Consider the following 143178-nt stretch of genomic DNA (forward strand, 5'->3'; position numbering starts at 1 on the left):
TCAAATTGAATATGTGAAGTGTACTTGTTTAAGCTAAACAAAGTGTTTAAATGCTCTTTAAAGGAAACTAAGAGAAGTAACATATTAAGCTTCTTTCTCTCCAACCCTCGAAAATACAGTAACTTAAGTTCGTAGCTGATCAGTAGCAAGGCACAAAGCTATCTCCTGTTAAAACTGTTAAAACTTTGAAAGCTATGGCCCAGTGTTTTTGACTTTGTGTATAATCTGACTAAGTTTTCATTGAACAACATAAGGATTCCTTTTGTAAAATTCAAATTGACCTATACTCCTTCACCACAGATCTACCACAGCAGTTTCTAGTTCTAGTAACTAGAAAAGTGCACTCAGTAGGCAAAGATAACTAAATTGTGATTTATTCATCTTGTATCTAACCCAACCTTAGTAGCTCATAACATATTGAGTATTGAATAAATCTGTAAATGCTTCAAAATGAGACCAAAACTAGCGTAGAAGATTACAGGAGATGCCTTTTGCTACTTAAGTAGTTGCTGATCACTTGCGGCCTCTTCTCGCCGGTTACAAGGAGTGAGAAGTAAAAAACCTCAAACTAACCAGCTCCTTTTGAAAACAGCCATAAATGAGCACAGAAAATATCGGGCTGACAGGTCCAGTAGTATGAGAGACAGACACACACACACACACACACCAGGCACACACACAAAACCAAACACCTGATCTCCCAACAGGCTCTGAAAGAGATAACAGGGATTTGAGTGTGTATGTGTGTTGATTGGTAGATTTGTGAGTTGATGTATTATGCATCTGTTTGTGTGTTTGTCTGTGTGTGTACATGTGGGTTTGTATTAATGATGTTGTGGGGACATAGATCTGTTTATACAGTCACATTGTGGGGACTCGCCTTTCGTTTTGGGGACAAAATGCACGTCCCTATAACGTAAGTCATTACATTTAAGGATAATAACGTGGTTTAAGGTTAAGGTCAAGGGTTAGGTTAAGGTTAGGATTAGGATTAGGCAAGTAGCTGTTAGGGTTAGGGTAAGTATCCAGAAACTAATGTAAGTGAAGGTAATGTCCTCTAAATTGATGGAAACATCATTTTTGTCTTATTGGGACAAAATGCATGCCCCCATATCATAAACCATTACATTTTAGGGTGAAGAATTGTTGGTAAGGTTAGGTTAAGGTTAAGGTTAGGGTATGGTCTCCAGGAAATAAATGTAACTCAATGTAATGTCCTCAAAAGTGTTTTAAAACAACATTGTGTGTTTGTGTGTGTATGTGTTTATTTTTCATATCTTGTGGGGACATTAGTCTATCCACACAGTCACATTCTGGGGACTTGCCCTCCTTATCATAAACTATATATGCAAGGAACAGTTAGAGTTAGGGTAAGTCTCCAGGAAATGAATATAGGTCAATGTAATGTCTCCAAAAGTCATGAAAATGTATGTTGGTGTGTGTGATCGTGTATACAACGTGCGTGTGTGTGTGTGTTTTATACGTGCATGCGTGTGTGTGTGTGTGTGTGTCCTTTAAGTAACTCTCAACCTTTCGGCTCTAAACCTATTTTGAGCTTCAGTGAGTCACTTGAAAAAATAGCCACAGTGTTCAGAGAACAACCGGTGAGCAAAACCTTTCAGTGCCTCCCCTCTCGTTAAATCTTTATCTTTTGTTACTGGAGCCTAAAAGCCCTCTGTAAAAAGCACACAGGACACTTAAACCAGGGCGCCTGTAATGCAGGTGTTCTGTCAAATTCACAAGCGGGACCATGTTTCAAGAAGATCTTTGCCCCGCAGGCGAGGCTTTTTTTTTGTAAACGTCCGGATAAAGTTAAAATGTCAAAGCCTTAATGGACTGGAATGTTGATTGAGGCATTTATCAAGACGTTGAATCAAAGCTTTCACAGGGACATGGAAACGGGCTGCCCGGACCTGCACGGCCCCGCCAGGAGTCCCGAGGGCATTGTCAGTGCAGCTCATGTCGAGTATCTGTTACAACATCCCGCCAGAGCGCTGCCGCCTCTAGGGGTTTCCTTTCTCAACTGTCTGTGAATGAAAAAATGGAAAAACAACCTCTTTCTTGTTACAGTGAAAGAAGAACGAGGTGACGCATCTGATATGGAATTTGGCCAACACAAGCAGATAGCCTGCATCATAAATCTATAGCATGTCATCATTATCTTCCTTGCATTCCAATAACACTGAGCTGTGTTATTTAAAGCTATGATTGCTCTAGTTCTGTTTAGCAATTCATTCACTCTCTACTGAGTTTTATGTGTACAATGTAAAAGGTTATCTGTTGGCCAGTATTTCAAAAACAGATGGGGACACACCCTTTATTGTTACCGTGGGCTCCTCGGTTCAGTTCAGGGCTCCACTAAGAGTCTGTCAGACTTTGTTTTGCTATTATTTGTTTTAAAAGAGGAACAGTGCTTGTTAATATTCAGGAGGAAATAAGTTGACAATGTGCTGCTTTTATTCCATTGTTCTATTGTTTTCTTTCTTCGTCACGGTAAATAAGGAAATGTCACATGTATCTAAGACGGGACTTATTGGATCACAGGAGCTGGAAATGTCACATAATTAACACTCGAGATCCGTGACAACAGACTTGACGGAAAATAATCATGTTTTTATACTTCAGGATCATAACGAGCTGCTTCACCAGGCCTGATGATAATGACATGCAGGTTTTGCCCATTAAAAATAAATCACATGAAAAAGATTATTTTTCGCCAGTTACGTTTTCCATAAACATATTCTAGTAAATATGATTTTTTTCCCCCTCCTCCTTTTGTTTTCCTACCAGCCCGTCTAAATTATATTTATCTCAACTTTCTGCCAGTCATGCTTCTGAAAACACGATAATTTTAGCCTGATAATCAGACTGCATTTCCAGTTGATTTCATGCCATCGCTCAGACTGACATCCTGTTGATGTTAGCCGTGTTCTGCCTGGGAGAGTTTCTGTTGTTTTGCTCCAAACGATCAGATTTTATTTACAGGCATCATGGATGCTGCAGCAGCAAGGAACAGTCAACATCCTTTTTAAGTTAATCAAAAAAATATGGCAAATTTCAAAATCTTTATTTCATTTAGTCTACTAAACTGCAGCCTGTGCAGCTGCATCAACCTCATCTGTGCTTCTTGCTATTGACGTGGCTTATTTTTTTTTTGCCACAATCTTTCTGGCTCATGCACAAGAACACAGGAAGTCGCCAATCTTAATCCGACAACCAAATCCATTATAGACCCAGATGTTTTTACAACTGGGAAAGCAGCCATCAATGAGAACAATAACAACAAACCTATAATTTGTGGGTTTTGAGCACCATCACCAGTGTTACCATATTTTGCTTATTTCATTTACCGATTTTAGCAACAATTTGTTTTTAAAGTCGGGGAATTTTTATTTGACTGTTTGAGGACATGATAAATGATTCTACTTTTCTCCCACAATATTTTTCCGCAGCAAAGTGTTTTAAACTATGTGTTAGGAAATGAAAATGACAAAATGATCACTTCATGTTTGAGCTATTGGAAACCAAGTTGCCATGGGTTGACATTGTACATTTTTGCAAATCACAAATACTTTTTATAACTGCTTTGTTTCAGACTTGCAAAAATGCACAAAACCACGCTGTTAATGGTTTAAGACCATTACTTAGGTTTAGGCAACAAAACCATTTAGTTAAAGTTAGAAAGAACATCATGGTGTTTAAATAATAATGCAAAAACATAACAGCGCAACTTAACTAGTGTAAAACAACTGCTGTTAATGAACATTCATACATAACATTACGCAATAAGCATAAAGTCTACACTTACTTTCAGTTTATCGCAGACACAAACACTTGTAATTCTTCATTCTAAAACTTTGCTAAGCCTACTAAGAATCTGTTAACTGGACCAATTATAAAATATTTACCATAAGATATTACACTTTTCTTCTTTATTATCATTTTATCTTGTTTCAGTTTTGAGGCATTTCTAATGTATTACTCCTACATTGCTTGATATTCATTCGGAAATTAATAAATGCTAAATTATTGACCATAGCCTTTGTTAATTATGTATCAAAAATAATATTAACTGTTGCACCATAGCCTCATGAATATGATAAATAGTATTTTTATATCATGCATTATCATTTTTTGTTTCTCACTCACTATTGGTTATTGATTTTTACAAGAACTTTATATCAGTGTATTTCATCATTATTGTATTCATTGTCTTGAAAGGAGCTTTAACTTTGGTTCACTTGATTTCAGTAGTCTGGTCATCAACTGGAGCCGAGAACTAAGTCGTTCTCCTCTCTGACTCACACTCCGGCGTATAATACATTCCACTGCTCGCTCGGTTGGACATCCAGCTGTTCATAGCATTTTCCCCGCTGATGACGAAGAAGTCAGGCAGTGTTTTTCTGCTGATGGCTCTCCTGAACAGCAGATAGAGAGGCTCCGCATCCCACTTACAGATGTTTGTGATCATTGCTCCAGTGAGCGAGATGGGGGCCAGAGATTCTGTATTGGTTTTGGAGAGCGAGCAGGGGCTTCGTTGGGAAGAAGCTCCTTCATCTGGCTGCGCGACCATCTTTCATGCCTCAGGGAGTTTGGGGGGGTAGATGTGCTACAAACGAAGGATGGATGAATAAGCTTAAAGGTTCATGGAAAAGTTCACAGACTGAACAACTGAGTTAAATATGTACCGCATGAGTTATGGTGTTGTGGAGAATTGGGGTCCCTCCAAAAATGTCAGATATAGGGCGCTCAGACCTTCTTTTGTCAGTGATGTTTTTTCCTGGATGGAAAAAAAGACATATGAGCTTTGAGATGTCAGACATCATGGATGTATTAATGGTGTGCGCATGTGCATGCGTGCATCAGTGTCAGTGATTTTTTTTATCTATGGGCTGATGTTTGTCTGCCAAGTGAATGTCTTTTATTAAATCCTCTGCATGTAATTACCGTAGTATACTGCATCTTTGTCACATTTGTTTTTGATATAAACAGGTTAGTGGCTGCAGATTTTGTTTTCCATCATGGCTATATTAATCAGTTGAAGATGTGTTGCTAACTCTGTTAATTACGTTTGTGCCAAATGTATCAACCTTGTAGCCAAATTTATCAACCTTGTAGCACCAATCCCACTGTCCTGCTGCTGTAAATACTCATTAGAGCACCAAATGTGTGTTAATCCATGGCTGAAAATAGTCCCCCCAAAAAACACTTTAAACCTGTTTGAGTAACGTTTACAAAAAATTACAGTGCCCAGCTTTTTGAGGCATTTACTTAAGACGTTTCTCAAATAAAAAATGTATATTTGTGACTTGGGATGTAGGACAAAATAGACCCTTTTACAGCTGATGTCTTTAAAATTATGCATGCTCATGTTGGCAAATGGAGAGGCGTTTTGCCCCAGCCATAAGGACGAGTTAGCAAGTTTTAAACACTGAATTCAAACTGTTAACAGCATCAAAATTTTTGGTTTTTGCATGTAGGGATATTCAAAAAACAAAGTCAAGTTCTACAGGATATCGACAGGATCACGACTGTTTTAAAGCAACAGGTGTTTCGGTTTAACCGAGTAACACTGTTACCTGGTGACTTTCAGCTAAAAGTGTCCGTGGTTTAGCGTGGTAGCTTATGTTAATGATTTGCATAGATTATAGATGAGTCTGTCTTTTAAATTGATTGAAGGCTTTTAGAAGGACTTCTACATGTTTGTTCGTTTATTCAACAGCTGCCATCGCTCTGAGTAACCACGACACATTTAGATGAGAGTCACCAGATAACACGGTCACTCGTTAAACTGAAACACCTGCGGCATCTAATGCTGCAAGCTATTAAAGATGTTATCTAACACTGGACTGATCAAAAATGTTCCTGTTTGTAACGCCCAATTTTTAAAACTCAATAAACTATGTCATGATGTTTTTGACGTTCTGTACGTGTACTTTTATGCCTGTAATTTCACACTTGTATAACATTACACACTAGGTTTCTCCCCCAAATACATGTATATATCTGAACACAAAATATTGGTCCACTTGCTAATGTATTCTGCCCACTCACTGCATCAGCCGCTGCTGGAGAACAATCTGCTGCATTATTATTCCAATAGGTCATCTGTCATTCAGTAACATAACGTGAATTTACCAATATTAATACATTAAACAATGTTAAATAATGTATTATTTACATCAGGATTATAGGCTAGTTTCTCTTTTACAAGCACACATTGTGATTCAAACAAGGAAGGTGCACATCCTTGAGAAGCATATTTTGTTCGTAGTGGAAATGGAGTTGTGATGGGAATTTTAATGCTGTAGTCTGAATTTGAATTAAATACTCTGAATGTGTACATGCTTCAGTGAAACACAATTTTGTGATAAGTGTTGCTATGAATGCACATTTTGAAACAGAGTGAACCGTGATCCTTAAGTTCACAGTAAGAGATGCATATTTTCTGTACTGTATTTTTGGATTTCCATGTCAGTATATATATATAATAAATTATAATTTGAACTTGTACTGAACTACTGAACTACACATCACCAGCATTAACAAAGTAGGACTCTTTTTATTTGAAATTGTTCACCTTTTACACACTTGACAATTAATATACACAAGCCTTTGTGGTCCCTCTGGCCCGAGACATGGTCAGTGACGATGTGTGCTGGGTATCAACTAGCATGGCCTACGGTGGATGGGAAGCTCACACACACACCCACACACATACACACACACACACCTACACACGCACATATCCAAATACACACAATCAAGCACACATGCAGAAGCACGCGCTTGCACACACATACAGATTTGCAAGGACGGATACAAAAACACACGTCACGACACGTACTCTAACAATCTAACACAGTCTAGCCAGCTAATGTCGACATCAACAGAGGAGGGGCTTAAAGTGCATACAGGATCAGAGGAGGGCCTTGCTCGCTCTTTAGATCAGTAACAGCCTTTTAAATCACGAGCAACAGTAATCCTCCAGTAAAGCAATGATCTTAGTGCCACGCTGTATCTTTACAAAAAGCACATCCCTACTGTGGTTTAGCTCAAACTGTGCCTCGCATCATGAAATAATGACACTGCATAGTTCACGGGGGTTAGTCTTATATATTATTGCGGTTCAATATAGGTCCAGGTCCGGGGGTCTGAGCTGTGGGCTGCAGGATGGCACAGAAAGCACGTATATTGTAGTTTTCAGTGGGATTAGAGAAATAAATCCATCATGGGAGGCTGCAGTTCAATTTTAAATGTGGGATAATCCATGTGAGGAGAGGTGAGAAGGTGTTCCCCGGATGCATAGACGGAGTGCAGATGCAGACACGACTCCTTGGCCTGGTTCTGGGTGAAGCACATGGTTTGGTCCTTGACGGGAGGCGGCGCAGAACCGCCCCTCGGGTCAAACAGGTCAATAAGGGGCAAATAGGACTTGTGGGTGGGAGGTCCTGACAGGCCCGGGGGCCGGGCGGAGCAGTGCAGCGGGGAGGGTCTGTGTCTGGAAGAGGGCAGGGGGGCCGTGGTTGTTGGCGAGGTTGTTGGCGAGGTTGTTGGCGAGGTTGTTGGCGAGGTTGGTGCGGTGCGTGAACGCGTTGCCGAGGGCGGCGGCGGCGGCTGCTGCCATTGCCGCCAGGTGAGCGGGTATGATCTGCGTGGTGAGAGACGGACACTGGCGATCTTTACCCAGGGTCAGCTTTATCTGGTGGAGGAAGACAAAATACAGTCAGTTCAGTCTGTATGTAAACAGTTTGGACAAAATAGTGTGAACACATCATGAAAAAGACCAGAAATTAGCATAAAAATATTTCCACAAATAAAAATGATATTTTTACCTGGGCTAGAAATACCTTTGTGATACTTTCAACACTACAGCTACCTTCTTTATTCCTCACTTTGTGAAATATAAACAAAGCCCTTTTTTCATTTATCAAAATTAGGTCAACATCTGATCATATTTAATGTCTTCTAAACACAAGGTGTTATAGTTAAGAACTAAATAAAAAGCCAGATCGGGAACTATTTGATCCTAAAAAATCTGACAGGACATTTGATACCAAGCCATAATTAGCCAGTTAATGATATTAACATAAAAGTTAATCGATAAAATATCTTGTTAGTCAAAACTTAAAATGCTTTAAATGTAAATTTAATATGAAAACATGCAATGTGAAGACATCACGTTGAGCTCTGGGATTGCCCTTTTTATTTTTTCCTACCACAATTTCAATCAATTTCATTTTTCAATTAAATTTTCATTTGTATAGCCCAATATCACAAATAATAGTGTTGCCTCAGATTAAAGCAACACTAAGGAAAAACACCCAAAAAAAACACTTTTATTTTAGTCTGCTCTTTGTTAATCATTGCAGTTTATCTGTTTTGTTGTCATGATTTATCCAGACTGTTCGCTTTTACAATCCTGGATCAACAGAACACAACATGGTGGTGTCCCTCTCAAACATTAGTCACATGAATAAACAGAAAAGTGAGGACACAGAGGCTGAGCCGGTGCAGAGAGAGTTGGGGGGGGGGGTCAGCGGATCAAACAGGTGCCAGAAATCAGCCGCTGATTGCTGAAAGTGTTGCAGCGGATTTGTGAGAAACCAGAGCTCACATAGAAATCAGCATCAGACATGTTAACTCCTTTATATTATATATAAGTGTTCAATCACTTAACAATGTACCTGCAATTTAGATAAGAGTCATTTAGGGGAAAAAAAGAAGCTAAATCCAGACCTCTTTAATGTGTGTTTGCAGTGGTGATGTAATTATTCTAAAGTCAAAGTCCTTTTTTTCTGGATGTTAGAAATTGAAGAATTGCATCAAGAGTGAGTTTGGAGGTATGTCGTTTTTTATTGAGGGAGAATAAAAAAAAGAGCAAATAAAAGAAACGACAGACTGGCCCAACCTCCAAAAACAACCTAATAGGATGAAAAGGTCACCAAAGTTATCTGGCCTAATCTTCTGTATCAGTAATGGAAAATCTACGGTCTCACAGCACCGGGACGGCAGCCGTTGTCATGGGTTATCAATCACTGACTCAGGCATCGTAACCCCTACGGGAGGCATTCTTTACTCTCCGCTCATCAAAGAAGCTCCTCTCCGTTAACTCAGTCAATGATGGGTTTCAGAAAAAGTCATTTCCCCCACACTGGTAACCCCCGCGCTTTGTCTCGGCAAAACAGTGGGTGTGATTAATGCCGTCTTCCGAGAGCTGTTGGATGGAAACTCAGACTCTCCTTTTATATCTTCCCCACATTGAATCCACATGGCTCCTCCATGCGTCCTGCCGATCCTGCGTCATGTGGCACTCAAAAAAAAACAACTCGCCTGGAGCGCAAAGAATGCCGAGGGGGTTTCGCCACAGAGGACAGCGAGGTAAGTTAAATAATCGCTGTGAGGGAAAGTATTCGAAAAAGTTCCTTTTCAGTTCACTTCTCGTATTCTGCGGTTTGTAAACTTGCCTGACACTAATTGTGCCGCGATGCAGAAGACCACACCCTGAGCCACTCCAAATAAGTTAAAACCGACATTTACAATTACTTATAAATAGTTTTTTCGACGCCAGTCCGCATTCCGCCTCCAGTGCGTTGGCTCGGAGGAGCCTTGATACTTGGCGTTTTTGTCAATAAAATATCAAATGAAATCCCGCTGTTCCCTGCCAGTGATCTTTAATAAAAGCCAGGTAACCGGCGATGCGGTTATGAAAGCTGACATTTCATTGAATTAGATGCTGTCAAGCGGATTGAAGACACTAAAGAAGACGTGTGGAGGGTCTTTTTTTGCTGATAAAACAGAAACAATAAACTGCTAAATTTCTGCATGCAGTTTTGTAAGCAAGACAGAATTATACTTAATCGGGCTTGGCACATACTTTTTCTTTTTATATCACTGCAACAGGAGAATAACAACGAACACAGTCTCAATTATGAGACAATAACAGCTCATGTCTTGATACGTCTATCAGAACTTGCAGTCACTGTGATTGTTGTGTCGACACAAGGACTTTTGTTGCTGATAAGATGACTTGAGACGTGCGATGACTCACCGGCTGCTTGGTCTGGCCCTTCTGCGGTTTGCTGTAGGGGCTGTATTTAGGTTTGGCTGGTTTACCTGCTGCTCGGTCTTTATGACGCCGACTGCTGATATGCTGAAAAGGAGACAGGAAACGAGTTTCAAATGAGGCAGACAGGTCTTGAGTCACAATATGGTTTCAGCGTGTCATTCTGCTGTGGTTTGTAGCATTCAAATAATGCAAAACTAATGTAAAAACAGATTAGAAAAGATTAATCATTTTTCATTTCTGTGTATATGTTATATTTTATACATGGCTAAAATCAACATTAGCTTGAATGAAAATTGTTATCTACCTAATACTTATGAACCAATACAGTTTGCTGTTTGTGAGGCCAAAGGTTTCAAAAGACAGCCAGGAAAGTCAAGGCAGAAAAAATAAGGAAGGAAGAAATGGTTAATTAAGAAATCAAGCTTTTGCGTCAATTGTTTCCAATGTATACACGACCAGCGCCAAGGAGAAGCAGTCCGGATGCCGGCTCTTGTGAACATCCACGACCCCGAATTATGATTGCCGAACTTTCTTTTTTTTAAATAGCCACAGCCCTCTGGTTTGCAACCAAAGAAACCAAAATGAGTGAAAGGAAAACAACTTCACCATCAGTGAGGAAGCAGATCAATCAGCAAAAACGGTCATGGAGTGACATAATAATTCCTGTATTCATCAAAACACATAGCTACACTTCCTTTCATTTAGGATTCAACCTTCTCTTTTTGGCTACGTTGTGAGATTACATTATGTGGATGGCAGCAACCTGTAGTGTACAGTTTGTTAGACGGATTGGATGTAGCCATGGCAACAGAGTTGCTCACTCCTGCCACCCTTTCAAAATACAGGATGTGGCTAATAAAAGTGATACTCAACGTACTGTGCCAGGTGGCCCGCCGACCATTTTCTAATTTACAATGAAAATGAATTGATTCAAAATGGGATTATTTTGTACTTTTAATGTTAATAAGGTGCCAGAAACAGAATAGAAACTAGATTTACCAAATTTGCCTTTGAAAACCAGTCAAATTGCAAATGACATCCATGTCTGTCCATCACTTCATCATTTGTTGGGAAATTGTCATAATTAGCAGACGAATTTCTGAGTTATGGCCAAAACGTCTTTTGTGAGGTTACAGTGACCTTTGACCACCAACATCTTATATATTCCTCCTTTAGTCAAAATGGATGTTTGTTCTTAATCAGAAATTCCATCAAGTTGTTTTTTAAAATATCGCTTCATGAGACTGAACCCCAAACACCCAAATACATGCATGGAAAGCATCAGAATAGACTGATATACCAGAGGATCCTCAAATGTCCTCAAGTGCTAAAAACTAGTGGCCAACCTTGTGCCAAGTTAATTTAGCTAATAAGTAAAGTTAATTAAAGTTAGTTAATTTGAAAATGAAACATTTTAAAGCAAGTTAAGTATCCCTGATCAATGGTTCATGTTAAAACTATTAGATCCATCATTACATTGCATTACATTACAGTCATTTAGCAGACGCTTTTATCCAAAGCGACTTACAGGAAGTATAATAATAATAATAATAATAATATCTTTATTTTATATTGCGCTTTTCATACCCAAAGTCCTGTGGGAAGCATCTTTTGATACTTCTTTTGTGCAAGTGGCCAGATATTGGTGTTAGAGGAAAGATCAGGAGGGGTTACAAAAACTATTAGATCCATCATTACATTGCATTACATTACAGTCATTTAGCAGACGCTTTTATCCAAAGCGACTTACAGGAAGTGTATTCAACATAGGTATTCAAGAGAACTACTAGTCACCAGAAGTCATAAGTGCATCTCCTTTCTTAAACAAGCATCTAAGAGCATAAACCAGAGCAAAAGTATAGTGCAGAGGCAAATTACTACGAAAACAATAATTGCAACAGACTAATACGAATATAATAAGTGCTACAAACTAATACGAATAGGATAAGTGCAGTAAACGAATACGAATTCAATAAGTGCAGCGAACTGATACGAATACAGTGAGTGCAACAACTAATACGAATGCATTAAGTGCTACGAGGAAGGCTCCGGGTAGTACTTCATGAAGAAGTGAGTTTTCAGCCTGCGTCTAAAGATGGGCAGTGACTCTGCTGTCCTGACGTCAGTGGGGAGTTCATTCCACCACTGAGGGGCCAGGACAGAAAAAAGCTGTGTGCATCATCAGGGCGTCATGAAAATCTGCAGCAATCCAATCATCAGATTTCAAGTTAGCTTTTCAGACAAATTCGCTGGTCAACAGGAAACTTTAACCAGTTTCATGGCAATCTGCTGACAAAGTGCTTTTTTAGATACTGCAACTTTCTCTGGATATTTCATAGAAAAAGTGTGAAAATCGTCATTATCTTTTTATTGCCTGTTACCTCGGCCTCAGGCTGGAAGCCATTTCAGGGTAGATAGCTTATCATGCGTTGAGGTGGGAACCTGACCAACAGAGAAGGAGAGGGCAGCACTAAAATACACATCCTCTCTCAAGGTGGACAGTATTATAGCTTTATCGCGACTGGAGACAGCCATGGTGCTGAACAATGCAGAAGAATTCGCCAATTGATTAAAAACTGTTGAGAATGAGAAGTGATATGAAAGCTTTTCTGAAGACCAGAGACCAGTGGATCTGAATAAACAAAAGAAAATACAGGATAACTGAAATGAAACACACAGAAATCCTCTGTAACCTCACGCCAATAAATAATTCAATGCGGGTACACGTTGACAACAAAAAGCAGAATTCTGACTGTCGAAATTTCTCGAGTCCTTGCAGTGGATTGAACAATCACACTTCTTCTCTGGTTTAAAGCTGTAACTGAAATTTGCCACGCTGGATCCTTTTCACAGAGAATCACTGCTGTTTTAGAAGTACTCACTAAAAGCTACTGCATGAAATATTCATACAAAAGTCTATCTCTTTCCGTGGCGAAATCTCAAGGTTGGCTCAGACAAAAGCAAGTGGGTTTCAAGAATGGTGGATGAAATTCCCCCCCATGACAGAATGATCAGCTGCTACAAGAAAAGACGATTTGTGGGGTGCCCTAAAGCACTAAGAGACACATTCCTGACACTGAGTAAAATATCACAGACATCAGATTATTGTCAGATCTCTAGGCTGATTTCCTTAACATCATATCAACTTGAAACCCTTTGCTTTGTGTGAGGAGGGGGATTATCAGAAACTTGGTTAGCTTCACTTCTGCAGCAGAAACCCAATTTTCTTGGCCTTGTGTATGCTTCACCAAGAGACTTCAGACAGGAAACGCTTTGCTGTGACAGCAGAGCAGCAGGAGGAGAAGGACAAATCATTACTAGTGGTCGATGCATCTTTGTATCCAAAATATTTTCATCTTAAATCCAATAAATAAGTTAAAACTGACACTGAAGTCAAGCGAGTCTTTTTCACAGATGAACAGCAGAGGACTTGAAACATTCAGACACATGCACGCAGTAAGCTGGGTGCTTGATGACATATTGAGGCTATGCAGTGAAAAAACTAAGCGAGAGAAATATGTTATTGTCCCTGCAGCCCAGTTGCCAGGAAAAACATGTTGGCAAAGTATGTTTCTGCAAACCACGAGTATGTTGAAGGATGAAATAGTTTTATTTGTTCTGAGCAAGAGACGTAGTTCATCAAGCGACATCATATAAGCGACCCAGCGACCATTATCAAAAGTTACGTGGTATTAAAATGAGTATAACAAGCAAGAAATTCCACTAAAGCCAGATTGGGTCAAACAGACTTTAACTCAGGAGACTGCTGTTCGTTTTCTGTGAAACCAAAAGTCAATGTGGACTTAACCACTAAAGGTGGTTGCTATGTTTTTATGCTACTTATCCTGTTACGTTAAGTTGTTATGTTACATTGTGACGTTTCATTGTTAAGTTTTGTTGTAACTTTACGTTGTTACATCACAGCTTGTACGTTATTTTCTTACGTATTATTGTTAGGTTAAATACTTTAACCTTTTTCAAACCGTGACCTTTTTTTAAATCCTAACCAAGAAGTTTTGTTTCCTAAAATCATTTCACAATGTTAATCGTGTTCCATTGTGCGATTCTGCAAGAGTGATAAAAGGCTGTTATAAAACGCAGATTTGAAACATATTTTTTGGTTCAGAAACATCGACATTCTACGTATATTTGTCTTTCTTTTTATTTTGTTTTGTTTTTTTATATAAAAATTCCACTTTTATCCTCCTGTCAATCATTACAATTTTTATGATGGAAGGTGTAAACAATAAAATAACAATTAAAATGTATTTATTAAAGCTTCAGTCTGCATGAAAGTTGAAGTTCAGTCCCTCTCACCTGTTTTAGCTGAGTCTCTGAGTTGACATGCACATCACACGTCTCACAGTAAAACGTTTTGTTCTGCAGGCCCGTAGTTGATTTGACGGGTGTAGCCAGCTTGCTTTTGACCCCCGGCCGGGGGAAAGACTTGATGGAGCCCACGCCGGTCCTGGCCTCGAGCATCGTCTTGTGCTTCGTACCTGCAGGTTCAAACAGGAAGCAGTGCTGTCAGTAAATAGTAACTTCACCCTAAAAGAAGCTGCCTGAAGGGAAAAGTGAAATCAGAGGTTCACGGTGGGGAAATATGAAGGTCAGTGTGAAAGGGTCGACTTGTAAATTACACTGCAACGACTCAGATCAAAGTGGAGAACCCTGTTAAACTTGTTCACGCAAAATGTCATGGTTCCCGCAAATGTCTCTTTTTTGGATGTCCCTGCAGGGCACTGTTAGCATTGATGTTTAGGTCGGCCTTTAAGTGACCGGGCTTTCATGTGCACACACCGGTTTTTATGTCTAGTTCGATTCCCTGCCGATACAACAGCAGCAGCAGCGGATGGCAGCATTCACACACATTTTCTTCAGGAAATACTTTTCTAGGTAATGATAATAAAAGGAACAGCGCATAACTACATAACTACAGCGCAGTTATTTTTCATATTTCAACCTAGGCCAAAACTTTACTGCATTAAAGGCTTTTCTTTTTTGTTTTTAGTTTGGTAAAGTTGAACATATTATTTGGGGTTGGCTGGCTTTTTCTTAATACTCCTCTGGAAATTAACCCTAACCCTGACCTTTTTTGATAGATTTTTTTTTTTTACAAAGATGCTGTCCTTGTCCCCTACCCGAGAATGGAAATGGCTCTATTATATAGAAACTTTTGAATAGAACTATACGATTGGTAGAGTTATATCACTCTGCTTATTTTCTATATATTATATACAAATAAGTCTAAGTCTCTGCAAAACTGTCACCTTTGGACTCAACCGCTGCACTCGAAGACTTTTCCTTCATCCATTCCTTCACTGTTCCAACAGCCAAATGGATAATGCTGAGACACTGGAGGAAATTCAGCCACCCACTTATCAGGAATTGCTGACAACAATGGCTCAGCTTGCCGGTAATAAAAGGGTAACATGGGACCATTTTCATGGCCTTGCTGTCTGTAGCTTTCAGGTCTTGTGTGGACTGCTGTGCTTGAATGTGGAGAAGATGTCAGTGTGTTTGTGTCTGCCGTGTGCCTGTTGATGGATTATTTGACTTCCTTTCGCTGCCGGGGGGTTCGATTTCGACCTTGGGACCTCTGTTATCAGCCGATTGAATGGGTGTTATCAGAGGTTATCAGCTTCATAGATTTGGGTTGGAAGGTCCCTGCTTCAGCTACTAGTAGATTAAAAAGGCCGTTAACAATCTATTCACATGGTTGATCACCAATACGAATACAAGAAGACGATGTCGACCTTTAGTGGCCTTAGTCATTTGGACGGGAGCAAAGGAGGAAGTCAGGACATGTAGTATACAGAGCAACACACCCGATGTAGTGGCAGTTGCTGGTGATGGATTGGTCAAACAAACACAGGACTTTCACCCAGGAGACCACTGTTTATGTCCCATGTAAACTAGAAGTCAACTTTGACTTATTTGACCGTACTGTTCATGTAACGTGCCTACTTATTTTAACCCAAACCGCAATCGTTTCATAAAACTAAACCAAAGTAGTTTTGTTTCAATTCGCAACGTGGTAGATGCAGTTTGGCCCATCTGAAGTATTTGAATTGTAGTGATAACCACTGATGATGCACATTCCATCGACTGATAACATTGGAAATTAAAATGATGCGGATGCCAAGGTGTTTTGTCTTCTGTACAAATACCTCATAATTATTAAAAATGGTCAACTGATGGTAAAATCTGCAGAAAATGTCTCTCAGACGTCTCTCACCGCTGTTGTGAGCCTCCAGTTGCGATGCAGAGTTCACCGCCACTTTGCACAGCGAGCAGTACAGAAGACGTCGAGCTTTCTCCTCCTCTGTTTCCGCGTCTGTCTCCGCCTCCGCCTTCGCCTCCGCCTCCGCCTCCGCCTCCGCCTCCGGTTCCACCTCGGGCTCCAAGTCTGGTTCTGAGAGTGAGTCGAGAGTCGAGTCCCCTCCAGCTGCTGAGGTAGTCTCTGGGGCGGTGGCTGCCATGGTGCTCTGGACTATCGGCGAGGCCACAGGTGCCGGCGTTGGCGTCGTGAGTGTCGTCAAGGATGCCAAGGGAAGTGGCGGTCTGAGCTCAAGGGAAAGCGGTAGGGGCACTGCTCCAGGAATGCCATCTGCAGAGAGGAAATAGATTATTTGTTTTGAATCATATGGCTCCATTCATCAATGAGGGGCAAATATGTTTTATTCATGTAATGTTCAACCAACAGGTGTTCTTTACAGACTTTGAAATGTGGTCTTAAAAGCAAGATTATGACCATAGTTAAATTTCACTGCTGGGTTTTGTAGGATTACGTGAGAGTTGGTATAAAAGACAGTTATTCTGTTTATTTGCACAACATGTTGAGTAAAAGACACTGATGGAACCACATTCAAAGAGTTTTTGAAGAAGAGCAAAAAGTAGGACTGGGCACGGCAAATAAAAGAAAACATCTTCACCAATTTCACAACGTCTGTGCAGCATTTAGGAAATATGCTGCAGTTAGAAAACATGACAAAATATGAAAAACTGTTGCAAGACGGACAGACCACAACGGAAATAAGTTTACAAAACATAAACGTTTCCAGGGAACAGAATTTAAGCACTAACAGCCTCAAACAGCAGATATTAGGTCTGTATGCAACAAGCAGAAAGGCTCTTAGAGAAAAGACCCCACAACAAAATTTAACACAAAACACAAGGAGAAGATATGCAAAATTTAGAATTTTATCTGATTATAAACTGGCTCTAAACATTGTCCAATGTGGGGTTCATAAAGATTTATAAAAAGATCTGAAAAAGATTAAAGATCTAAAAAAATACATTTCCTGTTCACAGCTCCCCCAATTCCTGGTCATTTTCCATGTTTTGAATCTCGTTCTAAGAGATCTTATGCTTAAGTGAATATTTGTGGTCACCAGATACTGTGACTTAATTTATTTTTTGATATATATCAATACGGAAAAACATTTCATGATTGAGTTTTATATATATCATCCAACCCTACCAAAACATATTAATTTCTTCTCGAAACACAACTGCATAAAACAAACACAGGACTTTAACCAAGAAGACCAGTGTTTGTGTCCCAAAGTGTTGTTGAGTTATTTTGAATTTACATGTTTTTACATACTTATGTTACATAATTGACCTTTTATCTAGTTAACGTGCTCATTTTAATCCCAACCATGACATTTTTCCTAAACCTCAGTTGTTGCCTTGACGTAAGCAAGTGTTTAAATTAGCGTTAACTAGGCGTTTACTACGACCCTAGTGAAGCGTCATAGCTTGACGAACTGGGATACCCAGTGATACCAATATCAAAACCTCTCCAGTCAAACGACACCTGCAATTGATCCTTTGTGCACCAACACCCAGAAAAAAAAGACTGCTTGTATGGTTTTCCATGCAGCTAATCATGCAAGCGGTCATCAATTTAATGCAACATGAGATACAGCCCATAAAACCGTGGTGGCCAGCACACGGCTCTGAACACGGAGATGTCTGAAGCAGCAGCCATAAGCTAACAGTGCTGGCAGAGCTAACAGTTTTAACCTGGTGGGAACCGGCGGGTGGGCATTACACTTACCCTAACCCGTGTTTGTCTTTGTCAGTGGTAACCGCATCTTTGATCGTTGGGCATTGTGGTGGCAATTAGCTAGCCAGTGGGACACACACAGCTTCCATTTACATGATGGCTATCGAATGAAGTACTCTATTGGTATTGATATAACTCCAAGGCTACTGGTATTGGCACTGGGATCGTCATCTTTTAAACAATATCCAGCCCTACAAGTATCCTAGGTTTATATTTATGATGGTAAAGTAGATGAGTGTGACATACTCAAGAGATAACTGATCATATGCCATGGTATGCGAGTCCATATCCAACAAACACAATCTATATTATTGAAATAGACAGCTCTGCAAGATAAGCTGACCTTTAATTCACTGTTATTCCATCATTAATATGTCACACAAATAGCTGCTGTGATCTGAAAGAAATGTCTGATATTTTAAGGCATGAAGACAGCAGTCGATCAATATATTTGACTCATAAAACAACAACACACGTCGGTGTATGGAATACAAAGGACTTGCTGCCACATATACGAAAATGTAATTTTTTGGGAGCACCGCCTGATCGATGCCAATGCCTCTGAGTTCTCCGCACTACGTTGTCACAAAATGAAGATCAGCCAGCCAGGAGAGCAAATCAATAGTAAATCATGTCATGCTATTTTTGTAAGCCATCATATATGGGTCTCATTTATCCCAGCGGAGGTGTTATAGGTTGCCGCCGCAAAAAAAACTGCTCCAGGTTTGCATTGTCGACGTGGGTTCACTTCTGGCAAAGGTTAAAAAAATACATTAGAGGGTTGGAGCTGCAGGTATGTTTCTGTTATAACCTGTGGTGAATGCATTACGGACATCATTTACACAAGAAGAATCAGTAAAGCGCTTCTGGTGAATGTTGTCTATTTATTCAAGCTGTGGTATTGAATGAATCAGCTAAATGCTTTAAATGTATGTAAATGTATGCTTTGTGTATTTTTTCTTTCCATCCAATAACCTTTGAAATGGGTTTGAGGCACATTTCTACTTGTTGTAACGCTCTCCTCTCACAGTTGACTGACTCCAACTGTTTTAAAGTAATGAACAGAAGCAGGTGGTGAGAAAATGTACAAAAACAAAAGGACATCTGCACTATATGATAACGAATGCCTCATTTTTGTCAGAGTTTGTGAGCAAAAAAGTAGAGACTAAATGACAGCTATGATGGTATTTGAGAGAAACTTCTCTAAAGCAGTGTGTCAATGTATTGGTCAAGCTCCAGATTTATTTTTACTTGGGTGTTAGCTATATTTACACAGCAGGCCTGCCTGCTCTGAATCAGCAACATAAACACAACCAACAACCAAAACAGGGTCCACCCTATGAATCAAATTCTCATCAGTGCCTGAAGTGGAAAAACAATAAGTGCCAATACAACATTTATTTACATGTTGGCAAGTTCATCGGTCGGTATCAGCAATCATTGCAAATTTCCCCGCTGCGGGACTAATAAAGGATTATCTTATCTTATCTTATCTCATTATTACAGTCTGAGTTTCTTCAGTGCATAAAGGATTCTAGGAGATACTGGGTTTAAGGGTCCTTATTATTTAAAAACTGTGCAATTTCATATCATTTTGGACCCCTAACTTTTTCTATAACTAACGCCCAAAAAGCTTAAAGACAAAACTTATAATGTTAATAATAATAATTTCATAATTTTGCACAACCTTGCTTTGAACATTTAATTGTTCTGAAAACATTTGCCCTGTAAAATCAAATCATGTAAATGAATAGAGGAGATTCAGGAAAAAAACATATAAAAAATACATTATGACAATACACTATTTATTTTCACTCATTATTTTACAGAAAATGTATTTATAAATTACAACACAAGGAAAAATCACGGTACATCAAAGAGTTAAACGAAGTGTCTGCACTGCATCCTGATGAGTACCGGCCCACTTGAAGCACTGACTCCCACAACTGCCCAGACTATTAACCATAAAGCCCAACATTTTTTCAATCTTCCACCTTGATAAGATACTCCATCCAACCTGGCTGCAGAGGCAACTAAGCAAAGTAGCCCATCCGTCCTTCTCTATAGCTACACCCTCCAGCTCCTCCTTGGGGATCGTGATGCGTTCTCAGGCCAGATGGGATGTATAATCTCTCTAGTGGCCATCCATGAGGCCTCTTCCAACTTGCTAATGTCTGGAGTACCTCCAAAGGGAGGCCTCCAGGAAGAATCCAAATCAGATGCTTGAACCCTCATAGCTGACCCCTTTTAAAGCAAGAGAGCAGCGTTTCTACTCCTCTTGAGCTCCTTAAAGATGTCTGAGCTCCTTTACTCTAACAGGACTTTTGCAACTAAAGTGCAAGAGCAAGGCAATTATTTCCAACGGGCTGTCTCTCGGGTATCTGAGCAAGCCATAGCAGCACGCACTACACTGAAGTACAAAAAAAAAGGTTGCAAAAGGTCAACCAAATACTTTGACCTCAACAAAATGTGTCCAGAGTGATTGAAGCTTTGTCGGGAGGAGAAAGTTGTGGTGGTGACAATTTTACTGAAGAGAAGAACGGTGGAAAAGTGCAATCAGTTTTGTAACTCTACTCTCCGTTAACAGGACTTCAGTGAAAAATCTCATTACAGCAGAAACTATGAGAGGAAGGGCATAACAGGCTATCACAGTATTAATATGATCATGCATATTTTTCCACATTTCTTCCATAGACAACTCTTTTTTGTCACTTACGCGACCCTTCCTTTCAACCATTACCCAAAGCTCATGACCATAGCTGAAGGTTGAAACATGGTTAGCTAAATCAGGAGTGCTGTAAAAAACTATAAGCTTCGTCCAACAGTCCAGTTCAGTCTCCACATTACTGCAGACAAAGCACCAATCGGCCTTTCGATCTCCAACTTATCCTTCACTCGTGAACAAGACCCCAAGGTCAGTTGAGATTAGAGATGTGCCGATATCAATACTATTATTGCGAAGATGCTGACTCACATATCTTGAATGGTTATTGGTGACGATAGGGCCGATCTATTCAATTCAATTCTATGTTTCTACACTATATACATTAAGTACTGGGATTTTAATTCCTGTATAAGTTTCACCAATTTGTCGATGCATTAAAAGGGTTTAATGATCCCAGTCACTTCCACACAATGAGGCATACACCTTATTAATTAAACACTTAACGGTATCGGATCAGTACTTGTATTTGCTGATACCACAAGCATTGTATTGGTATTGGGACTTAATAAATTACATTGGTGCCCTCAATGAAAGACTACTTTACAACAAGCCATGCAAAAATTCAAGACTCAAGTTGCAAATTTCAAATGTACAAAGTCATTTATACATATTACTTTATATTAAAATTCTAAACTGGATTACATGGTGGGGTGAACAAGCTTCTCTTTTCACTCTGTCAGTGTTGCTGCAGGAATTCTTTAATACTATTCAGACAGTCCCTAACAGGATCTTTCCATCACATGACCTTAAGCAAGGTCGTCTAGATTACTGTTGCGAGCAGAGGATTGAGCATCGGTGATGCAATGTATTCCAGCTATGACTAATTGTCCTCTACCTGTAAATCTGCGTGTGCTTTCAGTAAAACCCTGCCTTTGGACTGATCTAAAGAAGAACATCTGGCATGAAAAGGCCATTATTCCAGGCTGTTACACTCAATACCATGACTGGAACATTTATCTAAAGGCTCTGGACTCTGAAAAAGGGGGATCAGTGACTTCGGTTATTAGAAGTGCTGAATTTATGTTCTGTTTAATTTGAGTTGAGGCTGAATACGCTTCAGGCAAGAGCCAGAAAATCTACCCGTTTCTTCCAATCTACACAATTTAAAACTGCCATGCTTGGATTTACAATGAAAGTATTTTGAGTACAAAAAAGAACAATTACATTTGAACTTCGGCCAAAGTAGAACACCTTTTCAAGTTTCATGTTGCATTTAAACCCTAATGGTTTAAACGCCATCAATGACACCAGGTGTAACTTTACATCACAATGTCCCATCAAGCCCGAGCCATTACCACAAGAACAATAATTAATCTGTGAACTATTTATGATGTGGCTGACCTTGTCACTCCTGATGAATAATGTTTATGCCACGAGCAGAGCGGCAGCGACCTCTTTGCCCCCCCCGCAATTAGCAACCACCTACTCCCAGTCGGCTCCGGTGGTGGTGCCAGGCATCAAAACAACCTGAAATCACAGCGATTAACTCACTCGCTGCAAAAAGCTGCCATCACACCTGCTTCTCTGGGCAGCTTTTCAATGGCACGGTCACCGGGCCGAGTTTGGATCCAGAAAAGTGCAAGTGAAGGTTTGGCATTCATGTGAGTGGGCAGGTTTTTGGCTGCGAGTCGCCATTGAACTGCTTTCGGCAGATGTTTATCACCGCGAGCGAGCTAAAAGAAGCGCACAACCAGAGATATCTTAAAGTAGCTGTGAGAGATTCTCCAGGTTTTTTTGTCTGCTGACCTTTAACAGATTGCTTTTCGGTTCTTTCTGTAGATGTCACTCGTTTTTCCTCTTTCATTTATCAAGAGCGGAGAAGTATAATTTTCATAATTTTCTCACAAAGAGAATGTTTCTCCGACGAAGACTGACTCAACATTGACCCAGTGTTTTGAACAGCAAACAACAGTTGGGGAGGGTAAATGGTTCGGGTGCTTTTTTTAAAGAGTACTTTAACATTTTTGGCATTCTGCTTGTTTTCTCTGATATGTGGAGTGTGAAAATCAATATCAATTTCATTTTTATGAATTCAGTAGAGAGATGGCTCCATGATTTTGTTTAGCCTAACAAACACTGAAAGGAGGGGGAAATAGCCTTTACAAGCTTTTAATATTAAGCTTTTTTTTAATATCAGTGTTCATTCTTCAACCTGGAAACAGTAGTTTGGCATCTTATCTAAACTTTCTACTGGCTTTCTACAGAGCTTTTTAACAGCATCTCACAGTCTTCAACAGGGGATGAAATCTGCTCAGTTTGTTATGTGCGAGTTTGCTTTGCCAAACAATTTGTTTACACATCATTCAAAGGAATAGGCCAACATTTCGGGAAATACAATTGTTCACATTCTTGCTGAAAGTAAGTTGGGAAGATTGATACCATTCTCATGCTCGTGTGTTTGAGATGCTGGAGCCAGGAGGATATTAGCTTAGTTTAGCATAAAGGCTGCAAGATAAATACGCAAAAACACAAATTACATCTCGTAAAACCCCAACTTGTCATTTTAACATTTATGTTTGTTTACATATCAAACAAACAAGATATAACTGGTCAGCTATAGATATCTTCTTTATCTTTGGACAGGCCCAGGCCAGCTGATTCCCACTGCTTCCAGTCTTTATGCTAAGCTAAGCTAATAGCTTCCTGGCTCTAGCGCCCCACTCAACAAAAGGACATGAGAGTGGTATCAATCTTTTCATCTAAATCTCAGCAATAAAGTGAAACGTTGTAGGTCAATGTCATACTATTCCTTTGAATTTAAACGCAGCTTTAAAGTTTTTAGAAGACACTTTTGACACAGCAAAGATGGCCATGTTCTTGATGCTAAGCTAGGCTAAACATGTCAAGGAAATACCTCATTAATGAAACATACAGATGTAAAATTGATACACGGCTTCTTGACTGAAAGTGCCTTTGTGTGCAAGAATGTTTTCCAGTATTAGTACTTTAATTCTAATGAGAGTAAGGACCAAGTGAGAGAAAGGTTCTGTCTTCATCTGCCTACGTGTTATATTGCCTTAGTGGTTGGGAAGGCCATCCAATGTTAAGACATGCGTGTCTTTGCCCTTGTGTTGGGGTGAACCCATCTACCACGGTGTCATTACAGAGCCATTTACTGATGGAGGGGCAGGTGATTAAAGTGTACTTTGGCTAGCCTAGGACGGCGTGCACTCTGGGAAGCCTCCAGTAATCCATATCCCCAGTCAGTGTGACCTAACTGGCTCTGCGAGGCCCAGTTAAGAACTCAATCCCCTCTCATTAATGGAGGTAATGACTGTGATCAATCTAAAGTTGGTATGGGCGAGCCAGGGCCCCGACAGCAAGGTGGGAGGAGAAAGAAAAGAGATAGAGAGAGGCCAGGTGAGAGAAAGGAGAGGATGAGAAACAAGAACAAAAGAGGATAGATTAGGAGGACAGATGGAGCTGGAAAAAGGGGGAAAAAGTTAAATGAAAGTGAAAGTGGAAAAGTGAGCAAACTTAAAATCCAGTGTGTGAAATAAGTGGGGGGGAAGGGGGAGGCAGGTGAGGGGGACGTGAGAAGGTGAGAGAAGGGAGATAACATTGAAAGAGAGTAATCGAGTATCAGACACAAAGGGCGAGAAATTGAGAGGGTGGGAAGTGTTGAAGGCGACAAAGATAGAGAATCAAGAGGAAAAAGCAGAGCAGGACAGGTGCCGTGAACCCATAGAGACAGGACATCGCCTTTCTTTCTTTCCTCCATTTGTACCTCGGCTTCTCTCGAACGCCCCCCCCCCCCTTGAGATTTGCTTTGGCGATAGGCGAGAAACGCCGCTCTGAAATCCTTCCATTCTACTTAGGCTTTCAGGCAATCACAGGACTCCCCAGGGATCTGATTACCTTTCTCAATGAAGCCGGATTAAGCTCTTTAATTAAAATGATTGGGCCTTATTATATGCTGTCACAACTTAAAGGACAGAAATCCCTCAAGGCTCTTGAGTTCTGTCAAATTTCATTCGACGTCTATGATTTTTTTTTCTTCCTCTCTTGTCAGTATTCAAAGTGCGTAAATGAGAAAAGAGTCACGGTTGAATATTCCTAGAATAGAAGATTGATAAGGTGAGAAATTTGCATTCACAAATAAGTGTGCATCGACGCCTGCAATCATTATTTTTTTTGTGTCGTAGGGCGACATTATCTCTGATATTTAACAGCGCCAGGAGTCACCGAATTGAATTCACACTGATTTATCTCTTTCCAATTTCATCCGAAAAGCAAATGATCCGCTCCTAATTTCTGTTGGGAAGTTTTCTACGGTTGCACATTGCACATCCCAAAAAATCCCCGACAAATGAGAAACATTTGCAGGTACGGAGCCAATCTAATCACACACTCATCAGGTCTGCTGCTGTCTCCGACGCCCATCTGGAAGCGCTTTTTACGACCCGCCGTGCTTCTACAGAGACTTAGGCACAAAGGCGTTTTTTGGGGGGATTTTGGGGGGAGGAGGGTGCCGGCGAGAAAAAAAGGGTGTGTGGAAGGGGAGAAAAGCCTTAGCTAGCCTCCTGCCTCCCTGCAGCCGGCTCCGTTGTACAGCTGCTGTCAGTGCTGGCATGGCTCCCCTGACAATCTGCTCTTTAATAGCTAATATCAGGGTACATTTCCTCAGGCACTGGACTGGAACTGAGAGATGGCGGGCTGCGCTGTGGGCATTTCTCTCTCTCTCTCTCGCCTCTTTGCCTTTCTCGCTCTATCTCCACTTGCAAGGACACACAAACACACACACACACACACACACATACACAGATAAACTTGACAGGCGGCCGCTGAGTCACCCCGCTAATCTATAGCATCTCGCTGCGTCCGACTGTCCGTCCATCTCAGAACGGACACAAGCTCAAAGACACAAGTGCCTTTTGATGAAATCGAACCTTTGATTACACGCTTTACAAACAGACTCATTATACCTCACTTGTGTTTTCTTCGCACATCAACTCAAACCGCCCGGAGCAGATGGATTAAATGAACAGTTTCGTTCCACAAACAGTTTCTTCCATTTCGTTGCTTAAGTCGTTTTCTGTGTTGCAACTTTTCAACAGAGCAGTTTTTCTTTTGCTCGCTTCTGTTGCTGCTCAGACTTTCCTGTGATGATATACTAAAAACTGATCATAGTATGCCAGGAATCAACACAGCTTTACCTTATTGTATAAGTTAAATTTAAGTTTTTTTTTCTTTTTTAATTCCAAGTTAGATCAACATCTTCAATTTCAGTTCCTTTAATAATTGACTTTAAGCATTTCGACTTGAGACGATAAGTTGAATGAATGTACTGCTGAGAGTTCACTCTACCAGTAAAAAAAAGATTTTATACATAAATATAAAACAAATCTGTCGGTGTCTTGTTTCAGTGCAAATACTAGGTGTTGATTAAACTAAATATCTTCGGTTTCCTGAACTTAACCGAGTCGATATCACATTTTCAAAACTCTGAGTTTGAGACGACTTTGAATGAATTAGTTCACTTGAATCAAATATTTAACGCAGCGGGGAAAGAATTCTAAATTCATTCAACCAGCTTTAGATGTTTCACAGTGTTTTCTTACAAAATAACAGCGGCCACAAAAAGAAAGCAATACTCATTACTAAGGATGTAATCAATCCTCTTGTTAAAGAAAACACACCTGAATGACACAATCAGGAAACAATCGGAAACAAAGAAAATGAGCGAACCTTGCATTGTTCTTTGCACGGATATTTTGTGCTTTGGAATGAAACGATTACAGTCATGATATGTTTTTTTTTTGACGGTAATTTCAGAGCAAAACAAACCCATTGAAAGCCCACTCAGGAAAAAATCAAATCGAGATCTGCCTCCCCGTTGTTTCTGCCTACTCTCACGGCGGCCATTATTCTTCCCTCAACTCCGCTTTTCATTAGAGCGAGCTCGGTGCCACTGATAAACCTTCAAATACTTCGGCCTTACAGATAATGCAGCATTTACCCACCTCGACAATTCATTCTTCTGACATCCGAGCACATTAATATTCATTACCCAGAGCCGCTTGTGACAAACCGCCGCCCCCGTGCACTGTAGATACCATAGTGAGATGATGCAGTGGTTTTTTTCGTAAGGGCACTGAGATGATTAATAGCCTTTGGTCTGTTTGGTTATGAAGGCTTGTTGTTTAAGGTCTCTTGAGTTCTCTGCCTGCGTACGATGTGTTTGGTATGTTGTGTAAGTGTATGTTTACTGTCCGTTCTTTGTAGAGTCCATAACAGATGGTGCAGGTACAGTGAGAGGAGGTCTGAATCCCATCATCACTGTTTAGCACTCATAGAGGGAGTTTATATAAAGAAGGCTTAATGTCAATGTTCACCTAATATGGATGCAAGCGCCAAAAAATAACAAATTTAAACCAAATTGCCCCTCTAATTGGTTTTAAGATATGAAAATAATCTCATTCCTCCCTTAGATAGTATCATATATAATATTCTCTATCAGTATCTCCTGTCAAGGCGATAATAAAAAACAATTACTCAAAGACAAATGCCTTTAATGGTATTTACATTTAAACATGTATGGGTTTGGTTTGTTGATGTTTTAACTGCATATTATATATTATATATATAACCTTTTCATTCCAAATCTATCGGGCTGGAGTGAAGATTCAACACAACACATATGTGTCACTACTAAACTACTTTTTGGCTGCTGATTTGTTTGAACATTTGTGATGTGAAATGCACTCTTAAGAAAAAAAACCCATCTTCTTTTGAAAGTCTTTTGATCAATGCTAACTTTCTGCAGATGCTCGCCAGGAATAACTACTAATACAAATGTTGCTTTTGTCTGAGACTCTGTGATGACGTGTGATAATCAAATGAACAATGCTTATGGAGAATTGTGTTGTGAAATAAAAACAGATAGGCCTCCAATAATCTGAAAAGAAGCAGGATTAAATAACATTTCACATTAATGACCTTCATTTTAAACACCGATTTGATAATTTTATAGTTTAATATTTCTGTCTGAATTTTTATGTTATGATCATTTATTTAATCATTTAACACCTTTGGTCTCCAAACCTGGCTTAGTGGTAGCTAGATAGCCTAGCACAGTGGTCATCAACTACATTAGTCCAAGAGACAAGTTTTCTAAGCAAATATTTTAAATATTTTGTTTCCTTTCTTTTCTGCATGATCTGAATCTGCAGTGGGAGGCTACGTGACCGCTGTGGGGAGAAGGACTCGCTGTCCAATCTGTTTTTGCAAGTTGTACATTTACCGGAGTTACATTACATTACAGTCATTTAGCAGACGCTTTTATCCAAGTTATACTTTTAGAAATGCATCCAAGGTGTCAAAACCACTGCTGCTTGAGACCTCCAAGATGTCAGCCAAAGAACTCATTACGTCACCTGAAAGCTCATTTACGGTAAATGTCGACAAACTGCAGCGTGGAATTAGCTCAAGGGTTGCTTAAGTGCAAATTGCTCCACTTAACGGTTTGACGTTTGTATATAGCAGCTTAGTAACTCTGTGGGATGCGAGGCAGAATGCTGCCAGGTGAGAAGCTCTTGAAATTACATAGACTAGCGTGTGACCCATGTGAGGTTAAATATGGAGAATTAAGTACTTGGTAATACTGTTTTCTCACCTACTTTTGAACTCAGCAGAGGAACATTGTTAATATTTGTAGCATTTATGGGCCAAAATCGCCTGTACATCCCCACTGAGGCGTGATATGAATACCTTGTTGGGCATCTCAACCGTTTAATGGTTCAATTTTCACCTCAAGCAACCTTTAAGCTTCAAGCATGAATAGGTCAGACTTGACAAATAGGTCACGGTACACGAGGAGCTCCAGAAATGTGCTCCTAATTTAAATACTTGTGGAACATTGGAAGAAGTGCATGGGCAGAGGTAAAAATTAATTCCAGAGCCTGACGGCTCAATGTGTTTCCAATTCCTTTAAAAAACGTCTATTGTTACAGTTAAAGGGGAAGGCTTTCATTGGAGCAATTTCATGACATAATAACAGGCCGCTCAAGGAATATTACATATGAGGAGGCCGAGAGAGCAGAGCTCCTCAGCAGCCAGAGAAGTTATCCTCCGCAGAACCAAGACGAAACACAGCAGATAAAACTATTTTAAATAATCTGCATCTGGTTGCCATCAGGTGCTGAAAGTTGCTGTTCATGTTTGTTTACCTTTTCCAACATGTTTTTAAGCAGAGAATTCCACCGAGAATAAGAATGTTTTTCGGCAGACACCTGGTCGAGATAACCGGATTTACGCAGGCACCTGGCTTTTACGTGATGAATATAAAGTTGCACAAAGTCAGCACTAAACAATATGCACCGGCAAAAAAATGTAATTAAAAAAATGGGATAACAGACAAACACAAAGTACAAATCCAACATAGGAGGTTGCAATGTTTTCGTAAAACGGCAGCATATTGAAGAATTCAGTGTGCTTCTTCATACAACGACTGCAGCTTCAAGTTTACCTGATCTGAATGGCCAAATGTAGAAGGACAGTTCAAGCCAATATCAAAAATACATAATTATCCTGTTACCTGTAGTGCGTTTTATCAATCTAGATTGTTTGATTTGGACTGCCTAGTTTTAGAGATATCGGTCATAGAGATGTCTGACTTCTCTTCAATATAATGGGACAATATGGCATTTGTCTGTATCTGCTTGTTGTGCTCAAAGCGCCCAAACAATTGAACAAAGGACTCAAAAGCAACGTCACTTTACAGAAACTTTGACCTGGCTATTCCAAGAAACTCTACAGACCTTGTTGTGAGCAGTTTCATGTAGGAACTATGGTTGAAAGAAAATAGTAGTGTAGTCCCATTATATTCGGGGGAAGGCAAACATTTCTAAGGCTAACAATCTAGATGGATAAATTGCAGGTAAGAGGAACACAACGTATTTTTTGATTTTGGGGTGAACTGTCCCTTTAAAGGCACAATGAAAAGCCTGCCTTCTCATACAGTGGTCGCAGCTATACCCATGAAAATGAATCGATGTAATTTGTAGATAGCCTAAAAATACATTTGTATGTAATCCATGTAATCATGAACCAGGAAGTATAAAGACCAAAAAGACTCATGCATGGATTGATAAAAAAATAATAACGGTGTTTCATGTGTTTGTGCCCTTTATTTGGATTTATTTCTCACATAAATGACATACTTAAGCAACGGCCGTAATCATTTTAACTCAAAGCACAATCTTTTCCTTAACTGTTTTATTGCCTAAATCATTACTACATTATTTCCTGTGAAGATGGAAGTTTAATTTGAAAAGACTGTATGCATGGAACAGGCGTAAATTGAAAAGTGTCGCCGAACTTTCGTAGGAAAACGCACCAAAAATGAGGAGTCACTTGTATATCAGATATCATACAAGCTGTATTATAGGGACACATTGTTACACTAAAAGTCATGCTGGAGTTTTGACCTCCCTGTGAAAGTAAAACCTCTCTTAATTCTGCTGTCACAGAAGGGGTTTAAGACATTTTAGTGAAATTCGGACTGAAAACAACCCTGAATTTTGCCGCTTCATCGACTATGTGGTTTCATTCAAAGTAATAAGGGAGCCACATTTTTCATACGATGCTGTTGTCTGTCTGAACGTGACATTAGATGATCCGACTGGCATTCAGTTTGAAGCATTCTTAGGCCCTACCTCATTCTTTTGACTGCCTCACTGCCCTGTGTGTCCTGCAGAGATCTCTGAAAATTCAATATTTGAGTCAGTACCCAGCCATTGGCAGAGCAGCTAACACAGGGCTGATATAATCAACAGTGAGTCCATCCAACTCCTGGAGGTTTTTTTTTTGGGTCCAACATTCCGTCTCAACAGAAGGGCAGCAGCTACAGAAATAAAAACAACAAAGAACATGTGTTGTGGAATGTGCATCTAGCAGGAAAACACAAACCTTTCCTGTCGGTGCCGTTGGGGACCTGCGAGGTGTTGATGCCCTTGGCGATCTCCTGGTTTGCGGTTTCCTTGGTGACCACTGAGCCTTTGAGCTTACTCTTCGGAGCGTCCAGGGCTTTTAGCTTCTTGGCATGTTTGGTCCCCTTGTAGTGGGCCAAAGCCTGGCTCTGTGAGGAGAACAAATAGCAGGCTCAATATATCGCTGGGGAAGCAGCAAAACACAGAGCCAGGATGAAGTGGAATATGAAAACTAGAGGAACACACTCAGAGGCAATGAAGCACACTAAACATAATTAGCAGGGGGCAGTTTGTTAACATTTGAAGAAAAAAAATGTTTATCGTAAAAAACAATTAACACAACCATGTAATTAGTTTTCTAAGTAATTTAAGTGCTTTATTTTTTGGATGTACTGGGGGAATAATTTCATGGGTTTTCTTTGTGTACCCGAAAGGCTTTATATTAGTAAATGCAGCTTTTTTTTAATCAAAAATAATTATTTGTTCCACAACAATGACCTTTTTTATAATGCCTTGATTTCTTTTTGCTAATAGCGCTGTCATTTCACCTTGTTTCCAGCCCCTAAATAGCTGTTGAGATTTGAAATGTGTTTGGCTAAAAGCTAAAAAGGAGTAAAAAAAATAAAAAGACAATTTAGTGTTAATAGGAAAATTCTGGACTTCAATGACCGAGACATTTGTGTGACCCATGTATAACTTCTGGAGTGGCTGTTTGCTTTAAAGTCCAAACACGTAGCGCCACAAAGATTCACCTTCACAAAACATTCACCGAGGCACTCAGAGGTGGGACATATGCAAAGACTTTGAGCTGTCCTTGTTTACTTCTGCACACGGCCACGCATACTTTGCCTGTGGCAGGAAGGAAGGTATCAGGGGGGATGCAATTGCCTTTTGGAATAAATAAGTGTGCCAACCATGCATTCCCAGAAGGTATTTGTAAGCAGCTTTACTGATGGGCCACAGTGGGGACATTCACTAAAGACTTGCTGGGAAAAAGAGACCATTCCAGCTAGACACCGAAGCAAAATATTAGTCCTTTTTCCTTTTTTTTTCTACTTCAGCAATTAGTGTCAATTATTTTAGAAGTACTGAGATTCTCTACTTGAAGGTGCTGCCTCCACACAGCTCTCAACATGGCGACGGCTGACCCTGCAGCTGGTAGCTAACGGTGCTAATAGCGCTAACAGTGTTTACCTTTGGCGACATCGCATAGATGGGACTGACGTATGAGCGCAGAGCAGAATATTATGTTATTCTGTTTAATCGCTAACAAATGATTTTAATGTTGCAGCAATGTGGAGTCATTGCACACTAATTGTAGATTAATACTGCATCATATCATAAAAGCACATCGTATGTTTTTTATTTTAAACTTTCAGTGTCAAATGAATGTAGTGGAGTAATATAAAATGGGAATATTCAAGCAAAATACAAGTATGTTAAAATTGTACTAAAGTACAATATTTGAGTAAACGAACTGGTTACATTTCACCACTGGTTCTAGCAGTGATTTATTTAATTGTAAGAAAATGAGAGCGGGTGAGGGTTAGGGTTAAAACAACCAGGCAAGTGAAGAGAAAAATGTACCTTAAACATTTCCCCTTCATCCTAGAAACCATTTTTTGGATAGGGCGTCATTTTTCCAAACTGAGTGCAAATCTTGTTCTGGCATGAAACTATTAATTTTGACCCACATTCATCACTGTCCAGGTATCAAAGACATAACCTTTTTTTTGTCATGAGACTCAGGTGATATGGACGGTTGCTTAACGCGACTACGCCAATAATTCATCTTTCATTAGAGCAATGAAGTGGAGGAATAGCTGGAATTCCAAGTTTGACACACGCATGATTAAAACTGGGAGAGACATCATTTGTTTTCCCTGCAGGTGCTCTGTGAGCTGGAAAAGACATGAAACAAATCATAGTCTGAGGGTTTTTTTTCCAGGCTGTCTGGAAACCAAAAGGTCAAAGTTCAAATCCCCCATATATCCATCAACAGACATGTGCCCATAAGCAAGATTACAATGACAATGTATGTAAACTTGAATTTAAGTGTCTGCTATATTGTAGAAGGAGCTTAGTCCTTCTATAAACAACTCCGATTGAATGCTAATGCTGCTTTGTGTCAGCTGTTTATGTAAATAAGCAACAGTTTGCTGACACATTAGCAACCAAGTGGGGCAACATCTGAAAAAAAGAAATTAAGACAGCATTAAGACAGCAATGTAAATAAATGAATCATTGAATTAACACTTCTTACCCTGGGAAAGTTATGCTGTGAATAAAACAATATTGTTTTTCTCAATGTAAGTGAGGATCTTTCCTCAGAAAAACATTTCACCTCTCATTATGTTAGCTTTAAAAGATGGATGCAATGATGAGGTGAGGAGATCAAATGTTTGCTTTTACATCACAATGGTTCAATAATCAGATCATTGCGAAAGTGTAGTTTATAGGTTAATCATCTGCATGTGTGAATAATGTAGTAGTATTTTGTTTGAGTTGTGTGATTCATCAAACAGCCTCCCCTTTGTATTGAAGTAATTATATTTTAATCTGGATAAGGTCTATTAAATAAGACAATATATTTAAGTATAGCTACCTTAAATACTGTAAATAGTCTGTGAGTCACTGCAATCATCCAACTAAGCAGACGAGGCATGGATGTGGCAGAAAACAAGATCAACTTGAAGTGTTCAGTTCAAATGAATGAAAGCTTTGTACAGAAATCAGAGAAAGAAAAAACTCCCTGAAAAATCATATGTTTGACAATGTAATTACAACATCAAACTGGTCATTGCATTCCTGGAAAAAGAGGATATTTTTGGTATCAAGGCAGGGTGGTGTAGGGGGGGGGGTTCCAGAACATGTTGTTCTGGTTTCAGAATTGAATTAACTCAATATGATTTCAACAAGACTGATCAATATCTTCCATAAACAGAGCCAGATTTTAGAGGACAGACCGAAAGCTCAAAAATGGAGGAAAGTTTACAAATGCTACAGCTGTGTGTTTCCAGTCGCTCAGAGTCATTGACTGCTGCTTCTCACAAGGCATCCAACAAATACTCATCAAGTTAATGTTCAAATAAAAGTATCTTCAAAGCCAAACATTGATGTAATGGAAGGTAAACCATCTTAAATCATTTTTATTTGTGGAAATAGTTTACTCCATTTCTTATTCATTTATGTAGTTGGAGTGGTCCCCCACTTTTATGTGTGGAACTGAGTTCACGCACCGTTTAGTTTCGTCATAAATCTTTACGACCTAGATTCACATGCTAAAGTTTGCAGCCAGTCGTATAATCAGTATGGAAAGGACAGTGTCTTTAAGTGCAACTGAGAATGTAAAGGAAACCTTAGTGATGCAGATTTGGGGGGGGGTTCCTCTAGATCAGGCATGTCCAAAGTCCGGTCAGATTTCATACGGCCCGCAGCTTCGGTCTTATAATGTGTTAGTTATGGCTCGCTAGCTCTGTCAGAATAAATAAATCATACAAATGTAAAGATGTAATTCCTCCTTTCACCACACGTCTAATGCTATCTGGCTCTGCATCCGTGCTGCGAACCCTTCTCAAATCATTGCTGCCATGGCGACCGCAAAAAGAAGAGAAAAGTTGACAGTGAGGGCCGCCGCTTTCAGGAGCGGTGGGAATTACAATACTTCTTCACTGAAAATCGAGGCAATTGTGTTTGTCTAATTTGTAAAGAGGCGGTTGCCTTGTTTAAGGATTTCAACGTAAAGAGACACTACGAGACTAAACATGCTACAACGTACGACAAGCTAACAGGGAGTGGCCGCGCTGAAAAAGTGAAGCAACTCCAAGCTGCTCTGGCATCATCCTCTGAGTCAAAGGAAAACATAACAAAAGCCAGCTACGAAGTGGCCATGTTAATAGCTAAACATGGCAAACCTTTTACTGAAGGTGCGTTCATCAAAGACTGTGAGATTGAGGTCAAGGATGAGTGACTCCCACTTGCGTGACATTTTACGCATCTCAACCACTGCTCTCAAGCCAGACCTGGCCTCTTCACATAAATCTAGATTTATGTAAAGAGGCCAGGTCTGGCTTGATCAAGGAACAGATAACTTGCTGACACTAATGGTCAAACACCATTAGTGTCAGCAAGTTATCTGTTCCTTGATCAATCTGAAATTGAGTGTTTTGAACGGTAACATCTGTCACTATTAACAGTGAAAAGCCTAAAGCACACTAATGCACTTGGACTTATGGCACTTATGTTATTAAACTCTTGAATAAGATATGTGTTATAACTGTTGATGTTATGTACCTGTAGATGTGACACAAACTATTGCTTTCTGAAAGATCTTGTAAAAGACAAAGGCAAAATTCACTTGTTTTAAAGTTTAATGATAACAGACCACTTTGCATTACTTATAACTCCTGTTTAAAATGTTCATGAGGCAAAGATATTTAACTCATGGAAATTCAAGGTATTCTATACAGTTTGTTCAATGTTATCTGACTGAATGAAAGGCAGAATTGTGTTTTTAGAGTTGTTCACGTCTGCCTGAGTGGCTTATATTTGGTTACATTGTCATTTGAAAAATAAAGGTAATTGTGACAATGAAAATTGTTTTATAACAGTGTGTATTTTCATGTAACTTTTGTGGTTAAAAAAATGTCAGAAGGAACTATTGGCCCCCGGGCATCTTCACTTTATCAAATTTGGCCCTCTTTGCAAAAGGTTTGGACACCCCTGCTCTAGATGGTCCTCCTGGTTCTTACCACAAAAACTCCCCCACCCACATTCCTGTGGATAACTTAAGACCTCAGAGTAAAATTCCCCATTTACAAACAAAAACAACCAGTGCACATTGTTATAACCCATAACACCCGGTCTGGGAGGGGGGGAGAGAAATGTGGTGAGACTGATGTCTGAAGGAAATGGAAATAAACACATTCTTTAAATATGTTTCCCTCTAGTGCCGGCTGCAACCAACACCTGGTTGTTGCTGTGCACATTTATATCTTCCCTCCATAAAGTTCTAATCCAGCCTCCATTGGTGTGTACAAATGTTGGGATGTAAATGCAAACACAAAGGTACTCAGGTATCATGTGGGAGAACCTGATCTATTGTGTGAGTCAAATGTGGTGAGACTGATGTCTGAAGGAAATGGAAATAAACACATTCTTTAAATATGTTTCCCTCTAGTGCCGGCTGCAACCAACACCTGGTTGTTGCTGTGCACATTTATATCTTCCCTCCATAAAGTTCTAATCCAGCCTCCATTGGTGTGTACAAATGTTGGGATGTAAATGCAAACACAAAAGGTACTGTGACTACTGCCAGCATGGAAGTAGGCCATGTATGCCATTACAGAAGTAAGTAAGGAAAATGTACTGAAAGTATGACAAGAACTGCAGACAAACATTATATTATGCATTACATAAGTGTTAATTCTGATGCATTCAGACACTGTCAAGTGCATTGTTTTGCAAGATGGGATCAAAACCCTTAAAAAAAAAAAAATGGGTCACAAGATGATTAAGGCCCTGATCAGATAGAACACTCTTCAGCAGCCTGATCCGATATATGCACCTTGTGTTTTGCGTGAACCTAAACTCAAGAGTTGAAAAATCAAGTCAACGCTGAGAAAACAGGCACCCAACTTCCTTTGATAGATCTCTTACCATGGTAAATTTTGCTGGAGAGCCACAGTTATACATCTGAAGTGAAGGTGTTTTCTTTATTAAAACTGCACTTTTATGTTGCATACAACTCATGCATTGTGTTAAACAAACGTCACTCAGCCTAACAAACAAAACTCTGTTGAGGGCCCAACAAAGTTCTGCAACACAGATTTATATATATATTTTTTGGACCGTCTTATTATCCACGTGAATTAAAAATAAAACAGAAAGCTTTTGTCTTGGTTAAACAAAAAAAAAAAAATTAAAAAAAGAAAGAAAATTATATACAATTTGAAAAAAAAAAAAAATTAAAAGCATTGAATATGCAATTCATAGTTGCAATATATACACACAAAGATTAAAAAAAAAACATTTAAAAAAGTACAATGAGTTTAAAACCAGTAAAAATGCATTGAAACACCGACATGGCGACCCGGCCTTTAAGACCTCAGAGCCTCAGTTTTAAATGATGCTTTTCCTCCCGTTACGGAGCTGATAGATCAGCACCATTGAGAAACCCATGCCCATAAGCATCACTATGCCAAATGCAAAGGCGATCCCCAGGAGTACGTCAGACACACGGTCCAACCACGTCATGATGTACGTCATGCACGGCGTGGAGTAGATCTCCCTTTGGTCCAAAACCGTGCAGTTCCTGGAGACGTCTGTGCAGTTACAGGAGTCGGGCACCACTGTGGAGTTGCCCCAGTCAATGTGTCCAACAAAGAAACCGCAGCAGAACCCGGACCTTTCCACGTTCTGAAACGACTCCTGAACTTCCTTGGACTGCTCGCTCAGCGGAAGCAGCTGCGTCATGTGTTTCCTCACCAGCTCCTGGGCAGCTGTGGTTCTTGAAACGGCTCCCAGCACTCCCACGGCCAGCAGCATGAGGAACATTACCAGCAGGCCCTTGAAGAACAGGGCCAGCAGGCAGCGGTTCTCCTTGATTGCTCCACAGCAGCCCAGGAAACCAAACACCAGAGTCATGGCCCCGGTGAACATCAGGAGGCGAATGGCCGGGAGGAGGTCATCTGTGATCCGGTAGTCTGCTTCGTTGATCGAGACGTGTGTGGCCAAACTGAGAATAATGACTCCACCGAGAAAAAACAAGAAGTTGAAGAAGAAGAGAAGGTATTTCATGACCTTTCCGACTGCCATTGTTCCACTAAACCAGGAAGCCAGGAGGTGAATGAGAAAGCCTCGCCAGGTGCTGCTGTTTAAATATGATAAATGTGGGTGGAGCTTTGAACCCAATGTTGGGGGTGTGTCCAGTTGGTGAAGGGTCACTTTGTTGAATGCAAGGAACAATGAAAGCCGACCTGAGGAGGTTCAGAAAAGTTGTTCTCCCAGTTGTTTAAGCTAACAAATCACAGCAACTCCGGATATCGCAACCTCACAGAGCAACTCTGGTTACTCACACAATGAGAGGACAAAAGGAGTGTAATCCAAATTCATTGGAATATAACAAATTAAACCTCTTTTTGACCAAATAATCCACAAACTAACTCTAAAAAGTCACTTTTGCAAATTCCTCTTGGCATTTTTATCAAACATAACTCCCATAACAGGTTTAAAATTTGTCTTGTGTTAACTTTGGCTTTACTTCATTAAAAACGTCTTCAGAAGTTCAAACAAGTATAATGGAAGTGAAAAAAGTAGGAGGGTCCAAAGGACTCTTTTGACAAAAAGCATGAGCTCTTTCAGTGTCTAATACTAAGCCGTATAATGCTGGTGCATGTTAAGATCACGTTGGGTTACAACCCGAGCGTCGCAGCACAAATAGCTTCAGGGTGTTTTCTTCTTCTGTGTCAGGGGTCACACAGACCCTACAGCTGTTTACGTATAAATGCAATATTGAAGTGGTAACAAATACAGAAATGACCCTGATTTGTTTGTTATTATACAAAATATGTAATGGAAAATATTAAATGGTATATGGACAATGCATGGATAAATATCTGTTTTACTAAACTTATTTTGAAAAAAGTAATTGACAGACAAATAAATGTACAGTTTGTAATCCTACCGTGTGACTAATTCCCTGCTAGATATTTATTAATACATTTAAAGCTGTAAAACTCCAATAACAAAAAATCGACATCATTTATTTGGGATGACGGGAGAGTAATGCTTCTCAAAAACACCTGTCAGAGTTAACGAGCAGATTAATTATATTTCACCATGTTCTACAGCTGCACCAGAAGTAATGATTCTTTTTCAGAGGCAGACTTCTTAAACGTATAATTTTTAAAATTGTGTTTGTGACCAAATTCTCCAAAGAATAAGAAAGGCCATCAAGAATCAAGTTGATAAAATGTGTTAAATAATGTTAAACAATGACATTTATGTTTATTGAGCTGTTTAAGAGGACTGCGTTTCTCCTGGACCACAATTAGAAGAAAACAATGTTTGTTTCACTCACAAGGAAACATGACAGAGTCATTGTGTTCTTTGTGGGGTTGTTCTGCTCTAACTACAAAGAAACAAAGTCATTATCTCTTTTCTGATTCATTCATTGTGTGATTTTTTTTTAAAAAGACATTTCATTTCTTTTTCTATCCCTTATCGGAGATGTGCTGCTGTTATTCCGTTGCTTTTAAATTATCCTTCTGTAGATATCTCATTTGAGTGAGGCCCTTTTGTGGTTTAGATTTTAATTAAGTTTTGTCTCATCTCATTCACACACTCAATTTATTTTTATTTCACTTTCTTTCAATTTCTTTTGAAGTCAAACTCCATAGAACTTTGTTTCTACTCTTAGTTCAATTCACTGATAATAGTGGCTCCCCGTGCTTGTTTAAACTGCCAGGATGGTTCTTCAGAGCGGCTTGTCTGATGGTTGATTAGCTTTGGAAACCTCCCCCTCCCACACACACCCACACACCTTTCTGATTAGGAGATGGGAGCTTTGTCTGATAATTTCATTAACTTCACCAAACCAACGATCCAACATTCACACCCAAATCACTCAATAAATGGCACCAGGTTTTGGACTTCTCCCTTCAGCTCTTGGTTTTCAGTCTTAAAACAATATTTATGTCACTTTTTGTTTGCACATAATTGCACATTTTGTCATTATTCCCATATATATATATATTTTATTTTATTTTTTTTATTTTTATTTTTTTTACTGGCCCATGCCCGGAGAGGGATCTCTCCTAAGGATTTACAAAAATGTACACAAAAAAAGGTAAATAGAGAGCGGAAATGCAGTAAATGCATCAAATGTAAACAGGTTATACAGCGGTCCATGTAAAGGGAGTAGATCAGATCTGGTGACTCACTTGCTTTCAACAAATTACAGTCCTGTTTACAGTCTAGACTCATAAACATGACTGCATCTAGTAAAGCAGAAAATTCTTGCAATCTTTAGGAACAGAGCAGCTCTCTCCTCTTTGTGATCTTCAGGTCATTAACTGGTTCACAAACTGATTTTTCTGCCCCCCAACAGAGCAGCTGGGATCAGTTTTTAGCAGAACACCACAGGCTTCCTGCTCGGCATCATCTCTCAGTTCACTTTATGATAAACTGTCACTGGAAAGTCGTTTCATAACAAAGAGAGGAAAAAAACACCCTGAGGGTATTTGAGACCTCCCAGCTCAACACGGCGTTACCTGTTGATTGACAGGTAAACACAGTCTGTCTCTCTAATGAAGTCTTAAAATAAACAGTAAATATACACCCAGATAGATTCCCCCATGTAAAACATAATAACCTCATCCTGAGTAATCACCGACACAGTCAGCGTATGAAATAGATTGATTACTCTTTAATGAAAGAGCGATGACATTGCTATTTAGGGGTGCTACTGATTTAACAACATGCAGCAGCGGCGGTGACACTCCTTTCAAATATTTTGATTACTTTCGAAAATTGTATGGAAATTGGGCGCGAGGGAAATCGAAACCCATCTGCTGGTCCATCGGTTGGATTCGGCGAGCTTGTATTAGTGCAATGCATTTCATTATTGTATGGTAGAGTGCACGTATGAGCTAATGACTGAAGAAATACTTTGTGTTGAACTCAGAGTTGGTAACAAGATCTCCATCCTGTAATCCATTTAGCTAATATGAGGCATTATATTGAAACTACAGATAAAGAGCTGATAACCAGTCATTATCATGCTATCATGAGCTAATCATGAGTTTAGGTTGGGATTAATGCAATGAAGTGCTAATAGGAGGCTATCACAATAAAAGCACTCTTTTCACACATGAAACAGTTTAACAGCTCAGAACAAAACCTTTGTACCTGACTCATCACTTCTGTTGTTTTATCATCACAAATGGTGCGTTGTTTCAATGTGAATGGGGTTTTCTACAGGCAGCTCACTCATGTGTTCCATTGGCGTTATAAAATGTTTAGTTTTTTGTCTAGAAGCTACTAAGAACATTTTGAGAAGCTCAAGAATTGATTGCAGGAACCGAACGCCAGTTTTGGGTCAAGATCAAAAGAGTTCTGCAGCAATGATGTTTTTTTTTGTAGGCCAACCAAGATTATTCCATTTTAACTGGGATTAAAGCAGAAAATAAGATTTGATACTTTCTTGTTTTCTTTAGCAAGACCATCTTCACAAATGAACATTACTTTTATGATTTCTGACGCTTGTTTGCAATCAACAGAAGTAAACAGATCATGTTAGGCTATAAACGAACTACACCACGGTCACATGACTTCACGGCTCCAGCATTAAGATAAAGGCGGACTAGTGTTTTCTAGTGATGACACTTATAAGTCTTATTTAGCCAGTGGCTTGCAACTGTTTTCTTTTTTAAGACAAAATACACAAGAGGGGTTTTTACTGACGCATTTTATATAATAGCGCAAAACGTTTAAATATCTGAAACTCGTGTAACGCATTCAAGAAACTCATTGACTGCAAGACAATGGAACCAGAAGTGCAACAATGCTGACTCATTTCTATGTTTAAGGACTCAGTCCTGCAGCACGCTATATATCTGTTGATATTACGTTATTGCAGATATAACAATAAATTGCAGAACAGAAATGTCAAAGATATGATTGAAGTAATTCAAACACAGTCACTGTTACATAGTTTGTCCACCAGAGAGCCCTTACAAGTCCAGTAAATATCTGTGTCCAATTTTCCATATTGTTGTTGACCCAACAACAGTTATTTAGCCAAAAATGTAGATTTTTTTATTTTCCAATAGATAGCGGACACTCGTCAACGAATCATTAACCTTTAACCGACGATTACTGTCTTTCATGCAGGTGTGCTTTCGGTTGAAATGCCTAACAAGCTGCATAGCTGCAACAATAACACGGTTAAATGGTTAATTATCCATAACACCACTAGTAGCTTACTTGTGAGATTTTTAAAGAAAGAGAAGGGGTGATTTAGAGGCTGAACATGAGAAGTTAATCAGAATACAGATAAAAAATTCCCACATCTGCAGCTTCAGTCTCACATTTTAACAACTCCCTATTTTCATGGCTCTTGGGATATGTTGAAAACCTCAAAACAAGGTAACATTTACACATCATTTATTTAGATGCCAAGGTTTAAGGGATTTTTCTTATACAACCGAATGTTTGTGAAAGATGCTGTTCAGAGTTGGTGGTAATGATGAGCTAGTACTGCTGCTTTCTCTTTATCTTCTGTATGTGGCACACACTCATAGACACGTCTCTTGGTGCATCCGAAAAATGGAAACCTCACAGCAAAAGAGCAGTTAACAATGTGTGATTTTCTATCAACCTTTTCTCTGATTCACTCTCAACACCTACAAAAGACTGAATACATGGACTGTATTTCAGCTCTTTTTGTTACGAGTTAAATCTTCCAGTGACTAAACTGTTTTCTCTCCCATTTCAGCTACAGAACAAATCTGTTGCCAATTGTCGTAAACATTTATATCAGTAGTTATAAGTTAATTTGCTTATAATTCATAAACAGACCAAGCTGCTTCATTGGACGCAATGGGTTTGTTAGCAGGATTCATCCTCTGGGGGTCATGAGTCTCTGTACCAAATTCAATAGCAATCCATCCGATCGTTTCTGAGATATTTAAGTCTGGCCCAAAGCAGCGGAGCGACAAAAAGACACAAAGCCAAAGTGCTACCATGGCTAAAAAAAAAACGTAATTTCAACATAATTTAAAATGTTCTTTTTAACTTTTTTACCCATATATGCACTGCCCCAACAGAACAACATGGCTGACACCAGAGCTGGTAAAGCAAAATTCTTTGGAGTTTGTAATTATTATTTCGATTTCAAATATTTTACACTCCTCTTCATAAGAAAGATTTGCTAACCTGTGAGTTGAACCTCAGCTGGCAAACGCTGCAGGAGACGTGCTTCCTCTTTACGGTGGGAGGGAGGCCGAGGGTGTGATGGAGGACGGCTTTCTGCACGGGGTCCATCTGGAGACCGGAGGGAGACACAGGGAGAAGGCTAATTAAAACAGTTGCTAGAGCTGACCTGTAAATCACCTTCAGTCCTCCATCACTCACTAGGCTGTGAAGCGAAAACAGGCTGCCTGGAGCCTTTTTTTTTTTTAAAGAGCCGGCCATTTATCTTTGTGGTTCGGACATTTACACTCATTACACACTATTGGTGTTTGACTGCATGGACCTTACTGTAATGACCATCGGCAAAATCCCTTAAATGAGCACTTGGGGGACGCTACTGGCATCAATGCATCTCTTTATCATCACCATTTCCACATAAGAGACTAAAACCAACAGTGAATTTAACCGACTAACAAGGACCTTCTGTGAAGCCACAGTCTGTGTTAATGTTACAGTGTTTGATTGCTTTCCAAAAAACCACATAAAAGAGCCATACTCTTGCATTTGGTGAAGTGTTTCTTCATTGTTTTCAGTGCGACGCCTTGACTTTATTGCTCACAGCTCATTCAATTCTTTAAAACAAAAATCACGAGCACGAGGCTGACGTCTTTGTCTTTAGCAGAAGCTTTTTTCTCAAAAGCGACGAACAAATGAGGTACAATTCAAGCCACAGTAGAACCGAGGAAAGTAGCCGTCGTCAAGAATATGTGCTTCAACACTCTGTTCCACTTTTCACCTGACACAAGTGCCACGAGGCCTGCAGAGCCATGAGGTAACATATAAGTGCCTAGCAAATTACAATCTTTAAGAAAGCGCTGGAGTGAGAAGCATCAGTTGCTGAGTTGCCTCTGAATAAATAAATTCATTGTTCGGATTGCAGTGAAGAGATTCTGTATATCACCTAATGCTGATTTTGGAAGCCATCTGATTTTTATGGAGGCACAAGCAATATCAAGCTGTGGCCTCACCTGTTGGAAAGATAAAATAATTGAGCCTCATGAGAGAAAAACTCAAACAAACTTAAAGTGATTCTGAATGAATCATCCGTTTTCCTGTGTTTTCTCTTCGGCCTGTGCTACAAGTCATGAAAAGTCTGCCTTTCTCTGCAGGGTAAACAAATCTGTATCTTATTGTGGGTGAATTTGGAGATTAAATATGTCACAGAAATTCATCTTTTTTAATCCAAGCAACATTTATGCAAATTAAACTTGGCCACAAATAATAAACTATCAATTCAAGAGTGTGCAGTTAAGAGAGTTTGTTGAATCCAAACACTCGTGCAAGCAAGCCTAACAGAAGAAAAATCTGCATATCTTTTGTTTTAGAAAACATGCACATAAACATGAGAAAAACAGCCCAAAAAGCACATACATTTTCATCTTTTGGACTAACTGGGAGCAGGCATGCTGCTGGATTGCTGCTCGCTGCCTGCCTGGTTGGTGCCTGCCTCCCTCGGTGTGGTGACAGGGCTTTGAGGAATGAACAAACACATCTGCCTCGCAGTGAAAGTGTCTCAATAGGCACCACTTGGCTACAGAAGTAGGAAAGGTGCCGGCAGTGTGTGGGAGGATTAATCCACCTTGACAATTGTGCTGCAGAAGGTAGGCACAACAATGTTACGCTGTCGCTTTTCTGTGGACGCTGTTTTGGCTGAATTGAGGCTGTTGACATTATTTATTTATCATTTCAGAAGTGTTTGTGTGCAGAAGTGGAAAAAAAGTTTCCTGAGATATTCACCTTTCGAACAAAAGTGGAAAACTACTAGTCCTTACTAAGTAGTGGAAATCACCTGTGACGGTGTCATGCAGTATAAAGTGTTGGTGGTAGTCTTTACTGGAAGGCATTCCTTATACTTTCATTCTCGTCCACATTGGCAGTAAAACCAGCCAAACAATTCCTAAAGGGCCGAGGCAAGAAGTAATCAGGTGCAGGCGACACTGACGGCAGCTTGGAAACACAGACGATCTGCCAAAAACGGCCGAAAAATGGGTTCTGTATTTACACTGAGACGGACTGAATGAGGAGCAGCTGGTTAGGAAGGTGACGGGGTCGGCTGATCTCTAAGGGAGGTAAACTCACGGAGGGCAAAACAGGGAATGGAAATTTCCAGAAAAGACACAGTTGGAGAAGGAGGCTGAAGAAGGGAGGCAGTGCAGACAAACTTCCAACATTTCTCCAGGCCGGTCAGTGTGCCACCAAGAACTTGGACACAGGATGACCTGGCTCAGAGGGACTGGATGTGGAGGACCGGGTCCATATGAGAGTAAAGAATAACTGAGGCCTGATGGGGGACAAACTGGATCTTTGCTCGGAAAAGGCTGAATAGATACTTTAAATGCCAAGAAACACCAAACCGACATCAAAGAACTAGCTTTGACAAAGGCCAACTCTACGCATGTGTTATGACCAAAAAATGGAGTTTGGACACCGCAAAGACTTCAGCTAACTAGCATGTTCATTCTGCGCCTGTGTGAGAGAAAATAACTTAATGTATACATTAAGTTATTTTCTCTCACACAGGCGCCATTCAAAAGGGTATATCGGATCACCTAGGACTGTGGATATAAAGGCCGTTGTTATGATACATACATGAAACAGAGCAGCGTTGGCCAACAATTTTCTCACCACTCTCAATAACCACTTAGCCTCAATCCAGATGGCCAAGTCATTGTGAAAATATTTGAGCATTGGAAGGAGATGAGATCTAGATGAAAGATGAGAAGAGCCTTCTGTGTGGTACCTCTTGACCTCAGTCGTTTGCTTTCTCTCCTCACATCTCTTCTTGTGCAGTGATTATCTTAAGCTGAATAGCCAATCGGGCTCGTTTTACGCTTCAACAATCCGCTCAATTGGCCAAAAAGCCAAAGGAGCAGGACACCCCTTAAAAACAAGGGCCAAAAAACGCTCACCAACGGCTCGACACTTGCCGACTGGTGTGTCAGGGCCTCTAGAAAAAGAAGCAAGCTCTGCTAAGGAAACATGACATGGGTATGAAGGTGGTGCAGACTCTGATAGAAGGACAGACACAGGCTCAGACTGATTCATGGCACGTACACAGGCTGAGTGGCAGCTTTAGGCTCAGACTGAGAAGAAGAAAGAGGCACTGAAGGAAAAGCAGCAACTGGTTCTAACTGAGGAGGCACATTTAAGTTCAGACAAACAGTCCATCAGAGACCAATTGAGAATCAGAAATCGATTCAGGTTCAGACAGAAGTGACAAGTCCAGGCTTCAAACTGAAAACTCAGCTGTCACAGAGAGGGACATGGTGTATTAATGGTTTAAATCATAGACTGTATCGAAGAAGTGGACGTAGTCATCGTCACGTCTCCTATTGGTTTACTACTCCTTGATGCTTTGAAGTTTAGAGTTTTCCGCCGCTGTCTTGGATTATGGCCGTCACCATGTTTTTGTTTTTTGCTGTCAATGAACAGAAGTTACCAAATTTGTAATGCAGAGTAGTGATTTAGAGACGCTGTATACGTCACTGACCTGTCAATCACAGTTAAACCGCTCTTAAAGGGACCATCATTTACTAAATGAACATCATGCTGTATTGAAAAAGACTTGAAACTAGAGATTGAGACCATATACTCATGTTTACAATGTTTACTGAGGTAATAAATAAGTGAGAAGTAGAGTCATTTTATCATAGATTTTCATCTATACAATCTGACTTCTTTTTGCAACCGGAGGAGTCGCCCCTGCTGGTCAGTAGAGAGAATGCAAGTGTTAAGACACTTCTGCATTGGCTTCACTCAGCAGAACCAAAGGTTGCCGCCTGTTTTAAGTTTGGGGATACCAACAAACATTTTTAGGAATTCTCTTAAAGGACAACATTTAAAGTGTTGCACTCCGTTGTATGCATGCTAAGTGACAGCAATAGTTATACCTGTTAAACAACACTAAAGACTGATGAGACAAAAATTACGTTTAGTTTCGCATGGAACTTGAACGGCAGGTTTCCTGGACAAAAGACTTGTGTTTGTTTGTTCTGAGGTCAGAAAGGTGTGGAATCGAGAGGTTTCTGAAACTGTTCAACCATCTGAGAAGCAATTCTGATGAAGTATACTGAGGCTTTTAGAGACAGAAACAGGTTCAGCCTCAGAAAAAAAGGACAGCAGGGACATTATTGTGGATTTATTGCAGGGTTGTAATAGGTTTCTGGAGTTATGAGCTCTCAATATGGTTCTGGCTGACTTCAGATTTAATGCCAAAAAATGTTGCTCATTACTGATGCTCTTTGACTGAGCAGTGAAGTCAAAATCTGTAAGGAGGCTATCGATGTACTGCACACTAAAGTACATTTTTCATCCGGTTTTTAATCACTTACATCTCTCTCTTTTTTATTTACCATGTCTCAAAGAAAGTGAGTTGTAACTGTAATAATTTTAAATGGTTCCACTTTCACAGATTGGATCCAGTCAATTTCTGTCAAAATGAATACCCTTGGTTTTATACACTGAATCAAAATCCTGCTGGAACAATGAAATGTTCCCTCACAGCAAAACAATTACAGCAATTGAGCTGTCAGCGAAGTGAGGGAGTCTCACATGAATCGCTCGCAGTGCTTATGTTCACAGACAATACACAGTGACACAAAGTAGTCCTTGGTGGGTGTTTTCAGACACTTATGATCCACTGTGGCACTCAACATAAAAGGTTTTGTGAGGAGTGGCATTGTGTTTCAGCTGTGCGGAGAATTTATATTTCTGATAGGAAATGTCTCCACTGAATTTCTTGACACAGAACATCTCAACTAGTCAAATACTACGCTTGGTCAGGACCATTGGCGTCAGTTTCCAACGCACTGGGAAGCCCAACTGGTCAAACTATGATGCTTTAATAAGGAAATTTAAAACGAAGTTATTTGACGCCCTGGTAATGGGAGTGGACTAAAAATAATAAGGTGCTGGTCTGAAGACTATATGTGGTTTTAAGGGTCAATTGGAAGAATGACCCAGGATCAAACTAACACATTGCCAGAACCAGAACAGATGCTACACACATGCATATAGCTTATTCAGTCTTTAAGTAGTCTTAAGCAAAACTCACAGTGTTTCCAGCCAAAACATATAATTGTGTCACATTATTGTCATATAATTGTTGGTGGAGACCAAAACTGAGCTAAAAGTGGAATAAATATTGGGCTGGACATTCACCTAGGTCAATGGAAAGATAACTCCAAATGAATACTAATATTGCACTATGTCTGCTGAATGTATACTCTATTGTTTACCAAACACATTCATCATATCAGCTAATTGAGGTTATAATAAGTTGTGTTTACAGTATGTTCCACTGTTGTAAATAGCCAAAAAATTAATGCAGCTTTATGGCAGAAACAATTCCTCAGTTTTGCTGTCAAGGTACATTGAGATATATAAAAAAATGAAATTCAGAGACAGCATAAATTCATTCAAGCAAAGTGTGACAAGGTTAAGGTCTTGTTTTGTTAAAAGTGGTCACACTTTAGTGAAAATTTGCAGTTATTCTGAACTTTATAGCCCATGAACATCCAGAGACAATAAAATATTTTACAGCTTCAGCAGTACTCAAAAGCAGAATGATATAACACACACCTACTTAACATTTGGATAAAAATTTGGGATACATTATTGGCTTTTAATGGAGAATACATTTACTAAAATATCTCTGAAAGTCAAACACTTATATTATACAGCAGTGCATTTAGCTCATGTCACGAACGGAACTAGGTGAGAGGCTGCTATTAAAAAAAAAACGAGTTTATATCACGTCCATTTTAACTTAGTGTTGTTGATTGCTATGCTATGCACAATCAGCATTATGAAACACGCTGCACTAAATGTGTAGGCAAAGTCAACGAGGTAGAAGCAAATACCGCCCACTTACTCAGTTGAAATGCATGTTATGATATACAGTGAAATGTGCCTCTTTTCACCCTGAAAACACTGTAAAAGTCTGCATCACATTACCAGAACGAGGACTCTCCTCTGCCTCTGCCCTGATACACTTTGTTGCTAAATTGGAGAGAAAGAAAGAGTTGCGCAACACTTTACCTTTGTACTGTAAATCTCACCCCAAGTCTTTGGGAAGGGAGAAGAGGATGACACATTGAGTTGGCGAGGCTTGCTGGCAGAGGGAAAAAAACACTACAGCAGAGAAGCAGACGCACTGCAGCCTGCTGGGAAACTGGGGCCTGAGCACTTGGAAAGCCAGTTAAAAACATCTGGGCCACGAGAGAGCGGATGACCTCTTACTAGAAACACGCACTGGGCTAGAAACATGTTTTTCCTCCGTCACTCTGGTGCTGCGAAAATTAATCTGCGGTGATGAGGCCACAAGACATGGCACAATCCTCCAAATTCATCAGGAGGGATTTAAGTACGTGGCAATATCATTAATCACCGGGTATGAAGTGGATTGAAAGTTCTCAGCCTGAATTTATCCCACCCTACTATTCTTGGCGGCTAATTTACCCACAAATCAGCGCCCAAATTCCACCTCCCCCTGTGCATCTATTCCATGTATCCTTTTTTTAAGAAATCCCCATGACATGCAGCAATTTGTTCCCTCCCCGCACTGAAACACGATGTGTTCAGGCCTCGTCTGCGGAGAGAGCAGCTGCGGTGCCAGGGACATGTTATTCCCCGAGCTCCTGCTCCCATCAGCCACCCACTGAGCCACACACTCCACATGGGCCACGCCTGCCAGGGACAGAAATGTCGCCGGAGCAAATGTACCACGACACACATGTTAATGCACACGCAAACACGCACAGCGAACAACACCCACGCACGCCAAACCACATCACACATGCCCAGTTTCTGAAGCCTGCAGTGCAAGGCGAAACTCAACATCATCTTTTTAAAATCACGTCCTTAAGCGCTAATATGCAATTTTAATTTTTTTTTCAGTTGGTTGAGTTCCAGCAGCATTAACACTTGTCAATCATCCTGATGAGCTGTCTGCCTTGAAACAGCCTCTCGCCTGAGGTAACCGTAAAGCCGGCGCAGACGATCAGAGAGCAGATGGCGAACAGCCAGTCTGCAATTAAAGAAAAAGAGACGTTTGTAGTGTCTCTGAACAGGTCTCGCTCTCACATAAACATCCTTAACATTGTCGAAAAAGCAATTGCAGGTAAACACGGAGGGTTTTGGATCTTACACGCATAGTCAAAGGCACAGCCAGTAATGTGTGGTTTAGCTTATCGTTTCTTTTTTGTGCAATTCTTGTTGATCTCTTAAAATGTTCTTCTTTCATAAATTTCCAGACATTCTTCATTTTTGTTTATCTCACTTCATCTCACACTTTTTTAACTTTTTCAGGCTACACATCCAACTCTGTTCCCAGTAGACCAGACATACGGAAATGATTCTGTCTGTTTATATAATATTTTAGTTATTGTGGATTTTTTAAAGTTTTTTACTTAATATTCTTTACTGTGTTATTACTTATTTACTTATTTAAAATACCTGTTTTGATCTTGCTTTTTACTATGTCTCTTGTTTGCACTATCCTCTCTGCTGCTGTAATCCTGCAAATTTCCCCGCTGTGGGACTAATAAAGGATTATCTTATCTTATCTTATCTTTAAATTTACAATTTTCCTTCTTAACCTCCTTTTATGTTTTTCTCTTGCCTTGTTTTGGTGTGTTCGTGTAAAAAAAAACGTGATTTCAAACAAATTTTACCATGATGTTGAATCTAAAAGCGGATTTTAAAGAATGCAGATTAATAAAAACTATGACATTTTAATCGTTAATTTGATTTGCTGGCCTTCTGTAAAAAATGCATTAAGATTCAGGAAATGTCACAATATAAGTAAATCCGTTTTTCTTTTTCTTTCGCCTCGATCTCTGTCTGTGTCTGTCGCCTTCCATTCGTCGGTCCGTCTTTGATTCGCACTGATGTGTCTCTGTCAGTGGAGACGTCGGCAGCGTGTCGACAGCGAGGGAGAGTAAGCAGGTCATTTGCCGGATACCATCTGACAGCCCACAGAAGGCCTGTCCGTCTCAAAGTTCAACCCAGCAGCCGCCGCCGACGCTCCCCCACTCAGTGCTGCCCGATAATGTGACAGGACAAGACAGTGATGAGCTGAGACGGCGGTCGAGACGGGCCGACTCGTACGACTGACGCCTGATAAAAGGGACAGAAACACACACTGAGTGCTATCTGTTTATGTTGCACGAGGCTTCGTGTGCCAGCCGTGTCTGATATCGGTTTGTGTGTGACAGAGGGAGTTAGTATCACACAAACAAGCTGGCATTAAAATACACAACAAAGGATCGAATAATCAATTACGTGACATTTTGGTTTAATTCGGTTGTCTGAGCGCTTTCTGAGGAGATTAAAATGTCTTTGAAGGAGCAGTAAATCACATATTTACTGCTCTGTGAACATGATCATTAATCTATTACGTGATGCGAGTTTGTAAAAAGCATGATATTTGTTTTTTTTTACAAAATGCCCCAATCCACAGTACGAATATAAGCACTACTACCAAAAAGCAACATATTACACAACCTGCTTTTCTCTAAGGAATCAGATCTCTAAATTGTTGATTATTTAGGTTTGTTTACATCAGTAAAGCAGTGAGACCACGGTGGTTTTGGTTAATCATCAAGCAACACACAAAATGTTGGTTTTGGATCAACAGTGATAACTTTTTCATTATGCATGTGAATGTAGTTACATCATTTATGTGGTCAAACAAATTACAGATCAGAATATCTTGGAGGTGTACACATCTGCTCTGTGTGAGCAACACTATGAGCAGGAACCCACTCATCGTTTGGATTGAAATAGAAACATTATAATATTACAAAAAAATGTCTTGACAATGTTTTTGGATTCATCACCTCTATAGTGCTTTCTCATCTAACCAGTTTGACCAACCATAGGATTTTTTTCGCCTGATTTCAGAAACTAAACTACTACTAAATATATCTGCTGGACGTGAACTGGTCAGGAAGCGATGTTTTAATCGATCTTTATAAACCGTGTTTATATTTATGTAGCTCAATCCATTTGCAGGGCTAAAAATACTAATAATGCTCATGATCAGTTATTTCTGTGTGATCTCTTTGTGACACCAGAGAACAAAAATAAACAACTCAAAAAGCACTGAAGTACAGCATGACCTGCTGTCAGTCATCAGACTTTGATTCCCACTTGATGATGGGTTGATGAAGCAGTATGCAACGCTCCCAAACCATCAAATATGACAGCTTGGTCTTTGGCCCCACGCTGCTGATGCTCTTCGTAGCCCTCCAGCGTCAGTTTTGCACATGCCAATTTACATTCGTCCCATGTTTGCTCTGTCTTTCAAAACTAACTTCTGTGTTCACAGACAAACTTCTTGGTTAGGCTTAGGAAAAGGTCATGGTTTGGGTTAAAATTAGTATATTTGTTACATAGTTAAGTAGGATAAGTTATGGAAAGTAGGTGAAAGTCCCGTGTTTTATGACCCACCCATGCACCCCCACCTCCTCTCTATGCAGACCTGACTTCCTACTCTAATTACGCCATTTAGCGTAGCATTGTTTGATGTGTCAGGTGACCATATTTTCAAATCTTGGACAGTTATGCTTATTTATGCACCATTGGCATTTTCATCAAGATGGGGGACAATTATTTCATTATTGCAGCATTTTTGTTGCCAGATATGTTACAAAAGAAGGACTAAGCCTCCAGGAGCTCTTTAGAAAACAGAGACTTTATCTTCGGCATGACAGCTAACCGTTAGCACACTGACAGGTTCTTTCAGAAAGAGCCGCAAGCATCATAGCAACAGCCTTGACAACGACACACTGATTGATCGACACACATAAAGACAAATCAGTGTTCAAAGTTCAGACGTTTGGTGCATTGTTTATGTTTTGATGTTGGGTTAAGGAAAGGGACAGGACATCATCAATACCAATAAAAGCACTGACAACAGGCATAATATTATTTGGGACCAAAACTGAGACAATTTGGAAGTGACTGTTGAAGTGACTGTTGTTTTACAGAATTTTGTCAGGACTCTAGACACCCAGCATTATACCCGGACAATGCCGGACAAAAATGAATAAATTAACCAAACTACAGGTGTGAAAGCAGCCTACAATCTGGGAAAGATGGCCTTCATGGTTAAAAGAAACATTGATTGACTGTTGGTAAGAGACTGGCCTTCACAGGATCCTGTGGCGTGAAAAACATTTCAATGCCAAACAAGCCACTCAGATCTCCTCTCAAAAGATTTTCATTTCTGTGGTCGGTACGGTCTCATTTTTAAGAGCAATGACACATGACAGCTCTAGCTCAATTTATTTGCAGATAAACTTTGATCAACTTCAGCTGTTGCTACCTGTTCAAGCAGCCAGACTGGTTACTTCTAGATTCTACTCCATCCAAAGTTGTACTGATGTTTGCTGATGGGTTAAAAAACTGAATTTTCACCTAGATTTTAAGTCCACACACGTCCAAATTATCTGGTTTTCTCGCTGCAATAAGGCACCGAAAACAATGTCAGCTTGCAGGAGACACAGCTCCAAATGTCCTTTAAGGAATACAAAAAGCAAATCAGCTGCTTATTTAGCATTGTAATCAGAATGTTTCCAATTTTAACCTTTTTAAAAACCATTTAAATAACAAATAAAACAAGAAATAATGAGCCCAGACAAAAGCCAAACCCGCTACACATACATACACATTTTAGCACTGGCAGTTTTGGAGTCTTAACAATGATGTCTTTTATAGATGTATGTTATTGAGACGCTAGATAGCACACACCTGTCCAGGAGACGCCTGTGTTTTGAACCATTATATACAATTTAGTCTATATTTGATATATGTATATGGCAGAGGCATGTAGTGTTTATACTGGGTGTTCTCTTCTCATGCTCCCGAGGTACTGAGGAATCTACTCCGTCATAGCAACATATCCATTCATATCTATTAAAATACATATAGAAAGAGAGAATGACCAGTCAGTGGGGGCTCTTCTGGTGATGTCTAAATGCTCTATTCACGGCCGCCAGCCTCGCTTACTATTAACTAAAGTGGGATGAATGACCTGTCAAATGTAATCCTCCCCTCTATGTGTTTCCCAATTACCTCGGCCGCCTGGCCCAGTCCGTTAGTTCATCATCTTCCAATGTCGTCGATTGCCGCCACACGGGAAGGACTTCGGGAATTAGCAAGTCAAATCTGAGGGGGGGGGTTCATTGGATTATAATGAGCGGGATCAGGCTTTCAGGTGTTCGTGCAAAAACGCAGAACTTTAAGAGACAAGAGGAAAGGAAAGTGAGAGTGGAGTGACCACCAAAATACTGAGCCAGAGAATTTATCAGGCAGGTAATGTAAAAAAAATAGTAAAAATCTCAGCGTTATAGCACTAAATTCAGTTTATAATGTTCTCTAGACTATGGAGCCCCAAAATGTACAAAATTAGATTGTATTAGATTTACTTTATTGTCCAGCTCAGTGGATAATTGTCTTTGGTTTCTCCCAAGTACAGCAAGGTACATACATAATAACTCAAAAAGCCACTAAAAACATACAAATGTACAATATACAATAGTGCAAATGGGTAGGTAGCAACAAATATTATACAACAAAGTTATATAAACAATAAAAGAGAGAAAATCTAACCGATGCTCTCATTTCGTGTCCAATGGCACAGGAAATCAAACATATAACTAAATACACCAATAAATAATATTGCTAGTTGGACATGCCCATCTCATTATTTAAGCAAAACTGGAAAACGTAGTGAAATGTTGCGGGAGGAAAAGTATATGAATGATTGAATCTATGCCAAGACCAAAAATGTGCCACCCATTTGAAAGATGGATGAACTGTTGAAATGTATGTCCAAAATGAAGAATTACCTCAGAGCGGTTATACTTATTGGGAAATTGTTCTCTAAACTGTGCAATTATGTTGCGCTTTAGGTGTAATGACTCTAGCAGACAAATGTACCCACAAGGAAAGTGAAGGCTGATTGACAGGAAGGCAAAAGCGAGATATTTCATTGTTGAGTGCTTCACTGGATCGGAAAATTCACACCATATGTGGTTTGAATGAAATTCATGTAATCTGCTTTTTTGTCTTCAATCACTCGGTTTTAACTTTGTTACTAAAGATATATTTGATTTTCCTCAAACTTTGGGGCTAAAAGTCTGTTTCCACTTGATAACTTGATGTCACTCTTGTACATTTCACTCAAACATGTCAGTGTGTTGAGCCTTTTGCTAAAATGTAGAGCTTCTGCTCATTATTTAAGTCCAATTAGTAAACACAGAATGATGAGGAGCCAGAACATTGTAAGATACATTTTATGAAAACATCTCATTATTTTTAGGGAGCAAGGTTGCTTAGTGATGGCAATTAAGGAATGAATAGCCAAATGAAGGTGAATAGACACATGCTGCATGGGCCAAACCAATATTTTTGGGGGGGACGGTCGAACATTGCACTCCATTTTCTGTCAATGTGTTTCTTTCTTTTTTTCTATATATGTTTTCACCCTCAAACACTCAACCGATCAAGCAACCCTGTCTCCTATAAAATGATGTTCCCATAAAACTAATCCCAGATAACGGTTTTCAACATGTGGTTAACATTGTAAATGGAAACAACAACAAAAAATGCAATAAAACTAATTGGTTATTTGTAGGAAACAGAACAACTTGGTTGGATTTTGTAAAGCAACATGGTTTGGCTTCAAATAAGTATGTTTGTTACCTTATTTAAGTTATGGACATAAATCAAAATAAATGACCAATGACGTTTGGTTTCACTTGGGATGTGAATGGCAGTCGCCTGGGTGAAAGCCCTGTCCTTGTTTGACCTTCCCAACCTATATGGACTGACCCTTTCATTAGAAACATTACGTATTATAGGACAAACATAATCCGGTTGAAATGTTTCCCTCGAAACATAATTGACAATGCTTTTTTGATTTATGGGATCATAATTTAAAGAGAGAAGCCCGGCTCCAGAAACCACTTCTTGTTCGTCTCCTCCTTTCGATTTCTTCTCTCCATTTTTCTGTAACCCTGACCCCTTTTTGTCTGCACTCCCTTTTCTTCCTCTGCTCTCTTTTGCACTTGTCTCTCCCAGATTCAGTGTTTTCTTTTGCCAGGTATGAATGTTCCCTCCAGAATTTCCCATTGCTCTTCACAGCTGCACTGACCCCTCTCACACCGCTGGGCCCTATCAGGATGAAATATTGAACTGGGAGAGCTCCCTCAAGGCATTTGGCAGCCATACTGTCTGTCCCCAGTCCAGCTGAGATGAAAGATAACCATGTAACACCGTAACCCTCCTCTGCACCGGGTCCTCCCATAACCTCAAAGCCTCACACTCCCTTCAGCACCAGCATAGTGTTCAAACTGGCTGCAATGCTTCCACGTAGACTGTGTAATCAGCCATTATATTTTGATAAGACTAAAGGTCTATTGGGCCTCTCTTTGTGTCCAATCAGTCTTCCCTGTCTAGCGAATCAAAGCTTTTACATCTGCCATCCTAAATCATCCAGGATTTTATAAAAAAGTTATCCATACAAACATTTGGAGGTACAGTGTTCCAGGAAGTTATTTTTCGATCAAAAGGGTATTTCTTTCCGTTTTTCGTTGCCTAAATTCTTTTACAATTTATCCATTAGACAGTGACCCTCACGAACACCAGTTTGGTAGTCAAACCAGTCATTTTCTGTAGGTCAGTTGACTACATACAGCCTGTGGTGACTCAAAGCACATTGGACTATAAGTCTGGAGCACCCTGAAAACTTTGCTCGACAATCTCCAAATCTAAAATGTAACAAATTGCTTAACTTCATTGAAGATCCATGTTTCCTCTCCCATAGGAGTGAATACATAGTTTCCCACTGCAGCATAACAGCCAGGCTTGGGGAATAACAGAATACATGGAACAGTGTTATGTAATTAGGATTTTCTTTTTTTCAAAAGGACACAAAAAACTATATTCCATATACTCACACACTACAACACTTTAGGACATGACTCTCACACAACAGCCTCCAACATAAGTGCAAAATATGCTTTCACTGAGTGAAAATTTCTCCATTATTTAGTATGTTTAGCAGAAAGGGGGGAAAACATCACTGTACAGTGAAAGGACAAGTGCCTTCCAGCTGTGAAAATCCATGCAAAGTGTGCATACTTAACTAAATTGTATGTTGCAGCCAGAGACACAGGCGAACAGATGCATAAGTACAGATTTTATTCAGTTGTTTATATTTGCATATTGGTGTTGAATCCAAAAGTAATCCAAAGTAATTTATGTTTTTTATGTTAAAGTTTAGTAACTTTAATATTGTTAAACTTGGATTACGTTAATGACTATGTTTTGACATAATTGATTATAGTAATTGTAAAGGAGTACATTTTAAGTTATTCTCGGTGACAGCCTATTACAAAGAAACACAACTGTGTCATCTGTAAATGTGTGGATTGAGTAGTGATGACAGCCAATGGGAAGTAGTAAAATCAAACTGGAATGCTGGGTATGTTCAGTATGCATTCCTGGGATTGTATCTGTGTATCTTGTATCCCACATTGTTTGATTGACATGTGATCTCTCTGATATTCGGTGACAAAAACAGCAAAAGCGTAGTGTTAAAAATGACAAAGAACATTGAAAGACTATCTTCATGAAGACAAAACAAAGTTATTACGGACATGTTATATTTTGTTTATAGATAAAGTACATGTGTTTCAAATAATTATGTATTCGTCTTTTAACAAATACTTTAATAAGTTCTGGAATCGTGCAATGTCAGGACATTGAAAGTGTTTTTGCATATAAATCACCATCCATGCAACGAAACTCAAGTGGATGGAGTTCGATCGTGTTTTAGCTAAATTCCCTCACAGGCTAATTTCTAATCCATCATTCTATCAGAGTGCTTCAGCTACACCCACAGGATGGAGGAGAGTGTCTCGCTCATGACAGGGTTCAATAAAAACTAAGATTAAATGATTTATCTTCTCATAATATTCCACCATGAATATCAAACAAGGCTGATGCTGTGGTAATGAGAGAGGAGCCCGAGGAGTGTGGCCATCTATTGGATTTCCAAAATCAATGCCCTTAGATAGAAAAATGTATGAGCCACCTGCAAACACTGGATCTTAACAATGCAACGTACGCATCGTATTCTCTGCAACTTTCCTCTCGGGCCCTGCGGGACATCAGGTTTCTAATCCTGCTTTTCATTGATGTTGGTGTTATTTATCTTCACTTAGGAAAGTTTGCTGAGCAGGCATGTTCTTCATTAGCACACATGCATAGCACTTGTACTCTGGCTGAGTTTGAGGGGCCTCTTTAATGGTTTTGTGCTCTCCTCAAACTGCAACACAACAGCAGTTAATGCATCTTATTGCACATGGATTTTCCCAGGCAAAGCAAAGAATTTAAACCACTGACTTTAAGCCCAGTTTCTCCACTCCCAATGCCACTGCCACCTTCTTATGGGGGCTTTGCTGCAGACATGATTTAAAGTTGACCCTTGTTTGAGTTCTCCTGGCACACAGGGGGCATATTTCTGTAAGCTCACGAAGAGAAAAACACTGCTGCTCATGAGAGAAATACGTATGAGAAAGATTTACGGAGGGGAGGTATCACTGGAGACACACCTTGGTGTCTGAAGACCTCATACCACTGAGTCCGCCACAGGCTGTCTCATCAAAACAATGATTCAGTCCACAGAGCCTGTCACTCTCGTAAATCCCCGGGTCAACCTTGTCTCTGTGCAAAAAGACACCATTGTATTCTCCCTCGGGGACTGGTGTGTTTTTCATTATGGGGAAAAATGTGGTGTTGCAGGTGCAAACGGCCGCACTCGCGCCCCAGCTGGTTCTGTTTTGACAGTGAAACATGGTACAGCGTGAGGCCAACGCTAACGCACGCACACACAGAGGAGGAGAGTACTGAGGGACGGATGTCAGAGATGGAGCATGCTGGGAGACTCACACACAGCTGTCTTTAAGGGTAATAGTATTTGGATTTCACATGTTTGCAATGTGCAGATTGTTATACTATTAGTTTCATTGATATAAACAATTCCTGGAGGCAGAAACAATGTCCGCTTGAGTTAAAGCTCAATGGGAAAAGACAAACCACAGCTCTTCTGGCTAAGTAGGATCAGACTCCAGTGACACAGAAGAAGAAGATTATAATACGAAGCCATTGCTCTTCTTCTAAACTTGTGAAGTTTGAAACTTTCAAATTCATCCCAGCCATTCTATCTCATTGTCATCTATGACAATAAATCTCAACCTTTTTAACTTGGGACCTTAGCCATGTTGAACTTTTTCTCACAGGTTGTATCAGAAAGTGAGTTATTTTGCAGAATCTGGTGAATCAATTGATCGTATGCTGAGCTCCAAAACCCTGCTGCTACTCCGTCAAGCTGTCAGAGCTACATTACCATGGAGCCCACACTGTCACTAACTGCACTCCCCCAAAAATAGGGTCTAACTTTTGGAAAAAGCAATTTCTGAGAGAGGCACAAACATTTCATTTCTGTGACAATCATGAAAAAGCAAAAGCAGCATGTGTATACATTCAGTATACATTCAGTAGCTAGACTGACTCTGCTAATGTTAGCTCACAGGTTTTACGTAGAAACATACAGTATATCTCCTTCCAAGCTGTCCAGGTAACAAGTATCAATCTTACACAATATTTAACCATGACTAGCTCCAAATCCACAAAACCAGTCTGAAGATAAACAAAATCTCTATGCAGAGCTGGATATTTGTCAGACCTTGGTCAGAGCTGGCCAATGCTACGCTATGATTGGCCAGTTTGTTTTCAAGGGGCGGGACTTAGCCAAATGTTTCTTCTTTTTGTTAAAGGACACTACTTTCACTTGTGGAGCTTATTCAAATAATTCTCCCTTCCTTTCTTTATCTGTAGTTCACGTGTTTGGTATGAAACCCATATATTTGGCTCTAAACTTCTAAACAGGCATGTTTTCTTTTTTGCAAAATTGGTGGTGGTTTTGGGGGGTTGACTATAGTCTCAAACTGCTGTTTTAAACCGCTACATACCTTCTTGAATTTCTAAAATGTAGTATTCCGTTTTAAGATGACCAGATGGGCATTTAAAGCTGACATATTTTTCTTATCGCTTCAAAGAACCCAAAGCACATAGCAACGCCATCAAATAATCAGAAACAGATTGCTCCAGTCTTCCATTCCTCTCTCACATCCAAGCCTCTGATGTGCAGAGAGTGTGTGCACTGAAACAGAAGATGGAAACAAACATACATCACCGCTGTCCGACTCACACCCCTGTGTTCATCCGTTATCACGCCGCGGCTGACATTTCACAGGATTTAAACACCCGGAGGAGCTCTGAGAGTTGTTAGCCTGACTGCGGTGCACGGTGCCAGTAGGTCACTTAGACAAGGAGGAGACACTGGACTACGGCATCAGCTCAGCTTCGCCTGGGAAGTTGGCGCTAAGCACCTCCATAAAAAATCATCTTGAGCTCCCAACTATTATCTCTGCATTCCACCGGAGAGAGAGTGAGAGAGAGAGGTGAGCTGGCAGCTACCCAGGGAGAGTGAAATATTATCGTGGGAGAACACATCGAGACGAGCTCCGGCAACATAAAGCTTCCACTCGGTTCAGGGGGTTAAAAAGCCCCAGAGCTCGAGCTAAATGATAAGGGCCGCTGCGCCGCGCATTAGATGGATATGCACTCCACTCCACTGCAGCAGGTGTGACTCGCTGGAGGGAAGGCGGCTGGCACAGTGGTGGTCGGCGCTCTCTCTCCAGCTTTGATCATCCCCCTCCGCCGCTTTTTGTGGGGCTTGCACGCTTCCCCCCGGGAATACAATTTATCGAGTCCATTAGATGTTTATGGGACACGTGTAAATCAAATAAGAGTCTGCAAAACAGCCCCACTCAGCCTTTGTTCTTTTCATTTTATCTTCATGCAGAGGATGATTTGAGCGATCAGTCCTCGTTTGAAAGTCAACTATGAAGAAACGGAGCGGATAAAGCTCAAAGGAGGGAGGAGCTGCCTGTGCTGGAAGTGGTTTTAACATCCTGAATCCCTTTTTGAAGATTCTCTTTTAATTATATCCAACTAAATAGAATCTCCTCCATAATTTAACAACACGTAGGTTTAGATTGGATTATACTTTACTGTGAGAAATTTGTCTAAATGTAAGAAAACTTTCAATGCCACCAGTTTTAATTAATTCAATTGTAGTTGTTATGACTAACGTGTTTCATAGCTTCTTATTTACACTTCCAGCACAAAAATAGCCTTCATTCGGAGTAGGAATATCTGTCTCTATAGATGCTATTTAAAAGAAAACCTAAAGTTGAGGGCCATAAAACCAAAACAATGAGCTTAAAGATGTTAAAATGCTTCATAGAGCTGAGAGGAGCAGCAGAGTGACAATTCATCACTGCAAGCGAACACTATCAAATAACACAAAGTCATTAATGAATGAACTTGCGGGGCGTTAATAAGCTTTTAAAGACATTTTAGTGACAATTGCAAGTGACGAATAAATGTCTTATGATTTGAGAGACCCCCCAAAATTAAGCTATTGAGGCTTTCAAGGGGTCTGAAGTGTCAATCCTATTTTGCACACGGGAGGGTTTGTCTATCTCACATATAAAGCTCAACAGCCATCATTGAGCACGACATAAAACCTGCAGAATATAAATCCGATTGTGATTCTTGGAGGTGCAACTGTCACGTAACAATAAACCCGTCCAAAAAAAAAGAAAATGGGATTTTTACTTCCAGAACCCTGAACACAAAATAATTCTTCCCCCTTCACTGTGTTACTGTTTGTGCTCTGTCAAAGAGCACATTTCCATTACAACCATCGATGCTAGCATCGACGTAACGCGGGCGTGCACACATTGAAATGAACTGTGATGCTGTCGTGGGTGCAGATGGAGGCCCGTGTGTCACTGCTGCTGCTGCGGGACTACAAAGCAATTTCCCAGCGTGCAGATCAGAGCGCAGAATCGATAAATCACAATCCTGATTACTCTACAGGGGGAAATGGAGTTTGTATTGTTTCTCCAAGACAAATGTAGGCTCCAGGCAAGATAGATCTTATTTCCAGGGCCAAAGAAAGACAGCCCAAACACACTCTCACCCACACACACACACACACACACACACACACACACACACACACACACACACACACACACACACACACACACACACACACACACACACACACACACACACAACTGAAAACTACTTTTCCCCCCTTTCACTTTTCTCTTCCATTACACACCAAAACTCGCCCGTTCCTGTTGAGCTCCCCCTTCCCCCCAACCCAGTTTTCTCCTCTGGTTTGCACCATTTCTTTCAAGGTGGCAATTTCAATAACTCCTCCACGACTGAATCAATTGAAAGTTGCAAGGCAATCCCAAAAGTTCTTCTCAGCTCACTTTCTGTTACTTTTACTCTGAACTGGCCTCTTTACTGCAAAGTTTTTTAAGATGGAAGTCTCAAAACAGGTCAACAGCAACACATCCTGACACATACAGTATGTTTAGGTCAAAAATGATTTAGGGGATATAATTTCTAGGATTTAGTTTTCCTCAATTTCACATCAGTTGAAGGATTTAATTATTCCTTAAATGGTTGAGAGAATTCTTGAATTCCTTCACCGAACAGCGATGAAGAGCGACGTCATGAAATGTGAAGCACGCTGTTCATCTTTTTGTCATTTTAGCTGCTCTGAATCCAAATTCTGGGCCCAAAGGAAAACAAAGCGAACACTAAATCTTTTCCTTGATGATGTGAAAACAGATGAGGAATGTAATATTGGACAAAGCTAGACTATTCTGACTGCACCAAATGTGTTCTGATTAGTTTAATCTAGATGCGTCACTGACATATCTGTCTACAGGACAAGCGAAAGTGCTGCTCATAATTAGAACAAGGCCCCTGACTGATGGGTCTAACTAGGTTGGAAATATAAATTTAATATGATATTGCATTTTTATATACACCACAATATACTGAATTGTACAGAAATGTAGCTGATAGACTGTTAATAGATGAATAGGAAGATTGGAATATCTGTTTGTTTCAGAGATTGCAAGGCAAAATAAATAAATAATTGATGCACAATGAATCCAACTTATAAAATAGAAACTCAAAATTGTCAGGCTATGTACAATCTAATGTAAAAAGGAGCTGCTTGGATTCAATGTATTTTTGTTTGAGATATGTATGTAGATATAATTTAGATTTTTTTCCACTTTAAACAGCTTCGTGTTATCTTTGATATCCCATAATCATATGCCAGAATCCTAACAATATGATTAAATTCATGCACGTAAATTATTAATGAATGCACACAAGAGCACCAGTCATTGATATGCATGATTTATTTTTGAGAGCACAAATTGTCTTTTTTTTTAGACCCACAGAGGGAAAAATGTGATCTTAGAAATGTTTGGAAGACTATTCAAAAAGACAAAAAAAACTAAATATCACAAGTATTCAGACCCTTTCCTATGAAACCCCCTCTGAGCTCAGGTGACTCTTGTTAATCTCTGAGATGCTTCCACACCTTGATTGGAGTCCACCTGTGGTAAATTCAACTGATTGGACATGATTTGGAAAGACACACTCACCTGTGTATAGAAGGTAACACAGAGCATGCATATCAGAGCAGAACCCAAGTCTTGCAGGATTGTGGCGGAGCACATATCTGACTAAGGCTGTTAAAAACATCTGATGCATTGAAGGTTCTATAATATTTAAAGGGAAGAAGCTTGGAACTACTAAAACTACACCCAACCAAACTAAGCACTAGAAGGGCCTTGATAGTAAACATGACCAGAAACTTGAGGGTGGACATGAAGGCAGAGTGATCAGACAGGAGACCGTCCTCAGTGAAAGACATGGAAGCACCTAGAGGACTGTGAGAAACAAGATTGAACTGTTTGACCTCAATTCTAACCATCACTCATCACCTACACAATAGCATCCTGACAGTGAAGCATGGTGGTGGTGGGATCATGCAGTCTAGTAAGCTGTGCAGAGATCTCCTAATGAAGACCTGGTCCAGAGCGTTCATGACCTCATATGATGAAGACCTGAAATCCAGGTGTGCAAAGCTTGTCGTGTCAAACCCAGGAAGACTCTTTCCAGATAACTAGGATCTCCAACAAAACAAATACAATGATACACCACTCATTCATATGTTTCTACTTTTGAACTGAGGGTAAAAATCAGTCAACCCCGACTTCCCCGAAAAAGCACTTTTGTGACGTCAAACAACATTGGAGGTCTATTTCATTGAAATAAAGCATACTATCACATGGTTAACAATGATGTAAAACATGTCGCCATGTTATTAGGTAAAAGGTTAAAGTAAACATCTTCTCTGCACAAAAGTTATTTGGAAAAACGTTATGTATGTCGACAAAGAAAAATGTGAAGGCTGCACTGCTGAGACTTCAGTTGTGCGTACGGTTGCCAAAGAAACATCAGTTTGTCACGGTCAGCCTTGGGTTTTTTGTTTAGGTTTTGGCGTTGTACACCTGGAACGCTTGGAGGCTGGAAATTTGAACTGGGAAAATTACGACCTCTGCGTTGTCTGGAGAGCAACATATGTACCGAGTTAAAGATCTGGATACTGTGTGATATTTTACTTTTCTTTTCAATAAATGTGCCAAAATGATGTTAGCTTTAGGCTGCAACATAAAGTGAAAAAAGTGCATTCTCTTTGTGCATTTCTGTAAAAAAAAAAAAAGAAGAATGAAACAATATAAAAAAATACACATGTATATTAATATGAACAATTATATTTAACCATCTATAAAAACAGACTTCATCAAATCAATCAGCAACTTTTGTGATGATAAGGTTCAGGCGGCAACCTCTGGCTCTAGAAATTGAAGCCAATGCTGAAGTGCCTTTAACATGCATTCTGTTTAATGTCCATCAGGGGGCGACACCTCTGGTTATATAGAAGTCTATGAGAAAATGACTCTACTTCTCTCTTGATTTATTCCCTCAGTAAACATTGTAAACATGAGTTTATGGTCTCAATCTCTAGTTTCAAGTCTTCTTCAATACAGCATGATGTTCATTTAGGAAATTATGGTCCATTTAGAGTCAAATAGACCATAAAGAAGAATATGTTTTAGGGCGGGGCTATCTTGTGATCGACAGTTTTCTACCACGGAGTTGTCCGGTCTGGGAGTTGTTTGTATTTTTGTCTTTGCACTTCAACTCTTTTACAGAAATAAAGGGATAGTGCCCTCTCCCATTTTAGAAAGCATTTGTTTATGGTCTTTTATTAAAGATCGTTTAATTGTATTTGTATCATAATTCTCACCCATAAAATAGGCTACTATGATCCCTTCCCTGCAGACGCCTTAGTGAACCGAATATATCATCCTCATGTTCTATGATCGTGCTCCAGCTAGTGAGCCTTTACGGCAAGTGCAGACCAGATTTGAATGTGCATGTTTTGAACCCCAACAATCGGACGCAATATGACGCCATGACATCTTGTCTTTTAACCCTCCTTGTGCTGATCTCATTGCTTCAAAACTGTAGTCTACAAACCAAATGGTGACGTCACGTTGACTACGTCCACTCTTTATAGACAGCCTATGTTAGGGTTGAAGAAACAGAAGCAGCTATAAAGTAGCTCTAAACTGCTCCACACCTGCTAATAAAAACATGACCTTCTTCTTCTCCACTCTCTACACTACAACAGGTTTTTCTGAAAGCTCCTTTCAAACTTGAGCCTCCTGAAAGACCTTTTTTTTCTTTTATTTACCGTCTTGTGTCTCTGAGCACATGTAGTAACATGCATGAGGTTTTTTTTTTATGTCTTGGAGCCACATTTTTCTGTTACATTTCCTTGAATGAAGAGGCCCACAGGGACAAGAGACAGAAATTGCAGAGAGATAACAAACATCCTTTCTTCCCCTCCGGCTAAAGACTCCCCGATTGTGTCAATCACTGAGCCAAAAACAAGATTCCTCAACAAGAGACTTTGGTATTAGTCCCATTTCATGCAGGTGTGGACATGCACACACTTTCAATATTCCATATTGTCTTTTGTACCACATATGAAAGATAAATCCAATAATGTGAATGCCCCTGGGTTGAAGTGTGTTCTTGCTGCGTTAATGGAATAATTGTCAACATCTATAAGAGTATTTGGTGTTTTGTTTTTGTAATAAAGGGGCGGAAATGTTTTATTGAGCCCCGGAGACAAACAAGAAAAATCTGACCTCATCTCCAGCAGATATAAAGAGAGTACTGTCAGTGGGAGTTGAAATGGAAACTAACGCCGGGCTTCATCTGCAAATCACAAAATCTGCTGGGCTCAATCGAAACAGCTGCTCGGTTTCTGTGCAAGATTTATAATCAGAGATCCACATCTCCTAATAAACTGCTTGGCTGAAGCCATATTGCCCATATGTGGCGGCAAAGAAAGTAATTTAAGGACATATTTTGATATTTACATTTGTACAGTTTTATACTTTGCACTGTGACATCTCAAAGGGGAATCTAAGTCTGTATTTACTCCGTATTTTACATTTAACAAGAGATAAAACAATTAAATATCTCTAATATCTCTATTCTCTTTTCATCCTTTGTTTTTTTTCTGTCGTTACTTTCCTACTTCCTTCAACCTGTCCTTTATTTTATCCCTATCGCCTTCTTCTCATATTTCTGTCCCATTATTTCTCTATTTTTCTTCTCACTGAGAAAGTACATTTACTTCAGATGCTTTGTCAACAGACAGCCGGCGTTTCCAAGCTGTATTTTTGAAGGCATTCGCTGTCACAAAAGCAACCGGATCAATTTCCATTTTCTCTCACAGCCTTGCAACTACCAACAACACAGGACCTGGACGCTGCAATTGTCTCCAAACAAACAGATAAACGGAGACAGTGATAACATATTTTCTCTACGTTCTTTCTTTTGGGGGAGGAAAGAAATCGATCTACTATTTAATTAATCGTATAACACTGCTAGCAGCCTAGATACTCTCCAAAGCAATAAGCAACAACAAGAATCCCAATCTGAATTAGAAACCCAGATTGTAGTGGGATGATAAAGGTGGAGCCAAACACCTTTTAATATTAATAAGTAGCAGGTTTTGTTACTTACTATTCCAAGTTATTAGAAAGAACTTTGTTTATCTTTTCTACAATTTACAATTACATCACTCCAGTTGGTCTGACCTCCACAATTTCTGCTACCTGGGGATATCTTAGCTTGAGTTATAAGCCATTATGTTGAGTCGCCTCTCAGAGAGTTGAAATGCTCTCTGACAAGCAGCGATGCAGTGAACATGTAGAGGGGCTTTTACCATGAAAGGTAAAAAACGTAAGAAGGAATGCGCTGCTGTTGACAATAAATAAATAAAAGGTTTGCAGCGGTATTATTATTTTATTACCGTCATAAGTGTAGGTGCTATATAAAAACTCAAGTGCTATCCTTTTCCTTCTGTTTTCCCTGGAGACGGACAGAACTACAAAGTGAAAGTGAAGTTTGTAGGGAACCGATGTAAACGCTGATGGTTTCATATTCTACATTGTCCAATAATTTACTTCATAATGATAAATCAAAACAAAATACTTGTCTTTTGCTACTTTAAGTAGAATTTGCTGCCAGTTTTATTTTTACATTTACTCTACTAACAATTTGAATCCAGGACTTTCCCTTTTTGGCACTGATTTGACATTCCATAACTTCCAGCTCTGTTTCTCAGACATGTTAAAGATCCTGGAAGCCACCGTCTGTGTGACACATGAAGAAACCCGATCAGACCCCCACGCTGGCAAACAGCCTCCTTTCGTTGCACCCTTGAAACCAAACTTATTATGTTGTTGAAGAACAGAAGATCTCTTTATTATAAAGCTTTGCGTATCACCTCCTTTACAGCTCTGCTGGTGATCAGAAAAGAGAATGTGTTTGTGAGACACAGAGTGAGAGGTTTTCATTATTTTGTGTTAATCTGGTATCAGCTTTCCACTTCTTGGAGGCTTCCCAGTGAATCACTCATTATCTGCAGACCAGTCAGTTAAATATAGAGTAGACAGGAAAACAAAAGGAACGCTGTATTCCTGAACTTTCTCATGAAACATTCTGTCTCTCTATGTGTTATCTGGGCTTCTCTCCATGAGGTCCCCACTTTTAACTTTTGATCCTTCATATGTTTCTTTTTTCTCACTCTTATGCAGCTGTGCGCCATATTTCAACCTCTTTTTTCCAGACGATTTCAAATTGAGCTGTCCTTGTAATTCAAAAGACGACACACTGAAATAAAAAATACTTTTAGACTTTTGTCGGTCAGAGTTTTTTGTTTTTTCTTTAGTCATCATACTTTTTCGATGACCAGGCAGATTCCAGCTGCCTCCAGACCACATACTTCCTCATAATTACTCACTACTTTCAAAAAAGAAGATCAATAGTGAACACATGATTCCTGCTACAGTAAGTGCACATCGGGTGAGTCAGTGCCTCACCGACTGCAAATCCAATAAGGTCTGTGTAGTAGCCACCTGCCACCGCTGCATTACAGAAAGCTGTTAACACAACGTCTTGATGCTGGAGAGACGGTCGATTAAAGGGCCGGTTTCTGAAACGTGACTCTCCTGTTTAAAAAACAATGAGCTCTAAGAGAGTTCATTTTAAATTTGCACATCAACATAACAGACACATATTCAAGCTATAATATAATAATATATTAACAAAGCCGAAACCAATCATTTGTTCATGGCTGCAACTAAAGATTATTTTTATCATCGATTAATCTGCTGATCTTTCTTTTCAATTTATCAATTAATGGTTTGGTCTGCACAATGTCAGATAAAACTGAAAAAGTCAAAATCCCAAAGATAATCGGTTCGACAGGATACAAAGAAATGTTGCAAATCATCACTTTTTAGTTGCTAGAACAAGGAAACATTATTTTAGTTTCTTTTTTTGCTTGAATAACCATAATCAATTATCCAAATAGTCGTTTCTGTCAAATGCTTCAGCTCTTATTGTATCTCAACACAAATACAGTATGTTGTCAGTGAACATTTTCCTTTTTCGTTGAACATTTTGCGACGAGTCTTGACGGATACGTTGTTTAGTAACATTGTGTTATTAAATAATTACTTATATATAAATGTGAATTATATTAGACAGAATTGATAACAGAGACCATCCAGTTAACATGTGACTAAATGTTTATGCTTAAAAGCCAGTAAGCGGACCTTGAGGAAAATTAGCTTTTGATCCGATACCAAGTATAACCAGGGGCAGAATCGTGATACTGCTACTTTTTTGTAATGAGCTTAATTCGTTAAAGAGTTGTTGCAAGTATCTCCAACACTGACTCAAAGAAAACACAAGAAGATTGGTGTTTCTTTACAACAACAGACCTGAAAAAGAATGATTATTTGAGTTTGTTTCCAGTGTCAACACTACCCTAATAACATTCAACGTCGTTTCTGTCAAATAACTATGTGACATAGTACTAATTGTGAAGAAAACGGGAATATCAGGGAAAGAAAAGCTGAATTTTTCATGTCTGCTTTGTTGTGAACAAATCCACATTTCTGCGCGTACAGCTGACCTGATAAGTGTTTGTTCATTAAAGTGTAACGATTGAACATTGTCTCTATTTTCCACAAAATTTGGTCGTTCTCACAGAGAAAACTCTTAAAAAAAATCAATAGTCAATTATTTCAGAAATCACAAACCAGTAGAATAAAGTGTCATCAAATGTTTTGAGCTGCTTTGCAACATTTCTGCAGTGAAACTTTTGCTTTCTCCAAATTAAACCCATCCTGCAATCTCAGTAGGAGGTGACACCCATTAAGACTATCGTATTCCAAACTGACACTAGAGCAACATGGAGCAGCGTTCATTGCTCTCAGAACTTTCTCCCAAAAGATGCGCTAAAAGCCATCCCTCTTAGCTGTTACTGTGAGAATTAGAGGTTTTCAAAGAGACATTTAAAGCAACGGCACTTACTGCACATTTCAAATAAACGTCCGTAATGTTTTGGACAAGTAGAATGCCAACTGGCTTTCAGCATTTTTTCTGTGGTAAAATATGTTTCTGTGTAAAATTAAAACAGATGTGAACGTTAACAAGGAGATGAGTGGCACTGGAGAGCCAAATTCCTCTAAGAGAAATAACCTGCTTTCAGTTAATGAGTTTTGATGTGAGAGCCTAAAGACAGAGCCGTCAATAAATCTCCACGACAGAGTTGAAAATGCAAACTGTCTGGAGAGGAGAGTAATGACACAGTTTCCACGTAAGCTCCTCTGCTTTTTTTTTTGCGTCGTAAAAAGAGAAATTTCAATAGAGATATATGTAAAAGAGATGAGATGAGGGATTTTTATACATTGGATGATTGTTTGCATCAAACAATCATACATTTCTCCAACAGAAAGATGTTCTCCGCTTTAGTTCAAAGCATTGAAGCTTCAAAAGCACTATTTCAATGAGCTGTTTTAGGGGGAACTATAAAAAAGAGCAGTTTAAATAAAAAAATAAATGGCAGATGCATGAACCAAATGAGGTCAAGTGAGGTTGAACCAAGCTGCCTCAAAGGTAAAAGCTGGTAGAATTCAGCTCTGAGTGATAACAGCATTACATAAAGATGTCTTCAAATGTGAATGTTTTATGCATAGATATTAGAAATAGAGATAAAATATTCATATATCCAAAGTCAAAACATCAGACCAACATAATCGAGGGTCAAACAGCATCTGAAAGCCTGTGAGCAGATGTCGTGACTACACAGAATAAACGAAGGATGTGACTCACCGTGTTGAATCCTGGGAAGAGGCTCACCGCCGTGCTCGTATCCAATGGAAACGGGAGAAACTGCTTCATGCCCAGCGAGGTCTGGACGGCCGGCAGGGTGGGACGCATCAAGGTGGGCATGAGGCCATTTTGACATGTGTTACCTGTAGGAGGGAGAGCAGAGGCAACGTGTTGAACAGCAGACGGCGACGGGGATGGAAACCTCCGCCAAAAAATGTCTTCGGTTTGCATCCAAGTGGACCTTCAGTGTGTTTGTTTAGTCTGCATAATAAAGCGTCTCAGCAGCGTGTATCATCTCTGTAAATATTTAACACCTGCGCCAACAACAACAACGCCAAAGCAAGACATCCTTTACATTAGTTCCAGCATGAGTTGATGTGATTTAAATGAATGCCAGGAGTAAAAACAACATTTTTCTAATTGTCTACAGTTGGTTGTGATTCATCTAATGGCATAGAAATCCACAAAATCTCCAATTTGAATGGTTGTAATTAACAATGTTTTAATTATTCCATCACAAACTCGTCATCATTTAATTTTCCATCTCAAATTTTTGGGTAAATATCCAGGCTTTTAACAACATATGCGAGTTTGTGACAAAATAATCTCAATTCAAGTTTTTTTTACTGAGATTTTAAAAGCTTCTAAGAGCTGGTTGAGAGCTCCAGAACTATTAAGTGGATATTGAGTTGAAACTTGTGTAGGTCCCAAGGTCAAGGGAATGAAAAAGATTGTTTTTTTTATTCTTTTATTGCCATTTTGATGGCTTTTTTTTTATTACTAACTAACTTTATTCTGTATGTCCGATTTCGCAATCTTCCATGCTTTCACAATGATGGAATGGATTGCAGCTGCTGAGAGCACCAAGAATTTTGCATCCCTTTCAACCGCTATCTGCCTCGTCTGGATGTCTGATTCACAATAGATATCGCCCTTATGACATTACAATGCAAACATGGCCATAAAGCTTTACATCTGATTGCAATCATCCACGAGGAAAATTATAAATGTTTCTTTTGCGCCAAGAAGACAGTCGGAAAAACAATGGCAGGGGGAAGAAGAAAAATGTAAACGTTCAGACAGCGAGCTACAAGTCCTGACCAGCGCCGTGCAGAAGGATTCCTAAAAACTTCATGCAAGGAATTTAAAGAAGACGGAGAGAAACCATATAAATGTGCTTCAGTTACCACCAACTTTTTTTAAAGTGACTGCACGTGTCTATTAATGCTGATCTTTGTGAGTCTGACTGTTTTTGCAATGAGGCTTGATGCATAGAAAGGGGCATGTTAGGTAGCATATTACTACCTAATTCAAATACATACAAATAGCTCAGGAGCACCAATATGTTATTTTCCTAGCAGCCGGCTATGGGTTTAATTTTTTTTTAGAATTATGCGGTTTCTTTTTGTCTTATTTGTGCAGGTTTATTGGCTGCAAAAGCTCCTCGTTCATATGTTGGATTTGCCCCTAAATCTCCAATGAGTGCCAAAATAACAATTAAGGGTCCACTTGTAAGAGTTTTCAGAGCTTTTCTACCTCATCTCAGCTGATGAAGGCCGAGAGATATTGTTCAAGAGGTCAACAAGGAACTTCCACGCTTAGAATTTTCTTTTTTTTATCAATGAGATTTTCATTATCAATGAACACACTGAACACACTAATAACGGCAGGATTGATTTTTCATAATGAGAACACGCTATGCATGTTTATTTAATCTATTAACTAAAACATTTTTTGCTGGCAGGACTTCTGCTTGTATGGAGTATTTTTGCTTTTTGAGGTTGCTACTTCCACAAGAGAATGGCTCAAAGACATGTCAGTGATAAATTGTCTGCAGACTCATGAACTCTCTGAATTTGTTTTCTTCTCTTAATCACAATCAGACCCAAACATCGTAAAGTGTTGGGGCCAAATGCGTCTTCCCAACTTCAAAATCTCCTAATACTTCAAGGGCCCTTGCTCGGGGCCAAACCCATTCTCAAACTCAGCTTTCAGTTTGATCTCAACCACACACCTGTAAAGTTCCATGACTGCCTCTTGCACGGTTTTTGATGCTAATCACAACGACACAATCTGTCTGCAGAAATATAAACACCTGGCAAAGCAGTCCGAATCCGCTACAGTCGGTGAGTCCAGGGCCACGTTCTGCCATTATGACTCACACACAGACCCACAAGTTGAAAACAATAATTACGCACTGAATACAAGTTGCACATTCAAATGACCACAGCGTAATTCTACGATGATGTTTATCCCTCAGGAACAGATGCTGTCATTCTGAAAATGTCCCCTCAAACTGTGGCGGGATGACGGCAACAGGCACAGTGTGTCTTCTGAGGCGAGTCAATGGCCCCAGAGGCCTGGCCCTCACATCTCTAGGACAAACAAGAGTAAATACTTCACTTTTATTGTCATGTGAGACTACGCAAGCAGTGCGCTTTATAAACCACCAATTGGAAACAGCACAGGGCTGATTTCAACACTGGGATTTTTAAAAGAAACAAAAAAAAGGGCAGAGAAAACCGTCGCAGCCTTCCAAAACACTGGGAATTAAAGAAGCCATTTCGTAAAGCTGTAATGAGAACCAGAGGGATGACTTTTCTTCTTCTTTTTTTTTTTTTTATCGTTGCACATTTAACAACAGTGGAACTCTGAGCCAGCATGGCTCTAAAGCGCTGGCAGATAGTCACACACCGCCGTCTCGAGACAAATAAAAAACAAGGTTTGCCACGTTTCGGTCCCCAGGCATTGGTAAGGGGTAAATGAAAAGCAAAAGTCATAAAGACCCGAGGAGAGAAGGGAAAAAAACCACAGACTGTCGTCCCCCCCCCTCCTCCCTCTGTCTTCCCCCACTCTGTCTTCTCCCTCCAGTCGCCGGAGCGCTGCCATCTGTTGGAAAAAGAACACACGCCGTCTCTCATGTGGAGGCACGTCTTGGACCCAACTTTAGCAAAGCGTGTCCTTCTGCAGGGATCATCCAACCGCGCCATCTCTCGACATGCCGGCATGACGTCAGCCCGCAGGCTTGCCTCACCTCGTGCTCCTCGGCCCCCCCAAAAGAAATCCATCGACAGTCAAAACAAGGCCGTCCGACAACACACACCAGACCCGACGTGTGGGATTAGTCTGCAGCGAGATGAAGAGTGACAAACTGAAATGTGAATTTGTTTGCTTCGCTGAGTGAAAGGAGATGAAATCTGATGTGTCATCTCGGCTGAAGTCTGAGAGCTTTTTTTAAACTCATCACACAGAAGTGTTTAGTTTCACAAGTTTTTCTTTTGACACTAGCGGATGAAGTTTTTTAGATCTTTTGCTTGAGTGAAAATAGCATTACGATAATCTAAAAATCCTGCACATAGACGTCCTTGTGCAGAATGGGAACTTATCATATTATTGTGTTACGGTTTGTTGATGCAGCCAGGCAGAAAAGCGACTTTTAACTGCTTAATTTAAACTACAACAATGCTTGAAATCTGATTGTGTGTTTTTAATAAACAGCCTACAGCCATGCTAGGATCAGATACGTACCGGCTGTCTGGTTCCATTTTACGTGTTAACGACAGGGATTGTGTTTTGTGTTCTGAGCAGAAAATGAGGCTGGATGAAAAGTTTAAGGATCACCCTGGTTAGATTAGGATTCATCCTGAGGGGAGAATCAATAACTGAACCAAATGTCATGACAATAAATCCAAGAGTTGTCGAGATATTTTGGTCTGGAGCAAAAAAGCGGAACGTCTAACAGTAATTTTCTTCTTTAGAGTTTTCCGGGAAGAAAAAGAGCAACTTTCTGTTCAAAAGAAGACTTTTAAAAACTTTTTTGAAAGGGCTTTCTGAATCAATATCAGCTTCAATGGCTAAGCTACGATGTTGCACATGGGTAAACGTGAACATTTGACTACTATGCTATTATATATAATATAATAATTATTACATAAAAGGGTGCTGGTATAAATATGGAATGATTAATGTAACAGGTTTCTTTATATACATGAGGATGTGAACAATAACAGAGACATGACCATCAAGTGTTCTTAATTATCTTTTATTATTTTTAGTACAAAGCTCTTCCTCAGGCTCAATACAGAAGGCACATAAAGATGATGATGGTAGAGAAGAATGTCTAAAAATCCAGACTTGTAAAGGAACTAGTTACTGTAGCTTTCTAATGATAGTAAATATAGTTGAGTAAAACAGTATTGAAATGTGGTGAAGTAGAAGTACACTAGAGCTGTGTTGAGAGGTAGAGTGTTGGAGTAAATGAACCTACTGTCCCTCAGTGGACACACTGTTTACTGGATTGAACCTCTCGTAACCTCACATACCTTCCTAAACCTCCACATGTTTGAGGTCTAATAAGGTAAATCAAATTTCCTTTGTCTCCGTTTGTCTTTCAACAATCACAATGCAGAAAACATGCCCAAACATAAAGACGCATTCCAGCCTGCAGCAGTGGATTGTGTTTCAACTCTCTTAAGCCTGATCATCTGTTGCCACTGGAAAAAAGGGCAGAGTCGGAACAAAAAGAGGAGCCCTGGCTGCTTATCTGACCTTTAACCCCAACCTCTGAGCGCCATGCTTCACGATGCTCCGGCACTCCGGCGGAAAAAGAAAAAGAAGCCTGTTATATCAGGCTCTGGCAGAGACGCACAGATGGCATAATTATCACTTTGTTTGTTAGAGGTGTCAATATTTAACTTGAGTTTGGCCTAAAAAAAAAAAAAAGTTAATATTTGAGTTCTATATTTTGACTCCAGTGGCAGAGAGCGGGTCCCAGGTGGGCTGAGACTCTCCAGCAGACACCGTCTTCTACTTTGCATGGAGAGTCGCTCGGGAGACTCGCTCCACACTCAAAGGTCATCTGGTGAGAGTCATTAAATTAACTAGCAGAAGACTGTCGGAGACGTCCGGGAGTCAGGCAGAATAAAACCGAGGAGGGAAAAGGGAAGAATTCACACTTTTTGGTCTTCAGCAACGTCTTGTAGTGAGTTTTTCTTTCAGCATTTATTGAGGAGATTCAAACAAAATAAATCGGTCAAAGCCAAATACATAATAATGAGAAAATGACATTCAAATGAAAAGCCAAGGTTATATGTCAGTCTCTGTGCGATCTCCCAGCAGCACTGAAGTGTTTACATAGTGGATGAAGTGGAGACTTTACCACTGTGAGTCGCTGAAAGCAAGAATGTGAATGTAAAATGTAAGAATTTGAGGTTGTGAAATGTTTGTCTATGTAAAAAAATGTAGCCACAGATTTGTATTTTAGGCCTCACAGAAAGCTGCAAAGCAACAAATCAACGGATATTCCAAAAAAAATACAAATCACCTGCAAATGGACTTCAGAGGGAATCAGCTGATGTGTGCATATATTAACCAAACTTTCCCATTATTCTCTGTGTGTTTTGTGCAGTATTCCTATGCTGGAATACTCAATTTGTTGCATGATAAGAATATGCATCACGGAAATAATGAATAATAATTTGATTTTACACACAATTTTGTTTCACTCCTCCGCTGTCATCCGCGTCATTTCCAGATGCAACAGGCAGCTGTTTTAATAAAAAAATCTCTAAAAACCCACTCTGTGCCACCTGCCCACCAACAAACGCCAATAGTGAGCTTGTGAATATGTAGCAGCTAAAGAGACAGACATTTAGTGGACACCAACTCACAGCTGTAGAAGGAGAGTACGTTGCACTTCATCCATCACGTCACCAGAAACATGACTCCAAATGAATGTCAGCTGGACGTGTTTGCAAACACATTTATCCATGTCATTTTTAAATATTTAAAATGTGTGTGAGTGTGTGTGTGTTTGCCCAGTTTCTTCCAGACTGGCCAAACAAAACTAATGAATGCAGCTTCGGAGCCACTATCGTGTCAGTAGATATGGTGCTTCAGGGGCTCGTATTCTTAAACACCATTTCTAATTGAATTAACACGAACCGGTCGACACTCAATGAACCTGCGGCTTTTTTCGGAGATGCTTTTGCCCCGGAAGTGTAATGATGTAGAAAAACCGAGATGCGATTTGACTTCTGGAAATCTTTGAAACGGGTTCCAGAATTGATGAAAAGTTTTCACCCACTGGCCTTTGTTTATCTGTTCCCCTTTGAGGCCGTGTTTAATGACGCAGGAGCGACACACACACACACACACACACACACACACACACACACACACACACACACACACACACACACACACAGCAGTGCAAGACATTAAGAGCAGCTCATTGGATGAGACGCGTACGACGACCCTGTATCATGGCGTGTTTTTCACGACCGTCCTCTGCATTGCCCTTTCCTGAAAGATTCCCTTATCTCTGCTGAAGCGTTCTTACTCCTGCGGCAGTATGTTGGAGAGAGGGGAGAGAGTTAAAATGATGTCTGGAGGACGCCGACTGGCATTAATAATTAATCATCTTGTGCTGCTCTCCTCCACCGCCCGCCTCCCGTTAGTGTCCTGAACCTAGCTGCTCCTCTGATAAGATCTGTCCAAAGAGGCTCAAAATAAAACTCCCTCTCTTGCACAACCTTCCTACTTCCCTCAGTAAACATAAATCCAATTATTAGATAAATCTGAATATCACTGGGAGTCATTTGTATGCCGACGACTCTCCGGATGTGATTAACACCGTCCTGTTTTGGTGGAGTGTGCTGATTGTATTCTTTGGCCCTTAACATGCTCTGAGATCAGTACTTCCCTTCAAGCAAGGGGGATAAAATCATTTCACCCCTATTAAATTGAACAAAGTGAGCACAAAGGGTAGATTTAAAGCATTTTCTCTCTTTTTTTTTTTTCTTGTTTAAAAGCCACACTTTCACTGATTTTCCAATTAACCTTTACAGGATAACCTCTCCATTCTTATGAGATTCCAATAAATCTTAATCTCACCAATGCACGGCTAGCATTTGGCTGCCAGGCACAAAACACACGCTGCCTACATCCCTCACAGATTAGCATACTGTAGAGTGGAGCCGGCTAATAAACACAGCTGCCTCTGACTGGGATCCAACAACCACTTCCCCCGTGTGCTCTGTAATCTGAGGTTAACCAAGAAGACGTTTAACGTGCCGCTAAAAACGCCCGACCGCAAATCCAGACACACAGGATGGATTTCCTGCGGGGCCCAACGACACTAATAGGTTGTATGATTGCAGCACGAACTCAAGACCTATTAGCCTGCTGCGTTACGGTTGCTTTACTGGCTGCTTTTGATGCATGCGGACAGCGTTTAATGCAAGAGGGGCGTTCACTTCTGCTCTGTTTCCATTTTGGTGCTTTGTTCCAAAGAGGTCAAGAGTCTCACGATGTATCTGTCACCTGATATTAATCACTTTAACAGAAAACAGTGTTTTGGTGAACTGTTAGTCCTTTTCATGAGATACCATCTATTTTTCTCCGTGCAGTGCAGTCGTGCACTCAGCATTCATAAATGTTAAAGTGACGCACACATCCTGTACGCAAACGCTGACCTTTACTCCTCTTGTTGTTTTGTTTAACACTGAGTGCTGGAGGGATGATGTTTCAGGATATTTCATCTGGTAAAAAAAACCCCACAGAAACCCAACCGAGCTGCTCTTTTCTTGTCTTGTCTCGAGCCTCTCCTCATTCATTTTTCTCCTGATATTTTGGGGGTTAGAAGGGGCCAAATTCCAAAACCCAACCACCCAACCACACCTGCATCACCTTTTTGCTCTCCAGAAGCTGCACACCTGACCGGGCATCTTTTTTGGTGGATCACAAAGAGCTGAAGCTTGTCTCTGCACCTGACAGCTTATTCATTTATACTCTCCCCAGCACACTCACACTCCTCTGCTCTGTGTATGGCATAACAAGAGAAAATCCCTCTCGTTCTTACAAGCCGCGGTCTGTAACTTCGGATCGCTTTAATCCCCCTGGATGAAAAAAAAGAAAAAGAGTCTTCCATTTAACAAATCACCCCCTCAGAACTCGGGATCCCTGTGTAATTATTCCTCCTGTGTGACTGTAAGCCAGCCGTGAGAAGAGCACTTGACGAGGAGCCACTCGCGCATTAAGTCTTCCTAAGCCTCCTCCATAAAAACTAATGGAAGGGGCCTTCCTCTGAAATATCCTACACAGAATATCAAGTGGCTCTCGACGCTGGCATCTCCGATCTTATTTGGACGGTCAGCTGGTCAAACAGCCACGGTGAAAAATCCAAAAGCCCGTGTGTCCTCGGTTAAACCAGCCGGGATTTAGTCCAAGAAACCAGAAACATGAGTATGAGGAAGAGGGTTTACCTGGTGAGCAGGTTCATTCAACAGTTAGAGGAGCCGTCAGTGTGTAACTTCACGCTTTCCTTCCTCTCTTTTCCTTTTTTTTTTTTTTTTTTTTTATTTCGTGCTGTAACAGCAGCCGGCTCTCCTATCCATCTTTTTTAGTTTGCAGAACAAGTAACAGGCAACCCTGAAAACCCATTTACCTTAAGGAGACGGGGGAGTGTGTGCACTTATACTCTGCATCAGACTGTGATAAAGCACATGCATTACACACACACACACACACACACACACACACACACACACACACACACACACACACACACACACACACACACACACAGTCCAGGTGTGTAACTTCACACTCTTTTTTTCCTCTAATGGAAACCAAGCTCTTCTTCTCTCAGTGCTTTTTAAGTGTCCAGAAAAAGCGAGAACACACACATTTAGATGAAAGAATCTGCACACACAAAAACACACACACTCACTCACACACACATGATAACATAATTACACATGTGAATGCAAACTCACCAAAGAACATGCTGCTCTCCATAGCTCCTCAGGCTCGGGGGTCTGCTGTATTTCCTCTCTGGTGCCCTGCCAGTGTGTGTGTGTCCATGGACGGCAGCCTGGGCATGTCTCATACACTCCTTCAGGGGTGTGTGTGTCTGTGCTGTGCATGTGTGTGTGTGTTTCGAAAAAAATCCAACTGCAGCGTCAACGGCCAGTCTGCATGCAGCTCTCTGCACGCCGCTGCTGTCTGTGGACCTCTGTATCTGCCTCTCTCTCTCTCTCTCTCTCTCTCTCTCTCTCTCTCTCTCCCCTCCCCTCCCCCTTTATCTCCCTCCTCCTATCTCCCCTCCTCCTCCTCCTCCTCCTCCTCCTCCTCCTCTCCGGCCCCTCCACACGCCGGATCCCCTTCGCTTCTTTCTTTTCTGTCTTTCTTTTTTTTTTTACGAGGTGTCTATCTGCATTTTTTTCAGCAACAGCCTCCCCTCTCCACAAACGAGCGTGTCTCTCTCTAGGTGTCTCATCTTTGTTTTATGTGTCAACTCTGCTTCTCTCACTCTCACTCCTTTGCTTTCCCCCCTCTGTCTCTCGTTTTATTTGATCTTATTCCCCTTTTCCCTGCTTCCATCTCCGGCTCGCTCCTTTTTCTTTTTGCCTTTTTATTCTGACTGTTCTCCCGCTCTCCCCTGGTTCTTTCTCTTCCTTATCTCTCTCTCTCTCTCTCTTTTTCACTCGGTGTGTGTTTCCATCTCAGTTGGCTAAATATCTTTGCAGTGGTTTTTTTTTCTCTCTTGCGCTGCCTCTCCTCACTTTACTCTTTTTGCCTCTTATTGTTTTTCTCCTTTTCACTCAGCACGTTTCAAATGTTATGTTGGAAATTGAAAGAGAATTTTCACCCGATTTTGCAGCTTCCCTCGGCTCCTCGGAGCGTTTTATCTTCTTTCAGCTTGTTGTTTTGGTTTTTACGAGGCCAACTTCTTTACTTTTTTGGTTTTCTGTCACTGCTCTCAGCCTCATTTTCAGCCGCAAAGCTATAAAACAAGACCGCGTGCTTTCTGCCAAGCACTACATGACAATGAGAAGACAAAAGGCCAATCAATTTAGTAACAATAGCTGGTGAACATAGTGACGCATTTAGCAAGTTCACAGTACAAGACTTTCAAAGTCTTCAGATTACTGTTCACATTACACAACATGTTCTCTTGTAAAGGAGGATCTTATGTCGTTTTAACGCTAGATGACTGAGCGGAGACAGGAGGTCACACTACAAGATCTTTCACCAGGGGGAATCCCAGATGAGCTGGTCTGGTCTACAAACTAAGCGTTGCCACAAAAAAGACGCGAGAAGTGACGATAAATGATGTTGTACATATGTTTTTAAATGTGCAAGATACGATTTTTGTGTTAAAGCAATCCGCAAAACTTTCCTTGTAGTTGAGCTTGTTCGTCTTCTCGTTTCCACACGTCATTACCATGCAATTAGTAAAGTTCCTATTGTTACAAGAGACCCCTCCGTCAGGTTTCTCCTCACCCCGTGTCTTGAGCGCTCATTGGCTAAAGGTTCAGATATTTAGCCAGCAAGATATCTGGGATTTTGTCCATAATGCATCGCCAACCGCTCTCACATTTAGCACAGCCCTAAAAATCATGTTTATATTATAATGCTGCTAAACATAACCAAGCACTTGTGTTGTATATTGTTTTGCTTTGTTTCAATTTTCGTATTAATGATATGCTATTATTACTGTTTTGTTTTGTTGCAATTTAGAATGTTAACCAGGTGTTTGAGACTTTATAAAACTGCGACCGTAATCTTTTAGAAAATATGTTTTCCCTAAAAAACATAATTGAGTGCCCTTTAGTTGAATGATAATTTATTTTCTAGGAGGAAGGGTTCATTTGAGATCGCCAACACCAATTTGCCTCTGATTTGAATTCAGCTTTTGTCAGGGATCTCAAAAACTGTTGCCGATTGGAAAAATCAGGCTTAAAGTAGTGCAACGTGAACTGAGCATAAAGAGCCAGATATTTCCCACGGGAGCTGGTGGAGACCAAAACTGAGCTAAAAGCAGACTTACTTCAAATGAATGCTAATGTCGCTCCGTATCCAAATGGCAAAAAAACAGCGTTACGTCAAGGAAAAAAAGAGTATTGTCTAATCAGACGGACAGAAGTATCTTCCTTTAACATCAATACAAACCTTGTTAAATGAAATGTAGTGTAGGATTTCTAGAGAACTGCTCAGCAGCGGAGCGCTCAGTGCCGCCGGTGGTAGAAGAGTTGTTTTAATCACTAGCTGTAACATCTCTTAACAAATCTTCTGCTGCTTCGAAAGCACTCTGATTAGAAATGAAGATAAATCTCTGGCCCCATCTTTGATTTGACATTATTTGCATTGGCATTAATGGCAGAGTTTTTTTCATTCTTGTTACTGCTGTATTATTATCTCCACTTTGTATTCACTCCCATCCCCCACAACCTTATTTTGGGAGAGTTTTGGTTATAAAAGTTGTTCCGCGATGTTTAATTAAATTTTGTGTGTGTGTGTGTGTGTGTGTTTGAACATTTGGACTGATAGCGCAGTGAGAGGACAGGCTCCGCAGCGAGAGAACACACTGATTTTTTTGTTAAACCTGATTTATTTATAGTTATGGAGGATACTGTGTGTTTTAAATTCTAGTCAGACTTATTAATAATAATTAAATTATTTTGAAACTCTTTTGCATCGCCCCATCTTTCCTTTCATCCCGCCGCCCTGCTGTCACACTGACTCTTTCCCAGTCCGAAGTCTTTTCTCCAGGAGAAATTTAGCGAGGTGATCAGGTTTCTCTAATCGCATACCCTAATTATGGAAACCTGGATTCTTGTTTACATGACATTTAAGTAATCTGATTACTGCAGAAAGCTGACAGTAACACAGTTACTTAAGTGCATGTGAGTGCACTGATTGATTCAGTTGTTTGTCTGTCCCTCCCTCCTCTTTTACACCTCCCGTTCACTCTTTGTGGATGACACTCGCTCTTTTGTTTCCTCACTGACACTCACACACTCATTCCCAGACTGCCTGCCTTTTTGCTGCATTTCGATTCCTTCTGTCTTGCTTTGTTCTCACTTATTCTCTCTTCCTCTCTTTCTCTCTCCCTCTCTTTCTTTTCCTGATTCGGTTTTTTTTCCCTTCCTCTCTCTGGCTGGTTGTAATCAGACTCAACAGGAGCTGATATCAGGCTGCTGCTGCTCTGCTCCTGCAGCCATGAGACAGTGCTGCTGCTGCTTCCCTCTATCTCTCTGGTCTACACACACACACACACACACACACACACACACACACACACACACACACACACACACACACACACACACACACACACACACACACACACACACACACACACACACAGGCACAGGATTTTTAGAAACCTAGCACAGGGAAAAAACATGCCCCAAATGTGCATCTACTACACACAATCACAGATATAGATGCTCACATAAAGACAGGCTCAGCGAGAGATATACAGTATATGTACAGGCTGTATAAAGCACACACACACACACACACACACACACACACACACACACACACACACACACACACACACACACACACACAGACTTACAGAAACAGATAAACAACCACACTCGTGCATACTAAATGATATGCGCAAAAACCCAACCGGAACAAAATACATTAACCCAAAAACATAAACAATATCCAAACAAGCTCACACACACACACACACACACACACACACACACACACACACACACACACACACACACACACACACACACACACACACACACACACACACACACACAAGCACACACAGACATTATGCGCCAACTCTAACACAAAAACATATACGCAACCTTACGCTCAGTTCACAGACTTTGCTAAACATTAACAGCTGCTGAGAACGCCCAAATGCACACAGTCGCATTCACACACGCAACACAAAGAAAATATGAATTACATAAGAACTACAATGATTACATGTAATTTATAAATAAATCATGACAAGGAAATCGATTTTCCAGTTACATTTCCAGGTGCAATCTTTGTTCGGTTGATAGAAAAACGGCGCACTTTGTGAACCTGCAAACCTTCTTTTTGTGTGACTTTTTCTTGCCGGCAGCAACTAAAGGAGTCTTCTAGATGCAGAGAAATGAAAAAAGAGAAAGGTCTTGTCAAATCACAAGCCAGGTTCTTTTTTTTCTAATTTGGCCTTGTATTTATCTTGCGGCTTATGCTGCGACTCAAATGTAATCCTCAATGCAAAACGAAGATTACATAACAGCCACAAACTGAGAGCTGACACGTCGTCACTCCTTCCCACCTGATTTGATGTTTACTGGATGTAATTGCAAGGAATTGATTTGTCTGCTTTGTCCACACAAACTGCGGCCCTTCGTATTATTCATTTTTCTTTCAGGTTTTTTTCTGTTGGAGTCGAGGCACTTATCAGTGGAGGCAGTAAGACTGGATCTCTGGACTTTACCAGCTGCAGACCTAAATATGCAAATTATTTGGCACGTCCCAGGTCAAAGGAAGCAATGTTGAATATTTGTTTTTTAATCACTTTTTGTGCAAAACTATTTTCTAGCTACTACTCAGTTTTCTCCAGGCTGTCTTAAGAGAGCAGGGAGAAGCAAAATTAGGCAACTTTTCAACTTGTTGGACAGATGTTTTTCTTTAGAATGTGGTCACATAGTACAGGTTTAATTTAAACCTGGGTGAGATCACATCCCATTCCAATCACACCTAGCATTGACGTAAGAATGTCCTCATCAGGATACACAGTTGTGTTTAGAGTTGAGCCACTAACCGACATCCTCCTCTCAGATTGTACAGTTATTGTCCCCCTATGCCAATAAAAAGATACACAACAAAGTGATACCCAATCAATGTGATTCCATACATTGTTTATTGTCCTTGTAGATTGTTAAAGTGAAGGTATAGTGAAAAACTCACTTTTTCACTGCTTTTGCACAAACATTTGGGTATCTGGAGTGTTTACCAACCCGCAAACTGTGAAATAAGACGACCCAGTCCGTCTTTTTAATGGTCTGTCTAGATCAGAAAACTCAAGAATTCAACAAGCCATTCAAATGATCACATGTAGGCTCTATATAGAATATAACGCCACCCATATAACTCTGCTCACGTCTTGACAACTACCTAGCAAGCCAATGAGAGCAGACTGGGCTTTCTATAGAGGGGTCATGAAAAAGACAGGCCTTAAGACCAAGTGTTTCAGGCAGAGCGTAAGTACAGGTATATTTAGAGAGATAGTATGATAAAAAATATTAAATAATGTTAACATGTTCTAGTAGAAGCCCAAAATACAAGTCCCAGTAGATTGAAGGTTGTTATTTCAGTGTTAAATTCACATTAATGTCATCTTGTTACATCTCCTGTGAGTTCATAGGTGTGAATGTGATGCTAAAAGACAAGCAGACGGAGCAGAAGCAAGTCCTACAACGTCATTATATATATATACATTTTTTAATTTGACTTCCACTTTCCTTTCTTGCATCTTGCCCTACTTGATCTGCAAACATTTTTGAGATTTTTTCCAGGTTTGAACAACCTGCTGACAGAGACAATCAATGACCGCATGTTTGTGTATTTTCGTTCACGTGTTGAAATATAAATGATGTTTACACGAAACATATCTGTGCAGTGTGTCTCTGCACAGATGTGTTGTGTTTGTACAGCATCCATAGCAGAAGTTCAAACCATCCCAAGGGTCTCGGCAGAATTGTTCCTGTGTGTGTATGTTTGTGTGTGTTTTGGATGCTATTCCTGCATGTGTTTAACCTCCACCTGGGTTTTGGCACACACGTTCACACATACACACACACGCACTCTGTCTGATTGGCCCACTGTACGGCTGCAGCTGAAGGTCAGACAGAATTGACCGCCGAGAGCTCCGGCCGCCGGTATCGACTACGAATGAGGCTCTTTCTTGATCAAAGCGATGTCTGCCTTCGCACACACACACACACACACACACACACACACACACACACACACACACACACACACACACACACACACACACAGAACAGTCAGTCAGTTGGTGACATCATCAGCTGTATCCTCCAGAACTAAATAAATAACCTACAGAGTGAAATATAATAAATGTTCTCCAGTGCTGGTTGGGATTCCTTCCTGCTATCGGCCCCTTCAGGCTCTTCGGCTGCAGCCATTTTGCACGGCACAGATGTTTTCAATTAATCCTGAAGTCCCGTTCTCCCTGTCCGCCCCTCCCTCCCCCCGCCGAGCCCAGCTCCAATAAATAAGTTTATTCTATATCCGAGATGGCAGCTCTCCCTTTTTTTCTCTTCTCCTTCCTTATTGTCCTCCCTCCCCCTTCGTCCATCTCCCGTTCCTTTATCCCCCATCCTCCCCCCACCCTTCATCCAGCCGTCCTCCACCGTGCTCCGGCGGTGGCGAATATGTTTTTTAACCTTGACTCGCAGGTGTCGGTGGCAGAATGGGGCATTATTTGTCACCATAAATAGCGGTTAAGGAGCGGCGGCAGCCCCGCAGGAAAAAAAGAGGCCCAGCGCGCCGCATGCGAGTGCAGCCTGGGATACTTCATTAATCTTGCTGTCACTTCCGTGACACTTTTCATTAGTTATAGGGCTATCTGATCAACAGGCAGACTCCAGACTTTTTCAAAGCCGTCCAGCAGCAGCCGGAGAGACGAGAGAGGAGAGGAGAGGAGAGGAGAGGAGAGGAGAGGAGGGAGAGGAGCTGGAGGTTTGTAAAGAGACAGAGAAATGAGCCTCCGAGAGAATCAAAGGGGGGACTTCTGCTCGTGGGAGGCGGACCCACGTGGACCCCTTTAAGAGAAACATCATGTGGTACGCTGATTTAATAAATGTGTTTATCTGTTATGATTCATTTTTTTAAACAAGCAAAAACATCTTTCATTTGGTTGAAATATTCAAATCTACCTTAAATGAGAGTCCACAGAGAAATGTATAATCCTTTAGATTTTCATTATATCAAACCTCGCCATCGTTGGCCCTTTTCAGCAACAGCCATTCAGTGTATTTACTCTCTGTGATTCCGTGTAGTGGTTTTAAATGTTCGTGGCAGAGTCCGGCGCTCCTGGCTCACACGATTCACAGGAAACAAAACACGTGCTCTCAATCCAACGCTGCTGTTTGTAATTCTCCCTCATTGATATCATCCTCACTGCTGCTCCTCTGTCGTGTGTTTCTGAAAAAAGTAACGAGAGCTTGCACTTGCTGTTACCACGGTAACCAAATCAAGCAAGGACCGAAATCTTGAGAATTGCTACTTCGGGCTTATTATCACCTATAACACCTATAATTACCAGCTGTATTTAGTTTATTTTGATCCTTAGAAGGAAGAAGTACATTGAGAACAACAGGAGAATGTGCCTTTTTTCTTTTTGCAGTGTGTTTGCGTTCACTTCTTATTCTCACGCAGCAGTTGTTGAGATTAATATTTATGTCGGCTTGCCCACACTGACAAGCCGGTGTAATGCAAGATGTTGTAACACTCTGCAACACCTATTAGAACCACACCTCTCTGGAGCGCCCAACTGAAATGTCATGACAACAGAGACAAACAATAACAAAAAGGAAATTAATAAGCTGAAGGGTTTCATTTTTATTCGCATTGGAATCGAGGAGCGGTTATGAGTCATTCACGGGGTAAAAAATATCAGAACTACATCAGATGAGAAAAGCTTGACCGCCAGCTTTCTCTAACTACACCATCATTACACCCATGATTGTGACGGAGGGTTTTATAAACTGCACAGCTACATTAAAACCACTCCATGTCAAATGCGGCTTGTGTGGAGAACCCACCTACATGTGTGCCGTCGGCGCTGCGGCTTGCCTCCCCTCCCACTAAGCCTTCTGGGATTGAATCTGGTTTCCCACCATTTCCTCTCCATGTGTTTCACATCAGCGGGTTGAATAGCGAACAGACGGGAGAGATGACCGCTCATACCTGTGGGGCAGAACACGGGCTAAACAAAAGCACTTTGGAAAGAGCTTTTATTCTGAAATTCGACACACTTAAACAAACAAGTGGCAGTATCTTAAAACAAGGCTGGCACGCGAGTAATGATCATAACTGTTTCCAGTCCCAGCGGTGAGTCATCCACAGACCTCGGTGTTCAGAATAGTTTAATTCTTCACAGGATATTGAGATATTGACCGAAGCTTTCAGTGAGGTTAGACGGTTAGCCTGCAGCATTTAAGAAATAATATGACGCGTAACACCGCTGCACTTACACTTCTTTGCTGTTAGATTGGAAATGGAATAGAAATGGGGTTTTTAGGTAATCAGCCTGAAAATGCTGCGGCTGCATACTCTGCGACGCTCGACCGCTCGCCAAACTGTTGATCCGTCTCTCATCCTTTTTTTTCTTCTTTTCTTTCATATTTCTGCCTCAGAGTTTCTCAGTAGAGAGGATCAAAGCGTCCTCACAGCACTTTTTAACATCCACCGCCACCACACACACACACCCCCTCCACCCTTCCAATGGGGTAATTGGAAACAGATAGCGTGCGGCACCCTGGATTGGTACTGTGATCGTTAGCAGGGAGGTTTCAGAGCTGGAACGAGAAACCCCAAAAAGAAGAACAATGATTGCAAAGCAGTTTAAAAGAGTTTTTGACTGCTGAATAGTTTGTCTGTGATACTTGATTTTAACAACCAGAACATCCTGGAAGAGAAATAATAAGTATGTTACTCTGAGTATTAACAACTGGTACTTTACCTTGTTAGAATTTGGGGATTTTTGTACTTTTCTGGCATCATATTTAAGAAGAAAATGGTTTTTTTCACTCCATTTTATCATTATCAGATATTATCAGACTTCAACATGAGATAAATATCATTGTAAATAATATATCTCTGAAATATGGACTTTTTTAGCCTTGTTTAATCTCAATGGTATTAGATATCATATCCTCCTTTACTTCTCACTATCCTGCCTTGTTTCCCTCCTCCTTCATTTCTTTCTTTTCCTGTTTGTATCCTTTGCTTCGTCAACGGACTTAAAACAATGGAAAAAAACCATCAAAACTCTTAAAACATGGCAACCCAAGGCCCAGGGCTTGGAAACCTGAGACCAGGGTTTGTTATGTGGTCGGGTTTAGGCTAAACTATTAGTGGTTTTGGTTTAAGTGGACACATCCCGTCTCGTGTCACCATTGCTTTTGTTTTTCATTACATATAATCTTTCCCAGCCTTATGAAGATACTACAAGAACACAGATAAAATATGTTGTCAATCAATGTTCACAAAAAGATATTTCCTTCAAGATTGATTTAATGTTGGAAATAAATATCAAATATATTGCAGCTAGGGTTGAATCTTCTGTTAGAAGATTATCAATACATTCGTCTTTACAAAAAGTGATTTTACTTTCAGGTGGAAAAATATGAATGTTACATTACAAGTACAGGTTCTGCATTCAGAGTTTTATGGGTGAACTACAAAAGTATAAAAATAGAAATCCTGTATATACATGTTCAACATATTAACTTAATCAATGGATCAATGGTGGAGAAATGGATAATGTTATTTTGCAGGAGTTATTTAAGACTACACCGCGTCATTTTCACCTCATCCACATAATTTCAGTTTATACTATTTAGGATCTCTGTCAGATTGTCAAGTGAATTTTAAGCTAATTTTTGTCGTACCAAATTTGGAGCAAATTAAACCCAGCTTCATGTTTCACGCTATCCGGTGATAAAGACTAATATGAATATATATCCGTACTGCGGAGGTTGGCTGTGATATTTTATTAAGAATGATACCAAAAATCAAAGAAAAAAAGTAAGTCAATGTTTCTGAGAGAATTGTAAACAAATACGTCACCTATAACTGAAGGATGGGTTTTTCGGGGGGGGTCAGGCTTTGCGTAGTCTTTTATGTTCGTAATAGTTTCCAGCTGTGTAGAATGCATCGGTTTGAAATGCAGATTCACTCACTGCATGAAGACTAGAAGAACCTAGAAGAACATGACGGGTAGAGTTGAAAACTTTCTGTTGAGAAAGCTTGCAAACAAAGAGCGCAGTGAGACGCGCTCTGTCTCTCTTGTTTAAAGTCAAGGAAGCTCACCCAGCTGGTGATCTCTCTCTCTCTCCCTGCAATCAATTTACATTGAAGAAATACTAACCCAGCCAGATCATCCAAACAAAATGGTATTTCCTGAAATGGAATTTAAATGCCAGTGTTTTAAGCTAATGGATGTAAAGTTCTTTACAATCAACAGCAAAGAGTAAACATGAAAGATACAATGTTTTCATTTTCGCAAAATTTCAGCAAGCAAACCAGCATTGAAATAGTTTGACAGAACATTCAAAAAGGGTCATAATCAACCAGATGCCCTAGTTTTAGCAAGACTACCAGTTTGAAACCGCCAAAGGAAAGAAAACAGTATTAACTTCTGTAATTAAACGGCCCAGACAAAACTGCTTTGGCCCATTCAAATTTCAAATTCAGGCGCGGTGCATGCCGGGAAGACGACCATAGCGACAACAGCTGATCCACCATGTGGGAATAAATGCTAGTTCGTCAGAATTTATTCGGCAAACGTGTTACCAAGATAAATTTAGCCCATCAATTATTGTTGGAAAAGGGCAAAAGCACCTCATTCAACCGTTAAAACTTTTTACAGTAATAAAGTTTTCTGGTTTTCTTCTTCTATCAGCTTTTTTCAGACTGTCATGATATTAACCTTTGTCATGATAGTGGTTCCACCTTGTTACTCTGTAATGAAATCTCATTTTCTTCACACGTTCTATCTGTTCATTTAATTGTTCCATTATATCCGGAAGAATGTCGCGGTGTCCGCAGCAAAGAAACAAAGCTTCAATGGAGTGAGAGAGTTGAGAAGATGCTCTGAATACATAAATGTAAGAGGAAGAACTGAGACACTCTTCCCTCCGTTTCAGATGAATGCCTTTATCAGACTGTGGGAGACTTCAATTATACTGAATGTGTTGTAAGTGAATCCTTAATTTAAAGGCCTAATCTGTTCCAGAGACTCTTTAACATACAATATATGGGTCGCTCTGCCTTGACAAGCTGCTAATCTTTAAAGAAATTGGATTAGTCAGACTTTCAAAGAAGAGTTGTCGAGTCTCTGATGTTTTTTTGACCCAAAACGCTGAATGCTTCTAGTGTTTGAAAGTGGTGAAATTCAAAGCAAGTCGGCTTCAGAAACTAGTCAGTAACTTTGATTTCATTGAATTAAAATAGTGCAAAAAGGCCGGTAACCTTGGTCTGAAAACATCCCACTGGCCAAGCAGAAAACATCAGGGAAGTCATGCTCGAGCAATAAAACCAATTCCAGATTTACTCTGCAGCCTGGCTGTTGTGATTCCCTCCACCTCGACTTCCCTCCTCTCTTTTCAATCTCGCTCTGCCTCTTTCTTTCCACTTTATCTGTCTTTACAGCTTGTAAAAGCCGAACAGGCAGAAAGAGACGAGCCGAGGTATTGATCTCAGGGGGAGGGGGAGGATTGCTGCAGTCTAACGAAAACACAAATTGGTGTCAAAAGCTCATCACTCGACTGAAAGACAAGTCTGCCTCAGATAAATGTTTACCGCTGCTCAAAGAGATCTGACGAGGGGGGAGATGAGATTAACCAATGTGCTCAAACAAAGGAGGCATCAAAGTTTAAAGATTATTAAAAGGGAAAAGCTTTCTGAGCTCGTCCAAGCCTCAGATCTAAATGTCAGCTCTGCTGTTTTTTATCTAATCTTGGACCATTTTACTCCTTCCCAGTGTGTTTAGACATAATAAGGACATGCAAGGCTGTAATAAAGAGCCGGGCTCAAGTGGAGGCCATCGGCTATGAAGCCACTCAGTGTCACGAAAGGAAAAGTCAAAACAAGAGTTCTGCAATTTCTGTAAAAACACGGGGTGAAGTCTGGTGGATGATGTGATCGAAGACAACAGGCGTCCAAAATTTATTTCGTTCGTCCGCACTTTCGACCGCCAGCGCCTGTCACTCCCCGAAAAACTACGGCGAGGATTATTCACTCTCCTCTCCACCTTTCGACACCAGAGCAACGTTTGAACCTCGTCCTCTTGCCAAACTCTACACGGAAAAGGTTCCCAGTTTTAGCGGCGTCTAATTGGATACTGATGTGTTCCCGACGACCTCCTCCTCCCAACTCCATGTGGCCTTCCATTTTAGAAGCCAACACCGGCACTAAATCATGGAAATGAGCAACGTGTGCAAGAGATGGCGACTATCTAAACATCTGTTTTTACAAGGAACAGAAAGACTAAACTGTTGTTGCAGCGCGGCCTGCTGCTGTCCGTAACCCCTGGAGATGCAAACAGTAAACCATTACAAAACGAGGACATATACAGTTATGTTAATTAAAACAAAGTACAGGCGTGAAGAGTTATCGAATCCGATGAAATATCTGCCATAGCTGAAACATGATGAAATATTACTGGCAGGCTGCCGGGCCAATCATCTGACTCTTGTTATCTTGAAAGTTTTAGCGCTGGAATGTCATTAGCTGCACACCGGAGACGGCTTTACGAGCGCGCCAGACCAATCGGTATACGTTGCAGTGACATTGTCAAGTCGAGCCTGATGACGAAAAACTTCAAAGTAATTGTCCGAGAGGCTGCACTATATCCTGCTTGATCTCTGGCAGGGACTCCTTCCCCCTGTTGTTGTTGTTGGCCGCCTCAGAGCTTAATTGAACCTGCCAGGAACGAGGCGTTTCTGTGGGAATAAATCAGAGAGCTCTCTGAGTAACACACAGGACCCGCAGCCCTAAAGCCGATCTGGTGCGGCCCGTATCGATTGCAGCCCGCAACGGCTCAACCGAGCCTTCAGGATGTCGGGTCAATGCGGATCTGATTTGCATCACCGTCTTAGAAAACTGAGTTGGAAGTCCCCCCCCCACACACACACTGAAATATCCAGATGAACGCAAGAGGAAATGACAGCTGAGACATAGCAAGACTTATCTGAACTGCACTTACTGTTTGATTGTGTTTCCATCTGGATCAAAACGTGGAAACGAAAGTTTGTTGTCAGTGGGCGTCTCGCCAAAAGACAGTTAATCCATTTTTATGCCATAAAGACCATCCCAATTAACGCAACATAGTCTTATACACTCCTATAAACTTCATTATTATGTAAATATCTCATTCTAATTTGTCATTGTTTGTTTATATTCATTAGCTTTATCTTTGTCATTCATCTTTTTCAATGTCATTTTCCAGTTGTTTAAATATGAAAATAATCACTTTTGCCATAGCTGCTCATTATTAGCCACAAAGGTATTAGAAACTAATTATAAGTAGCATTAGAAACACAACCAGAACATCCACTACCCTATTAATAATAAATTAGTTGATTAAATTAATTGGAATAGATCGCCTATAAACAAATATTAAACAGAATCATTTTCATAGAGTATAGTCCTTTAAGCACCGGGGGCGCGACAAATAAACAACATGAAGATGTTATTTACTCACCTGTGCAGTTAGGGCTTTTACTGCAAAAGGTAGGAACAGAAGGAGTTGATCTGGTCCGCACTGCCTTTGTTAAATGTTGTTGAAAGCAGGCGGCAACCACCTATTCTGAAAAGTAAAGCCGATGCTGAAATGACTTGCATTCTCTCTACTGACCATCAGGGGGCGACTCCAACGCTTGCAAAATTAAGTCGGATTGTATAGAAGTCTATGAGAAAATGACTCGACTTCTCACTTCATTTATTCCCTCAGTAAACATTGAAAAAATGAATTTATGGTCTCAATCTCTAGTTTCAAGTCTTCTTCAATACAGCATGATGTTCATTGAGCAAATTATGGTCATATTTAGAGTCAAATAGACCATATAGCAGGGTATACTTTAGGGCGGGGCTACACAGTGATTGACAGGTAGATGGTGTCTCTTACGTAACTCCTTGGCAAACCAAATATTGTAACTACCGTTCACTTGTTGCAAAAAGTCAAATTGCCAAAGTCTGGGCTTCAAATCACTTCCACGTCCACTTCTTATATACAGTCTGGTTGCAAGGAGTAATACATTTTGCTGCCTTGGTTCGGACTAAAGAGCCTCCATGTTGTTGTACAATATAGTGTACATTGTTAATATGTCAAGAGATGAGAAAAATCGACAGTAAAATGACGTGGCTTTTTTCACTATTTACGTTCTGTGTGAAAGTAATTGTGACAAAAACTTCAGTCCGAAAATTAGCCGGAATGTATCACACAAAAACCTCCCTCAGTGTGTAAAGGCCTTTAGTGTCCAATTGTACAAATCGTCATTGCAGAACAAAACCCAGTGAATATTTTTCCTCACATGCAGAGCAGATCCCGGGCATTAAAAGATCAATTTTCCTATCACATCTGTCTTCATTGGTTTTTTTCTTTCAAGCAACGAGAGTTTCCCTGACATCAGGAATGCACCAGCCCGAGTATCACCAGCTATACAAGCGTGTCATACATCCAGTCGCCGTGCTTAAAATGCATTTGTGATCCGATCCAAAGTTTTCTTGGCCGGTCAACAAGGGCTGCCTTTGTAAACCATCTGAGAAAATGTTTGCTGTATTTTCCAGCATCGCCGGATTAGCGAGCTGAGAGGAGAGAAGAGGAGCTGCAGGAAATTAATGCAGCAGGTCGGCAGTACAGCTGACGTATCAACAAAACCACGGCTTAATGAGTCGATAACTTCACAACAAAAAGGACCCGTGTAGCAGATCTCAGCAGTGCATTGTACCCAGATCTCATAGTCCAGTGTGTTTATTTTATTTACAACCAGCAGGAATTTGCATTTCCTGTTGTTTATTGTATCATTTCTATTTTTCAAGGACTCATTCGGAGGAAATTCTTTATTATTTAAGCACAGAAATGAGCAACTAATGTGAGCACAGGATTAATCCCTCAGTCTACAAGTTATTCATCAATATTTTAATTGATAAATTTTGCCAGAGATAAGTGGATATACTCTTAGTTTTGAATATTCAGAATATTTTACATGCTTTAATTGTTGTTTTTACAGAACAACACATATGATCCTGTTCTGATTCATTCACAAATAAAGAACATTACAGGACCCACATTGTAAAAAGTGAACATTCACGTCTTTTTTGATAATAAAGCAGGTCTCGGTGCTATATAGATATTGTGAAATTATGAAAACACACAGAAATGGACCCAGCACGTACTCAGAAACTTAGCCTTTAAACGAGCTGTCAGGACTTTCGTAACACTGTGATGTCACAACTTTACAGTCACCAGTAAAAGTGATGCTAAACTGAAGACAGCGACAGCACACGTGAGGAAGACCCGAAAACGCCGACCAATCAGAGCAGACTGGGCTTTTTTCGGGGAAGGGCTTAAAGAGCGGGAGCTAAAACAGAGCATTTCAAACAGAAGAAATTACAGGTATATTCAGACAGACAGTGTGAGAAAAAGAACGTGTTTTTTTAATAAATAAAGCATTTAAACATGCTCTAGTGGAAACCCCAAATAAAAGTATGAACCTGAAAATGAGAGATATATGTCTCCTTTAAGTTGTTTTTTCTTTTAGTCCCCTTCATTCCTATCCACCTCTGTATTTTTTGTTTATTTTGCTGTTATTGTTGCCTAACATTTGCTGCAGCATCATCGTATTCACATTTTCGCCCCGTTAAGCAGACCCAATGCATTTCCTCCACCTCTGTTCACGCTCCGCTGGGAATTCTGCTCGTACATTTGTTTTTATATTTACTTCCACAGGGCTTCAATCATAAATTTAACACAATGTATAACTCAATAAAAGACATAACCTCGGGGTTATTTACAGGGAGCTTCAAACCGCTATCATCTGGGCCCATAATGCACGGAAAGAATGTGCACCTTGTCACAGGATGACACCCAAAGCCCAATAAATCCCCCCCGATGCCTCTGCAGTACATGACAAATGGGAACCTCCTCCACCTGAACTACCGGCAGCCCCACCGTCAAACCAGCAGTCACTGTCAAAGTTACCCAGAGCAATGCACGTTGTGAGGGTTCAGCACTCTGAAGCCCAAAGAGCTGAAGTGGTAGATGTTAAGTCTGAAGAAGTGCAAGACCGACGTGTGATCTCGGAGTGACGGCTGAGCAGAAACGACTCTGACGCCCTGTGGGAATCACAGGCGACAGGAAAAGCATTTATTTATTCACGTTCCAGTTTTAATTAATATCATGCCAGGAGTTGAAAACGACGCCAATATTTCCCATGTCTCCCGCCTCCCTCTGCAGTCAAACCCATGCTCGTGACCAAACTTCCCTGGGCGTCTTTTCTCTCATTCATTTGTTTTTCATTTCCTCGTCACGCACAATATCTCAGACACAGATTGCAGTTTTTCGTTATACAAACACAGCTGCATTTGGGAGCAGAAATAATCATATTGGTTGGTTAAACCTCAACAGGCAGAGTCAACAAAGCAGTGTTTTTGTTCCGAGCCGGAGAAAGCTAAATCGTCAACTGATGGAGAAAAGGAACATTGATTAGAATTTAAATATGAATATGAATAGTAAACACAAGAGATGATAGACATTTGTCAACCATTTTGAGAGCTATTCCTTCATGTCTTCAGACATGTATGCTGGCAGGCTGTTTCTCATACACTAGTGTAACTATATCTACGAAAAGTAATGAACTGCAATTTGTATTTATCCAACGTGAGCCAGGACGGGTGATGTAGTATAAAGTCTATGTGGAAACATGGGACTATCAACCAGGAGCCGGCTGTTTGTGTCCTGTGTGATACCAGAAGTCATGTTGACTTTATTTCCACACAACTTCCATACTTACATTTACATCACTGTAGTTATTTTAACCCAAACTTAACTTATTTGTCATGTAGCTAACGTTGTGTCCCTTTGCTCTTACCGAATGCAAAAATGTCTACATTCAACGTATACCTGGATTGCAGAAACACAAAGTATATAACACAAGCCATAGTTTTATGGCGACTTCGATGTATACACCATGGCAGGAGACTTCTAAAGATTACCATAGAAAGCGAGTCCTGCAGGTCAAGTTCTTAGCCTGCACGACACCTTCACAACTGAAATATTCCTGAAGGATTTATAAGTCATCGGCTGGGCAGAAAGTTAGCTAACTGCTACTGCTAGTTTGCTGTGAAATCTAAGAGCTAATAACCTGCTGTAGCTAGCGAGCTAAGTCAGACAAGTAGGCTAAGTAAGTAAAATGCAGTTCAGTAGGAGCATTACAAAATAGTGTCTGCATTCTTATTTTTACTTTATTCGCATGAAAGATCATTTTGGCACCAAGAAATGTTTCTCCAGCTGATATTGTTTTGATGATACTTTCGATATTAAAAAAGAGAAGAACACAACATTTTTGGAAAAGGGTTCCTGACCAAAGACGGTCTCTAAGAAGTGGACGTAGTCATCGTGACATCAACCATTGTTTTGTGGACTGCTGTTTTGAAGACCCCAGTTCGGCAATTTCGCCGTTGCCATCTTGGATTACGGCCGTTGCCATGATTTAATTTTGGCAACCAATGAACATAAATGACCATATTTGAAATGCAAAGGACTACAAAGACACGTCTTATACGACTCGGATAGAGACAGCGACCTGTCAATCACAGAAACCCGTTTTAAAGCACACTCCACTTTGTGGTCTGTTTGACTCTAAATGGACCACAATTTACTAAATGAACATCATGCTGTAATGACAAAGACTTGGCACTAGATATTGAGACCATAAACTCATGTTTACAATGTTTACTGAGGGAATAAATCAAGAGAGAAGTAGAGTCATTTTCTCATAGACTTCTATACAATCACACTTCCTTTTTGCAACCAGTGGTGCCGACCCGTGCTGGTCAGTAGAGAGAATGCAACTTTTAAGACACTTCCACATAGGCTTTTCTCTGCAGAACAGGAGGTTACCGCCTTAACCTGACAGAACAAAAACACAAGTGGTGGTGCATCAAAAGAGCACATACAAAGCAGGTATGTGCTCTTTGGGTTCTGTCAAGTGAATCCAAGTTAAAAGTGCCTAAAACTTGAATTCTTTGTAATGGCCAGCAGGCGGCGACTCCTTTGACCCCATCCACTTCTCATACACAGCCTATAATACAAGGTAATAATTTGTAGTGTATATGTTCTTGTGTTATTTTGCCGCTCACCTGTGTAACATCTAAGAGAAAAATCATTGCCATGTACTCGAGCAACCACACTTCTACAAATTGCTGAAGCATTTCTTGCCGTTTGATCCTTAAACTGGACTGGCAGGTATGTTTTTCATCTTCTCTCCATGTAGCCTGTAGCGCCCAAACCACACGAATGCAGCTGCTCGTGTTGCTTTGCTGCTTTCATCCCTCTAACATGTCAAAGCATGTTTATGTATTTGTTGCTGCATGTTCGTGAGGGTGGTACATGGTGTTTCCAGCTATTTGATTTAAAGAGTTTTAATTAAAAAACATCAAAGCAAAGTTAGAGAAAGGACGGTGCTGCCATGAGTTAAAACAAAGGTGTCATTGTTGCGTTAGATGGGTAATGATGAGCTGAACATAAAAATAGCAAATTCAGAAGCTTAAGTAAGATATTAGGACAAATTGGTGCCATATGGATCTTGTTAAGCGAACAAAATCGACCTTGTGTATTCAGCAGAGATATGAAGCTCTGAATGATGAGTATGATGGGAGGCTGAAGTGAGATTAGAATAATAGTGTAATGATGATTAGATATTTCATTTTTGTTAACTAAAGAGGAACATCACAAAGCTCTCACCACACTCAGCTCCAGCGAAGGAGAGTTTTTTTAGCTGCTGGCTCCGTCAACAACACAATGTGCCAAGGCCGACTCAGCTCAATACAGAAAAACCACACCAGACTCAACAGGCAAATTACCAGTGAAACAACAACCCTAATGAAGGCGAGAACAAATTAGCGGTAAGTTCATTAAAATGTTCAGTTGTTTCAATAAAACCTGTTTGTGGTTAGTGCTGTTCCGGCCAACAAAACAGCTAAGCTAGAAAAAAGCACTGAGTCGAGTTTTAATCATCCCAAAGTGAATGTAAACCCTCAAAAAAATCAAAATGTTGTGTCTGAACTTTGTCATTATCATCTTAAGTTGTTAGTTGTTAGTGGCATGTTGTAAAAACACCATTAAAGTTAAGAAATAAGTAATTATATTCATTTTGTTAGCCTTGTAGACAAAAAGTCACACTAAAAGATTTAACAGGATTGACTTTAAGGTAATCCAAATAAACAATTTATAACTACAGTTTTGTTATCGAAGTACAAGTACCTCACCAGTGTACTTAAGCACAGAACAGCAGAAAATGTATATCTGTTTTGTAAGAAGTCGCTGATGTAAGGTGTCTGTACAACTCCAAACTGTGTACTTTTACCTCTAAACTGAACTCAGATGAAGTACTTCTGTACGTGAATTTACTTTAAACGTTGTTGTGTTGTCACATTGCTTTAAACTCCAGACGCAAAATATGTTTTTCTCAGCATTTGAACCAAGGCTGACCATGAATGCTTAGAAGCTTCAACCGTTGCCGTGGTAATCAATGTCAAAATCAAAACAAATGTTTTTTTTATACATGCTTTACCCTAAAAATTCCCCAATTAGCAAGCGCTTCTTAATTATTATACGCTAATGGTGTAGTTTGAATCTGATATTGTGACATCTCTTTTGCAGATGGTGCAAAATGAAATGCAAATAATACTGTAAAGTTGAAGTACAGTTATGGATCAGATCATATAGAGAAGATGAATGTTGTATGAGTCCAGGGTGAGAATTAATGTTTTGGTCTTTAGGCGGGAGCACTTAAAAAACTGTTAAATGAAGAAAAACTTTTAATTTAAATATCCAGTAATATATTAAAACATTTGCCTTATTTCATTTGCAATTTAATTTCAACCATGTTTTAGGACAGAGCAAATGGAAAGTAGAATGAATTTCCACAGAATCACACCATTAATGGAGAAGAATATTGCAGCTGCAGCGGTAATAATATCCTCATCTTTTCTTTTTTGCAAATGAATCCACAGGAGTAAAAAAAAAAATATTCATTCAGACTGAATTCAACTGAATAGACCCAGAAATACAAAGTACATCTCGTCCAGCAGGCTGATTCATGCAGTGGCTTCAGGGTACTTTAGAGAAGATTCTTACATGAATCTTTCCATCATGCATGCATTCATGTGGCTCCCTGCGAACACTATTATGGTGATTTGCAGGTGAAAAGATGTCTGTGCTAAAAAAGAAATAAAAAAAGCGCTTTTACAATTCAACCAAACGTTTCAACAAGATAGAGAATACAATCAAATTAAATTGGAGATAATATGATGCAGAGTCTATAAAGCCTGGGAATAAGGACACTAAAGGAAGTAGTGAAGACAATGACTATGTTGTAAAGCTACAGAAGTGTCTGATTTATCAACGAGTCCTTCAATTCTGTGGAGTTTCATTAGTGCAAAACACTGAGTTGAATAAAAAGGAACCACGCTGCTTCACGCACATCATCAGATGGAACAAATGACGAATGTGAAAGGTAAAAACTCACAGGGCCAAACAACAAGTTGAATTTACAGAGAGCCTGAACAAGGTGAGACAAAAACAAAGAAGAGGTGACACTGGCACAGCACCAACACTTATTTTTTTTGTCTAAGATCCTAATTCTAGACGGCCCCTGAGATCTGCACTTGCTAGCGGGGCGACAGCGAGACACCATCTCATTTCACTCAAAGTGATGAACACAGCATTTCCCTGAAGCCTTATCTGCAGCAACACGGGCGACATGCGGCGCTCCGCTCCACTTCGATATCTGCGAACGTACAAGCAGAGAAAAAAAAACGTGACGGCGTTTGTGGAGCGGACTGCGTGTCGAGGCCGTTATCACACAAACAGGCGCTAATGTGTTCAAACACTGCCGCTGCTTTCCTGTTGAATCGTGCTCCCATCAGATGAACGTGTCATCAGAAGCCTAATACATGAGTTAAACTCTCGTATGAATCACGCAACGGCAAAAAAAAAAAATGTGCTTCATTTTTTTCATGCAGGAGGCCTGGTAACCCCTCACCTGACAAATAGGAGCTGACAACAGAGAGGCTTGTTCATTTATCAACTGAGGGAAAAAGGGGGAAAAAATCATTTTGCATACAGATTGCAAAGCCTTGTGGGAAAGTCACTCACCAGAGAGGCACATCTGCGATAATCTAAATCAAAACTTAGTGGTGCTGTCAACAAGTTTGATTTATTTTTTTAACATCACAGCAAGCAGATGTAGAACTTTCAGCTCTTAACAGATTTACATTTATTTTTATCTTTAAAAGACAATCTGATAAATCTGGAGAGCAGATCTGGTCTGTTTCACATCAGCAGTGTTTTTTTTCTCCGTAAGATGCCACTCTATGGACGCGATCCACTCTATGGAAGCTGTGTCACATTTTCCCCGATAGGTGCAACGTAATCTGACAGAACATCTCTGTGAGTTTGTTTCCAGCGTTAATTTATCAGGGGAGCGTCGGCCCACTCTTCCCACGTTCGTACCCACTTCCACTGTTTCCCAGCACCGCCACAATCTGATGGAGTTCTTATGAGGACGCTGCTTGTTGAGAGAGAGCAGGGACACATTATTCATTTATTTTTCCGCCTAACCAAATTTTCCCAGTCAGTCCCGGAACTGGTGACTCTCCAATCACAAACCCTGATCTCTGACCTCTGCAGACAGTCGTTCGCTCTCATACGTGCACTGAATCACAAAAAAAAAGCTCATAAATATTTGGAGCTCACCGTGCATTTGTGAAAAATCCCTCTTCGTGTTCACTATCATGTCCCTCTGTGCAGGTTATATAACTGTGTAATAACATTTTGTTGCAAGTTGCAATCAAATTTGCAAAAGCTTGGAAGCCTCCATTTCCCTGATACAATATATTTAGCGCTCAAAAATTAAACATTGAGTTGATGATGATGCTTAAATTATAAATAGCACTGCTGTGGTAATGGAGGATGTTGTTTGACATCGTCCGCACTGTGGAGATAAAGTTTTCATTAACCAATAGGAGCTTTCTTTCCACAGATTCAGAGCTGAGTGCGCTGCCACTTCTTGGCACAGATTTTAGGGAGGACAAAAGAGGTCAACATCAGGCTCATTTCACTGCACTGACTTAAACAGGCCCTATTATGCTATTTTCCGGGTGCATATTTTTATCTCAAGTTACAGTTACAACATGTTTACATGCGTTAATGCTCATAATCCTCCTTGGTTTACTCATCCTGGCTGTCCTGCAGCACCTCTTCTCACCCTCTCTCTGAAACGCTCCGTTGTAGCGCTTGCTCCTCCATCCAGAAAGCAAAGTCTGCCCTGATTGGTCAGCTAGCCCGCTCTGTTGTGATCGGTCAACGTTTCACATTTCAAAAAACTCTTCCTCCAAAGCTTCAACTCCGTCTCTCTCTTTTGTTGTTTGAGGGCCAAACTAGCCGGAAGGAGATTTACGTCACTTCCGTAACATTGTGACCTCATAAAGTTACGGAAGTGAAGGAGAGAATTCAATGGAGCCGTTTCAGGCAGCTCAGGAGCTTCTGAGGGGGAGGGTAACTCCTTTTAGGCGTGGACTTCAGGTTTTATACTCTACGGACCTTTTACATGCACAAAAATACATATAACAAACTAAAAATGAGGGAAAATGTGGAAAAGCATAATAGGGCCACTTTAAGAGACTGGCTTGCTGCGTAGATGTGCTGTGTTGCCCGCTGAGGTGGATATTGAAAACACACAATACAAAGAAGTGGACAGCCCAATCCATTACAAGGCCTCTAGAATTACACTTTCCTCAGATACAGTGGAGCCCTGCGAGACCCAATCCACTGTGTTCCAGGAGATGGAAACTATTTGGCCCAGGTTGGCTAATTCTCTGAGACTATTTGCTCGCTGGCAGCAGAGATGTTGTAAGATAGGTCTCAGAGAGGGAATTCGCAACTTAAATTTATTGGACATTACTCACTAGCGATGTGCTTCCCCCCATAACAGACTGGAAACATCTGGCCGTGTAACCTCCACCACGGATGATGAGTGAGCTTTAACCTCTCTAGCTTTCTTATTAATCTGACATAGTGCTGCAATTTTTGTGTCAGCTGGTTGAGCAACTAAAGTGAAGTCTGTGCAGTTTTTGTTCTGCGTTTCAGCAACACAGAAGAAAAACTGAGGAGAGAGAAAAAAAAACTTGGAAACAGATGGCTCCCCTTGAGGGTGGCTGAAGGGTGTGACTCAAATTAAAAGAAAATGTAATATATGATTTTTTTCTTTGATTGAACTGTGCCCTAGTGACTATTACCAAGGGACAGAAGTGAAAGAAAAATGTGTGTGAAATGAAAAGCTGTTTCTTCCATACAAATGTGGATATGTTTTTTATGATGGTGTGGGATTTGGGGTGAGGGGAAGACGTTACAGAGAGCATATTGGGGTCGTCACAGCAGCTGTCTTGTTTTGATGACATCGCCATTAAGAAGTCTTGAGGTCGCGAGCAGTGACGTCGAAGCCACGAATCTCATCACGCTCAGGATGCAAAAAAAAGAAATGTTTTCCTACTATGGTGAAGGCTCTACTACTCCGCCTCTGATCCACCATATTCTGCCTCCGCCTGATATTCTTACCCAAACCAATCTCAACTCTCATGCCTTAAGCTTTGTGTATACTCGCGCTTAGCAACGTCACGTGAGCCTCCACAGATGGCGCTCAAGCTTCGAGCGTTTATGCTCAATGTGCCGTTCGACGCATTATTCTACGAAATGCAAAAACCAAAGTGTTAGACAGAAGGAACTTTTGACCTAAAGCTAACCCTTGACAAAAGGTCGGGTTCAAAGTGATTACAGTTCCTCCTCTGGGGACAATAAATCTTTTACCAAATGTCACAGAAATGCATCCAATATTTGTTGAGGTATTTCATTAATAAGCCATTATATCAATTTCATGGTCGGACATAGAGGAAAGGTCAGGGGGTCACCAAAGTTATTAGGATGCACTGTCTGGGGACCATGAATGTCTGTGCAATCCAAACAAGTAGATGTTGAAATGTTGCTGTTCGCGGTGATAGCTTGATGAAAAATTATTATTATTATTATATTCCTTTATTGATCCCCATGGGGGAAATTCAAGTGTTAAAGATAAGTGACCCAATGTTGGTGCTGGATAAAAAGTCAGGGGATCACTGAACTCAGTAAGATTCATCCTCTGGAGATCATGAATATCTTCAGCAAATTTCGTGCTAATCTTTCCAGTGGTTGTTGAGATATTAGAGTCTGGACTTAGGTGGACAACTGGCAAACTTACATTCTTAGAGCCCTTATCTGAAAACAATCTCCATTTATTCTCCTTTTTAATTTGTTTTTATTTACATACTTACATCTTTATTTTTGTCCAAATTAAATATATATAAATGGCTGCACTGAGCTCATTACAGAACTTTTAAGACCAAGCACACATCCACACATTAATTCACTCAGCAAACCTCAGTCATCATTTGTTTGTGTTTTTGTGTTTTTTACAGCTTTTAATTGGTCACTGCTGTGTCTGGTTCCTCTTAATGGTTTTTGGTAACATAACCGCAGGTGCCCCCCAATTGTCATAGATTGTTTAATGCTCAAACAACAAGCAGCAGCAGGTATTTACAGATTCGTAGCATTACAAATGAACACAATGCCTAAAAATATATTCTCTCCATGCACAACAAAAAAAGGTTTTCCCACCAGAGGAGGATTATGTGGCAGACAAGAAGTCGAGTGGAGGTTTCCCATTCCTGAAAAAAATCTTGGCAGTTTTCAGTGTGATGCCGTATTTGGTTTCACATTGATTTTTCGACCCCAAGAGGACAGAAAGTGGCTTTTAAAAAACGATTGTATTGAGTTTTCGTAGCCAGATAATTTCATTCCTAGACAACAAGCACACACAGAGTAATATGTGCCTCCAATAGAGAGCTGAAGGGATGATGTATATTTGTAGGCACACCTGGAAGTTTGAGCTAGTTTCAATGGAAAAAAACCAATGGGATTTTTCCTCTGGATTTTGGATTATGGCAGAAAAAGAGCTCTTGGGAAGTTTGTTATATTTACTAGTTTGGTTCAGATTATCTTCACAAATGAACACAACCTTTTATGATTTTTAAAACATAAATGTAATCACTAAAAGTACAAAACTAACGTCAGGCTATAAACAAACACCACAGTCGCATGACTTCACGTCAACATCACAGACTTAAAGGTGGACTTGTTAGCATTAAGCTTGTTAGCTTAAAAATTCACGATAGGGGTATTTACAAACATATTTTATGTCCTAGGACAAAACATTAAAATCCTTTAAGCTTAAGAATTATTTCTCTGATGACCTTATTTCATGCGTCTAACAAAAAAACTGAGATGAGGGAACTATATTTGCTGGTATTAGTTCTCACTCTTTCCTGCAGCACTCTATTGAGTCTTATTTCTTTCCACCTGTTGAACGTTAGCACGATGTTCACTGGTGTTGACGTAGCTGTGGCTTGGGTTTCCACCACTCTCATATCATACCAGAAAAAACATCTGTGGTTTTACACAAAATCAGTGAGATGGAAGCTTAAAGATGTAAAAACCTGCAGACTGTTGATTCTAGCACAGGGAGCCATTTAATTTATTGTTACCATCAAAACTTTTACCAAAAAGGAGCTTTTTTGTACCATTTCTTTCAGTAGCTTCAGTAGCCATTGCCTGTTAGCTAATAAACCCGAGAAAACTGCATGACCAATTCATATAATGATCACATCCTGTAAAGTTCACAGAGGAATGCAATGTTTATATTATCCCATCTGTGTTGAGAATTGATCTTAATTCCATGCACATTCATTTTATTAGAATGTATTGCAGATTTATATACAACAGAGCCTGCACATGCTAATTGTTTCTTCATACTAATAATAGTGTGTCTTCAGACACTTCTGTTTTTCCCCTACAAACCTCATGACATCTTAGTGGGAAATCCGTCACAGATTAATGCAATTTCCTGTCAACCTCGTGAAAGCAGCGTGACTCCAGTTTACCATTCCTCCTTAAATTAGAGATTCCAACTGCTTAACCCCAGTGAGACGCATGAAGCCACTCAGAAAGACAAACACACCTTTTGATCCCCAATAATTCAATCATCCAATGCTCTCCTTCCAAAGTATGTAGAGATGGCACATGCAGGTAGAAACAAAGCTGGAATTAAACTTTGTGTGTTTCTCTCTTTTTTAAAAGACACCGTGACTAGTCGGTGAAACAGGATGAAAGATTTCCAACGCTTGTCTCAATGCTGGCAGATTTCTTTGATTTGTACTTGAACAGTCTGCACATCGAGAGCTTTGTTCCAGATTTGAGATATCCGAGATATCCATGTAACAAAGGGTAACATAAAAACCCATTACACGCCTCTTCAAAGGATAGGGATTTAATATTTTTTTCTAAATGATGACACTTCCTAAGTTAATACCATTTTTTTTCTTCTCTTAAAACACAAGTAATAGAAGACATGTAGAAGACAACTGTGGTTAAAAGCGTGTAAATGGTGGTCTGGACATCATGCTGTGTTTGGAGCTGGGAAGCTTCTCAAAGCCAGCAGAGATCACATCTGAAATGAACAGTGGGGGGGTTGGGCAGAAGACACCATTTCCTGTGTTTCTAACCAGCACTGTGTTCACACAAAAAAGCCCCGAGCTTGTCAAAGTGACAGCTCCATTGACGGCACACTGGTGACACATTGAACCGGGGCGAATAATAACAGAGACTCAAACTGAAAAATAGGCTGCCCCAGTTGTCCTTTGTCAGCGATGCCATTAAAATTCAGAGGAAAATAGCTGGCTGAGAGACTTGTGAGCAATTACTTCGGTCCGCCGCTGTAACTGCAAGATAAATGCTAACCCGATCTAAATCGGTGCAGTTCAACAGTTCTATTCATTTATTGTCATATTTTAAATGAAAAGTTTATGTTTCTTAATGTCGGGTGCGGATGATGAATAAAACCAATATAAATGTGTCTAAAAAATCCCTCTCTATAAATCTTTCTGTCCATTTATCTTTCTAGTGTACACTTTTTCTTCTCCTCTCTCACCGGTCGTATCATTTCACTACTTGTATTCCAGCTGACCCGGGCTGCAGGTTATTTGTCATCCCTCATTTCTTCCTTGATCCCACTGCTTTCCGAGGCTCAGGCGATTCAGGCCATCACCCCCATTGGTAATTAATAACAGGCTTCTTTCTGGGGGAATTCTTCTCATTGTTTTTCTTTTTTTCCCTCTCCCAGCAGCGTCTGTGCGAGTCCCACAGTATTCGTTTTTTTGGCCGTTGTTGGTGCAGACTTGCAAGGAGATACACTTGATTTCAGCGTCGCTGTTGCATATGCATGCCAGTGGGCAGGGGAGATTTTTTTCTGTTGCTTTACTGGCCTACCTTGGACCTCAGATGATGTCATTTCCTATTAAAATAATTGGTCTTGATAGGAAACAGAAGGGCTTTTGATATTAGCTTCATCCAAAAATATGAAACTAATTATTATTTGGGATCAAGTGGATGCTTGTTGGAAAAAGGCAAGAGAATATTGGTTTCTTCAGGGATAAACTCTCTGTAGTTGTTCACTCATCTCCTCTACTTATTAATCATAAACTAGGTTTTTAATCAGGAAAGAAATAGAGCTCAAAGACCACCGGGAGCCAAAAAACATTAGTAGAAAAAAACGCTGTGTTTTTGCCTGGGAAGCGTGCCAGAGTGTGTAAACAGGAACTATAGTTCTCCGCACAGCATGTTGTGTTTAGTTAAATCCAAGCCTCTTTCCGGCTTCTGCTTCACACGAGAAGAAGAAGAAAAAAAAAGGGGGAGGCAGTCAAATTAAATTGTAGCATTCTTGATTTAATCCCTTAAGGCTTTCACTTAATGAAGACAAGTTCACAGTTAATGATTTATGTACCAATTTTCAGTTGACCCGGACTGTGTCAAGATGATCATAACGTGTGAATGGGTTAAACACTGGAGACCTCAAATCATACGGGGCTGGAATGGGCCTGGACTGAAAACGTCATATTGGGTTTTAATGTGGAGGTTACTGTATGTCCCAGTACTCCTTAGTGTTTGAGCTCACACATTTAAGGAATAGAATTGGCAATAACCACATATTTTATCAGGTTTTAATCACTAGCGTCCTATAAGGCCTTCAAACAAATACTCACCTGTGAATATTTCCCATCAAAACTATTCATACTGGCAGAGATGCAAATTTGCAACAGTTGCAACACTTTTTCAATAAAAGTTTCAAGAAGATTCACACAGGTCAATTACCAGGATCCAATTGACCCAGAGCAGCGTCTGGCAGTCTGTCTGAGGCTGAATGTTGAATAGCCTAAATTACTGTAAGATGTGTTATTGACTTTCTTTTTAGAAAAATGCTCTGAGTGACTTTGAGTTCCCTCTGGAGAACAGTTATGCAGTTAGGGCTTTTATTTTGAAAGGTAAGAACATAAGGGTCCGGTATGTGCTGCAAGATTGAAAAGAGTAATTGAGTTTTTCATCTTGGTTCAGGCCAAAGACTGTATATAAGAATTGGACATAGTTGTAGTGATGTCACCCATTGGTGTGTGGACTGTTGTTTTGAAGCCTTGAATTTGGCATTTCGGCTTTCTCATAGACTTCTGTACAATCTGACTTCTTTTTGCAACCAGAGGGGCGCCCCTTGATGGCCATTAGAAAGGATGCACGTTTGAGGCACCTCTGCATTGACTCCACTTTTCATAACGTGGAACCTCTGTGTTGTTGTGCAATAAAATGAGACAAAAACAACAGTTCAAAATTATCTATTGACATTTGAATTAATCCCACAGAAGAAGAAAAAATAAGCCCGGTGTGCAAAGGCTTAAATCTGGTGTTGCCTTGAGGAGGTTACTCTTAAAGTAACATGTCAGAAGCTGCATGTCAGTAAAAGCCAATAAGTGAGTGAGGATTAGTGTTGGCAATGGTAAGGGAAATAGGGAAATAAAACATGTGTATACTCCATTTAGTATATAGTGTTATGATTGTTTAATGTAATTATGAAAGCCCATATGAATAACCCTCAAAATAAATGATCAAAGAAATCACAACTGTGAGCTTAACTGAAAAAGACACATTTCAAATGCAAAAATAAAAGAGGCATGACTCACCAAGTTTCCTTTTTCCATGGATATGTTTCACTGCTCTTTACTGATTCAAGCAGTCCTTTGTCCTTTTGCAGAGCCAGAGAGGAGTCCTCATATGACATGATCTTTAAGTGACTCAATATCCACTGACAGCTGGTCGCGAGCTTGCAGGTGTTATGAGCCGTTTGAGCCGAGCAATTAGCTTCCAGAATGCGGTTGTTGGCAATGCTCAATAAACAGAGTGGTGTTTTTTTTCCAAACGTTGACCGCATTATCTGCTGCATACGTGATGTGTCTGATATCCAATTCATGCTTTGCCAGACAGTTTCGACAGAGCTTGATGTTTGCCATTCGCAGTTTCATTACGGAAATCAAGTAACATAGAGAAATATCTCACGTGAACTGGTGACATTTTTCCATTTCTTTTGTTTGAGGCATAAATGGACAAATGCGCCTTCGGTCGGGGACGGATCCTCCAAAATATCCTGCACGGCCCTAAAAAATGTATTGTGATCATCTCTACTTTTGTGCATCTTCTTCAAAACTTCTGATTCATGAAGTTGAGCTTAACCATACAGTTGGTGGCTAAGCCCGTATTTAACCGTATGGTACACATGCAAGGCTTCACTTTCCTCAGTCAATGTAACAAAGAATACATTGATATTTGATAGAACCTTTAGCTACTGTGGCCTTCTTGTTCATTTCTGTGGAAGCATGCCGACTTAGATCATCCTCACCTCCAGGGACAATTGAGAATACCAGACAGCATGAAGCAGAAGGCTTCTTTTTTCTTTCCAACTTTTTCTCGTAGCTGCACAGTCTTTTAACTTTAGCAGATTAATCAATATTTGCTCGTTCCAATGTGTATTCACGGCCAAGTCATCTCCATAACAAGCTCAAAAGGAACTTGGATCTTTGTCCTATTGACTAATGAGGTGAGACGAAATAAAGGTTTCCTGGATGTAACTCTAGTTCTACAGTACTAGCATAGCCCACCATCGCTCTAAATGTAGAATGTAAGCACCACTAAAGTCAGATACGTCCCGACCATCATCGCCTATCACATATCAACAGGTAAAATCTGATGCTGAACTATAAAGCCATCAAGTGTAAACCCATCTTAAAGGTACAATCACATTACACTTCCACCCTTTCTAGCAAATGTCAAACTTCTGCTCTGCAAATTTTTGCAGAAATAGTGATGCTTATAATTTTGTCCAATATGACACTTATTATATGCTCTCATACAATGTTTACAGTTTGGATCAATCTGCTCATGATTTATTCGTTATCGCATCGGTACTCGATCAACACATGGGATGAGTACAACAGAGTTTGTAAAAAGTGTTGTACATCCAGGTTTAAAAGCCAACATGTGGTTTTTTTTCTTTTCGTTAGTGTCTGCAGCCCATACATTGCCGTTCCCCATCCTTCCACCAGATACCCTCAGACTTTTCCACCAGTCACAGTCACCTGACTCCTCCTTCCTCCACCTGCTCACCTGTTCCCCGTTGTCGAATTACCTCCATAGTATTTATACCTGCCCAGCTTCTCCTGCTCCTGGCACAAGATTGTCAGTGTTGTTATGTAGCTCAGAGCTTTTTCATGGAGCCACTTATTCCTTGTTCTCTGTCACTTCCAGTATTTTGACCTGTTGCTTGTTTCTGACCGAGTTCTGCTTTCTTAAGTGTCTTTGACTGTTCAGTTTGCCAACTTTCCACCAGCTTGCAAGCCTTTTCCTGACTATGGCCTCAAGTTAATTTCCCTTCATCCCACCTGCTTGTCCATCTGTTGTCTGAATTTATTAACATCGACAATGAGAAGAGAGAGACATTGGGAAGTGTACGAACCGTGGCTGCACAGAATACACTCAGAATATCTCTCTTTCTTGGTTTTGGAATATTACCAATTTTCTCCTGTGCTTAAACTGGAGATAAATGTTACTCAATGTATTATTACATTCTGGATTTCAACAGTAAATTAAAGGAGATATTGTGTTTGGAGATTCTCCCCTTAGAAAATTTGAAGGTTTTTGTCTTAAAACTATGTAGTTTCGCATCATGTTGGACCATTGACATTACTAGTATTATTACTACAAGCTAGATAACATCCCAAAAGCTTAAAGTTTAAACTTATCACACATTTGCTTTTGTTTTTCTGGAAATGTTTGCCCTGTAAATTCATATTCTGTAAAGTTATGACAAACACTATTTATTCTCCAAAAAGGACGTGAACATTATATCAATACATCACATTCCCTCTTTCTCTTCCTTTAATCCCATAATGAGCCTCACACAGACTGTTAACCACAACAAATAAAATACCTCTTTTTTTCCCGAGCCTACAGGGAATTCATGTTTCACATTCAAAAGATGGATTTTGGGTCGAGTATCAGTTTAAGTTTTGGCCGCTGAACAACATTTACAAGCTTTGATATCAAATCAAGCCCAGAAGTCAGACAATAACCAAACAACATGAAAAGGAACGCATGAATTCTGTTCCAATAAAAATGCTGCTGATCGTCAGTGTCAGGAGGTTGAGGGTTCCCACAGCTCTGAACGCACCACAGCACAAAAACAAATGTCAGCAGCTACACACTCAGCAGCCCGCAGCAGACTTTTCAAATCAAATAACAAGTGAAAGCATGGGGAAAAAACCCTCCTAGGGTTCTTGAACATCATTATAAAAGATGCATAAATGATGGAGGTGGAAACAGTGAATTTGTCAGCCTGGATGATTAGCAGTGCTGAGGGAGGGGAATTAGATAGAACAATAAGACAAATGTGATGTGGCAAACATTCACTCCGGCTCATCCAAGTGTTTCTCAGACTGCAATAATGGCTTGTAATATTTAGACTGCAGTAATTGTATCTGCAAAAATCTAAGTGTCTCAGCACGGAGCCTGACAACATTTTTGCCAACACGCTGAGCACATGAGTACATCTGTTCATGGTCCAAAAATCTGATCAGGAGCCAAATTCCCACTTCGCCTTAATTTCCTATATTGTTCTATATGTAGCAGGCGGCAACCTCTGGTTCTGCCAAGTGAAACCAACGCGCAAGTGTCTTAAAACTAGTATTCTCTCAACTGGCCATTAGGGGGCGACTCCTTCAGTTGCAAAAAGAAGTCTGATAGTATTGAAGTCTATGAGAAAATGACTCTACTTCTCTCTTGATTTATTCCCTCAGTAAACATTGTAAACATGAGTTTATGGTCTCAATCTCTAGTTTCAAGTCTTCTTCAATACAGCATGATGTTCATTTAGTAAATTATGATCCATTTAGAGTCAAATAGACCATAAAGCAGAGTATGTTTTAGGGCGGGGCTACTGTGATTGACAGGTCGCTGCCGTTGCTGTGTACCGCGGTGACGTCACACTGACTACGTCCACTTCTTATATTCAGTCTATGATATTTAGACACATACACAATACATATACACAAATCAAGGTGCCATTACTGCGTTGGCGTCGTGTGATGTTTGGGAAGAACCTGCATAACCCGGGGTTCAGCCCAGACAAGGGGGTGTCAGAGGGCATCCTTATTTATCCATTCATGGCAGCTATATGCACTCATTTGACAAAACAATGCACACAAATCTGCACATAATTTGGAAAGAACATGATATTTGCCAGAAGGCATAGAAAATCATCCTGCTGCGCCTCCGTCCTATTTCATATCTAACTGTCTTTATCATTCTGAAAACACAACAAATGTTGAGAATGAACAATTTTCAACTCCTGCAAACTAAAAATAGGACCCAAAATAATCTGATGTCTGCAGGTCCCCTACCACACTGGTTAAATACTTCTTCAATCAACACGCAGATTCAATATATTTATAGGTTTACTGCTAAATCCAGCAGAGACCATGCAAACCGAGGTTCATGGATCAACCAATTATTATCTTGCAACACTCTCTTTTTTTTATACAATTCTACTCTCCTATTGTGGGACTAGCTGCAAGCTCCGTCCTCCTGTTTCCACTTGAACTCTCTCTTCTAAAGACACCATTATTTCCCTTCTTTTATGTTTCTAGCAACCCTCATTACACAGGACCCATCACATCCCCGAAACACATCACTGAAACATTTGCTGGTTCCAGCTTCTCAAATAGGAACATTTGCTGCCTCTATTCCTTATATTTACTTGTAAATTGAATATCTTCACGACATTTGTTCTGGGACATTATTTATATTTTCACTATTTGCTGACATTTTACAAGTATATTGAAAAATAATGGAGGTATAAATCTACAATGAAAATAATCTTTAGTGGCAGCTTTATACACAGTGAAGATGTTTTTAAATGCCATCCTGGTCGGATCAAACCTCAAGTATGCGTTCAAATGTAGGGAAATTACCCATAAATATTTTTTCCGCTTCTGTCCTTCAAGCGTAGCCTTTTAAAAACTGTATTTGTGGTGCTGTAAATGTTGTAGTTTGAAAACCCCAAATGACGATACACCTATTTGGTACATTGGGAACCAACAGGAAAATATTGTTAAGAGAAGACATGACTGGAAACACGGTGGTTTGATGTGGAAGCAGCGCTTTGGAAAAACAGCGTGGAGGTTTTTTTTGGGGGCGGATGGATGGATTGGTGTGTACAGCTACCGTCAACTCTGATGACTCCAGTAGGACTCATGCTTCTCCCGCTGCAAAGGGAAGTTCTTATTCAACCACCACGACCTTTAAGATTACTTCTCGGAGAGCATGCGCTGCCAGATGTGAACAGTGTGACCTTGTCTTGAGCAGAAGTGGAGTGCTCGTTGAGAGGCCATGATGAAGTATGTGTCAGCGAATCAGAAACCTCCGACGTGATGAGCTATTATCACTCTCCCCGGTGTCGCCCTATTTCATTCCCACCTTACCGCTGACCTTCATTGAACAATGGATCCTGCTGACTTAAAGGTTCCTGTGTCCTTTCTGCACGGATGATGGACGCCCCACATGTACTCTTTCACCCAGCAGGATCACTGAAACGAGGCAGATGGCCGCGTCGGGGGTTGGAGACCAACGGTGCCGCCGATAAGGATATAGTCACCGCTACAGTCTTCCTCTTCTTCTTCCTGAAATTGACCGCAGGCTTTTCAATTATTCACACTGTTGAATAATGTCGTTCTCCGCCTTTATCTGTGCTTATCCGGGCCGCCGATCCTTATCTGACGGTTGAGTAATGGCAGAGTCGATGGGAGTTGGCAGGGTTTCAATAGACGGCCGTCGTCATTGGGTGTTTAAGCTGAATTACGGCACAATTTAGGGCAAGAATGACGATGAGAAGTTCATATTTCATGTAATAAGCTACACGGGCGATGGCGAGCCTCTTTGACATCTTCACATCAGTAACGGTAATAGAAATTGTAGATGTTAACAGTTTTTACTGCTAGAATTCAAAGCCAACATTTCCATAATGTACTTATGAGGAGAAGCAATTAAGGATATCTACGATTCACTTATCACCAGTAAAAATGTTAATTATTGATGTCAACATTACTAGTGGAAATGTTCATTGTAGATATCTGTAACTTAATTACAAATAGTCAACTTTTACCATTGACTTCTGTTCAAACACAATTACAGATAACTATAACTCAATTGTAATTGTTGATTGTTTTGACTAGTTGCAATTCTAATGGAATAAGGATGACTTTATTTTTAAATAACGGATACAAGATTCATTTAAATAGAAAAAGCTGTTTGTATAACAAAATAATTAATTAGTATTTACAAATTACCAATATGTGTAGGTTGTTTATTGTTGTTATCTCTTCGTCATTTTTGAAAGACATGAAGATATGAAGTTCATATTTCATGTAATAAGCTGCACAGGCGATGGCGAGCCTCTTTGACATCTTCACATCAGTCACGGTAATAGAAATTGTAGATGTTAACAGTTACACTAGCTAGAATTCAAAGCCAACATTTCCATGATGTACTTATGACTAGTAGCAATTAAGGATAATCTATGATTTATTAATCACCAGTCAAAATGTTAATTATTGATATCAACAATACGTTTATTACTAGTGGAAATGTTCATGTATATATCTGTTACTTAATTACAAATAGTAAACTTTGACCATTGACTTATATTACATTTTAATGTTAATTGTTTTGACTAGTTGCAATCTAAGGGATTTTGAATGATTTCATTTTTAATAATTAATATAACGTTCAGTGAAATAAAAATGTTAATTTTTGATATCAACAATACATTTTACCGTTGACGTCTATTCAAAGTCAAACTCAATAACAAATATCTATAACTCACTTTTCATCTTATAATTCCAAATCTGCGTATTCATAATATTGTTTTGAGTAGTTGCAATTCTAATGGATAAAGGTTGATAAGGGAAATAAAAAATAAATCACAAAATAATTTATATCTTTTTGCAAATGACCAATATTTGTAGGTTGTGTATTGTTGTTATTGCATACTTTGTTGTGATGTAGGCTGCAGACAAAGTTAATACTCATTATGAACAACATGGATCAAAGAGTTGACCGTGCTTTAGTTGTTAAAATGACATTCTTCCACATACCATTATTTTCGTATCTACATTTCACATACAGTGCCTGTTAGCAGGAGGAGAACGCTCACATTTCTTCTCCGAATTGAAAGACTATTGTGGGGATTAGATGGAGAAGGAGCCAGGTTTGGGTGCATCCCCTAAAACCAGCAAAGGAGACAAGTCCATCAGAAAAATAGACAAAGCGCATATTTTTAGCAGAGCGAAGAGCCGCTTCTGAAACCAGCTTGCGATGGAATCATAGGCGTTGTCTAGAGTGGACGTGATCAGATCCAGCAGCCGCGACGCAGCTTCGCCCAAACTATCCTCATATATAGCCCAATTTTCCAGCGGGTCTTCCCTTAGGTTGGAAGATCAATCCCTGGCTCCTCCTGTAGGTAAGTCAAAGTGTCCTAAAGCGAGACACTGAACCCCAAAGTTGCTCCCTAGGGGCTCTACAGCTCCAAATATTGAGGATGGGTTAAATGCAAAGGTCAAATTTCTTGCATGTACCTGTATGTATATGAACATTGTCATAAATGTTAAAGGACAGCAATGGCTGTCATTTAATCAGGATAATCCATTGACCTCTCTTCCTATCAGGGCTGTTTGTGTGGTGGAGAATATTTCTCTTTGTTGACTGACCCTTTGAACATTTCTGCTTCTTTAGATTGCTCACAATTTCCTGAGCTAGATAAAAAAAAAAAAAAAAAAAAAAACCTGGATGAGTCTCTGCTGCGCTCCAAGGTTTTTACCAGAGTTATCTGTCTGAAGTGAAAAAGACAGAGAATGTCAAAGTGAATTTTATTTTCTTAGGTCCTTTATAAGGGGGGAAAAAGATATCAAGAACCAAACCATCTGGTCTGGTTTGGTGTTTTACTTTCCACCGCTTTTCCACTTCACCCTGATTGTTGCTCTTGTTGTCAATTAGCTCAACATATGTCTCATGGAACATGACTAATGATGGCAGGTTATGTAATCCTCATAAAGAACAGATCATTGTCAGAGATTAGTCATGAGGCTTGTGATGGAATCTCTCTCTCTCTGTCTCGGGGCACTGCCAGTATCAAAGAGCAGAACCCACTGAATCTAATGGATACTTGCTTCAGCTTCTGGGAAGTCTCAGGGTCTTTCGTTGTTTTTGTCCTCGTAAATACCCGTTTGAAAAATCAAATTATTGTGCTATGAGTCATGCCACCCATTTGGGCGAGTTACCATCGCCCTAATTGCTGTCCCTCCCTCTGCATTAGAGAGTTTATTTATTAAAGCTGTAGTTAAATTAAATGTCTTTACATCATCATTTTATCTGTGATTTAATCCTCTCAGACTGAGAAATTAAAAACAAGTTTCCCTGACAGCCTTGTAGGAAAATATGAATGCACACAATACAAGTTTTGCAGGAATAACATATCTGATTTTTGCACTCGATTGTGTGAACCCCTGCATCTAACCCCCATGGGCCTGCAGCATAATGATGTGTTAATGCGTGTGTGTCAGTGCTGGCGGTGTGCTGACAGCTGGGGAATGTTCTGCCTGTTACGAGACACAGGCACTGCTCTTTCATGTCTCAACATACTTTCTGAACGGAGGCAAAAAAAAAAAGGAGAACGAGCACTCTCTTGTCATAGTGAAGAATGGCTCTCATTTTTGGTGGTTAATGCGCCTTCAAAATCTTTATAAATCACAGAGTTTTTTAGCTATCAGTAGAGTCAAGCATCTGCTTTATGTGAAACCGAATTCAATGCTGTCGAGGTGAGCTGATACGCTCATAAAAGCCTTTTCTTGGTAAACTAGAAATATTGTTTTCAAACACTTAAAACAATCGGGTGAATGACTTTTCCTGATCGTCTCAGTGATTAATTAAATGATGATTCATCGCTTTTGTTTTCTGCTCACTAGACAAAGTGAACCCCATTGTTGTATTCAAAAAGCAAGCATTTTAATACGTAGTTTCATTCGACCTGTAGACTATTTAAAAAAAAGCAGATTGCATTCAACAATAAATAAAGTAAGTAGATATCATTGTAATTATGATATCTGTGTTTCAGAATAGATTGGTGTCTTGTTATTGCTTGTATTGTTTTTATGAGATAATAATGTTTCAATCATCTGCATTGAACGATCATTAAGTCAAAACACTGCGGATGAGTTTATACTGTTTATTTGGAGCTTTGTTGTTACTGGACATATAGTTTACTGCCTGCAGTAAAAAGTAAAACTGGGCTTGTTTGTAATGTTACTGTTTAAAACTGTAAAATGCTCCACAGGAGTTGGGAACCGGTGGAAAAGAATAAAAAATGATTGAAAATAGATACAGTGGTTTGGTTTTTAGGGACTAGGGCAGCGACGATGTACTATGAGGTTTGACATAGTATGATGTTTGACGTAGTCGTTGTGAGGTCACCCATGACCTGCCAATCACAGTTACCCCGCTCTAAAGCAAACCCTGTTTTATTATCTTTTTGACTCTAAATGGACCATAAACTACGAAATGAACCTCATGCTGTATTGAAAAAGACTTGAAACTAGAGCTTGAGACCATAAACTTATGTTTACAATGTTTACTGAGTAAAGTAGAGTCATTTTCTCATAGAATTCTATACAACCAGACTTCTTTTGCAACCAGAGGAGTCACCCCCTGATGGCCTTTAGAGAGAATGCAAGTTTTAAGAAACTTTCCACATTGGCTTGACTCAGCAAATCCGGAGGTTGCTGTCTGGACATGAGCCTAATTTATCTGTATATCTAGCATCAAGATGCAGTTCTATTCAAAGATAGAGGGCCTTATTTAAACAATCTAAAGTGCATCATCTAAAGTGCATGGTGTAGGACCTGAAAGTTAATCGATTTAAGATCGTCAGTTTAATTAGAAATAATAAAAAATACTCTATAAGCTTTGATATTTATTACTTGGGAATTTAACTGCAGGGATTTCATGATCAGCATTTAAAGGCAAAGCAAGATGAGGGCTTTTTTCCCCCTTGCAGCAAAAATACACATCACCAATACTTGCGGAGCATATCTCCGATCAGAGCTCTGAACACAAAGCATAAAAGTGAAGAAGAAATTTGAATGATGGAGGTAAAAACTAATCGGGGCAGATGTCCTTTCCCCCGAGGAAAATGCCTCCCCTACCTCACCAACAACAGAAGAATATTTCCAAGGCTGTTTGTTGGAAGGCGCTCCGCATCTGTTTCGATCATCAGATTTCTGACAGCACCGCTGATTGTTCATCACGGAGCAGGTTTGCAGCTCGACTACCTCCCTCCTCAATCCTACCTTCTTGATTTGCCTTGCTTGCAGATTTTCCTCCATATGCAGCACTTTTGTTGGATGGCAAGCATCTCCTGATGAACAGGGGAGACCTTTGGCCCCTGTAGCAGGGTTTAAAAAACAAGACAAGTCAAGCTGCAGGCTGAAACTGGCGTGTAATAATTCACCACTGACATCCCAAACAATCCAGAAAAAAATGCCTTTAATAAAAAATAATAAATATGATAATTATTAGCATTTTTACAACATCAGCAGAAAAATAAAACATCAAAACAAAACACCAAAAAAGAAAGCCCTGCATTCACTCAGCTAGCTTTCCCAAAAAATCAGTCTTGGACCATTTTCTCGCCGTATTGTTTCAAGTTCGAAACACTAAGCCAGATTTGCTCAACCTGAACAATTAGAGCTGAACCATAGTCGAAGCATTACTGGTGGTTTGGCCGCATGTTCCCAACCTGGCTTTGTCACAGCGGGTCAGAGAGAGAGAGAATATAGTGAGGCTTTCCATCACCTCAGCTAGTTACCACTCTGAGAGAACGACCCATATGGACTCCATATGCATCGCCAGTGTTACCATGAATGGGTTAACGTTGGTCATGGCCAGCTTGTCACGCTTCAGGAGCACATTGGCTTTGATGGGAAACCCTCTTGGTTTAACGCCGGAATTGTTTTCCTGAAACATCTGCAGCCTGTTGAGAGATTCATTGAAGGCGTCGTGTTTACAGTTGTGTTTCCAACTTTAAGATGAAATCTTCATGCAATAACTAAACTACGGAGATGACAGCCAAACGTTCTCTTAGAAATCCAGATGCATACCGACGTCATGCTCCTCTGCGACAGTTTGTTTGGCTCAGAGAACACTGTTTGCTTTCCACCTCGTATCCTTGCGGCTCCATAACTTCGTCAAAAGAGCTCATGTGCAGCCGAATGGGCTAATTGGGTGGAAATACTTCAGCAACACGTCTCTCTAGAAGAAGCATGAGATGTATCCAATCAATTATTCAGATAAGCTAAGCAGTAATAAGAGGAGCGCTGGACACACACACACAGTGGCCTCTTCAAATACTAATAGTTCATGTTGAGAGGGTCTGGTTTGTTGTATGAAAGTCCTCCTGTTCACATTTCTCAAAGGGAGTTTGGTGTCAGTGACTGGCCGCTTCATGTTCAAACATCTATGCAGCTGTGTGCACTTCACTGTGCAGAAGAAGAGACATTCTTATCCCTCATTAAAGCAATTTTAATAAACGATGTCGGCAAAAATCCACACTTCTATTTCTGTGCAAATTTTTTTTAATTACAAAGCACAAGATAATGTGAGACCTCAGCAGTCGGAGTAGGACAAATCAAGCATGTATCTTAGAAAGTTACTGTCTCCTCTTTGTGTTAATATGCCTTTACTGCAGAAAGAGAAAAACTTTTTTAAATCCCCACTTGATATAAAAAAGTCAGACTGAAGCTTTGGATGAACTTTTAAATTGATTTTTGGCTGCGGATTTTGTCTTCCGTCTCTTATAAAATCGCCTTAGCAAATAATGTATTCACGTCCAGCATGGACAGGAGGAACAATCACAACGATCAATAAGGCCTTCAAGTATATTAACCAATCCTTTGACTCCTTGCACATCTGCAAATTTAATTCATAGTGTAGCAGCAAATACCAGTTACTCAAAGGTGTTTACTGATTATGAAGAAGGTTTGACATTTCAAAAAGGAATGCAAAGATCAACATTCTGTTTAGAAAGATTTCAATTGTGGTGGGAATTGTCCATTTGTTAAGCCCCACCCCCTGCTGCTACCCCTTCAAGCTGTCAGAGCTACGTTGCCATGGAGCCCACACTGTCACTAACTGCACTGCGTGAAGAAATATCATATTTCGAAAACCCCAAAAAGTGATTTCAGAGAGAAGCAGATGGAAGGGTCTACAATATGCATTAGAAGGATATAATCAGGATGTCAAACTGAACATTTCAGCAAGATAGAGATAGAAGCTAAAGTTACAGATCACAGTGTGAAAGTGAAATAAAGTGAACCACCACGTCAAGTTACGATCAGACAGAAAACAATTAATCATGCCGGGTAGGTCTTTATTTACATTTACAATCATTAACAAGCAAAAGCAGCATGTGCTTACATTCAGTGTACCGACAGTAGCTAGCATAGCATATAAGTGTTAACGTTATTTATCGATGTACAAACGTACCCGCTGTTGGCGCCACATGTTTTTATGTAGAAAAGTGACATTATAGAAACGTATATCTCCTTCCAACATATTTGTGTAACGAGTATCACTATTACATGGAACCATGACTAGCTCCAAATGCAATAAACCAGCCTGAAAATGAAGAAAATCAGAATCGACTGCATGAGAGTCTATGGAGCAGAGCCGCATAGGTCTGGGCTGGCTGCTGCTACGCTATGATTGGCCGGTCTGCGTTTGAAAGGCAGGATTAAGCAAAGGCTCAATAATGCCCTTGATCATCTCCGTCTGATACCTCAGAGGAGGCCGACATGAGGCCGCTCATATTCACCATATGATCAGTATAGAATGGCATGAAAGCAGAATGAAAATCAAAGTCATCCACTGATTTCAAAGCACAAATCTGCAAGCTGACTTCCTGTCTCATAAAGCCCAGCGTATCGTGGACTCCGTCTCCTCTCTGCACCCAAAAGCATCTCAGATTTCAAAGCCTGATATGAGTCACATATTTCTCCTGCAGCAGCCGTTGCTTTGTCGCCACATCTCCCCTCCGTCCCACATCTGTTCCTGTCCCTTTTCCTCTTTTTACGGCACACCGTCCTTGAATAGTCTGATAGGTCCTTAAAATCCAATTCATCATCGTAATGTGTTTTACGCAAACGGCCTCCAGTCATTATTTAAGTGGTTTCAAACGGGAGAAAGTAGAACTGATCTCTCCCTGGATGTGATTGTCTACGAACGAGATCATGATCAGGAGCAAATACTGTGTACAGCTGCCAGCTGTGTGTGTGTTTGTGTGTGTGTGTGTGTGTGTGTGTGTGTGTGTGTGTGTGTGTGTGTGTGTGTGTGTGTGTGTGTGCTTATGGCAGTAGAAATGTACAGGATGCAGTGTTGCAGGCTGGGGGATGGGGGATGGGGGGGAGTCGGGCTGACGGTGGCGTTCATTACACGCACCGCTGCACAGACGTAACCCCAGCTCACACACAGCCATCACTCACAAACACACACACGCACAAACACACACACACTTCCCTACAGTCAGAGAGGACAACCCGCCTGTGATTCACCTTTCTATCTGTCACACACCTTCTTTTTTTTTTTTTGCACATGCATCTTTTTCTCTCCCTCTCTCTTCACTCATTCTTCCAGAAACATCCTCATCAGTCTGGAGCAAAAAGTTCAGCACAGTCCAAACAGACAAATTACTAAACCTAACAGAAAATAAAAAACCTTCTAGAACCTACAATTATCTCCATCAGTTGCTTTTAGCAGCTTGTAAAACCCTTAAACACACTTGTAAAAGTCTCCCAAAAACAAACTTTACTAGAGTAGCAAATGGATTTACATGCTTTTATGTGAAATGTTTTTGGAAATGTGACGTCTTACCCTTTAAATGTGAAGTATCTGAAAGATCACATGCTTATAACAAGGAATTGTTTCACAGTAAATGTATGAAAAGTTTAAAAGTTTGTTTAAATGTGATAAAGTCACACTTCACATCTTTTGTGAAAGGTTTTGACTATTTTTTTTGAAATATGCACAAAAATGTTTTACTTATAAACAGTTAAGCATTAAAATATTATTGAAAATAACAGTAACATACAACAATAACAGCTGTTCTTCTTCTAAAACTAAAGAGAAGAATTAAGGTTTAAGGTGGATCCAGGAATTTGTCAGGGTTTAATTTGATTATCTATAAAATGTTTTATTTCAACATTTCTAAAACGTACAAATTAAACGGTAAATTTGATATTGAAAATATGAATTGTGTCACACAAAGTGTATTTTATTGTAATTCCTTTAATTATTATTATATACTGGACAACTTCATGGTGCATAATCAGCTGGTTAATTGGATTTTCTCCCCATTTCTTTGCATTTTTGAGCCCCTCATTGTCAAATGCGTAAATTAACTTTCTCTCTTTATGTTAATGAAAAAAAAGTCTGCTCACCGGTTGAGAACAGCTGCTGTAGGATACAGGAAACACAGCATGCATGGAAAAATCTGATATGAATAATTGAATTATTTCTGTGATAATTGGTAAAAATCGACTCCAATGATCATTAAAGATAATCCATCCTGTAAAAGCCCCTAGAAACCATTCACCATGGAATTGTGTTTGTTTCCATCACTGCTGGACTTCATCCCATTACAACAGATTCAGGTCAGAGAACTTGACAAATGAGTTGCTGTGTCTCGGTGACCCAGCGGCCCAATCAGCTCAGGACGCGTGGTTGAAATTGTGGAGCAGATAATGTTGCTGGCAGACTCATCATTAATTACTGCCCTTCTATCAATATCTAATTACACCGGCTGTCTGGCAGAGCGAGGAGGAAGATGGACCTCATACTGGAAGTCTTTATATTGGCAATATAGCCACCAAGCCGCGATGCCGTCCCTCGCAGACGTTTTCCAGCCGGCTCCTCGCTACCCCGGAGCTCTGCCGAATTTCATTTCGCCTGTTTAATCAGAAGCTATTTTACTCTCCGGATGCAAAGTGAATGCAATTAATTTCCATTAACCACCTGGCAGGAAAGATAAAACAGCGGTAGTGTGAGTCTGAGAACCACTGCCTTAGAATAAAGTCCCTCTCTCACCACACATCAAAATGTTGAATTTATTCTAATTTGATCATTTTAGTGTAAAACACTTTTTACCTGGATTTTATTTTGTTTGTTTCCTGCTGCAAGGACATGCAGACCACAACAAGTTTAGCCTTCCCAACAAAAATCTGCACAATTTTCTGAATATTTAAGAAAATCTGACATTTTATTCATACTTTTATAGAACTGTTCAACTGTTTCTTCTGTCAACATTATTTCTCTACATTACGGCCTGCTGCTATGTATAAAATGCTGGAGGAAAATACAGATTTATTAATATTTATTTATATTTCTGCTTTTGTACATAGTCAAATGTTGTCTATAAAAAATATTATTTGAGTATTCAGAAGCCCGACATGCCTAATATGTGTGAACGCCTCTTGATGTCATTATAAACCTTCCAAATTTCGAAAAATATTACAAAGGGGGCATGACTTCCGACTCCTTGGTGGAAGCTCTGACTATAACAAAAACTCAAACAAACATTGTGGATCATAGAAATAAAATAGAAAGTAGAATGGACATTCCCATACAAATCGCTTTATTACATATAAATTAAAACCGACTTACGGCAAGCCGCAGACTCACAAGGCGAGGTTTTGCAGTAACGACTAAAATGAGCAGTGGAGAAGTAACGTGAGAGAAAGCCAGAGTCACATAGATAAATACAACAACTTAATGCTTCATCCACACACTTTATGGTCCCACTGACTAACAATCACCATTTTCTTTTGAACTAACCTAAAGATCACGAAAACGCTGCAATGTCTGTTCTATTTCTTATTCTGTTTCTTTGGTATGAACGGTATGGAAAGTATGGATTTTCAGTTTATAACAAAAAAACTTTTTAACATAAAATCTAAACAAAGTTAGCCCTACATACAAACTTACATGCTGCAGACTGTAGACATTATTTTTCCAGTTGCAGAAAATGTTCTTCTATTACCTTGAACTTTCTGTGGCATCATTAACACTTTGACAAGTATTGATCTGTGATCTTTTTTTCCCCATTGATCATTTGTTCTAAGAACTCTGAGGATTGTAAATTGAAAAACATAAAGAAAACAAAAAATCTGCCTTCTGCAAGTGTTTCTGTTTCTTAATCTTCATCACTTGGAAAAGAAAATAAATCAAAACGGCACCATGAAGTCCTAAAAAAAGTTGTAGTAATGATGGTCAGGTACTTGTTTTCATCAAAAGACATATTAAACAGTATATAATGGTCAAGAAATAAATAAATAAAACTATTTGTATACACATCAATAAAACAGCTGAGAAGAAAGGCACCGCCAGATAAGAAGTTTGGACCTGTAACAAAAACACCATTAAGGTTTTAATCAGCGTGCAGTAGGAAGAGACACAGTGCATTAGCCGAGCTACGTAGCGGCGAGCAGGCTGGTTATTTTGGCAGTCGGATCATTGTTGCATTAATGTGTTTCCCTCAAGAGGACGATGCAGCTGTCCTTGAGTAAAGCACTTAAATGCTATTGCCTCAGTAAACACTCGGCTGCCCAGCGGTCGAGCAAAGGAGACGAGGACTGCGGATGGATCGGCCTGCTGTCATGCGGTGGAGGTGAAAGTCGTGCAGCGCGGCATTTTTTAATAAAACAGATTGTATGAATTAGCAGCGATAACTAAATATAAAGTCCACTTTCCTGTGAAAAAGGAAGCTAGTAAGCTTTCATAAACAACAAGCAGGAGGCGGCTGATATAATCGTCAGTACAAACAAACAGATTTTTCACAATATGGTGTTGTGGCACAGTTTGAAATCCTATTAATTATTATGGTTTGGAAAACTATGTAAAGCTTTTATTTTGTAAAGCCTAACTATGTTGTTTTCTGTGAAGACAGAAGTTTATTTTGAAAGACTGTTTGCATGTAAAAAGTGGAAATTGTGTGTAGGCCGGCGTTCGTAGGAAAACGCACGAAAATTGAGGAGTAACTTTTTGTAGGACATCATACGAACCGTGGTTTGAGGATAAGTTTGTTTGACCCGTCCATCCATTGCGACGTCCTCCCAATGTGAACTTTGCAGTTTGTTATACAACGTCCCCTTACTTCCCCCTTTGCTCCTGTTATAAATACTACGGCCACTAGAGGTCACCACATAACAATAAACGTAAATCTGGGAGGTCATCAGGCGGCAACCTCCTGTTCTGCTGAGTGAAGCTGATGCAAAAGTGTCTCAAATCTTGCATTATCTCTACTGACCAGCAGGGGGCGACTCCTCTGGTTGCATAAAGAAGTCAGATAGTATAGAAGTCTATGAGAAGACCACTTCTCTCTTGGTTTATTCCCTCAGTAAACATTGTAAACATGAGTTTATGGTCTCAATCTCTATTTTCAAGTCTTCTTCAATACAGCATGATGTTCATTTAGTAAATGATGCTCCATTTAGAGTCAAACAGACCATAAAGCAGAGTATGCTTAAGGGCGGGGCTAACAAAATATGTTTCTGTTACATTTGTGCCAAAGCCTCTGATGATATTTATTGAAAGACAGACAGCCGGTCGTCCAGCAGCACCTGCAAATCAGCACCGTCACCTCTCTGCTGTCTTACCTTCCTGCTTCGCTTAGAAAGAGCATAAGAACCTGAGGCACCAGCGGGTCAATTATCGTCAGTGAGCTCCTGAGCGCAGATTAGTTCACAGACGGCTTCTCAGAATGATAATCAATGCCCCCGGCTGCCAGCAGGAGCTACCTCGAATTATTAAAAAGCCCGGAATAACTTCGAAGAAAAAAAACGACTCCTTTTTTTCCCCTCTTTCTTCTTTTTAGTCATTTCTTAAACGCTTAGTGTTACACCGCCACATCAAATTATTCTCCCTCCTGGGTGCACTGAATCTTCCAGGGAGGTTTATAGGGAGGAATTCTGCGTCAAAAACTCTCGTGAGCGGGAGATGTCTGCTTTGATTTTTCTTCCTACAGACAAGTTCATGCGCTGTTCTTGCAAAGGACACATTTGCACGGACCTGTACAAACAATGTTAAGGTAAAATACACTGTAATAAGATTCACTTAATTGACTCCCTCGGGGGGGAAACTGGGTCACCAAAGAACGCACAGCTAAAGAAAATGAATGAAAAGGCAATTGCGGATATAAATATTTATAAGCCTCTGTGGTGAATATGAAAGTTTTCCCATTTCAAAGAAACCTCACATGGATGGCAAGTGACAGACAGCAATTTAGACATTTACATAAAATGAAAAGGCGCGGAAACATTGTAAAGGACGTCGTTATGAGGAGGGAAATTCATGCAGACTGTTTTTTTATAAAGCGAACCTCTATTAAATCTGAGCGGCTCTTCTTATATGAACAGCTTTACTGTATAGATCTCTGCAGTCACGCAGTTACAGAGAAGAGAGGATTATAGCGATCTCCGCATAAACAAACTGACACAGACCTCTGCTGATGTTAATTTCATGCTTATTTTAGATATCCTTCTGTATTAATGTTCTCACAAGCTGGAAAACCATGCAACATTTCTTTAATTCCTTGCTTTCTGTAATTGCTCCACATGTCAACTCCATTATGAGCAATATTAGGGAAAGCTTGTGGTTGGGGCAAATAATCTATGGTTAAAGTTTGGTTGGTCACTAAATATATGTGGCTCTATTTTTATGGTGCAACTCCGACAGTTTGGTATTTTCCTGATAGTCTGTTTGTGTGGTATTGTGCTGTTCAGTGTTTTTATTTATGAAGAAATGTCACGCAGCTGCCACACAAAATAGGGCTTAACAATTTTAATTAAAGTTCCTACAAGGCACTTTTATTAAGTGTTGATTTTGTGGACAAAAGTGGTAGTGTTCCTGAGCACCAGATTCCCTTTAAAAAATCTCTAATTTTACTGTAGCATGGGTCTGACGGTCTTCTACATGCAGTCCTGGTTCTGGTTCTCCCGTGTCCCCCTTTCCTCCAGAGGGTCCAGCAATACGGCCTGGAAACAAACACGCATTGTGTTGTCTCGTTTGAAGGACTTGAGAGGCTCGAACCAGCAAATTTTCTTGCTGAATATATACTCTAAACCATAAATCAATCATGAATATGTTCTATTGACTGACTGTCCTGATCCATACTTATTAAGCTGCTCTTTTTCATTGGTACAACTAAGATGAGCTGAAGTCTTTGTCTGAAGACGTTTTGCTGAATAAACAAAATAAAGTTATTGGATTTAAAATTGCTGTTGGTGATGCCGAGCGGCGAACAGTAAAGGGTGGAGTATCTGTGATGTGCAACAGCATGTTTTAATTTGAAAGAAAATCCTCTACATCCACACTTACCAGTAATCAATGCTATATTACAAATGTGAAGGAGGGGGAAAAAATCGAGAGCTGTAGCTGCCGGCGAGCGAGCAGAGGATTAACGTTCATTGTATTCCTTTCACTGTATGGAGGAAAATGTGAGAAATGAGAAGCAGAAAGGCGCCGTTTGCTCGTCTGCAGGATTATCTCAGCCGGCCCTGTTGGATAAAAAACACTCAGACTTGGTTGTTCCTCATGTTCCCGCAGACACTTGACCTTACGGGGTGAAAAAGACGCACTCGACAACTAATAATCTACGGAATTCAACTAGTTCCGCATATACAGCGTATCACTGCACACTTAAAGCAGTCTGATGAATTGTGGCTCCAGTGAGCTCAGGGTAAGTTGACCAGAAGATCACTGTAATTAGTGCTTCATAGACGGAAATACAATAAGGATTTAGTGGCTTTATGCTTGATTCAAATGGATGTACAATGTTACTTCATAAGTAAAGATGCATTGTGATATTGGAAATGGTATTACTGGGGTAAAAAAAATGAATGCACAATGCAGGTCATTTAAAATGTTTATGAGTCTATATGAGGTTTATGACCTGGTGTATATATTTGTATTTTGGGCCGTTTCTCTTATATGTAATGATGTGATTGTACTCTATTGTTGCCACATCAGACCAATTTCCAGATTTTGATCTGCTGCGATTCTGCTGGAGGTCGCAATTACCCAGTGGAAATTTCCAACTTCCGACCTCAAAGAGTTCCAGATTGCTCGATTGCCAAATGTAAACAAAAAACATGGCTGACCTTGACAAACTGATGTTTCTTTGGCAAGTGTGCACACAACCGAACTCTCAGCAGTGCATCATCCCTGCATAGGACAAACAACGCATAAGACTTTTTGAGATTATTTCCAGTAACCTCGTTAACCTTGTTGACTTTAATTTACATGCAGAACAGGTTTTACTACATGAATGTATGTATTGTTTTTTATAAAATTACAGGCAAATATAAGTCCCCTTTTAGTTGATGGTTTACTATTTGTTCTTCAGACAACTGCTTCTTCGTGAAGTTGGGGTTGATGGATTTACCCTGAGCTTAAGTATGGACTCGTTGAGTTGCTTTCCATTGTACTTTCTCTAGCAGGAGGTCGGAAATTTGAGTCTACTTACACAGCAACATAGAGATGGTTTCTACAACTTGGGTTACAGCCTTTGGTTACGAAACAAAACAAAGGGAAACAAGTTCAAAATCGTATTCATCGTGCAGCGGATGGAACTTGTTTTTATCCTTTGGTGATTCTGGAAATACCCTCAGAATAAGTGTTTCTAAACGACCTGCTGTGTTTATCAAACATTACAAGTTAATTATCACAAATTGAAACTGATGTGACCAGATGTAGTCTACAAAAGCAAAGGGAGAGACTTCTTCTTTTTTTATTTAACCAAAACATCATTATTTCTATAATCTTTACAAAGGTCTTTGAGTTTCCCTAAAAAAAAAAAGATTTAAATAAATGATAAGAAACACACTGCCGGTGGCATTAGAAGTATAAAAAAAACATTTTCAATGCATAAATTAATTATAACCTCCACTATGAGTGTGCTCAATCACCTCCAGATAAGTATTTAGATAACTTGTTTAACATTGTGACCCCTGAGGTTTAATCTGTGACTCCTTGGAGGGTTTCCAACCCCTATGTTGGGTAAATATGGCTAAACTTAGTATTTGTTTTCACTCTGTGATATTGCCTGAGCATATTTATTTTCCAGTTGATCTGTGTTACATTAAGCCCACAATGCAAAAACAAAGTGTTGAGATAAACAACAGGTGATTCTGGAGCTGAGATCAACATGTTTGTCAGATTTTTAACATGCATAATGTTCTCCTGCAAGAAACAACAGCCACCGTGTTGTATTGTCTGAGTAGGCGAAAACCTTCTCACATATTTGTAGCCTATAAAATAAAAAATATATTCTTCCACAAAGAGTAAGAATTTGTTGCGTCATTTTATTCAACATTATTTTTCTGTGAAAGTTAAACCAGAAAATGCTTCAAATTATACTCAAACCAGTTTAAAGTAATACTTCACCTTCATGAAATACCATTTGCATATCAATTACTCACAGTGTGTTACCCTGAATTATTATGCAGTATAATAAAAGTCTCGTTTATCAACTTGTATGATCATTAATTCCCAAACACATGTACTTTCACCAATATCTTACTTTATTAAACACTTTTGCCTCTATGACAGATTGATAATCAAATGGTCATTTTGTGGGTGAAGTATTCCTTTAATAAGTGCAGCTTCTGTTTGTGATCACAGAGATATGATTACTTATTTACTCACTGCTTTCCTTTCTGTATCACTTCTTTTAATGCGGTTATTTGTTTCTGTTGCTCCGCTCAGTGGACATCCTCTGCATGTAAAGCTACTCTGGAGGTCTGACGTACGGCGACATGAATCATTGCGAGTCCGGCATCCCGGACTCGCCAATGCCCCCCCAAGTCAACAGGCCCCAAGGACAAACCAGCAAGACACATAGAGCCTGCAGCATTAATTATTCAGAGTGGGGACGGATGTCTGAGGCAGATAAATGTGTTTTACAATTCTCCTCTTGCTTTTCACTGCAATTTAAGCTGGAAGGAGGAGGAAAAAAATGAGCGCAGTTGTCCATTATCGTGCACTTTATCCCTTCGAATGAACAAAACCCCCAAAACAAATGCAATTCAGTGAATTGAATGGCAACAAATGCATAGAGGAGCAGGAGGGAGAGAGAGAGAGAGAGAGAGAGAGAGAGAGAGAGAGAGCTGGGCTTTGAAGGATGTGTTGGCATACATGTGGGAACGTTACATTGGAGGAAACTCTTTTATTCCTTCTCTCGGAGAATTTCAGACTTTAAAAATAAGTTCAGAATGCACTGAAGTTTAAATTATTTCACTGTTTTTCCAAAAATATATAATTATATTATTGTTGTTACATTTGACAAAGTCACCTCAGGTTCATCAGCTCATTTTATGTCTGAATTAAAGTTTTTATTTAAGAGAAATTATTTAATTCTTTATGTTTTTGTATGTGCACTTCATAATTTAAGCTTCCATTCACTCCATGAAATCAGTTCTTTGATCAAATGACCAATGCTGACATTTATGTGCAGTGGGAATTCATTATTTGAGGTTCAGAAATAGCATCAATATGGGATGTTTACACCAGTCATTCCAAAGACTGGTGGGTCGAAGGAGATTATAATGTGGGACCCAAATCAATCAGCAGAATTTGTTCCACAGTCTTGTGTTTATCGGTGCTATTTACAAGATTGGCAGCATTTCTGAAGCCTCTCAACGGCTCTCAACATGGCGATACCTGAGCCGGCGGCTTCCAGCTAACAGTGCAAACAAAGGCAACAGTGCTGACAGTATTTAACTGAGGGGGAACCGGAGGGGGGGGGGGCTATAAACGAAGCGTCATCACCCGTAACTGTCAACAAAGCTCTGATAAAGACACACTTCATTCTCTGTTCAGGTTGATTTTACTCCACTATATCTTTACTTAGGAAATACTTGTTTGCTTATATATTAATGTTCAGAATGTGGTATATTGCACCTTTAACATTCATATCTGCTGTGCACCTTTTGAGCAACATCAGAGAGCCTGAATGTTCATAAAGTTCTGATAATTGAAGCCTATTCTTAGAACACTGAATCCAATATGAAAGTTTATGGTTCACTCTGTTTGTTTTACTGATTAAAGGGAAATGAAAACAATGTGAGCCTGTTTTCACTGGCTAAATGCATGTATTTGGTCTCATATGTCGTATTTAAACATGTGTATAAAACAAAGTTGTGATTCATTAAATCTCTTAGAAATGGCTGGTTTACCAATTCAAGATGACACAAGTTGATTTGGAAATTACATTAAAATTGGTCACGCTCATTTACACACAAAATCACTCTTCTCTATGTTTACATGTAGCCCCTATTGTGTGTATTGGGTCTCGATGGTTTGTCATTATTTAAAAGTGGCTCCCCAGAAAAAAAGTTTAGCTTGTGATTACTTAATTAATGTGATTATTTTTCCCAGTGACGAGAAGATTAAGGGGTTAGAAAAATGTAACCAGTAAAGCTCCATTGGTCTATGTGTGTCGAAGTTTGATGAGGGGTTGATCAGTTTGGTCTCTGTGGACACCCTGATTGGTGCAGCAGCTAGAAGCAACTAGCTCCGACTAGAAAATAATAAATTATGACTCCTGGACTGCCCTCGGCAAAGAAACTAAAAACAAGGCATTTATGGAGATACAAGGTTCCTCCCCTGACAGCAGCGATTGTAAATTATGCAACCGTGCATCTGAATAAGTGTGCAAGCATGCGTAAACCCGTGTGTGTCTGAAGGTTTGTGTGTGTGTGTGTGTGTGTGTGTGTGTGTGTGTGTGTGTGTGTGTGTGTGTGTGTGTGTGTGTGTGTGTGTGTGTGTGTGTGTGTGTGTGTGTGTTGCCATCAGTGCTGCATCTGCAAGCTCTTTCAGTTCTTGCGTGGGCCGGAAGATCTCTTCATCGGTTGCACGCTGTGTCACAAAATGCCCCACCTAAACGCCTCCGCTGCTTATCTTCCTCGGGGATTACAAAAGGCGCCTCAAATGCATGCCGGGGCGGCGTAACCGACAACAGTCACATTACTGTGGCACGAGCGGTGATAAGGAAGCCGTGAGCGCCGCGGGGTACTCAGTGTGGCCTTTCGGGCGGCTATCTGAAAGTGGAAACACACACAGAGAGAAATGAGAGTCTTTGCTGGAGGAAATCTCTGTGATCTGACTATTACCGCTCCTCTCAGAACAAACTCAGAGATCCTCTTTGGCCGGGATATCTCTGGACCTCCTCATCTTTCTGCCCCCGAGGAACAGAACAAACCGGTTTCTCTGCCAGCTGCTCCTCCATTCACATGATACAATACACTCACGTTTCTCACTTTTCATTTCTACACCACCTCATCACTTTCTACCAAAAACACAGAGGAACCACCCATCGGCCCTCTAGCTGCCCAGGAACCGCCTCCAGCCAGGAGGACGGAGGATGTCCTAACTTAAAGTGGCCCTATTATGCTTTTCCACTTTTCCCCTCTCCTTTAGTGTGTTATATATATTGTTGTACATGTAAAAGGTCCATAGAGTGTAAAACCTGAAGTCCACGCCTAAAAGGAGTTACCCTCCCCCTCAGAAGCTCCTAGGCTGCCTGAAGCTGCTCCATTGAATTCTCTCCTTCACTTCCGTGACTTTATGAGGTCACAATGCAACTTTATGAGGTCATAATGTAACGGAAGTGACGTAAAACTCCTTCCAGGTAGTTTGACCCTCAAACAACAAAAGAGACAGACAGAGGAACAGTTTTTTGAAATGTGAAATCGTGACCAATCACAACTGAGCAGGCTAGCTGACTAATCAGAGCAGACTTTGCTTCCTGGAGGGAGGAGCTACAACGGAGCGTTTCAGAGAGAGGGTGAGAAGAGGTGCTGCAGGATAGCCATGATGAGAAAAACAAGGAGGATTACGAGCATTAACGCATGTAAACATGTTGTAACTGGAACTTGAGATAAAAAAATGCACCCGGAAAATAGCATAATAGGGCCTGTTTAAGGTTATCACGGCACATCTTCTGTGTCATACAGCAGAAGACAAACCTACACTCTGATCCTCAGCAGCGGGGAATGTATTCACAAAAGATCTTTACACAAGGTTCAGTCTAATACATGGGCGTGTGCTGAGGTGATGATTAGCGGGCACCTCATTCTCTCTGTGGGAGGCTTCCTTTAAAGGCCTGCCAAGATTTTTTACCAAACCTCCTCTCTTTGTCCTGAGCACTTTCACGTCAAATAAAATGACTTTATGAGACGGCTTTTACTTCCAAGACAGCCCAGTAAAAAAGGCAAACTGGAGCGGGTGATGTATGTGGCCTTTGTTGTTTTTTTATTTAAAAGGATCTTCAACGGTTCTCAGTAGAAAATTGAACTGCTTAAAGATATCCCCTTTTTTCATCTGCTGGGTTACCTTATGTGGCCCGCCGCTGTTGCCGTGGAGAGAGAGGCAAATAACAGCCAGCTGTTCCAGAGGTGGAGCTCGGCCCGCTTCCAGCTGAGAACGTGTGCAATCGTGTGAATGCGAGGCAGGCCGTCGATGGGGGGAAAAAAACTACATGCGTGCTCAGCACATGCCCCTTGAGCGAGGGGTTAATAAAAACTTCACAGCTTCATGAAGGAAACATTGTTCTGTGCTGAAGGTTTCTACCAATTATATCAGATTATATGCCGTTGAATCCTGCGCTCTCTGAAATATACTATCCCAAATGTCGAAGAAAAAAACCTGCCTCGGAGCAGTTGCCATGGCATTCTAGTTATCTCAATGCAAACCTTAGATGTGATTTTCTTTTTATCCTTTTTTGTGTGTTTCTTGTTGAGCGAATGAACCTGTCAAAAAAAAAAAAAAAGGAGGGAGGGCGGGCAAATGCGTACACAGAGTACAAAGAAAAACTCATTTTATTTGTCATAGATTTAAACCCACAGGGGGAAGTCAGCAATTCCACTGCTTTTCTTTAGTGGGCAAAGTGGTGAAAACACAGCTGGAGTCTGGTGAGAACAGCAGCAGTCAGGGTTTGACTCACTCCCCGCAGCCCTTCAAATCTCACAAGACTTTATTGGAATTGTGCACAACTGTGAAATGTCCCCTTCTTTGATTGATATGGATTTTTTTGGTTTTGTTTTTTTTGCCCTGCTACATTATTTTCCACACAAGAACAAATCTGCTGATAGTTTGTTTTCTAGTAATGATGCTTATTCGGACAAAAATGTCTCGAGTTGCAGGTCGAAGCAAAAGGGCAAAGAGCGAAATGAGCTGGCTGAAGTGACAAAAGCGTGAGTGTTGGTTTTTGGGAAAGAATTAATCTCCAAAAGAGCTGATCCAAGAGCAGTTTATGTGGGCGGGAAACTAAAGCTCCAAAATCTAATTAAGAAAAAAAAGATTCAAAATGATATTCCATCTTTGTTCTGTGGGCCTGTGCATATATATATATATATGCATATATATATATATATATGTGTGTGTGTGTGTGTGTGTGTGTGTGTGTGTGTGTGTGTGTGTGTGCATGTTCAGCACATGTTCAGCACATGTTTGCATTTTAAATATGCTACTGCTGTCACCTGCAGGGCGAACGCAGCACTGCACGCCATCCTCGCTGTGTCCTGATCTGTTTTCTTTCCTTCGCCAGAAAAAGTCAACATCATTAAAAATAGATGCGGCTGAAATAGAGCAAGCGGCTTCTCCTCTGTCATGAATTATGTTTGCATGGATTTCCTCCCGCAAATAACATCCAATGGGTTTGTTAATGACAACTCAGCAAAAGCTAAGCAAAGCCCGCTGCTCTTCCAGGAAACAAATTGATTGCAGAGTAGTAGCGCACAGTTTCAGTTAAGACAAAAGGCAAAAAGAAAAAGGTTTCCCTGCAATGATGCTGATCGGATTCAATCAATATGACGGGAAAAGAAGAAAATAGAGTCCAGATGAAATATGGAACGAGTTATATTTGAACTTCCAGCAGGAGTTTGTTTTACTGAGCAGCTCCATTATTTAAATATCTGTAACTGACTGATTCTGCTGCTGATGGAGATGATGATGATGATGATGATGAAACATATCTGAATCAAACCATCCTGAAACACATACTTCTTAACAATGCAGATAATGCTGCTATAACTTGATAAGAATAAAGACTGAGAAACTTTCATTGCACCTGATTGTGTCACAAAGTTCAATTCCAAAATGTTTCTATCCGCCGTTCGAAACAAGCAATGACTTTATCATCTTTTTTCAGACCTTTGCCTCCAATTAAATCATGTTTTGATGATGAAATAATTATGTCCTTTTGAAACGTTGATACATTTCAGATTGCAGAAATGAAACCTTTCACTTTTTCAAACACATTTATTCGACGGCCCCCGTCGTTTCATTACTCAGATAAGCCGAATAATTAACATGTAAAGCTACACCGAGTCCTGTTTTTCACTCGTTTTCTCATTCATCGCCAGCTTTTTCAACGGTTGATACCAATTATGTTCGAGTTCAAACGGGGATCACGAGCATGTTGTTGGACTTCAAAGGCTGACGTCAATCTGTCCTCGAGGGAGTTGATGTGAGAACACACCAGAGAGGAATAAACAAACATATTCCACATTTCCTCCTGCCAAACTTTTTGCTGAGCCACACATATAATTTACAAAGATGCTGAAGCAGCTTATGCTCACCTACCAGGCCTGGAAAAAGCCCACTGGAGGACCTGAGCACGGGGTGAACACAAATCGCAAAAATATAGAATAGCATCCGAAATATTTTTTTTAAAACAAAAGAAAAATATTGCCCACAGCTTCCCAAATCTCAAAATTTGCTAAAGAGTCATATGGATTGTATTTTTGTTTGTATCACCTAAAAAGTCTGATATAATGTCCCCGAAATCTCATAATTTAGTAAAACATCCTCGCAGGTATCCCCAAACTGTGTTATAATTCCTCTTATCACAGTGCCCCCAAATAGCACCCTGAATATATTGATTATAATTTCTGAATTTATAAACTGTTTTCTGTCTGACAGCACCTTAATATTGACCCAACACGTGTTATTTTCCCAATTTGTACAGCACCTAAAAAACCTCAAGGTTTTATTAGTGTTAAATCCCAAAATGTGGCACAGTGTAAACAAAATGTGTTAGTTTTTATAATCTCATAAGCATCTTAATCATGTCTTCCAAGCTCCCAACTTTTTGGGATTTGATTTGAGCCTTGAATTCTGACAAAAAAGAGAGCAGGGGGGACCATTGAGTCAAAGGAGGCGAGTAGTACTGTATACAATTTATATCATGTTTTTGGGGTTGAACTATTCTTTTAAGAAGCCTCTGTCACTTACATACTATAACATCTGTTTAGTTTTTGACTTAGTGATAAAGTCTCCACTCCTGTCCAGAGTTCAGGAGCTAAACACAAAAATAAAACAAACTGAACAGAACACTATCTCATCTGTTCACAGTAAATTCCTCTTATGCTATTTCCTCCCATCCTCCCCCATCGTACCACATTTATCTTCCATTATCCTGTATGCCCCGTATGTATACAGCATGTGTTTCTTGAGACAGCATGCCGATGAACAGCACGCAGGGAATGCAAACACACCATCAATCTCCTCCCGCTGCGCAGAAAAACAAACCCACACTGCGAGCGTTTTTCCTGAATACTCTCTCCTGAATATTTAGACCATGTTGTTGAGGCTGTGGGGATGATGCAAACGATAAGGCCGCGGCGTATTTACATTTAAAAAAAAGGGGGAACTGCAAACAGAACAGTTTATTACTGCGGGGGAAACAGAGAGACGGGGAGGACGTCTGGAATCAGTGTGTGGATATTAACAGCAGCCCAGTGTGTGTGTGTGTGTGTGTGTGTGTGTGTGTGTGTGTGTGTGTGTGTGTGTGTGTGTGTGTGTGTGAGAGTGTGTGTGAGTGGAGTTTGAATAAATAACTTGAAATAGCAGCAACGCTCCGTCTCTCCCGCTCACAATTACAGTCACATTTGCAGCTTTTATTATTGGCCTGTATAAGCACCTGTGCTGCCAAAGTGTAAAGAGGGAATACTAATAAATAAACGAAGGATAAAGAGAAACATATGTTAGTAACAGTTACACAACATGACCTAGGATTAAATCAAAAAGAAAATAAACAACTACAACATGTCACAATTTAATCATGAGATCTCTCTCACTCTGAGTCATAAAGCAGAAATCAGGCTCACGAACACAGCAACTTTCTGGAAACTGACCAACACACACATGAGGAGCAATCAGATGTGATTGTGTTGGTAATTGGAGAGGAGTTTTGTGTGGCAACGTGGCACAACATGGCTGATTGTGTTTGAATAGCCGCTGATTGATCGCAGCCATCGCTGCAGCCAAGCTGTGCTCGCCGTGTGTCCCGCATAAGGAGGAAAACAAAACTAACTAAAATATTGTTTTCCCAATTCTAGACACGCTAATCTTCTTCAGGCCGCGAAAGTTTAGCCCGACCGCAGGCCTGAAACGACTCCATTGAGTTGCTGTTGGAAATGAATTTCGAGAGCGTATTGTGTAACGGAAAATGAGGAATGGGTAAAATAAAGCGTCATCATGAATAACACTCAAAGTGTTCAACTTCAATAGTTATGTAGTTAGTAAAAGAAAGAAGGTGAGATATTTATTTGTTTCTGATATGAATCAACTAGTTTCAAGAATACTGAAGTGTTGATTCAGCTTCTTTAATCAACAAACTCTTAGAAACTTCCTGAAACTTGTGCGGCAACTTCCACCCTGAATTCTTTAAATTCAGGGTGGAAGTTTCTGAAATGTCTGGTTTTGATTATTTTCATGAGACAGCAGCAGAGCACTTAGCATGTATGGATATAAATGTTCATATATTCACAGTGATTTTACAACAGCTGAGGGGCGTTGTTAAACTTACCTGTTGTAAAGTCACTGTGAATCACTGCCTCAAGTGGTTTACTGCTTTTATATAACGGTTACTACATATACCTGGCATGGTTTCATAAAATAAACACGCAGCAACAAAAAAAGGCAATTATTTCTGGTTAAAAAATGAATTCTTCCGCCAAGCGATGTAGTTCCTCAGCGACATTTAGCACATCGGTTACCAAGCAACACACAAACGCAGCAAAACACAGACGCAGTGGAAAACATGCTTAAATCTTTAGATGATTATTAACATTTATTTAGATGTCGCCATTAACTGTGAAGTTCATGACATGGTGTTCAATCGTGTTCTTCTTAGCTGGTTCAAAGGTGCCTTTTAAAGCCATACTCTTCTACATAGAAACTATGTGGAGCTAACATTAGCAGAGCACATTAGCACATTGTTAGCACTTCAATGCTACGCTAGCTACTGAAGGTAAACTGAATGTATACACATGCTGCTTTTTCTTTTTAACGATTGTAACAGTGAATAAAAACCTACACGGCTTTAATATATCACTGTTGTTCCTTAATTATATTGTCTTATAGCATGCTATCACTCAGGAAGTGTATTGACTCATTCTTTCCTTATTTCTCCTTAAAAAAAACACTTTTGCCTCTTTCTTTTACTTTTCTTTATCTTTACACAAATGTGATACAGACTCCTGCTGCTGGTTTCACGTTTCATTTCTGACAGTTGGCGGCAGTAACGCGCAAAGAAAGAGTAGCAATGCACCAACAAAGGGATGAATTAGATGTAAACAAAGCAGGAATTAAAATAATAAACTTGAAACTGAAATTCATTCCTAACGCCTGCCATGTCTCAAGGACTGAAAATAAATGTAGCATACTTTAGTTTACAAGAAAACCTTTCACACAGTAAACTAATCACACTGTAATGTTTTTAAAATACATTATTAGAGGGCTTTCCCCGTATTAGAGACGCTGGTGAAGATGTTTTTTGGTGGAGCATGAGGAGATGAATGAAGATAAGTGCAGGATTCCTGAGGAGCTGACTGGACAGGATTTTGAGCTGAGTCACATTTTGGGATGGAAAATAAACAGCCGACGGAGAAGTGGAGTGTGTCAAGGAAGCAGTGAAATGACAGCTGAGAGCAGTAAAGAGACGTTTTAAAGTCTGACAGCGACAGTATAATGGTTAAATCAGATGGGTTTGAGCAGTGGGAAACCTAGTGGATCCTCAGATGACAGCACAGGAAATAAGCATAACTATGTTAAGAGCATTCACATGAAAAGTATTTTTCTGGATGAACTTTAACTGTGCTTTTAAACTTTCACTTGTTTGAAGTAAAAATCCATTTTGACGATTGAATATGAGACTAAATTGCAATGACGCAGCACGACAGATGTTTTTGCTGGTACGTTGGGAGGACAGGGTCGCTGGTTTGAATCCAACACCCAGCTGCTGCAGCAGAGATACTGCAGGCCACCAGTGCTCGGGAACTCCCAGTTGTGGTTGTGTGTTGAGCACATTTATAATAAAAAAAACATGCTTGCTCCATAAACCTGCTGCTTAGATGCATAAAGGTGAAGAAACACAGAAATAGCATTATTTATTCTGCAAACACAGCCTGAGGGAAAAAGGAGAAAAAGTTAAAAACCATGTGTCTCAGTTGCATAAAGACCACAAAAAACCCCACTAAATACCAATAAAGGAAGTATTTTCTCACTTTTGCACTGCAGCAAAGTCTTCAGCTCTGACTCACAGCGAGTTGGAATGCGTCCAGCTCCACTTGAAGAGTGAGTTTCACATGATTGACCCTGAAATAGAACAAGACAGCTGGAAAGAGCTCTGCTGCACCCTTCAATAAGGGCAGTTGGGAAGAGAAAAAAACCCCCTCATGTCTCCAGTTTTGATGAATGTTTTATTCTAAAGGGATTGATCAACATTTCAGCTATAAAAAGCTCCCTTAAGACCAAATGCCTTTCTGTGACATTTCAGGAGGGCGATTACACCTGGTAAAACAATTTCAAGCCTTGAGGGATCATTGAGCATCAAATGATTCTGGACTGGGAGTTAATTTTTTCCATGCTTAAGGCACTTTGAGGGAAGCTTTTTACACAACCCGTCCTCCCAATGCTTCGCTGTGGAACCCGTCCCACTCTGAATAGAGAGATGATGCGTCTGAGTGACCTTGGCGTGCTGCGGTTTGTCTCGTCACAGAGCGGTAGTCCAAATCAATGTCTCCCAGACTGTGCTGCCATCCCTGAGAAAACAAGACCCCCCAGGAATCCACACACACACACACATACACATACACACACACACCATCTCCCACCCTGGTCACGCCTCCTCCACCCCACCGCTGTGACATTAAGATGACAGCAGCACCAAATATCACCACACAGGAGGAACAAGAACACAGAGAGATGAGAGGCATGAGAGAGGAAGGTCTGGTGATTAGCACAGGTCTCACAGCCCCACCTTGTGTTCAAAGGCAGGAAGTGACACACACACACACACACACACACACACACACACACACACACACACACACACACACACACACACACACACACACACTAACACACACACTAACACACACACACACACACACACACACAGATCAGGGTGGAGACAGAGGCAGAGTAATGGTATCCAAAAAGTGTCCGCCGAATACACAAGAAACACAGAGGGTTAGAAGAATATTTATTTTAGTCATTACAGCTGAAAGAGGCTCAACACATATTAACAGCGCAGTATTTTCTTCTTCTTTTTTGTCATGTTTTTTGTTCTCATTTATTTAGGGAGGCGGTGCAGGAATTGTTTTAACGATCAGAAGTGGTTTATTACCAAAATACCTGCAAAAAAAGGGCATTCTTATGAGCATCAGCTCTACTTGCGCTTAGTGCGTATTATGAAATGTTGGCATGTTAACACACTAAATCAAAATGGTGAACATGGTAAATATTACCTGACATCCCCATGTCATGTCAGGTAATGATTAAAATGTTGTTTCATATTTATTCTAATTTTTATCTACCCAAGATCTTCCTTGTTGCCAGTGATTTGGTACATTTTGTAAAACGAAAAAAACAACAAGTTAAATTAAATCTTAAGTAAAGAGGTCAAAATGAAACGTATGGTTTTGTATTACCTTGTCAATTGCAAGTGTTGATTGTGAAAAGGAAATGTTACAACGCAAGAGTAAGCCTCCATTTTAGTATTTCACTCCTTTAACATTGTCTCACAATGACTCACAATGGACAGTTGTAAACAGTTGTTTAGAAAAATGATCAAAATCGATGCAGCAGAACCAGATAAATCATGCTTTTTGTGACACACATTCTTCTTCCTTATGAAAATCACCCACAATTTATGTTGCAATAGATCAGTTGAAAATTCAGGTGTTTTAGGCCATTAGCGGCTAATGTAGCCTCGAGCTGCTAGCCTCAAGCAGAGAAGAGGAGCGGCCTACGGAGGTCTGGTAAGCTCATTTCTTTGAAACTCCAAACCACATATTTTTTTCATTTTCAAACTTGTTTTCAGCCCCAACTGATGCTGACTCAAGTGACATCCCTTGAGGCAATTCATCAGACTTCACAGAGCTTCCTCTGGAAACACAAAAGGCTTTATACAACGCAGTAGTGTTTCCTAAAGACCTGTAAATAGACTTTCATGTGTAAAATCCCCTTTAAGACTGTCACTGTGCGCGTGTTAGCATGCTGACATTAGCATTTTGCTCAAATTGCAGTCCCACAGAGCTGCTAACATAGCTGTAGACTCTTAGTCTTGTTTTCTTCTGCCTGCTCCAGAAAAAAAGCCAATCATATCATCAGTTTTTTAAAATGTGCAATTAAACAGTAAACAGTCAGCTTTGCACAACGCAGCCTGGAAATTTGCTTGCATGCTGCTGTGCAGAACAGAGGCTGAGATCACGGTGAATCAGCAGCACAGCAGAGCAGATGAATCGTGCTCTTGGCGTGAAAAACATTGCAGTCGGCCAGCTGACGTGGAACAGATTCACTTATGTATGAATAGTGAGTGTGTGCAGAGGTATATTTGATGTCCACACTGATTTTACTCCTCCTGCAAGCTTGAGCTGCAGAGGATATTTAACGTTTGCCTCCCAGGGAACCTTAAGGCTGGGTGGTCCCGAGGTTTTTTGAAACGTTCTTTGTGTGTACCACTGTGGGACAGTGTGAGCCGTACTTTAGCCTGTTTCCAATTTGTACTCCAAAAGTGAGTCATCCTAGCACCATCTTATCTTGAATTACATGCTTGTTTCTCGTTATTGTTGGCTTTAAATGAACACAAAAGTCAACAGCACATGAATCCATCATTCATGCACATTATTACCGATGGATTTAATTTGCTCTGTTTCTCCCCCCCCGCAACATCTGTGTCAAATCTAAAGAATACAATGTCACCCCACTCAAGCATACTTAACACTTATCCATCCAATCTGCTGCCAGGTCCCATAACAAGGATCTGCCACGGGACTCACAGCCTCTTGCTTCTGGATTGGAGCAGGGGGACTAGGGAGGGGGAGGGGGGCGAGCGAACGAACACGGAGGACCAGGTTTCGGATTGTTCTAGGGGTTAAACTTTATCCACAGGATTTCCATCACAAAAGCCTCCTCAGCAGCGAGCAGACGTGACCTTGGGGCCTGCCAGGGACAAACAGAGGAAGTGAATTCACTGAAGCGTCCCCCACACCCCCACCACCATTCACGTGAAGGCCTTATAGGTCGTTGTCTATCACACCGAGTGCCCGACCCTCGCCCCACCTCCTCCTCAATCCTCCTCTAACACCGGCCAGAGTCCCTTTATTATGCTGATCTAATGACTGTGGAGGGTAATCCAGAGGACCTTCATTAGAATGAGGGTGGCGCGTTACACACTCAGCCAGATCCGAACTGACACCGCGCGCCATACCTGCCAACTTGGGTGAGCTTCAAAGGCTGCACAAGTTAGCAGAAGCTTCTCTTCTTCTTCTTTTTAAAATGCATCGATAGATTTATTTCCATCTCACAGTTGGCGAATTCCTTTATCGCCGAAACACCTCCAGAGATGCAAAGAGCGATCAATACGATGCCCACACAGACAGAAAGCAGCAGCAGCAGCAGCAGCAGCCATAACGGAGATAACATGTTGCCGGAAGGCCACTTTGCAAGAAAATGTCTTATCTGATAAGTATGTATAGATAGGATGGGTAATAATGCAGAGGAGATAAATATCTCAGTGGGAACAGGTGTAAGAACGGTGTTGTGGTTGCACCAATATTTGATTATAAATCGGATAGCACTTGAATGCCACAAAGTCAGTCAAAAACATTGTATTTATGGTGTTGGATGCTC

The 143178-nt window shown here is 40.2% G+C and overlaps 2 protein-coding genes across 2 annotated transcripts; both read right to left on the reverse strand.

Annotated features, from left to right (window-relative positions):
* Positions 1-7095: 7095 nt before the first annotated feature.
* Positions 7096-79400, reverse strand: znf385d (zinc finger protein 385D). The gene is made up of 9 exons (XM_054621973.1): positions 79346-79400; positions 70569-70711; positions 42735-42842; positions 30778-30946; positions 16453-16679; positions 16308-16416; positions 14387-14568; positions 10052-10153; positions 7096-7702 (listed from the first exon to the last, which is right to left on the reverse strand). The coding sequence occupies exons 1-9, from the start codon at positions 79365-79367 to the stop codon at positions 7415-7417; spliced, it is 1350 nt and encodes a 449-aa protein (XP_054477948.1). The 5' UTR covers positions 79368-79400; the 3' UTR covers positions 7096-7414.
* On the reverse strand, positions 36781-37641 carry LOC129109833 (tetraspanin-8-like). The gene has a single exon (XM_054621974.1). The coding sequence runs from the start codon at positions 37611-37613 to the stop codon at positions 36918-36920; it is 696 nt and encodes a 231-aa protein (XP_054477949.1). The 5' UTR covers positions 37614-37641; the 3' UTR covers positions 36781-36917.
* Positions 79401-143178: the final 63778 nt, after the last annotated feature.

The sequence above is a fragment of the Anoplopoma fimbria genome, chromosome 20 (genome assembly GCF_027596085.1).
Source record: "Anoplopoma fimbria isolate UVic2021 breed Golden Eagle Sablefish chromosome 20, Afim_UVic_2022, whole genome shotgun sequence".
Lineage (NCBI taxonomy): Eukaryota > Metazoa > Chordata > Actinopteri > Perciformes > Anoplopomatidae > Anoplopoma > Anoplopoma fimbria.

Excerpts from the sequence above, each read along its gene's own strand:
- znf385d (XM_054621973.1), bottom strand. The coding sequence starts at position 79,367 with ATGGAGAGCAGCATGTTCTTTG. Across the intron at positions 16,680-30,777 it reads CAACGGCACCGACAGGAAAG|ATGGCATTCCTGGAGCAGTG; the intron begins GTTTGTGTTTTC and ends TCCTCTCTGCAG. Across the intron at positions 7,703-10,051 it reads AGGGCCAGACCAAGCAGCCG|ATAAAGCTGACCCTGGGTAA; the intron begins GTGAGTCATCGC and ends TTCCTCCACCAG.
- LOC129109833 (XM_054621974.1), bottom strand. The coding sequence starts at position 37,613 with ATGGCAGTCGGAAAGGTCATGAAATACCTTCTCTTCTTCTTCAACTTC.